Here is a 144,179-nt window from a genome sequence, read left to right as displayed (position 1 = left end):
ACACTACATAGTTGTCATCCTCCAGCTTGCACACTGTTGGGTCACGGTTTGGGACATTGTTTATGCCAAAAATTATGGGGGAGGCCACAGCTAAGGCAAGGAGCCAAGTGCCCGAAAGTAAGACGATTTGCCGATGGTCCACATGCCTTCGGTTATAGTTCAGTGGGACAGACACTGCGATGAACCTGTCAATAATGCACAGACGTTAAACCAGACCTTACAATATACACATATAGAGAGAGCTGTTTGGGGTTATTATGACAAATTCAAATTTTTCCCATACAGTTCAACTTCTAAACAGTGGTGTTTATGTTTATAGACATTTTGCAGAACTTTTCCATGGCCACTTAAGCTATTCATAAACACTAAGAAAATATGTTCCTGTATATGTTAGATATAAATAAAATGAAAATGCAAACCTGTCAACGCTGATTGCACATAGGTTGAATATAGAGGCTGTGCAAAGCATCACATCCATAGCCATCAACCCATCACAGATGACCATGTTCAAGGACCAGACACCACCCTGAAACTAGACAGAATATAGTCTAATCTAAAACTAGTTCCTTTCCTAAAACCATTTGCCATAAGCACACCTCAATGCATTCATCTACAACAGAGGTACGTCTTTATCATTTTAAAGCTTAAGAAATAGTGACTAGACCATGGCTATAGTTATTTACTTGTATCGTTCCATTTCGACTAGCAGAGAATGAACCCATACTCCATTCTCTGTTCAATCATTTGAACATTCTGTTTTCATTGTCACCTTATATTCACTAAGCCATGTTATCAATTTTCTAATCAGACCAAATTAGCTGAAAAAATAAAACTCTATGTGCCATCCTCTGAGGTCTGAAGAGCTGCGTTGAGCTGGGTGCCTATGAATAGATAAAATATAGGATCTGCTGCAGAAACAGCCGGAACCCTGGAACATTTTGTCATATTTTAGTCAACTAGGCTACAGTATATTTTTCAAGGTACACAGTTTGAGCTGATTAAATACTTTTTACTGGGATATGGTCCAACAGTTACATATAATATACGGAGTATACAATCTACTGTATAATATATAATATACTATACATCAACAGTTTCCAAGTTTAAACTGGGCTTCTGCTATAGGCTTCAGCTAAGTTATATACTACTGGTTCATTTATACCGAACACCTCAACATGGTTTAGGAAAAGTGTTTGATCACTTCTGCCTGCAGCTTCTTTCGTTATCCTACATATTGCTGTGTCTAATGTTGGTGTCTTAACTCCATTTGGATGCTCTTTATCTTGACTTTTTAAATATCTCTGAGGAAAGGTCAAATCTGTATATTTTTTCTTTCCCCCTGAACAACACGTTTAAGACTTACAATGTGTTATTAAGTCCTGCTGTGTTTAATTTTCTCACTCTAAGAACCTAGCTATATAAAACTTGCAGGTATCGGCGCCACTCAAGGGATTTGTCTGTGTACAAACACCAAGTGGGTGAAGGTTAATCTTTTCATTCATGCCCCATTTAAGGGATTTTCTCGGTTTTTGTCTGAATCTTTGTAATACATAAAGGTGTGTGGAATGACTGTAAGGAGCCTCAAAGTAGGGTTGACTTTCATCTTGTCTGTTAAGGCATTACTAAACTCCTGTCTTATGCAACAAGGCAGACAGATTAAATCTGTGCTAGTGACCCAAGGTTAATGAGATCAGATAAGTGGATTAAATTATAAACACGTAACAAGACAGAGGTATTTCCAGGCATCTCTCTTTGTCTGTCTGTCTCTAGTCATTTGTATAGTTGAATGCAAAATTTTGTACACATGGATTCTGGTCTCTATTATACAATTTGCAAATAAAAAATACAATATGGGTGCATGGTGAAACATGAAACAATCCAAAATATGAGGAAATAACAAAAGTAAAGTTTATTTCCCGTTTTACTTTGAAGCTGGTAAAAGGAGATACATTTTTAAACATGTTATTGTGACTGTTAAAATGATAAATAATTTAAGAATTAAAAAATAAATGTTTTACTTGTGAGATCGAAAGAAACAACATCTCTGAAACTGTACTGAAATTTAACATTGTATCAAATTTCTTGTCTTTTGTCCCAAGGGTATGCAAAATTTTGCATCGTATATTAGATGTTAATTAGGTTCAATATAGGCATTTTGAGCGATCACTGTTTCACCACTGTCACAATTTTACCATGTATATTATTTTTAAATTACTAAGACGCTCGCTCTTGGTCCTTTGTCAAAAAATGTTACCTATGCAGTCCAATTTATTATAAAAAATAAAAAATTATAACATTATTGCATTATCCAAATACATGCATGTAGCTGTTCTAAATTGCCCCTACATCAATCTGTGTACAAATGTTTGCACATGGTGATGTACGATAGCCTGGCCTCCTGGAATAATGTCTCATGATCCTGACAAGGTTTAAAGCATTTACTGAACGAATGAGTCAATCTTTGAGAATCCTGGGACATCTACAGATCTACCAGCTCCAGTTGGACTCTATGATACCATGAGGAGATCTGAACTCCATGTGATCTTTATACCAATTCAACATTTGTTTGACTGTATATTTATAATCACACCCTCTAATGTCACCCATATGAGGTTGGGTTCCCCTTGGAGTCTGGTTTCTCTCAAGGTTTCTTCCTTAACAATTTAATGGAGTTTTTCCTTGCCACAGCTGCCTGAAGTCACCTCAGACTCAGACTGCTCACTGGGGATAAATACATATACATACATACATACATACATACATACATACATACATACATACATACATACACACTGTGAACTATATATATCTTGAATTTTTTACCTTATGTTTACCTTCTGTTCAAAGCCCATTGTAAAAAGCGCTATACAAATAAACTTGAATTGAATTGAATCTTGTAATATTTGTCCAAGATTGAAGGGTTATAGGACAAACATGTATGGATCTTTATGTGTAAACTTTAACACATTACTGTAAGAGTTCAGTCTAGAAAGAACAATACAAAATGGTAAACGGGAAAAAATGAGGTAAAATAAAATTACACATAAAGCTCCATGGTAATTAGTTTGATCGTGAGTGTGGGGAAGTGTCTATTTGGAATTTTGGATGTTTTCCGAGTTCTTGTGTGGGTTTCGCTCTGGTTCTCCGGTTTCCTTCCAAAACCATGCAGGTATGTGTGAAAGAGTACATGAATGTGTGTGTGTGTTGGTGTGTGTGTGTATGTGTGTGTATGTGTGTGTGTGTGTGTGTGTGTGTGTGTGTGTGTGTGTGTGTGTGTGTGTGTGTGTGTGTGTGTGTGTGTGTGTGTGTGTGTGTGTGTGTGTGAGTGTGTTCAGCAATGAACTACTGTAATATTTAGAATGTGTGTCACTACCACGTACCCGTGTTCTTTGGGTAGGCTACAGATTCATCTTGACCATGATTCATAAATGAAGTAAATGCTCTATAAATATTACTTTGCTTGACAATCCACTCTTTATGAGTCATGATACAAAAATTGTAGTAATGTCTGAAACACTTTGGTGTTAAAGCACCAGACACGCAATATCCACTTTGTGTGCCTATACACGTTTATGTTATACACACTTATGTACGTCGCTCTGGATAAGGGCGTCTGCCAAATTCTGTAAATGTAAATGTAAATGTAAATGTTTATTCACCTGGCATTTTTGCAATACAGGTGACATAGGACACAACCCAGGAAAGGGCCCAACAGTGGCTCTTTTGCAGTTACTAGGAACATGAAACCAGCAGAGCACGAATCCCCTTCATGCACATGTTCAAGGTCTCATAACAGTCAGGCCGGATATGACGGTAACCAATGGACTCAGCATACTAAAAAATGTTCTTTCCATTCTCAGATTTTTTTAGTATTCCAAATGTATTCTTATCCCAAAGAAAGTATGGACATAATAAAAAAGACCATAGAGTTTATAAGCAAATAATATTTCTCATTAAAGTATAGCCTTTTTAATCACATTAATATTTTAAGAAGATAAGGTTGGCTTTAATGCTTCCCTCATGAAGGTATTGTGAAGAATTTCTAAGAGATCTTCCAGTAATCTTCTGCATTTAGAGTGCTTATGGACTAATGGACAAGAGGAGCCATCTAAGAAAGAAATGGGCACTTATCAGATTTAAAATTCTCTATTAAAATAAAAAAAGAAAGAAACCACTTTGCTTTTAAAATACATAATTGAAAATGAATGGAGCCTTGCCATTTAGTTAGAATATTATGCAGTTTTTTTTGGCTGATATATAATGGACAATTTACCCAAACTTTTATTATCTTCACCCTGTGCATTACAGGTCCACACATATATACATAAATTTGCTCATTTGCCTCTTACCTCGGCGTACACGAACAGCGGCAACACTAAGACAGCCAGCAGAAGATCAGCCGCAGCCAGGCTCACGATAAAGTAATTGGTCGTGGTCTTTAAAGCTTTTTCCCTGTAAACACTAAGACAGACCAGGACATTGCCGCAAATGATGACTACGATGAGTAAAATGCCGAATATAAGCGCCGGGAAGTTGCGCACGGTGATGTGCGGCGCGGTGATATTCAGCTCGCTCAGGTTCTTCATCCTGAAACCTCGTCGACATGGACAACTTTTCTTATCCACACCAGTGCATCTTCTTCACCCAAACATCAGGTTCTTTAAATTGGTACATCCGCAACCATCTTTCTGACGCGCTTTTTGGGGGGAGGGGAGGAAAGAACTACCCCATGTCTAACGGAGCAGCTCAGGAGCAGATCTCCATGTCTCCATGTCTCCTGACGCACTGCTGCGTAAAGTCACATATAATCGTTGCTCGCGCTTTTATATTTTGAATATGCTGGTCCAGTGAAAGGCAAGCGATTTTTTTGCTGTATGAACCGCGTAGAAGCTTCTCACTGAGGGCTGTGAAGACTCTGCGCCCTCACACTAAGTTGTGAGTGCTTTCAGACATCCTGCTCAGGTGCGCCGCGTGGGAGGAACAGCTTTACATCATTTAACGGTTCCATGTGATCCAGTGATGACGTTGTGAAGAAGAAGAAGAAGAAGAAGAAGAAGAAGAAGAAGAAGAAGAAGAAGAAGAAGCAGGTGATGATGCTGATGCTGATGCTGATGATGGTGATTTCATGTGAAGTGGATAGAGAGTCCTTTGAGGGGAGAAGATTGTCTACATGCATTAATTAAGCATTAGATAATTTTTTTCTTAATCTTCCTTTAACTGTTCAGTTTCTGCACCCACGATAGCCTCAGATATCTGTACTTGGCTGACAAGAGTGAAGCATGGTGTTATGTTTTGCTGTTGTAATCCATCCATCTCAAGATTTGAGGTGTTCTGCATAGCGAGATGTATTTCTACTCTTCAGGATTGTAAAAAATGATAATGAGTCTTTTCTGGCAGTTTAAACCAATCTGGCCATTTTTTCAGATCTCTCTTTCGCTGGTTTGCAGGATATATTTTTTTTTTCCACTATTCTGTTTAAACTCTAGAGAATGTTATGTGTGAAAATCCCAGAAGCTCAGCAGTTTATAAAATACTTAAACGAGCCTATCTGGTACCTACGATCATGCCATGATTAAAGTCATAGAGACCAGACTTTTCTTTTTATCTCAAGTTTGATTAAAAAATTAACTGAAGCATTTGCCCTGTATCTCTATGATTGCATGCATTGCACTGCTGATACATTAGTAACTGATAAAATACGTGCTTGAATATTCAGGTTTCTCACAGTGATTCCTCAAGTGGATGCTGCATGTACTGTATATTGAATTTTTACATAATCTTCACTCTTCTCTTTCTTCCATTATTTTCTTATGTATATATTTTGTATTATGCTCTCAAGTGCCTGAGTCTCACAAAAAGCATCCCAGTATATACAACTGTCCTTGACATTTCGTACACATACTTAAAACATATTTATGTGCTGAATTAACACCCATAGTAGGAAACTTGATTACTTCTTCGAGTGGTAAATTATGACCTGAATTAATAGTTGAATTACTAGTGTTAAAATGAATGGAATCTTCCTGCATTCAGATTTAATGAATACCTACAGTACACATCTCTGCTATTTCTTTCAGTGTCAAATCTACAATGCTACATCTTCTAACCTTTAATTAACACATTACTGTTCCAACTCTTCCAGCATTTGCATTCTACCTACATCTTCACATGGTAATTAATGGTTCAAAATCTACAGAGCCTGGAATTAACATCAGTAATGAAATAACACACATTTTATTATATACATTATCATGGATTGAAATATATCTACAACAAAGAATACAGAATAGTACAGGTATCAAATAAAATCCGGACAACGATCTCACATTAAAATGAAACCTTGCAATTTGAACAGGGATGTGTAGACTTTTTATATCCGCTGTATATATGAAATATTAAGCTTGCTGCTATGGTTGCCATGTGTTCATAATTTTAAGTTGGAAAGGGTCACATACCGTGAGCCTATGGTGAGCCTATTGTGATCTAATTGCATAAAATTATGATGAATAGTATGGTATGATTATGTCCAGCGCTGTCAGAAATAAAGAACATTTTAGTTGCTCAGGTTATGTACATTGTAAATGTATCCTTCAAAAATGATTTCTAATTATATTCCAAAAATGACCTTTAAAGGCCGCTTTCTCGAGGTGAACGATAGATTTTATTATTCAGACCAAAGTTTAAAAAAAAAACTGTGTTGGACTGTAATGATTGTACTGCATCAGTGATACACATTTATACTGTGAAGTAGTACGATTTGGTCTGGGTTTTTTTCTCCAACCCTTTTTTCTCCAAGTAAGGTAACTTCTAGCCTCAAATTGTCCCAATGATCTGTGACTCAAGAGTGCTACAGGTTTTTCAAGTAGTCTTACGGAATAAAACCTCTTTGTATTGCAGCATCTTCACTCATCTGACTCAAATAATTGATCGCTGTTAGTTAGAAATGCTTCGAGCTAAACGCATACAGTAAGTCACATTTGAATAGTTATGCTTGTCTGCTCTTGTTTCAGTCAAATGCTAATTATAGCTCTTTCATCACTACAGCAACTCGGTAACCGCCGAGGGAGAGGCTTTTAATCGCTCAACATATCAATCACAGACGCCCTCAATCGGCTAGTATCACTGGCTGACCCGGGAAGTAAGCCATCGCTCAGTAATACAGTGCTGAGGCTGCTGGACTGCACCTTGGAAGGCTGTATGTTCAAATCTCACTATGTCCAGCTGACTGTGGGCCCTTGAGCAAGGCTTGTAAGAGTCATATACAAATTTCTGATATTTATTTTTTAAATGCTGTATTTAATTTTCCATCTTTTTTATTTTTATTTTTATTTTACATTTTTTTCTTTTATATTTCTTTTTTCTTTATTTAACATGTATTTTGTTGATCGAGCATTATGATTATAATTTCAAACTGCCGGTTTTGAATGAGTTCATTTTGGAAATAAACTTCATATTGAAGTATTAACATCCAGCAATTCGTGTGGCGATCGAGCAAAAGTAAGACAAAGCTCCTGTCTTCATTATATTCATCACGGATCAAAGTTTTGCCAGAACTTATGTCGGTGACTGCGCTATGGATTATTGAACACACCGTATACAAAGGTATGCCTGTGTTTATCGAATAATTAAAAATACTATGGATTGCATCTGAAATGTTTTAAAAGTTCAATTAAGCTCAGTTGTATAGAAATAAGGGCATTTGCCAAAAGATGCCTTGGGCATCATTAGGATCCATTTGTTTTTCATAGGAATCTTACATTCACATGTGGTTTCACAGATAAATAACTGTAGTCCACAACTGTAGTGCTTACAGTATAAAACTTGTTGAAATACACTGTTAAAGCCTGGAAAATTCATTCTTTACTTTGACAGACATGTTGGACTAATAACTGTATTACTGCATTACTAATAACTGCTTTAAAAAAAAAATTAAAAAAAAATTTGTCATGTTTATGTACGACTGTCATGAGTGATGAGGCAGATCGGGTTTTACAAATCCCGAGCAAAGTTCTCATTTACCCCCTTACGCCTTTGAGAGCTTTGCCAGCTGAACATCTGCGCTATTGTTCATTTGCATTTGTCGTTCTCCTCTGCTTGCTTCAGGACCCGGCAGATGCTTCTGTCTATCCGCCTCGCCTGGGGCCTGTGGGAGACTGATTGCTACTAATGTCATTGTAATCATATACACGCCAAGAGTACACAAGCGAAGCACGCTGACATTTGTTTTAAGATTTAAAAAGATGGTGTGAAGAGTGTTTATAGGCATAAGTGCTGTTCACTGTCTATGCTCTGATAAATTTGAATTAAAAAGGTCTAATTAATTGGAGTCGTTGTTGTTATTGGGTTAAGAACACAAATAGACTTTTTTCAATGTTTTCAGTTATTTGTGATGATAAGATAAGATTCCAAATTGCTGCTGAATTCTCAGAAGGCGATGATTCATTTTCTCTAACAGCTGCTTTCAATCAGTATCTTAGTAACTTACAGGCGAACATCCTATATGAACAAATTCAGGAAAAAAAAGAAGAGTAGTGGTAGAGATAGTGAAGTGCTAGTGTTGGCAGATTGCTGTGGACTAAATATAAAAGTCTGTATTTTATTCTAAAAGGTAATAAAATTTATTTCCTTCCTGTGCGGGAATGTCAGTTTACATAACGATTGGCTGCGGTGACTCTTTGGCCGTGTAAGCAACCTTGTGCCATCGATGGAAAAGAGAGACAGTATGTTTTCCCGCAAAGCTTTAGTGCATTTGCATATTATCAAATGTCTGGTCCATTTTGCTTGAAAACCATTTGTTTTTACTGGGTCAATAAGATATATTAGCATATTGTTGACATGCTGTGGAATAGGCCAGGCAAATCTCCACTTCCTATGAAAACATGTGTTTCTTGGCTTTGTTTCAAAATGTATCAGACTTTCTAGTCTGTAGTCATTAATGGATATTAAAAGCTGCCTATTTTCATAGTAAGGCAATTAGTCTTTTGCATAGTATGTAAACTTGGATATCTCATTTGTCCACAAACGAATGGGTTTGAAATAAAACTTTTGAATAACTTTTAGAGAAGGTGTCAATATGAGCCTTTTTTTTTTTTTTACCAATCCAGTGACTATAATCATCTACCAAAAAGTATCCCACATTTTTTATCTATAATACTGAAGCCAGTCAGATTACAACCATCAAGATCCTGAAGCGTTTTGCCAGAAAAGTCTATAGAATGTATATTATACTAATAAGGTGTAAATATAAGGTGTTGGCCTGCTGATTGTAAAGTTGTGAGTTTGAACCCGAGAGATACAAAGCTGCCTCTCCTGGGACCCTGAGCAAGACCCTTAACCGTCAATTGCTCAGCTGTATAATTCAGACAAATGTAAGTTGCTCTGGATAATGGTGTCTGACAAATGCCATAAATGTAACAGCTTTACTGATGAAGATCATTATCTCTTTGTCATCCAGTCACTGTTCTCACTCCTAGCACACAGTTCTTAACATAACAAAATGATATAACACTAAAAATCATGTATGGGCTAGTAGAAGATGTCTTCGAATTCTGTGTTTGGGTTCTGAGCGTGCTAGTAATATAAGTATATAATTTGTTATATTTTTCCACTGTTTTCTCATTTTATTGGCCATTCCCACACACTAGGCGATTTCTCGCACTCAAAGCTACCAAGCAAAAAGACTGAAAGCTAAATATTAACTTCCTTCCTTTTCCGAAAGCGCTGCTCATCACCACACTTGGAGACACTAACTGCCCACTAGTTCAAACTTGACCTTACACAGCCCTACAATTGGCTAATGTTGCTCTAAATAACAGACTTCTTTTACTCTCACATGCGTCATCAAGACCTAGTAACCTGTGAACGTCCTTCTGTTGCACAGATAACTATTTTTGAGACCTAATTCCTGCATGATATTATCCAATGTCACCTACTTACAACAAAGTCACATCTAATCCAATCGAGGCAGAACAAAACAGCAAAAAAAAAAAAAAAAATTTAAACGTTAAATATTCCCTTATGGGGGGGGGCATGGTGGCTTAGTGGGTAGCACGTTCACCTCACACCTCCAGGGTCAGGGGTTCGATTCCTTCCTCCACCTTGTGTGTGTGGAGTTTGCATGTTCTCCCCGTGCCTCGGGGGTTTCCTCCGGGTACTCCGGTTTCCTCCCCCGGTCCAAAGACATGCATGGTAGGTTGATTGGCATCTCTGGGAAATTGTCCGTAGTGTGTGTGTGTGAGTGAATGAGAGTGTGTGTGTGTGTGTGTGAGTGAATGAGAGTATGTGTGTGCCCTGCGATGGGTTGGCACTCCATCCAGGGTGTATCCTGCCTCGATGCCCGATGACGCCTGAGATAGGCACAGGCTCCCCGTGACCCGAGAAGTTCGGATAAGCGGTAGAAAATGAATGAATGAATGAATGAATATTCCCTTACTTTGTACAAATTCTGAACGGACCTGATGACAAAATAATGATGACTTGTCATTCTTTCGTAGTTTCACCACAGGAGCAGGATAATTGTCAGAAGCTAATCATGGAAAGAAGTTGAGAGGGGGGTCTAAATGCATATTCATATAGGATGTATTTTACATAAATCATGATTACGTTGACATTTTACACATCAAATGGCTCTACAAAGTGATTCCAGCACTGCAGAAAAATCAGTATAATTGTCCGATTTATTTACTTCTCTCAGGACGGACATCACACACTGTACAGCTGGTACTGCAAGACAGCTGGTCAGCACATCTTGTGTAATTACTGTGTGTGTTGTCTTAAGATAAAACCTCTGTGATAACAGCTTAGACACAATTAGGATGATATGCGGTGGCTTTTAGGAGGTCATATGAGCAATAGACAGGATTGTAATGATCTGGAAAGTCATGTAAAAATCACCTGATGTTGTTGGATTATGACAGAAGTCATAATCTGTATGTGGGTAATTGAAATAGTGAAAAGATAATCTGTCAAATTCCCCCTATGTGAACATTAAATAATAAAAAAAAATTAAAATACAGTGAGAAAGCCATTATTTGTCACATATAGAGTATACATTGCAATAGAGTAAAATTATTTTTGTTGCATATCCCAGCTTCGGAGCACAGCACATGTAATGGCCGTGCTCAAGAGCGTAACAGTGGCTGCTTGAACTTCTGACCTTCAGATCAGCAAAACAGAGCCTTAACCACTAAGCTGCAGTAAAGAGCAATAAGTGATGTTTTAAGCTTAACAAATAGGAAACACATTGAAATAGTGTATAGTTATAGGTTTTAAAAAAATATATATTTATAACCCCAAAATTAGTGCAATCATTCATTCATTCATTTTCTACCGCGTATCCGAACTTCTCAGGGGTCATCAGGCATCGAGGCAGGATACAACCTGGATGGAGTGCCAACCCAACGCAGGGCACACACACACTCTCATTCACTCACACACTCACGACAATTTTCCAGAGATGCCAATCAACATACCATGCATGTCTTTGGGCCTGAAGAGGAAACCAGAGTACCCGGAGGAAACCCCCAAGGCACGGGGAGAACATGCAAACTCCCCACACACAAGGCGGAGGCGGGAAACGAACCCCCAACCCTGGAGGTGTGAGGCAAACGTGCTACCACTAACCACTTAGTGCAATCATTTATTTGTAAATTTCACTATGACTGACACTCTCTCACTCACTCACTCATTTTCTACCGCTTATCCGAACTTCTCGGGTCACGGGGAGCCTGTGCCTATCTCAGGCGTCATCGGGCATCGAGGCAGGATACACCCTGGACGCAGTGCCAACAAATCGCAGGGCACACACATACTCTCATTCACTCACACACTCACGACAATTTTCCAGAGATGCCAATCAACCTACCATGCATGTCTTTGGGCCGGAAGAGGAAACCAGAGTACCCGGAGGAAACCCCCGAGGCATGGAGAGAACATGCAAACTCCACACACACAAGGCGGAGGCGGGAATCGAGCCCCCAACCCTGGAGGTGTGAGGCAAACGTGCTAACCACTAACCACTTAGTGCAATCGTTTATTTGTAAATTTCACTATGACTGACACCTTTACATTAAATATTTGAGCCTTGAAAGAATTATAGGTCTTACAATGCAAGAGATACTTGACATGTCAGAACGGATAGTGGAAACTGATATACCAAAGATAACTGCATAATATTTTTGTTTGTTTATTTGTTTGTTCGGTCACTCATTTATAGGCCTCTGGCTGGCTCATTGGGGATAAATCTATATCTATACAGTATCTTGCATATCTGTAAAGCTTCTTTGTTAAAAGAGCTAAACCAAGAGGGTTGAATGCATGGAGGGCATATTGCCTGAAATTTAAATTTTGTGTCCTATAAATATTTTAGTTCATTGGGAGATGTGTCTGGGTTCATGATCTAGCTTAAAGAACTATCTATATTAAAGTCCTGGCCCTATTCTTCTTTCATGTGAAAGTTTTCATGTACAGTATATGTGTAAAAAAATGACTTTTTCATGTGATTTTTCTATAGACAAACTATGTTTCCTTTCCAACACAGAAAGAAAACTGTTCTACTGTAACTACCGTAAAATGTAAAACATCATTAATGTATGTTTTTTCTTTTCTTATATATTTGAGTGGAACCCTGTTAAACCAGCTGGTCCTCTGTAATGAACACAGCTGCTGTAGTCAGATGTTTCTCTTGTGATGTATGTTCATTTAGATATCTGACTGTGCTTTCAGCTCAGGTAAACACTGACCCCTGTAATCAGCATCATTTTGTGCTTGGAACAATCTGGACTTTAACGAAGAGTACCATTAGAATATCTCTGTAAAAAGATTTTTTATAAATATTGCTCTTACACATGCTTTCAGAGAAACGTAAGGAAAACAATAATGCAATAACGAGACACAGAAGAATCCCACTGAGTAGACACTCGGCCTACGTTTATCCTCTCATATTTGACTTTTCCTTCGAGGCTTTTTAAATCTCTAAGGTACTCTACAGGATATTAAAGGGCCGACGTTTAATACGATCAAGACGGTTGTAGAAGTTTTATTTAAAGCCATGTTCCTACAGGTAGTCCATCCGCTCACAATCATAAAGAAATCCAGATAAAAAAATCTTTGATGTGTTAATGTTCTTCTTCTGTGTGAGGATCAAAAGATGTTAATTATGTTGTAGTTCCTGAATAATTCATTGTAGTTACCGAATAAAATACTTAAGATAAAAAAAACGATAACAGAATAATAAGCAAGGAGTTTAAGGAGTTAAATGTATTATTGCTTCCTTTTCACAGCTGCATTTTCCTACACTTGTGTCTCTGCTTGATGTTAATTGCTGAATAACAAAAATAGTTTATGGCACAATTAGTAAAAACTGTTCACAGCATATGACAGCGTCTCCTACCCATGCTATTCTGGGCTTATAACTCAAGTGGATTTATTATAGTAACAACAGCAAGTCCAGAACTTTATTTCAAATCAGCTGCAAATGAATGGAGCTCTAAGACAGTGATATGGAATATGTGGGGATTGTGCAAGCTGTTAGACTCTCAGGAACATTCAGCAGAACCGAATTTATATTACAACTCTAGTTGCTCAATATTTCATAGTAGTTACCAAATAATATGCTGAATAACTGCACAATAACCTGGGAGTTTAATCCACCGTGACAGTATGTGATGTTATAATTGAGTTTTATTATGTTTTAGTGTAAGTTCCTGAAATTTTACTAGGATAATTTAATCATGGTGTAACAGGTCTAGCCTGTTACTAGTTGTTCTATTCCTTACCTATAGGGGGCAACCTTGATGTTGAATGTTTATAAGGGGATAGACTAGTAAAGGAAAAGAAAATGGCTTCCACCCGAGTCTAGGTTTATCAGGGTTTGTGTTGGCTTCAGTGAAAGGCCTCTTAATGGGAAACAGTTGTTTCTATTGCCATTGTGAGTATATTTACTGCAATATTTTGACTTTATATGAATGACTGTTATATCTCTGGCACTGTTTGTAGTGTACTCTTAATGAATGCAAACTTGTAATTGAGTTAATTTTGTATTTATAGAAGGGCCTCTTGTGTCACCCCCATTGCATACTTAAAAGTATAACATGGACAATGGATTAAAACGGTGACTGGAGAATGCAGCTACCTTATTTGAGGAGGTGGTGATGGATATGCCGTAAAGCACTCAGAAGACAACACAATACGGATAAGCTTAACAATTCCTTGCAAGAACCCTTTTGCTTTCGTCTTCAGTGTTGTGAGCCTCTTTAAAACTGGACATCTACGTTAGATAAGACTGGTTTTGTTTTACAGTTGGAATTTCTAAGATATGTTGTTCAATGACTTGTGTCACATTGTAATGTGTACTGTGGTATCATATGCAATGAGAGTAAAGTAAATGAGTTCATATAAATAACTTTAAGCAAAGAGATCGTTTTCTGGCTGCCTTATTTTAATGAGTGGTCTGGATCATCACTTATGTGAAACCCTCCCCCCAATTCAGATATATAGCTAGCTTTGAGTTAAGTTTGATCAGAGAGGTTATATAATGGCGCCCGAACAGGGACACATTTGTGTATGAGAGATTGTTTGGACCACTGACTAAAGATGGCAAGCCAAGAGAATAGTGGCGAGGAAGAGCAAGGTCCCAAACTTGATTTTACCTCTGAAGCTTTTCTGAGTAGACGAGAACCTATAAAAGAACTAATTAATACCTTTAGTGAGCTCTATGTTGAATCTGAAGAAGAAAATGAGAGGATTGAGGTTGAGCAAGGACCTGAGCAACAGGATAGTACAACTTTGCCTCCTGTACTTGTTAAAGAACAAGAAGTCCAAATACCTTTTTTTTTTTTTTTTTTTTACAATATTAGAACAGCTAAATGACAGAGTTGACAAACTGGAGAGTCGTTTTGAGGAATGGATTCAGAAAGGCAATGAATGTGTTACCATGGCTGAATTGAAACCCAGTGTATGACTATTGAAGAAAGGATGAATTATCGGTCTGAAAGAGAAAGTGAAAGAATTCAAAAGAAAACAGAGCTTGAACTGCAGGATTTGGGCAAAACAATTGCGGATTGCTTAAAAAGGCGAGACGTCCAAATTGAGCATAAATTGAAATCTCTTGCTTCTGTAATGCCTACCCCCATACAGCATCAGCCAAAATATTCAACGCCTGCTCCAAGATATGTAGCTGATAGGCAAACATACAGTGTTTCTAACGATCCTACGCAATGCTTAGAAGGTATGTCCAGCTTGCCTCTGCCTCCACCAGTGAAACTGGAGTTCCCAAGCTTTAGTAATGGTGAAGAAGAAGATCCTGTTATTTTCTTAGAGAGGTGTGAAGAATATTTCGCTCTACGCCCTCTCTGTGATTATGAGATTCTTGCTTCCCTTACCTCTGTGCTGAAAGGTACCGCTAAAGATTGGTGGCTGGCTGAAAAGAAGAATGTAAAATCTTGGCAGCAGTTCAAAGAAGTCTTCTTGCAGTCTTTCCTAACACTCGGGTAATGCAGCCTGTAAAGAGAGTTGATCAACCAGAAATGGTTACTCTCCCTATTATTCTCCGGGGCAGATTCTTTCAAGCAATGGTTGACACAGGTAGCACATTATCTCTTATTAAAGAAGCCTTCTGGAAACAGTTACGAGGGCAAGAACCTTGTAAAACCAGCAATGGTCAGTCATTTTTGTTAGCCAATGGTCATAGACAGGAGGTCATTGGCAAGGTGGTATGGGAGTGTGAATTACAAGAAAAGAAAATGGATGTCACATATAATGCGTGATACTAACTTGACTGTACCTCTTATCCTTGGAATGGATTTTCTATGGTCTTCTGGGATTGTTCTTGACTTTAGAAGATCCCAATATTGCTTAACAAGGTTAGAAGAGGGTGGTGATGAAGAGGTAACTTTTCCTTTGATGATACCTGAATCCTGTGCAAGCCTACACTTCTATCTTGCTATACCCTTGCCTGGGGTTTCAGAAGACACTCAACAATCTATACGTGATTTGGTAATAAAAACCAACACCAACCAACAGAATAAGAGTTTGTTAGAGGAGTTGATGCTTAACTGGCCTACAGTTTGCACAAATGAAATTGGTCGAACGAGTATAGTTAAACATCGCATTATTACCACAGACGAGGTCCCTATGAGAAAAAGACCATATAGACTGTCAAGATAAAAGCAACAATTTGTTGACAAAGAAATCCAAGAGTTATTGGATAAGAAAATTATATGCCCTTCTATTTCCCCATGGGCTTCCCCTGTAGTGATGGTACCAAAAAAGGATGGAGGATCAAGATTATGTATTGACTATCGAGGGCTAAACACAAAAACTCACCTAGATGCCTACCCAATGCCACAGATACAAGACATCTTGGAATCTTTACATGGTGCCTCAGTGTTTAGTACTCTTGACCTTAAGACTGGCTACTGGCTACTGGCAAATGGAGATGGAAGAAGACAGTATACAGAAGACAGCTTTTGTTACCTCTGCAGGATTATTTGAATTCTTACGTTTACCGTTTGGCCTTAAAAATGCTGCCGCATTGTTCCAGAGATTGATGGAGCATGTGCTCAGGGAACTAAGAGGAAAATGCTGCCTGATTTATATAGACGATGTGGTGATCTACTCTGAGAATGAGGAAAAACACCAACACCACCTCCTCCAAGTTTTTAGCTGCCTTTCTATTGCAGGGTTGACATTGAATTTGAAGAAGTGCAATTTTTTCCAGAGGTCACTAACATTTTTAGGTCATGTGATCTCAGGTGAAGGAGTAAAGACTGATCCGGCCAAAGTTTCAGCAGTCCGTGAATTTCCTGTTCCTCATCACTCCCAGATTTGCAACGTTTTCTAGGTTTGGCAGGGTGGTACCATAGATTTATCGCTAAGTTTTCTGAAAAGGCTGCTCCTCTCCATGCATTAAAACAACAGAATGCAACGTGGGCTTGGACAAATGAATGTCAGAAAGCATTTGAAACCATCACGCACGACCTCACAAATGCCCCTGTACTTGTTCCCCCTGACTTGTCGAAATCTTTTAAGGTTCAGACGGATGCAAGTGAAATCGGTTTGGGAGCAGTGCTAACGCAAGATGCTGAAGGAGAAGAACATGTTGTAGCATATGCCTCTCGGTTGTTGCGAGGACCAGAAAAAACCTATTCTGTCTCTGAAAAAGAATGTCTGGCAGTGATTTGGGCAGTGGAGAAATGGAGAACATATTTGGAGGGAGGACCATTTGAAGTTGTTACGGATCACTCCGCATTGACCTGAGTGTTCCAACACCCCAAGCTATCCTCAAGACTTACGCGATGGACCATTCGGTTACAGGGCTTTCAATTTACGGTCAAGTACCGAAAAGGTCAAACCAGCGTGGTACCAGATGTTCTGTCTAGAAGTATAGAACCATCAGGAATGTTGACAGTGCTTAAAGCTGTGAAGTCATCAATAAAACCAGCTAACTTACCAGTCGACCTTTCCCAACTTACTGACGCACAGAAGAATGACCCTGAAGTACAAGAGATGGAAAAGAAAGTCGATGCACAGGTTAAGGGAGACAATACACGGGTAAGATACGTGTATGAGAATGGATTGCTGTTCCACAGTGTCCCCAGCAGTCTTCAAGGGGAGAAACTACAATTAATTATTCCAACTTCTCTCCGCCATGAATTCTTACAATACGCCCATGACAATCCTTTAAGTGGACATCTTGGGAGAATGAAGACACTTCTCAGGCTGTTACAAGTTGCATATTGGCCTAGTGTAAGAGCAGATGTATGGAAGTACTGTAAGAATTGTCAAGTCTGTCAAAAGTACAAACCTAACCTGTCTAAACTTTCAGGACATTTACAATCTACACCAGTGGTGGAGCCAGGTTATATGCTGGGAGTAGACCTGATGGGACCTTTTCCAAAGAGTGGAAAGCAGAATGAACATCTGTTGGTGGTGGTAGACTACTGTTCAAAGTGGGTTGAGTTATTTCCCTTACGTACAGCTAAAGCACCATCAATAGTTCGTATCTTAGTTGAAGAAATTTTTACTAGATGGGGAACTCCGGCTTACCTTGTATCCGACCGTGGAGCACAGTTTACATCGCAACTAATAAACCTAGTGTGCAAACAATGGGGAGTGGTCCAAAAATTAACAACTGCATACCATCCACAAACCAACCTCACTGAAAGGATTAATTGTACCATTAAAACTATGATCACTTCTTATGTGGAAGAGCACCACAGACAATGGGACAGATGGTTGGCGGAGTTCAGATTTGCAATTAACACGGCATGGCATGAAAGTACTGGGTTTACACCTGCCGAGGTGGCCCTAGGAAGGAAACTAAAGGGGCCTCTGGAAAGGGCCATCCGTTATCCAACTGACCCAAGCAGCTCTACCTATGAAGTATTAGAAAGACAGCAAAACTTGATCCAATTGGTAAGGGAGAATGTAGGAAAAGCTCAGACTAAACAAAAACATTATTACAATCAGAAAAGAAAATCGACACACTTCCAAGTAGTTGATGTAGTTTGGGTATAGATGGATGTAGTCATCCATCGTCCAAGTCAGAGGAAGGTTTTATGGCAAAACTTTCTGCTAAATGGAAAGGTCCAGCCAAAATTGAGAAGTGTTTGGGCCCTGTAAATTACGCAGTATCATTTCTTGATGATCCTGAAAATAGGGACACTTATCACGTACAGAATTTGAAAAGCTACCATGGGTATGTCCCAACTTTTTCTGACGGGAGGGGTATGTAACAGGTCTAGCCTGTTACTAGTTGTTCTATTCCTTACCTATATGGGGCAACCTTGATGTTGAATGTTTATAAGGGGATAGACTAGTAAAGGAAAAGAAAATGGCTTCCACCCGAGTCTAGGTTTATCAGGGTTTGTGTTGGCTTCAGTGAAAGGCCTCTTAATGGGAAACAGTTGTTTCTATTGCCATTGTGAGTATATTTACTGCAATGTTTTGACTTTATATGAATGACTGTTATATCTCTGGCACTGTTTGTAGTGTACTCTTAATGAATGCAAACTTGTAATTGAGTTAATTTTGTATTTATAGAAGGGCCTCTTGTGTCACCCCCATTGCATACTTAAAAGTATAACATGGACAATGGATTAAAACGGTGACTGGAGAATGCAGCTACCTTATTTGAGGAGGTGGTGATGGATATGCCATAAAGCACTCAGAAGACAACACAATACGGATAAGCTTAACAATTCCTTGCAAGAACCCTTTTGCTTTCGTCTTCAGTGTTGTGAGCCTCTTTAAAACTGGACATCTACCCTAGATAAGACTGGTTTTGTTTTACAGTTGGAATTTCTAAGATATGTTGTTCAATGACTTGTGTCACATTGTAATGTGTACTGTGGTATCATATGCAATGAGGGTAAAGTAAATGAGAGTTCATATAAATAACTCTAAGCAAAGAGATCATTTTCTGGCTGCCTTATTTTAATGAGTGGTGTGGATCATCACTTATGTGAAACCCCCCCAATTCAGATATATAGCTAGCTTTGAGTTAAGTTTGATCTTCAACTTTTTAAACTTCAACTTTTGAGTTTAAGTTTAAGGTTATAATGGGACTGTTTAAAATGTGTAAAAGTAACAAATCACTTGCTCATCTCCTCATATTTTACATCAGAATGTTTGATCTTGAGATTTTGCATGAAACAAAACACAAAGGAGTTGATTATTTTCCAATAACAGTTCGTCCTGAAGCATTTCACTGCTTAACACCATAGCAATTTGCAACCATTAATCATTTTTAATTTATTAATGAACGACTCATTTCTTTTTAATCATTCAAAGTTATATTTAATATTGTGTAATATTCTCTTGGTAAGTTCGGTTCTGTTATCGCGTTGGTTTTTTCTCTGTCTTAAAAATTTAACTAAAAAAAAAAGACAGACAGAAAACTGGAGATTCCTAAATTCCACTTACAGAAAGTTTACCATACATCTCTTTGTTAAGCAGCACGTTTTTATGAAGTTTATTATTAGCCTTATATTCAATACAATTTAATTTTATTTGAATAGCCCTTTTAACGGTGGACATTGTCAAAGCAGCTTTACAGATCATAAGAAATAGAGTACAAATGGTTTATTATACAAAGGTTCAAGAATAATATCAGACTTATATTTAAGCCTGTTTGTATTTATACCTAATGATCAAGTCTGAGGTGACTGAGGTGACTTTGGGGAGGAAAAACTCCCTTAGATGGAAGAGGAAGAAACCTTGAGAGGAACCAGACTCAAAAGGGAACCTCATCCACATTTGGGTGTCACTGAAGGGTGTGATAGTAAACTGTTATGAACACCGGAGAGTGTTATTATGAATAATGTCCTTTCTACAATCAGATACAGTCTGACAATTGCGTATTGATTAGGAGGATGAATCCAGATGATCCAGTCCACCATAAAAGCCCCTATGACTTATCTGTTTGTAAGGAACAGGACTTATTGTGAATCCATGCACAGAGGGTTTAATAAGAGCCCGAGAACAATATTGAAGCAGGTCAAACACAGGCACAGCAAAAATGCTAGACAAAGAGCAGATCAGAAGATTATTCAAACAATGAAAGACAAGGCTAGAGATTGAGATCACATTAATAGCCATTACAAGAGAGTACTGGCAAGACTTCACAATGAATACGAGTGCAAGCATTAAAAGTACTGATTCATATTACTATACTGGTTATTGCAGTATATACAAAACAGAATACGGGTAGTTGACGTGACATGGCTTTTTCACTGTCCCAGAAGATAAAACATAATTTATTTCACATTTCCATAATTTAGAATACTGTAAATGGTTAAACATTTTCTTGTTTTATATGAATTTGTTGTTTTAATACCCAAGTTATTGTTAGTTTTTTTAGAACTTTGAGCCAAATCTCAAAATTGTCCTATGGTGTGATGGTAGACAACATTATTTCATAAATATTACATTTTATAAATAAAGAAAATAATGTTTAAAGATCTTAATGAACACCCCTGGCATAATTGTGCAAGTGTCTATTTCACTAAGTGGCCATCACTTTTCATATACATACATTTCTAAAAGTGTAGGAATTTCATAAAGTTTGTCACAGAAAAAAATGTCCTTTGGTGTTATGCAAAAACCTAATTTTAATTTGGGCAATATCATGGACAACTACATTTAATTGAAAGACCCCACTCAATGTCATGTGACTGAAGACCCCTATGAAGGCCATGAGAAGTGCACATGGTAAGTATTTCTCTCAGAATTGTTTAAATATTGAACTATGTTTTAAGACCACTGAAGTTGTTAAGTTTTTTTGTCCTTTATGTGACACCATTCATCTATTCATGGTGAAAATGATTCTAATAAGTACTTTCATGTAAAATAAATATCACTTTAAGAAAATAATGTTTTAATAATGTGAACAATTCTGTCTCAAGTATTTATTTTATGTTATTTAATATAATTTCTTAGTACTTTTTAAATGTCACACCATAGGAAACATTTACAGTATTGTTGAGTGAAAAAGTGAAAAAAAATATGTGAAGTCATTGAAGTCAAATGAGTGACCAGTACTATTTTCTGAAACTGCAGTTTTCATACTCCACAAATATATGTAACTTACAAATATATGTAACTTATATGTATCTTAAAAAGTTATGCTTTCCAAAAAAAGTACTTTTTCTTGGTCATTTGTCAACTACCCATACGCAGTATAGACATGTACGGATTTCAGTACATGCTGTCATTACATCAGCATCTTTTACACACTGTAGAGGACACAGAAACCTTAGTGGATTGAAAATAAGGCTTTGATAAGACTTTAATGTGCATAATATGTGTGATATGTGTGTAATAGTTCAATAATAGTGCTAAACTGATCTGTATGTGCTGTTGCTGAGAAGGGTTTCAGGCTTAGGAAAGAAATTGTATGTGTTGAAGTCGCGGTTTTATTTAATCCACTGAGCTCAGAATGGAAAATGGAGTATTTAGGTTGTTAAGGGTTAGGTTTTGTTGATCTGTTTATCTGTCTGTGTCCAATTGTCTATAGCTCTATCGCTTTCTAAAGCAGTTAAATCTCTGGGTTGTTGATCAGAGTATCTGGGTTCAAGCCACAGCACTGCCAAGTGGTGCTCTATCATGGCTGACCCTTGTGATGTTTGAGCTTTATTTACACCAACAATCTTTGACAACCCGTTTGATGTCAGTCTATTACTGTGTTACTATAGACCAAAATCAGATTATATGAACTGCTTTAACTACTGGAATGGATTTTTAGAGCATGGATGCATGCAAAAAAAATAATGGTTGTATAATGCAAAAAAAAAGAGTGAACAGCTGCTCTTAATTTTCTGTTATCTCAATCATTCATTGGAACTTTAAAGAATGGATATTTCTGCTGCTTTTGCCAAAATCGGGAATGCATGTGTTTGCTATAATAACAGCGAATTAAGGAAGTCATTGCTCATTACAGCACAATCAATATGGGTATGTGTTTGCAATCAAGCCAATCATAGGATCTAATTTAGGGTTTAAATGATGTCACCATGACATAAAGACCCTGTAACTGAAATCATTAGTCACCTTTAGTTCGGCGGAACCAAAACAATCAGACATGTCCATCACAATCAGCGCATAGGAAATCTTTCTAAAACTTGCATTCTAGCAGATAATTTCCCAAATACAGCATGTGGTTTATAGGCTTTGTATGTAGCTTCATTTTTTTGTCCAATTCCGACCTTTGCTTAATGGTTTTATCAAAGAAATGGCCAGATAATTTACCTCATCCCACATTCACACACAAAGTACAACTATATTGTTCATAAACTCTCGTCTAAAGCTATCTGTATTCAAAGCCCGCTTATACCAAGATCTTCCTATTAAACGTAGGCCTTCAGACAAATCACAGAAAATTCACCAGCAATGTCAATGTCACTTTAATATTTGAAACTGGGCCAGAATTTTACCCTTATTCTTAACTTAAAATGACCAAAGTGTGTCAAGACAGCAGAACGGGCAAATTGTTCCTTAAAGTAAATTGAAGGGTAAAACTGCAATCTAAAAATAGTGAATGACTTGAAATACATGGGGATTTTTTTCACCTTCTGTTTGAGGTGAATAGGAGAAAAAAAATAAAAGCAATTAAATTCTGAATGCTCTACCAGTCTTTATTAGAAATTTCCAGTTGATTATTTTGTTCCCTGAACCTCAAAATAGAGTCCATCTATCCATCCACCCATTCATCTATCTATCCATCTATCCGTCCATCAATTTCCTGTACTGTTTATCCTATACGGGGTCACAGGAGACATGTGACACAAAGGTGGAAACCATTTACATTTACTTCATTTGGCAGATGCATTATCCAGAGCGATGTACACAAATGCTTTTAAGTCTCTCGCAATGAATACCTTAACACTGGTTTACTAGGTTACAGACTTACGATACCAAGGTGGAAACACCCTGGGCAATCACACACACTCACACAATACAGACAATTTGAGATGCCAATCTCTAAAGCCTACAACACAAGTATAATAACCTGAGGGAGGAAGACTGAGATACCGTGAAGAAACCCCAGAAGCACAGAGAGACCATGCAAACTCCACACACCCGGAGCAGAGGTGTGAACTGAGCCACCAAGTCCAGAGAAACAAAGCAAATTTGCTAACCACTAAGCCAACAGGCACTTCCCATCTCAAAATGCAACCTTTCATTTTCTGTAAAAAAAATAAAAAAAAAGTAGATGAATTATCATATAAAATATATAAATTCTATCCCAGTAATATTGGAGAATAAGTCCATTTTACTCCCACTATATTTAAAAATTTTCTGATATATGATTTCTGTCAGGGGGCACGGTGGCTTAGTGGTTAGCACGTTTGCCTCACACCTCCAGGGTTGGGGGTTCGATTCCTGCCTCCGCCTTGTGTGTGTGGAGTTTGCATGTTCTCCCCGTGCCTCGGGGGTTTCCTCCGGGTACTCCGGTTTCCTCCCCCGGTCCAAAGACATGCATGGTAGGTTGATTGGCATCTCTGGAAAATTGTCCGTAGTGTGTGAGTGAATGAGAGTGTGTGTGTGTGTGTGTGTGTGTGTGTGTGCCCTGCGATGGATTGAGACTCCGTCCAGGGTGTATCCTGCCTTGATGCCCGATGACGCCTGAGATAGGCACAGGCTCCCCGTGACCCGAGAAGTTCGGATAAGTGGTAGAAAATGAATGAATGATTTCTGTCAGAAATTCACACTTTTCATTGGTTAGGAGCAGTTTTATGTTTGTTAAATGTAATTCATAGTAGTAATATTTTGTGTTTTTGTTTGGACAGTAAAACATGTAGACCGGAACGTACAGTATGTGTTGAACTTTTGTACTTATACAATATTTTTAAATGGTTTCCATTCGAACGGTTTCTCTCAGTGATAAACAAAAAATGTGTCATTATATAACAATGAAAAATGTTTGAGAGATGTCTCCAAGAATGAATTTATACACTTTATTGCTGCCACGTGATTGGCTGCTTGGATAACTGCACGAATAAACAGGTGTATAGGTGTATTTAATAATCTCCTAGATTAAATGTAGATTAAGGACATATCTCTTTAGCCGGACATACACATAATACTGTACATCCTGTAACCGTGTGCTCCAGTACATCTGATCAAATTTACAATATCATGTAGTGCTGGTTAATATTATGAACAACAGCTACACTAATCCCTCTCCACCAGCTCCATTTGTGTTCTTCAAAGAGAAGATGCCATCTACATGTAGTCTTGGACAACAACCTGCTAATCAGTACACAATTGTTGGACTGTATATGACTCTAGAAAAGACATTATTCATAATAACACTGTCTGGTGTTTATAATAATTTATATTTTGAGGATGAGCTTCCCTTTTGAATCTGGTTCCTCTCAAGGTTTCCTCCTCTTCCTTCTAAGGGACAATGCTGCCGTCTGCTGGTGTAAATACTGCAAAAGCTGCAGATTTGCCTCATTAGAAAAGCCTTTACTAGATCTCCTGACCATCTCAGATGAATCTATACAATAATCACTGTATTAAAGCACATATTTCCAAATCTGCTACAGTATCTCAGAACAACCTGACTCATCTCAGAACAACAACCACCTGCCATTCACTCCCTTATGTATTGATGAGTCCCTGAACAGGTTTTCCTTAACAATGTTAACTCCTCTTTGTGCTGATTCATACTGTATGATATCCAGATTAGATTCTGTTATAAAACCATTTGTAAACCTTCCTACAATACAGATGCTACATTTTTTTCTTGTGAAATAACACATATTGTTGAAAGACATCATTACTGAGGGGCAGTGGTAGATCAAGTGGTTAATGTTTAAGCCCCGGGACTATGAAACTGCCACTGTGGGGCCTGTGAGCAAGGCCATCAACCCTCTTTCTCCAGGCGCATCTTGCTGCATCATATCTGACACTGTGCTCCAACCCCAACCTCTGAAGATAGGTTGTGCAAAGAAAGGTGGTCCAGTGGCAGGATCCCATGCTCTCATTGCCACGACCTGGGTTTGGTTACCAGGCATGGTACTATACCAGTTGCTACAAGAACTCTTAGTGATCTGATGTGGTGACCCCAAATAGGAAGGAGCTGGAAAATTTTTTTTATATATATCACTTTCATGTCAAACCTTTTTCTGACTTGTTGAATTATTTGGCATATATTCTGTATTACCTGGGACTGAGTCAAGCAAGGATTAAAGTATGACATGATGCTATTTTAAAATAATCAACAGGGTGGTGTGATGCACTACGACCAATGATTATTTTTCTCTAACAACTTGTCGAAAAGTGTTTTATGTGCTTCAAAACTTTAGAAAGAAATTTAATTATTAAACAATGGCACGGTATATTTTTTATGTGTTGTGTTATGGTTACATTTAATACTGTGGAATGTCAAAGAGACAAAGTGATTTGATTTGATTCAACTAAATTTTGTTTTTAAAGCATTTTTAGAAATGTATAAATTCTAATGTATATATAATGAGCAAGCCAGAGCTGGACGAAACCTTGAGAATCATCCTCGTTTGGGTGACATTGGATAGTTTTATAAATCATTTCCCTTCTATAACTGTGTACTATATGGTCAAAAAGTGCAACTGTGTATCAACTGCATTGCAATGCTGTCTTCATGGTCTCTAAGTGGTAACATCCAAAGCAATCCCCTGTACATCCAGACTGTCCATGTGGGCCATCAGCAGCGAGCGGCCTCCAAATGACTGAGACTAAAACCAGAAGTAGGGCATCAGGATCATTATTGAGTTTAATTTTTCATTTATAACAGCTACAGACACTCGCTCTCTCATCACCCTTAACTCTCATCATGCTTAATTCCACTCGACTACAAACTGTTGTAAAAAGGACATTATTTACATTTACATTATTTCCTTTCCAGTGACACCCAAGTGAGGATGAGGTTCCCTTCTGAGTCTGGTTTCTCTCACGGTTTCTTCCTCATATCATCTCAGGGAGTTTTTTTTCTTGCCACTGTCACCTCAGGCTTGATCATTAGGGAAAATTGTTAGAGATATACGTATAGTAACTTAGTTTTAAACCTTTTTTCCCTGTGTCCATACTTATGTAAAGCTGGTATACAAATACAATGAATTCAAATGACCTCAGGATGGGTACAAAGTGCTGACAATGGAGCTGACACTACAGACTCACCTTATAAATTAACACAGAGCTTCACCTTATCAATAAATCAATTACAAATAACAAGACACTTTAATTCTATTTATTGTTAGATTAGATTATATGACACATCTACCAAAGCCATTTGTAAGCTGTTATTCTAGGCTCACCGGCAGCACTACTGTCCGAGTTGCTGTTATAGAAAAATAATTAACACCTTTTGACCAATTACAATCGAGACTCCTACATCGCTATAAATAACGAAGGCTAGTGTCAGGATTATTCTTCAACAGAAGCAATCTCATGAAACAATGCAGCATGCGGGTCTTGAACACATGACATTAGCAGGCATCTACATGGATGCACAATGTGTGTTTCTTGTGTATGTGTGTATCCGTTGTTCCCACACACAGCAGCAGGGTGAGGAGTGAGGGGGAGGGGGGGTGCGAGCGAGGCGGCATCACATAGTGAGACTCTCCTTATCTCTAAGCGTGTCTAACATAACTGAGTCTCATCCAATCAAAGGTTGCTGTATGGGATCTTTTCTAGCACCTTTATAACATAACTGTGAAAGCGCTGTTACAGGACATGATTGAAAAAGCAGGTGCTGCCACACAGGCCAACACAAAGCAGAGTCACTGTACTGTTTCCATACTGAAGTTTCTGAAGTTTCCATACTGAAGTTTCTGAAGTTTCCATACTGAAGTTTCTGAAGTTTCCATACTGAAGATTTTGCCAACAATTACATGATTTTATTTGTTTATGACTCATTTATCATCACACTGTATTTTTGTATTATTTTTTGGTTTACAGTTACATTTTATCTTGGGTATTTCTATCCAAAAACTTGCTGAGCACTGACACTGGAAACTCCTTATAACAGTACAGACCAAAAGTTTGGACACACCACCTTTTCAACAGGACAATGACCCCAAACACACCTCCAGGCTGTGTAAGGGCTATTTGACCATGAAGGAGAGTGATGGGGTGCTGCACCAGATGACCTGGCCTCCACAGTCACCGGACCTGAACCAAGTCGAGATGGTTTGGCATCTCTGGGAACTCCATCAAGACTGTTGGAAGACCATTTCAGGTGACTCTTGAAGCTCATCAAGAGAATGCCAAGAGTGTGCAAAGCAGTAATCAAAGCAAAAGGTGGCTACTTTGAAGAACCTAGAATATGACATATTTTCAGTCGTTTCACACTTTTTTGTTATGTACGTATATAATTCCACATGTGTTAATTCATAGTTTTGATGCCTTCAGTGTGAATCTACAATTTTCATAGTCATGAAAATAAAGAAAACTCTTTGAATGAGAAGGTGTGTCCAAACTTTTGGTCTGTACTGTATATTATATTATAATTTATACTTAAATTATGTAGATCAAGCTCCATATACGCAAATCCCTGTGAAAGTTCCTCACCTGTGTCTCGTTACCATTATTCAAGTTCTAGTATTTCTCTGTCCCAGTTTCAATCTTGTTTTTGTTAGCTGTTTATATATTTGCAATATTCTTATTCCTGAATCTGTATATTTCTTGCCTCCGTTTGTATCCATAGTTCCATTTGTTCATTTGTTATTATTATTTGTTTACACAATAAATGATCTGAACTTACGGATAATGTATTGAAACATACGCTACATTCAGGGTTGCTGTTAAGGAAAATGATCCAACAGCAATCAGATTTAAAATCTCTGTGCTCTAATATCTTTGAAATACAGTATATCACTTGAATTCCTGATCAGGTCTAATCCACATTCTGAAAAGCAGTTTGCAAAGTGGGACAAATCTAATGTGTTCCTCACAAAAACAACACAGCCCAAATCCTTCTTTCTGCAGGCACATTCTTGTGTTCTTGCTATGCTGAGCACTAATACAAAATTCCCCCCTCAAAAGCAAATGCAAGTATTTTTTGTAGGAGGGAGCAGTCCGTTGTTGGCAAGCTCTTTAGGCAATATATGACCGTAAGATGAAGTCACAAACATTGCGACAAGAGTTGACTCCCACTCATCCCCTAACACAGTCAGTGCTTTATGTGAAGAAGTACCAGCTGGTGCCACGGTCCCTTCTAGTCCTCCATACTTATTTGTCTTCATCACATATTGGGACATGGAAAGGAAATATAAACTAAAATCCCTGAACACGGCCGTCAGCTGCATTCTAGCGTTTCTTCTTCATAAATTCTGCCTTGCTGAAAAAAGTAAGTACGGCTTGTTTTTGAGTTTGTTCGAGTCAGCTGTTGACGTGTTTGACTTGGACTTTATAATGCTTATTGGTTTACATATTGGTTTGGTGTATTTGAATAAATAATAAATGGCTTTATCTGGGTTGTCTAACTGATGTCTTATTGAACTGGATGTTAAAAACAAGTCAGGCTGTAGAAAATGTACTAAACTGACTGTTCGGTAATTCAGAAATGCAACACGATCTTGTGTACTGATGCTCAGAAATGTTCAAATCTAATTCTGGACTAATTCTGTTGTGTTGTTTATTTTCGTTGTTTACTCATAGGCCGGGTTGTGGTTCATTAAACACGATGATATTTGCCTTCTCTCTTCAGTTTGTTCAGTTCCCTCAGAGCCTGTGATTATTAAAGAGAACAACACAATCGATGCCGTTGTTGTCCGTATTAACACAACAACAAAGAACGTCACTCTGACTCTCACCGAGAATCCAGACAATGCTTTTGACCTGAGGGGCTTGGATCTGATCCTGAAAAAACGCCTGGATTTTGAAGTATGGTTCCTTTGGTTTCTCTTTCCAAAATGTGACTCTAACTATCCTTTCCTCTTATTGACCAGTGACACAGCAACACATTGAGTTTGAATTCTGCATGTCTGAACTTACACCCACAATTACGATAAAGGTCAAAGCTCCCAGAACATTTCTCGAAATCTTTCCACCCTTTTCGAACCTTCCACCACCTCAGATATGAGAGCTTGAAAAATAAAATATCTTCAACTACTCTAAATAGATTGACATCAATATGTTAATTTCCTTTTTCAGACTCTGTTAAATCCTGAGGAGCTCACGGTTCAAATCCGCTGTAATAAAACAGGATCCAAAAGTGTAAGTGTCTCACATGGTGCTTCATTTGTCACACTTACAACAAAATTAATTCTTTGTTAATGAATTTAGCACAAGGAACAGCTTGAATCTCTATTTCGGGGCTTGTTCTATTTGCAGCATTTTTTTTTGCTGCCAAAAGCTGTCTTAAATCTATATATAAGTATATCTGACCTTATTTATTTGTTTAAATCCACAGATTACTTTGACGGTGCTTGTTCAAGTCAAAAACATTAATGACAACCCTCCTTTGTTTGCCCAGAGTAAATACACTCTAGATGTTAATGAGGTGAGAACTTTTTGCGCCTCTATAAAGCCACTGAGAACTTTTCCATTTATAATAAAGTTAGTGTGATGTCATTACTTATAGGAACATAGAGCATTAATGTCCTGCAATATATCTATGCATGAGCTCAGAGAGGAGGAATTTTCATTTTATCCTCATTCACAGCTTACACCTGTTAACACCAGCGTGGCCCAGATCGAAGCAAAAGATGATGATTCAGGAGTTTTATATTACGCCTTGGAACCAGCTCTGGTAGGCAGTTAACTAGGTTATCTTGTATTACTGTCTTTCTCTGATCTTAATGCAGGAATGATTTATGAGTCCTGTCTCTTTCTGCAGAACCCATATTTCAGACTGGAAAATATGTACAAACCAAATATTCTCGTCAACAAGACCTTGGATTACGAAGTCGTCCAGCAGGTGACACTGACCTTATATGTGCAGGTATGCAAGGACAGAAGAGTTTGAAGACCCGATTAAGCATGGCTTATTAATAATAGCAAGGAAATAATTTTCTTTATTAAAATATACATTATAGTTCTGGCTTAAAGTAGAAATTCTGAAAAATGAGTAGCTAGGTATTTTTGTAGTATTTTTGTATTATTTATATAAAAAATATATAAAGTTATTAATATCTATATACTGTACTTCTATGTATATGAAATATTTACATACTTATCTATAACACAATACATAACTTACAATAATTGACTTATTTATAACTATAGCCTTGACTGCAATTGTGTTTTATTTGTTATTTACTTTTCTTTTTAATGTTTACATTATTTTAATTCAAATATCAAATTGCATGTGTATTGCACTGTAAGGACTGTGTTCAATTCACTGTACTCAGTATAGTGACAATAAAAGAATCTTGAATCTTGGTGGTTAAAGTGGTAGAGGGCTCTGGGTTGTGGCTTGGCAGATTAAGGTTCAAGCTGCCACTGTTGGGGCCCTTGAGTATCATGGCTGTCCCTGCGCTCTGACTCTAACCTCCAAGATGGGATATGTGAAGAAAGAATTTCACACTGCTATATATGTATATATGACAAAAACAAAGCCTTCTATTTTCTGTACTCCATTGCTGACATGCTAATACACTTACAATTAGAAAACCTAACTGGTATTTTTTTTTTTCAGGATACTCCACCATTGTCACCGCCAGGCCAAATCACCTACACAGCCACCACGACGATTGTAATCAACATAAAAGACATTGACAACCGTCCACCCTGGTTCCAGCCATGCACGAGAATAACTATTGGTACTGCCAAAATATGCCTGAGTGTTGGGTATAAGGGTAGAGTCACCTTAACAGAAAAACAGGTAAAGGATTTATCCTTCAAATCCACCTCTCCTTTGAAGAAAAAAAAAGTCAACAGACTTTGTAGTAGAAAAAAGTAGCTGGAACAAAATCAAAGTAGTAATAATAATAATAAAAAGGAAAAGAATGCGGGGTGAATATTCCAACCATGAGGATCCAAATGCCAGACATACTGTAGGACTTAACTTACACTATATAACCATTAAAGGACTTCTTGATATAATTCATTATATATATATATATATATATATATATATATATATATATATATATATATATATATATATATATGCTTTTGATATACTTGCATGCTTTTGATATACCTTATACAATGATGTTATAAAAATAATGTCTCATAACATATTGTAAGAATTTTATACTATGGCGTTCGATTCTGATTGGCCAGAATTAAGTGCTATTAAAATGTGAATCACAATTATATGAATGAACAAGTTCTAAAGCTTTGTCATTTCTATAATAACAACTCATTTCTTTGGATTTGAATAACAGATGCACCGAGTACACTAAGACTAGAGGTTTAAAAGCATGTAGGTATTTAACAAAGAAAGATGTTTAATTGTGGATTTGAGTCAATTTTCTGTCATTTATTTGAGTCTCCAGTGGTCACGAGCAGTAAGTTTTCTGACATAGGAATGTCTACGGTTTAGTTCTTTTTTTTATGATCATCCATATTCCTCATTCACCTTTTCACAAAATTATTTTTCTAACATTTTGTGTTTCCAAACTGCATCGAAAATAATTGAATATAATAAACCTTTAGGAAGGACCGCTGCAGTTACAACCTGGGCCGATTTATGCAAGAGATGGAGACAAAAGCAGGAATGAAGAGATTAGCTATAAAATTGTTAGAGGTAAAAAAATGTTTGGTAATTTCCTATCTATCTATCTATCTATCTATCTATCTATCTATCTATCTATCTATCTATCTATCTATCTATCTATCTATCTATCTATCTATCTATCTAGCCATCTATAGGCTATCTATCTAGCCATCTATAGGCTATTTACTGTACAAGAAAGTTTATCTGGCTCTATCTATAGAAGGATAGATAGATCCAGATTAACTTTCTTGTAGGTTGCCAGTGTACCAAATAATTTTTTCCTACTCTCTTGTTGTTGTTTTTTTGTAGGAAATGAAGACAACATATTTCAAATAGATGAGAGCACAGGAAACATAACCATGCTAAAGCCAGCAGATATTGCAGGCCCAGTATTTCTCACAGTTTTGGTAAATTGCCATTATTATTACTATTATATTTGCAAAATAATAATAATTTGCATTCAGTAATTGAAATTGCGATTTGGTTAAAAAAAAAACAACCTTCTCATCACTAAATTAGAATTTTTCCATTTTCCAACTCTTGAAGTGTGAGTTCACTGTGTGAAGATATTTCTCAATCTAAATTGATATTTAATATTTAATAATATTTCTCAATCTAAATTTGGGTTGTAAAGTGAAACTTGGACAATAAAATCCTATGTTTTTTCTGATAGGTGTAAAAGAAAGCTAGTTTATTATCAGTTAACTAACCAGCTGTTGGTACCTACAGTATGATTCTCTACTGCTATGAGATGAAGTTAGCAATATTATTAAGTGAAGCTGTAGCTTACCGCACTGATACATCAACAGTCATTGAATTTGGTGGAAACTGGTCTCTTCTTTGTACTCGGAATGAATCTAATTTCTCCAATGTGACTCAATTGTAGTAACATTGAAATAGGTGGATGAACACTCAGTACGCTCTGAGTTCATGCTATGAGAACATTATTGCTTGCACATATAAACTAGCCGATGATTGAGGCTAGTTTAACAATTAGCTATTTAGCATGAAGCAGTTAATCCTCTGTCAAAGACTAAAAACGTAGCAGATAGTGACTTTTGGAATTAGCCCTTTATCCATCTATTCATCCATCCATCTTCCATGGATCCAGAGCATATTCCTGAGAGCAAGATGGCAATGCACATCTAGGGTTACTTTGAGCAACATACTGTATACTGCACTTCATTGTAATACAGGTGGTGTTTTTATCCAGGCTTCCCAGGTGTCAAACCGTGACCAGTACGCTGCCACTTCAGTCAACATCGAAGTGATGAAAAAGAGCAGGAACCCACCAAAATTCGAGCGAGAGCGATATGAGGCGTATGTATACAGCAACTCAGGCCCTGAGAACATGGTGCTCAAGGACAGGACTTCTAATAAACCCTTCAGAGTCAGAGCCAGGGATGATGACTTTGCCAGTGTATGTTCTAATGTTAATGTTATGTAATGTACTCAACTCAACAAACTGAATGTAATGTTATTATCAATGTAGAGCATTGTAAATTGTATATGTGGACTTACAGTATTTTATGTGAGTTGAATGTGTTTGCATGGACAGGGAATAAATCCCGACATAAGATATGAAGTACAGTACAGCAGTTATGTCAACGTAACCACAGACGGATTTGTGCTTCTGAAGAAACCTGTGCGGACCGAATCTTTTGCTTTACAAGTAAGTACACAATCTTCTGCAAACTTCTTCTTTCTCATATACAGGAGTCGTCAGACTATTATTCAGTAAATAATATGTATTTTGTTGCTTGCAGGTTCGGGCTGTTGATGTGTCAACTGGTGAGTCGGGGACGGCGGCTCTCTCTGTGATCGTCCTACCACGTGAGTGATTTCTCTATGGCTGTAATGATTTCAATAACTGTCTTTCATAGCTCTCATTGCTGTTTTCAATGCTCCTCCGTTCTTCTTCACAGCCGTAGGTGTCCAGTCGCCCTCAGAGGGATACCGTGCTGGAGATATGGCCTTGCTGGGCTTCGTAATGGCCGCCTTGCTGGTTCTCTGCCTCATCGTGATTGGCTATCTCATCTCACGTCTGAAGAAAAGGAACCCAGACACTCTCAAGTTATCAGAGGTCAGCATCTTCTCATCATCGCTCTGTGAGTTCAGCTCTGAATGATCATATTCTAGAGGCATCAAAGTGGCAAATAAAATAAATGCTGCATTGTATTATGTGTTTAGATGTAGTTGTAATAGGAAAAAAGTGGCATTGATCTGACACCCAATTCAGTGTTTAGGTCCATGCTTGCAGCAAACTCAGCCCACTGACGGGTTAAGACCAAGAGACAGCATGCAGTTCACCAATGATGGCTTCATGAACGAAGCAGACATGGGAAGGTTGGCGATGAGGAGACCAGAAAAGAGAGACAGGAAGCAGGAATTGGTGTCGAAATGGAGAGTGAGAGTGACACCGCGTGAGAGGCAAGGACGCTGCGATTCCTGTGGCATGCGTATCCACTCGAACCATGTGCACCGTAGCAGCCCAGCTCTCCACCCCAAAGCCCAAGGATCTAAAGATGAAGTCAGATCCATTCTAGCTAAAGAGAGAAGGAAGGACGGACAGAAGACGGTGTGGTTTAAAGAGAGCGAGGATTCCTCAGATATCGAAGTGGAGATCATTCCTGATGACATAGGGCTTAAACAAAAAGAGGAAGAGGATGTCAAATCATCTTCTCTTGCTCTAAATGCCAGCGATATGGAACTGAGTGAGCTGACTATGATGAACATCCAGGACTTTGACAAGCAGAAGGAAAACGGTTCTGACCACCGAGAGTCAGCAGAACCAAACAAAACAGGCCAGTGAGTGCTACCGGGGCTTGAAATCAGTGAACCACATCCTTATAAGACTTAAATCAGTCTTTCCTGAGCTGATATCAGAATGTTTCCATGATTTGGGTGCCATTGATTTCCCAGTGATATTACATTTACAAATTTGATAAATAACCTTTATAAAAGCTTTAAAAAATGTTTTAATATGTCCTAGCCAACACTTTTTTTTATTTATTTGTGAATCCATTTAATGTCTTATGTCTGACAAATCAGCAAATTTTAGTTTCTTTACACTTCAGTTACATTCTGAACATCTTCCCTCCATTTAAATATATTTGGAATTTTTCAGGTCACATCTTTCAGTTGGGTAAATACAAATTTCCTGGGGACGATGGAAAGAAGTGAAGTACATTCTCTCGCTCTTTTTGCTTTATTTCCAATTATATTGTGATACTGCCACGATATTGAAAGTCACTTTGAGAGCACAACATAAATTATTAAACATTATGTTATAATATTATACTAATTATATTTTGAGAACCTGCTAATTCTATGCTACAAGAAAATTCAACCCTGTCAATTGTTTAAGAGCAAAATGAGCCATTGACAGTCAAGAAATCTTGAAGTTGATGTGAGATCAGTTTTTAGTTTAAATTTTTTTGATATTCATTGTTGAAAAATGACAAAAAAAATAAAACCCACATGGCACCACAATCATGGAATCACCAAAAACTCAAGCAATGCTTAATTATGATGAGGTGCATTGCCTTACAAACCCAATTCACTGGTGTCCTTACATGGTAGGGTACTGAAAATCTTTTATCTGTGATAAATATGCTGAAAAAAAAATGACCATAATTTACATCTTGACTATGTATATTTTTTAAATCAGAGACTAATGTGAACAACAAAAATCAACATTTCTATTTTGGATCATATTATAACTGCACTAAACATAACATTTGCACTAAGGACTAATTATGAATAATTATCCAGTAACTTAATGCTTGGTGTTTTTTTTCTGTCCAGTCAGAATAATTTGTTCATTGCTGTGAATAACATTTTGTATACACGAATACAGATAAAGACTCTAAGAATATTTTATATAAATGTGAATCTGTTATCTTGGAAGTGCAAAAATGAAAAATTAAAAAGAAGAGAATGTGTTGTATCTTGACTGTTGTCACAGTTCATTATGGTAAAAAAATAGGTTTTTTTTCTAAACACTCAGCAGATTAATATTTGTGTTAGAATCCTTACATCACTGTGTAGCGTTCTGCATGGTTCTCCAGGTTTCTTCACATCTCCCAATACCAAGCTTTTGTGCTCCAATGGCACAATTGGTTAGTGTGTGGTACTTATATAGCAGTACAGGTGAAGCAATGCCGAGGTTGTGAGTTCAAGCCTCACCTGGAGCATGGGTTTTAGGGCCATTCTTGACTCAAGTAGTTAAGAAAAAAATTTCGATATCAAGATTCAGTTTCTGGAGGTTAAATAGTGCAGAAATCTTTTTAAAAATAATTTTCATTCATTTTCTACTGCTTATCCGGACTACCTCGGGTCATGGGGAGCCTGTGCCTATCTCAGGCATCAAGGCAGGATACACTCTGGACGGAGTGCCAACACAACGCAGGGCGCACACGCACACGCACACACAAGGCGGAGTCGGGAATCGAACCCCAAACCCTGGAGGTGTGAGGCGAACGTGCTAACCACTAAACCACCGTGCCCCCAAAATGATTTTCGAATCAATTCAATTTTATTTGTATAGCCATGTTAATAATGGACATCAAGTTAAGTCAAGAAACGTTTATTGTCATTTCAACCATATATAGCTGACACAGTACATAGTGACTATTTCTCAAGGCTTTAAAGATCATAATAAATTTAGTACAAAAAGTTAATTAAACAAAGATTAATATTATACAAAAGTACAAGACTAATATTAGACTTATATTTAAATGTGTTTGTAATTATCTCTAATAAACAAGGCTGAGGTGACTGTGGAGAGGAAAAACTCCCTTACATGGAAGAGGAAGAAACCTTGAGGGGAACCAGACTCAAAAGTGAACCTCATCCTCATTTGGGTGACATGGGAGGGTGTGATTATAAAGTTTTATAAACACCAGAGAGTGTTATTATGAATAATGTCCTTTCTACAGCATACACAAAAACACTCCACCACCTTTAGTAGACTTTGATATCTTGGGAACTACCAGAACTGCCAGTTTTTTGTGGATGGGGTCAGAGCACAGGGACAGACATGATACAGTTCCTCTGTCTGGAGATGGTTAAGGGCCTAACAGTGACAACTTGGCAGTGATAGGGCTTGAACCCCAGTCAATATCCCAGAACCTTAACCACCACTGTCCTAAAAGCTCTGCTCCAGGGGAGGCGCAAACTCACAACCTCAGCATGGCTTCACCTGTCATGCTGTATAAGTACCGTGTGCTAACCGATTGCACTACTGGAGCACTTACAGAAAGGTAGCTACCTGTATATGAATTGCAGCTTTCAGAGATAAACCTCTATTTAAAGTCAAATGACATGAAATTGAAGATCTAAATTCAATACAGTTTATGGTTATTCTCGTTTTATTGTGTTTCTTGACTATATGTTTTTTGAAGGACACTGCAATTTATTATTATTTTTTTTTGGATAAGTATTTGACATAGTATAAGTATTTGATTCTTCACATCTCCAAAAAACATGCTCCCTTGTGCTCCAGTGGCACAATCGGTTAGCGCGCGGTACTTATACGGCAGTAAAGGTGACGCAATGCCGAGGTTGTGAGTTCGAGCCTCACCTGGAGCACAGATTTTATGGCAGTGGTGACTCAAACAGTTACATTAAGTCTCTTGGTGGTTGATTGAAAGATTGGGGTTAAAGGCCTATTACTGCCAAGTTGTCACTGTTGGCCCCTTGAGTGGGCCCTTACCCATCTCTGCTCCAGAGGAACTCTATCATGAGTGACCCTGTGCTCTGGCCCCAACCTCCAAAGTTGTTATATATTGAGAATTGAGAATTTCACTGTACTGTAATCTATATGTGGCTCCAGAAAGGTTTCTGTTCTGTAGGTGGAATGGCTATGTTAAAGAGTAGGTACAAATAACTGTGTGTGGTGTCTAGTTTGCATTCCCACCTCAAGCAAAATGTTCCTGGGATAAGATCTGGGTCCACCATGACCCTGAGCAGGGTAAAGAGCATAATGATTATAAATGAATGAAATTTGGTAAGAACTTTTTTTTGTTCTTCATTTAAACACTTGGTGTCACTATTGTATAAAACCAAATTTGACAATCGCTCTGTTTCTGAAACGATCCCAACAATAATCAGGTTAATTATAACATACAAGCTAACAAAAGAACATTCAGCAAGAAGAAACAAAATTTCAATATCACGATTTGGATTCTGGAGGTTAATTAGTGCAGAATTTAATGATTTTCAATTTTGAATTCAATTCAATTTTATTTGTATAGCCATGTTAATAATGGACATCAAGTTAAGTCATGAAACGTTTATTGTCATTTCAACATATATAGTTGACACAGTACATAGTGACTATTTCTCAAGGCAGCTTTACAGAGCATAATAAGTATAGCATAAAAAGTTAATTATACAAAGATTAATATTATACAAAAGTTTAAGATTATTATTAGACTTATATTTAAATGTGTTTGTAATTATCTCTAATAAACAAGCCTGAGGTGACAGAAGAAAAGGAACCAGACTCATAAGGGAACCCTCTACCGCCTTTAGTAGACTGGGAACTACCAGAACTACCAGTTTCTGAGGTTGGGGACAGAGCACAGGGACATGCTACAGTTCCCCTGGAGCAGAGATGGTTAAGGGCCTAACAGTGACAGCTTGGAAGTGATAGGGCTTGATCCCCAATCAATATCACAGGGCCTTGACAACCACTGTCCTAAAAGCAGGTGAAACTCCAGGTGAGGCTCAAACTCACAACCTCAGCATGGCTTCACCTGTCCTGCTATATAAGTACCATGCGCTAAGCGATTGCACCACTGGAGCACTTACAGAAAGGTAGTTATATGAATTGCAGCTTTCAGAGATAACTCTCTATTAAATGCGAATGACATGAAATTGAAGATCTAAACCGATTTCAGACATATGGAGGTGGAGTGAAGGAGCATCTTTATAAACACAACCAAGCATTCCAGACTGTCATACTGTGTAAACCAAATAGGTTTTCTCAGCTTTATGTGACTTAAACAATCATCTTATCATCTTATCATATATATATATATATATATATATATATATATATATATATATATATAAATATATATATATATAAAGATCTAAGAGATATTAGGATAATTACACTAACACTTTTTTTTTTTTTAACTTTCCTCTGTGTAGAGTTCATCTGTTTTTTTCGGTTTCTTCACATCTTTCCAAAAGGTACCTACATGTGTTCCAGTGGCACAATCGGTTAGCGCGCGGTACTTATACAGCAGTAAAGGTGAAGCAATGCCGAGGTTGTGAGTTCGAGCCTCACCTGGAACATAGGTTTTAGGGCAGTAGTGACATAAACAGAGATATATATAAGAAATATTAGATAGTTATGCCAACACTTGTGTTTTTATCATTCATAACTATCAGAATTTACCTTTGTTCCTTTATTCATTCAGGATGTAAATTAAGGGCAGAACCACTACAAACGTGGATAAAGTGTAGAGTTCCTCTGAGTACTTCAGTTTCTTCACATCTCCTAAAAACATGCTTCCTTGTGCTCCAGTGGCACAATCGGTTAGCGCGCGGTACTTATACGGCAGTAAAGGTGGAGCAATGCCGAGGTTGTGAGTTCGAGCCTCACCTGGAGCATAGATTTTATGGCAGTGGTGACTCAAACAGTTAAGTCTCTTGGTTGTTGATTGAAAGATTGAGGTTTTCCGGAAAAACCTCAGGAGGTTTTCCGGAAAAACCTCCGGATGCCTCAGAATGGGTAGAAAAAGAGAAGCATGTGGAGAGAAATTAGTGTAGCTGCTGTTCATAATATTAACCAGCACTACATGATAATGTACATTTGGTCAGATGTACTGGAGCACACGGTTACAGGATATATAACGTGTACGTCTGTCTCAAGATACGTCCTTAATCTACATTTAAACTGGTAGAATGTGTCTGAGCACCAACACTGTCAGGAAGGATATTTAAAAGTTTAGGAGCATACACAAGAACCCTCTACCACCTTTAGTAGACTTTGATATTCTGGGAACTACCAAAACTACCATTTTTTGAGGTTGGGGACAGAGCACAGGGACATGCTACAGTTCCTCTGGAGCAGAGATGGTTAAGGGCCTAACAGTGACAGCTTGGAAGTGATAGGGCTCGAACCCCAATCAATATCCCAGCGCCTTAACCACCACTGTCCTAAAAGCTCTGCTCCAAGGTGTGGCTCAAACTCACAACCCCGGCATAGCTTCACCTGTCCTGCTGTATAAGTACCGTGTGCTAAGCGATTGCACCACTGGAGCATTTACAGAAAGGTAGCTATATGAATTGCAGCTTTCAGACAAAATTCTCTATTAAAGTCAAATGACATGAAATTGAAGATCTAAATTCATAACGTTTTATGGTTATTCTGGTTTTATTGTGTTTCTTGACCATATGTTTTTGAAGAGGTTTTTTTTTTGGATAAGTATTTGACATAGCTGGGCGCTAACCGATTTCAGACATATGGAGGTGGAGTGAAGGAGCATCTTTATAAACACAACCAAGCATTCCAGACTGTCATACTGTGTAAACCAAATAGGTTTTCTCAGCCTTATGTGACTTAAACAATCATCTTATCATCTTATCATATATATTTATATATAAAGATCTAAGAAATATTAGGATAGTTATGCTAACACTTGTGTTTTGATCTTTCCTCTGTGTAGAGTTCCTCTGGGTTCTTCGGTTTCTTCACATCTTTCCAAAAGATGCTGACATGTGTTCCAGTGGCACAATCGGTTAGCGCGCGGTACTTATACAGCAGTGAAGGTGAAGCAATGCCGAGGTTGTGAGTTCGAGCCTCACCTGGAACATAGGTTTTAGGGCAGTGGTGACATAAACAGAGATATATATATATAAGAAATATTAGATAGTTATGCCAACACTTGTGTTTTTATCATTCATAACTATCAGAATTTACCTTTGTTCTTTTATTCATTCAGGATGTAAATTAAGGGCAGAACCACTACAAATGTGGATAAAGTGAGTTCGACCCTCACCTGGAGCATAGATTTTAGGGCAGTGGTGACTCAAACAGTTACAGTAAGTCTCTTGGTTGTTGATTGAAAGATTGGGGTTAAAGGCCTATTACTGCCAAGTTGTCACTGTTGGCCCCTTGAGTGGGCCCTTACCCATCTCTGCTCCAGAGGAACTCTATCATGAGTGACCCTGTGCTCTGGCCCCAACCTCCAAAGTTGTTATATATTGAGAATTGAGAATTTCACTGTACTGTAATCTATATGTGGCTCCAGAAAGGTTTCTGTTCTGTAGGTGGAATGGCTATGTTAATGAGTAGGTACAAATAACTGTGTGTGGTGTCTAGTTTGCATTCCCACCTCAAGCAAAATGTTCCTGGGATAAGATCTGGGTCCACCATGACCCTGACCAGGGTAAAGAGCATAATGATTATAAATGAATGAAATTTGGTAAGAACTTTTTTTTGTTTTTCATTTAAACACTTGGTGTCACTATTGTATAAAACCAAATTTGACAATCGCTCTGTTTCTGAAACGATCCCAACAATAATCAGGTTAATTATAACATACAAGCTAACAAAAGAACATTCAGCAAGAAGAAACAAAATTTCAATATCACGATTTGGATTCTGGAGGTTAATTAGTGCAGAATTTAATGATTTTCAATTTTGAATTCAATTAAATTTTATTTGTATAGCCATGTTAATAATGGACATCAAGTTAAGTCACGAAACGTTTATTGTCATTTCAACATATATAGTTGACACAGTACATAGTGACTATTTCTCAAGGCAGCTTTACAGAGCATAATAAGTATAGCATAAAAAGTTAATTATACAAAGATTAATATTATACAAAAGTTTAAGATTATTATTAGACTTATATTTAAATGTGTTTGTAATTATCTCTAATAAACAAGGCTGAGGTGACAGAAGAAAAGGAACCAGACTCAAAAGGGAACCCTCTACCGCCTTTAGTAGACTGGGAACTACCAGAACTACCAGTTTCTGAGGTTGGGGACAGAGCACAGGGACATGCTACAGTTCCCCTGGAGCAGAGATGGTTAAGGGCCTAACAGTGACAGCTTGGAAGTGATAGGGCTTGATCCCCAATCAATATCACAGGGCCTTGACAACCACTGTCCTAAAAGCAGGTGAGGCTCCAGGTGAGGCTCAAACTCACAACCTCAGCATGGCTTCACCTGTCCTGCTGTATAAGTACCATGTGGTAAGCGATTGCACCACTGGAGCACTTACAGAAAGGTAGCTATATGAATTGTAGCTTTCAGAGATAATTCTCTATTAAAGTCAAATGACATGAAATTGAAGATCTAAATTCATAACGTTTTATGGTTATTCTGGTTTTATTGTGTTTCTTGACCATATGTTTTTGAAGAGTTGTTTTTTGTTTTTTTTGACATAGCTGGACGCTAACCGATTTCAGACATATGGAGGTGGAGTGAAGGAGCATCTTTATAAACACAACCAAGCATTCCAGACTGTCATACTGAGTAAACCAAATAGGTTTTCTCAGCCTTATGTGACTTAAACAATCATCTTATCGTCTTATCATATATATTTATACATATAAAGATCTAAGAAATATAAGGATAGTTACACTAACACTTGTGTTTTGATCTTTCCTCTGTGTAGAGTTCCTCTGGGTTCTTCGGTTTCTTCACATCTTTCCAAAAGATGCCTACATGTGTTCCAGTGGCACAATCGGTTAGCGCGCGGTACTTATACAGCAGTGAAGGTGAAGCAATGCCGAGGTTGTGAGTTCGAGCCTCACCTGGAGCATAGATTTTAGGGCAGTGGTGACTCAAACAGTTAAGTCTCTTGGTTGTTGATTGAAAGATTGGGGTTAAAGGCCTATTACTACCAAGTTATCACTGTTGGGCCCTTGAGCAAGGCCCTTACCCATCTCTGCTCCAGAGGAACTCTATCATGAGTGACCCTGTGCTCTGGCCCCAACCTCCAAAGTTGTTATATATTGAGAATTGAGAATTTCACTGTACTGTAATCTATATGTGGCTCCAGAAAGGCTTCTGTTCTGTAGGTGGAATGGCTATGTTAATGAGTAGGTACAAATAACTGTGTGTGGTGTCTTGTTATGGACTGGCATCCCATCTAGTTTGCATTCCCACCTCAAGCAAAATGTTCCTGGGATAAGATCTGGGTCCACCATGACCCTGACCAGGGTAAAGAGCATAATGATTATAAATGAATGAAATTTGGTAAGAACTTTTTTTTGTTCTTCATTTAAACACTTGGTGTCACTATTGTATAAAACCAAATTGAACAATCGCTCTGTTTCTGAAACGATCCCAACAATAATCAGGTTAATTATAACATATAAGCTAACAAAAGAACATTCAGCAAGAAGAAACAAAATTTCAATATCACGATTGGTAATTTGGAGGATTAATAGTACATAATTGAATGATTTTCCATTTTTACAGAGCATAATAAGTATAGTTCAAAAAGTTAATTATACAAAGATTAATATTATACAAAAGTTTAAGATTATTATTAGACATATTTAAATGTGTTTGTAATTATCTCTAATAAGCAAGGCTAAGGTGATGGAAGAAAAGGAACCAGATTCAAAAGGGAACCTCATTCCCATTTGAGTGACACTGGAGGGTTTATATATAAACTGTTATAAACTGTTATTTTGAATAATGTCCGTTCTATAGTCTGATACAGTCAGACAGTTGTTTATTGATTAGGATGTTGTTGTCCTCAAAGACCACATGTAATCACAATCACAAAACTTCTCTTTGAATGTCTAAAATCTTCATATAGCAGAATCCAAATGGAGCTGGTACATCTCTAGACGCCTCATCGCGCTGGCTTCTTCTCACTGAAGTTCTGAAAGTGTTCATGGAGCGGAACGCAACTGGAGCTGGAAAAACCTCCGGATGCCTCAGAATGGGTAGAAAAAGAGAAGCATGTGGAGAGAAATTAGTGTAGCTGCTGTTCAGAATATTAACCAGCACCAGAGGTGGCAAAAGTACACACATCCTTTACTCAAGTAGAAGTACAGATACTCATATGCTGGTAACTGGACGTCATGTTATATATATATATATATATATCTCCCTCATATATGGCCATGTGTGTTCAGGAATGTCCTCGTTGTTAGTTATTTTAACATCGGTGACTACCTCTGAATTAACATTAGCCATTCCTTTTGCTGCTCATTGTTAGCTCCGCTATCCTTAGTCTATGTCTGATAGCCAGTAAATAATACAGTACACCAGTCACATGGGGAAAAAGCCGCACAATGATAGGATGATAGGCTGGAAACAGCGCTCAATGAGAAGAAATAATACTAAAAGTAACGAGTCTGTCCGTTTTGAAAATGTAAGAAGTAAAAAGTACAGATATTTGTGTAAAAATGTAATGAGTAAAAGTAAAAAGTTGTCCGAAAAATAAATAGTGGAGTAAAGTACTGATACCAGAAAAATGTACTTAAGTACAGTAACGAAGTATTTTTACTCCGTTACTTCCCACCTCTGACCCGCACTACATGATAATGTACATTTGGTCAGATGTACTGGAGCACACGTTTACAGGATGTATAACGTGTACGTCTGTCTCAAGATATACGTCCTTAATCTACATTTAAACTGGTAGAATGTGTCTGAGCACCAACACTGTCAGGAAGGATATTTAAAAGTTTAGGAGCATACACGAGAACCCTCTACCGCCTTTAGTAGACTTTGATATTCTGGGAACTACCAAAACTACCAGTTTTTGAGGTTGGGGACAGAGCACAGGGACATGCTACAGTTCCCCTGGAGCAGAGATGGTTAAGGGCCTAACAGTGACAGCTTGGAAGTGATAGTGCTCGAACCCCAATCAATATCACAGAGCCTTAACCACCACTGTCCTAAAAGCTCTGCTCCAGGTGAGGCTCAAGCTCACAACCCCGGCATAGCTTCACCTGTCCTGCTGTATAAGTACCGTGTGCTAAGCGATTGCACCACTGGAGCACTTACAGAAAGGTAGCTATATGAATTGTAGCTTTCAGAGATAATTCTCTATTAAAGTCAAATGACATGAAATTGAAGATCTAAATTCATAACGTTTTATGGTTATTCTGGTTTTATTGTGTTTCTTGACCATATGTTTACCTAGATACCTACAAAGATACCTACATGTGTTCCAGTGGCACAATCGGTTAGCGCGCGGTACTTATACAGCAGTAAAGGTGAAGCAATGCCGAGGTTGTGAGTTCGAGCCTCACCTGGAACATAGGCTTTAGGGCAGTAGTGACATAAACAGAGATAAATATTAGGTAGTTATGCCAACACTTGTGTTTTTATCATTCATATCATCATCAGAATTCACCTTTGTTCTTTTATTCATTCAGGATGTAAATTAAGGGCAGAACCACTACAAACGTGGATAAAGTGTAGAGTTTCTCTGAGTACTTCAGTTTCCTCACATCTCCAAAAAACATGCTTCCTTGTGCTCCAGTGGCACAATCGGTTAGCGCGCGGTACTTATACGGCAGTAAAGGTGGAGCAATGCCGAGGTTGTGAGTTCGAGCCTCACCTGGAGCATAGATTTTAGGGCAGTGGTGACTCAAACAGTTAAGTCTCTTGGTTGTTGATTGAAAGATTGGGGTTAAAGGCCTATTACTGCCCTTGAGCAGGCCCTTACCCATCTCTGCTCCAGAGGAATGGTATCATGGCTGACCCTGTGCTCTGACCCCAACCTCCAAAGTTGGGATATGTGAAGAGAGAATTTCACTGTACTGTAATCTATATGTGGCTCCAGAAAGGCTTCTGTTCTGTAGGTGGAATGGCTATGTTAATGAGTAGGTACAAATAACTGTGTGTGGTGTCTTGTTATGGACTGGCATCCCATCTAGTTTGCATTCCCACCTCAAGCAAAATGTTCCTGGGATAAGATCTGGGTCCACCATGACCCTGACCAGGGTAAAGAGCATAATGATTATAAATGAATGAAATTTGGTAAGAACTTTTTTTGTTCTTCATTTAAACACTTGGTGTCACTATTGTATAAAACCAAATTGAACAATCCCTCAGTTTCTGAAACGATCCCAACAATAATCAGGTTAATTATAACATATAAGCTAACAAAAGAACATTCAGCAAAAAGAAACAAAATTTCAGTATCAAGATTTGGATTCTGGAAGTTTAATAGTGCATAACTGAATGATTTGCAATTTTTAATTCAATTCAATTTTGTTTGTATAGCCATGTTAATAATGGACATCAAGTTAAGTCACGAAACGTTTATTGTCATTTCAACATATATAGCTCACACAGTACATAGTGATTATTTCTCAAGGCAGCTTTACAGAGCATAATAAATATAGTACAAAAGGTTAATTATACAAAGATTAATATTATACAAAAGTTAAAGATTAATATTAGACTTATATTTAAATGTGTTTGTATTTATCCCTAATGAACAAGCCTGAGGTGAATGGAGCAACTGTGGTAAGGAAAAACTCCCATAGATGGAGGAGGAAGAAACCTTGAAAAGAACCCGACTCAAAAGGGAACCTCATTCCCATTTGGGTGACACTGGAGGGTGTAAATATAAACTGTTATAAACCCTGGGAGTGTTATTAATAATGGGTTTTTTTTTACAGTCCGATACAGTCAGACCGTTGTGTATTGATTAGGAGGTTGTTGTTCTCAAAGACCACATGTAATCACAACCACAATCCTGAGCACCAACACAGTCAGGAAAGGTATTCCGGAGTTTTGGAGCGAGAACCCTTTACCGCCTTTAGTAGAGTTTGATATTCTGGGAACTACCAGAACTACCAGTTTTTGGTGTCAGAGAAAAGGGACATTCTACAGTTCCTCTGGAGCAAAGATGGTTAAGGGCCTAACAGTGACAGCTTGGCAGTGATAGGGCTAGAACCACAGTGAATAACCCAGAGCCTTAACCACCACTGTCCTAAAAGCTCTGCTCCAGGTGAGGCTCAAACTCATAACCTCAGCATGGCTTCACCTGTACAGCTGTATAAGTACCATATGCTAACACTCGTGTTTTTATCTTTTCTCTGTGTAGAGGGTTTCTCTGTGTGGGTTCTTCAGTTTCTTTGCATCTTTCCAAAATTTTCTTTTCATCTGTTCCAGTGGCACAATCGGTTAGCGCGCGGTACTTATACGGCAGTAAAGGTGAAGCAATGCCGAGGTTGTGAGTTCAAGCCTCACCTGGAACATAGGTTTTAGGGCAGTGGTGACGCAAACAGTTTATATGTTAATTATGGCATATAAGCTAACAAAAGAACATTAAGCAAGAAGTAACTTCAATATCAAGATTTGGTTTCTGGAGTTTAATTAATGCAGAATTTAATGATTTTCAATTTTTAATTCAATTCAATTTTATTTGTATAGCCATGTTTATAATGGATATCAAGTTAAGTCAAGAAACATTTATTGTCATTTCAACCATATATAGCTGACACAGTACATCTCATTACAAAGAAAAACAGGACAGTGAAGGCACCCTTGACCATTTTCATAAATTATTATGAAGGGGATTTGGTGTTTTATAAAGGTATAACTTGGCTCTCAAGTATATGCATGACTGAGTGCACTTGAAACTGATCCTGAAAATTCTAGCTGTGTTTTCATGGGCAGGAAATGAGAGCTGAACTTAGTAATTTAAAAAAATAGACTATTAAATTCATAAAACTGGCTTAGGGGTTAGCACGTTTGCCTCACACCTCCAGGGTTGGGGGTTCGATTCCCGCCTCCGCCTTGTGTGTGTGGAGTTTGCATGTTCTCCCCGTGCCTCGGGGGTTTCCTCCGGGTACTCCGGTTTCCTCCCCCGGTCCAAAGACATGCATTTTAGGCTGATTGGCATCTCTGGAAAATTGTCCGTAGTGTGAGTGAATGAGAGAGTGTGTGTGCCCTGCGATGGGTTGGCACTCCGTCCAGGGTGTATCCTGCCTCGATGCCCGATGACGCCTGAGATAGACACAGGCTCCCCGTGACACAAGGTAGTTCGGATAAGTGGTAGAAAATGAATGAATGAATTCCTAAAACTTTAAATTCCGCACTTTTTAACCGTTAGAAATCTTGATCTTAAAATTTGTTACTTCCTGCTGAATGTTCTAGTATGCGGTTAACAATGAGGCCTGTATTTGTGCTACACAGCTCTAGCAGCAGGTGCCATAATACTGATTACTGGGCATTTAACTGGTTTGTAACTTTTCTTATTTAGTATCTAATGTGTTATTGTTTTTGACGTTGCTTTTTTCTTGATTTCTGGAAAGTGTATGTTTCATTCACAGTATTTAGTTCGTATTCTCTCTTTTTTAATATATACAAATTCTTTGCAAAATAGACTGTTCTAAAATATTTAGATTTAATACATTTCCTGTGTGGTGCTACAATATCTAGCCATTTTTTTGTAAACATTGTGGTAAAATTAACTACAGGATTATATAATTAACCTGATTATTATTGTCTGGAGACATACTTGGCCAGTCCATCACCTTGACCCTCATCTTCTTTAGCAAGGCAGTGGTCATCTTGGAGGTGTGTTTGGGGCCCTTACCTTGATGGATTACTGCCCTGCAGCCCAGTCTCTGAAGGGAGGGGATTATGCTCTGCTTCAGAAAGATGCAGAAAGTACCTCTGGAGCAGAGATGGTTATGGGTGAGGACAGTGACAGCTTGAACCCTAATCACTTGAGCCTCCAGGTGATGTGCTAAAACCAATGCACCAGGTGAGGTTTGAAATCACAACCTCAGCATTACTTCACCAGTACGGTCATATAAGTACCGCACACTAACCGATTGCGCCACTGGAGCACATACAGCAAAATAGATAGGAAGGTAAATAATTCTCTATTAAAGTCAAATGACATCAAATTAAAGATCTAAATTCAAAACGGTTTATAGATATTCTGGTTTTATTGTGTTTCTTGACAAAATGTTTTTTGAAGCACACTCTTTTTTGGCCGCTAACCGATCTCACACCCAGTATTCATGTGATAGACTCTGGATCTCCTGTGATCTCTGACCCGGATAAAGAGACTACTAAAGCTATGCTATGTTCAAGTTTCCAAATGAAAGATGCAAAAGTGCAAGACTTTCCAGGAACAAATGAAAATACTGTTTGACACCTTTATTTCTTATTATATATCGTGCTCCAGCTCTCGATGAGAAACTGTTAAAATGAACAGTGCAAGTAAAAGTGATCAATGTGTCACAGTCATGAATAGTGCAGAAATTACATATCCTGCTTCTTTGAAATCCAAATAACTGATGGCAAAATAAGTTTAATTATCCAGGTGAGATCCCTCAGCGGATCTTTGCTCATGTAGTGCTTATTTTTATAGAAAAGTTAATGTTATTAATGTTATTCCAATATAGTCACAGCAGTGTTACAGTACATTTGATAAAGGGACAATATGAATTGCATTATATATACATTATATATGAACATGACATGCATAAGTTCTGATGATTACAATAGCTTCAGTTACAATGTCTCAGGGTATTTAGATGGCTTGATTGTTAAGGCTTGTGGTTAATGTGCAGAGTGTTGGGCGTTCATGAGTATTTGCTTTCCATGATAGGAGTAAAGTCAAATAACTGCTTGTGTTTACATGTTAGTTTCCTTTATTGAACTAATAGACCTAAGTGGATCTAGATCCATTAACCCTGCAGTGGTGCAATTGACAAATCTAGACAAATTTTGGTCATACACTCAGTTCTAGATCCAAAGTGCAGCTCATACTGTATAACCTCCTCACATGGCTCCAGTAGCGCCATTGGTTAGCGCGCGGTACTTATAAAGCAGTACAGGTGGAGCAATGCCGAGGTTGTGAGTTTGAACCTCACCTGGAGTGTAAAATTTAGGAGCAGCCTGAAAAAAATCTAATCCACACTTTCAACCAGTCCAGAATCATACTTTGATGAGAACCTTGGGTTACTGACTTAGCAAATAAATTCTATTTTTAGGTGGCATACCTGTTCCTGCTAATGGTGAATACCATACCTATCACTAGCAATTAAAGGTCTGGCTCCAGTGGTCCAATTGGTCAAAGCATGGTGCTTATATGGCAGTACAGGTGAAGTAATGCTGTTTGTGGGTCTGAGCCTCAAATAGAGCACAGCTTTTAAGAACAGTCTACAACGTTAACCATACCAAATGAAAACCTTTAATGTGGCCGGAATAATACTTCAGTATAAATATAAAAAGCCCAACCAGCTCCTGGATCTCTGGTTATTGCCTATTTAGAGTTTTCTATGGGTAAGTGGTGTCTGATCTGAAAGGTCATTGTGGTTGCAAGTTTTCATTTCAACCACACCTGAGTCTAATAAAAAACAATATTAACTGATTAAATAGGAAGAATCAGCTGTTGCCCTAGTCTGACTGGAACAGAAACCTGTTCTCACACTAAATCTGCCATGGCCCTTTGCGGATAAGCTCGGACACCCTTGCTCTGGATTTTCTGGTTTCATCTCACCTCCCAAAAACATGCCATCATTTGGATTGGTTAAAATATCTTACTCCTCTTTACAGGATGTATCACCACCCTACACACATTGGTGTTCGTTCCACCCCAACCCCAAATCCCAAGCACCATCAGTGTTACATGTCACATGTGCTCCAGTGGCGCAATCGGTTAGTGCGCGGTACTTATACAGCAGTACAGGTGAAGCAATGCCGAGGTTGTGAGTTCGAGCCTCACCTGGAGCATGACTTTTACGAGTACAGTTAAACCCTTAAAACTATTGAGTTTTGAAAGTACCCTATACTTTCTCTGTACTGGGTTAAAAAAAACTTTATGGGCATTTTATCACTTTATCCTGCTTATGGTTCTGATGTATCTAAGCTTATCCAGGGAACTCTGAGTGTGAATCAGGGACATCAGAGAGATAGATCTTCAAGAGGCACTTACTGCACCGTTCACAATCATGAGATTGGTAAAGAGCTTTAAAATCTCCCATGAGAAGATTAAATTCAAAGGAATGAGCACATTTGGGTTTGGGTTTTTGAAAATTTAAAAAAATTGGAAAGTGTGTTTCTCATTAACACAAAGAGAAACTGTTAAAATGAGCAGTGAAAGTAAAAGTGATCAATGTGTCACAGTCATGAATAGTGCAGAAATTACATATCCTGCTTCTTACACTTCTTTGAAATAAAAATTTTATTATCCAGGTGAGATCCTTCGGTGAGATGCCTCACTTATGTAGTATGTAGTATGTACATTTGATAAAGGGACAATATGAATTGCATTATATATACATTATTTATGAACATGACAGGCATAAGTTCTGATGATTACAATAGCTTCAGTTACAATGTCTCAGGGTATTTGGATGCCTCAGTGGTTAAGGCTTGTGGTTAATGTGCAGAATGTTGGGCGTTCATGCCCCTAAGAGAATTTGCTCTCCATGATAGGAGTAAAGTCAAATAACTGCTTGTGTTTACATGTTAGCTTCCTTTATTGAACTGATAAACCTAAGTGGATCTAGACCCATTTGCCCTGTGGTGGTGCAATTGACCAATCTAGACAAATTTTGGTCATACACTCAGTTCTAGATCCAAAGCCCAGCTCATATAACCTTCTCACGTGGCTCCAGTGGCGCAATCGGTTAACGCGCGGTACTTATAAAGCAGTACAGGTGGAGCAATGCCGAGGTTGTGAGTTCGAGCCTCACCTGGAGCACAAAATTTAAGAGCAGCCTGAAAAAAATCTAATCCACACTTTCAACCAGTCTAGAATCATACTTCAATAAGAACCTTGGCTTACTGACTGTGTGGAGTTGTGCATGTACTTTATGATAGATTCCACCTACCTTGTCTTACCTAAGATAAATTACCTGGATGTGAATGAGTGCTCAGAGATGAGCTGGCATCCCAACCAGTCTGTATCTCTTTATAATATTAAAATATAATGCTTGCTAAAAATAAAGGATTTTTGGAAAAAATAATACATTTTTAGAATCTGTAAAACTTAACTGTAAGTACAAAGTAAATGAATCAATTCACAAGACACAGTCTTTAATAATGCAGGAAAGGGATATCAGTGGAAAATATTAAGTGACCTAGTGACACACTGTCTTCTTCACATATCACGACTTATATGACTGGGGTCAGAGCACAGGGTCAGTCATGATACAGCACCTCTGGAGCAGAGATGGTTATGGGTCAGGACAGTGACAGCAAATAGGGCTTGAACCTTAATCACTTGAGCCTCCAGGTGATGTGCTAAATCCAATGAGCCTCCAGGTGATGTGCTAAATCCAATCAAGTTGATAGGAAGGTAGATAATTCTCTATTAAAGTCAAATGACATAAAATTGAAGATCTAAATTCAGAACGGTTTATGGTTATTCTGATTTTATTGTGTTTCTCTACAAAATGTTTTTTGAAGCGCACTGTGACTTCTTTTTTGGGCGCTAACCGATTTCAGACATATGGAGGTGGAGTGAAGGAGCATCTTTCTGAAGCAGAGCATATTCCCCTCCTTTTTGAGACTGGGCTGCAGGGCAGTAATTCATCAATTCATCAACACACCTCCAAGATGATCACTGCCTTGCTAAAGAAGATGAGGGTCAAGGTGATGGACTGGCCAATGTCTCTAGACCTAAACCCTATTGAGCATCTGTGGGGCATCCTCAAATAGGTCTCTAACATCTACCAGCTCCGTGATGTCATTATGGAGAAGTGAAAGGGCAACCTGTGATGCTCTGGTGGACTCTATTCCCAAGAGGGTTAAGGCAATGCTGGAAAATAATGGTGGCCACACAAAATATTGACACTTTGAAAACTATTGACACGGTTTTGTGGCCAGGAGTTTAAACATTAATGGCTGTGTGTTGAATTATTTTGAGGGGACAGCAAATATATATAAGATCTAAGAAATATTAGGATAGTTATGCCAACAGTTGTGTTTTTATCATTTCTAATCAGAATTCACCTTTGTTCTTTAATTCATTCGGGAATTAATGGATTTAAGTTAAGGGCAGTAATACTACAAATGTAGATACAGTGTAGAGTTCCTCTGGGCACTTCAGTTTCTTCACATCTTCCAAAAAGATCTCTGCATGTGCTCCAGTGGCGCAATCGGTTAGCGCGCGGTACTTATACAGCAGTACAGGTGAAGCAATGCCGAGGTTGTGAGTTCGAGCCTCACCTGGAGCATAGATTTTAGGGTAGTGGTGACACAAACAGTTAAGTCTCTTGGTTGTTGATTGAAAGATTGGGGTTAAAGGCCTATCACTGCCAAGTTGTCACTGTTGGGCCCTTGAGCAAGGCCCTTACCCATCTCTGCTGCAGAGGAATGGTATCATGACTGACCCTGTGCTCTGACCCCCACCTCCAAAGTTGGGAAATGTGAAGAGAGAATTTCACTGTACTGTAATCTATATGTGGCTCCAGAAAGGCTTCTGTTCTGTAGGTGGAATGGCTATGTTAATGAGCAGGTACAAATAACTGTGTGTGGTGTCTTGTTATGGACTGGCATCCCATCTAGTTTGCATTTCCACCTCAAGCAAAATGTTCTCTCACGTCCATTCTACTCTCCGATGTTTGCTCCCTGGACAATAAATTGGACTACATCCGATTCGAACGCACTACACGGCGAGAGTTGAGAAACTGTCGCGTCTTTGTTTTCACAGAGACGTGGCTCAGCGACAGAGTTCTGGACACCGCCATTCAGCTACATGACCTCCAGATGAGCTCAAGATGGGCTCACCTCGTTTTGTGGTGACAGAAATGCAGCTCTGTGCGGTAAAGAAAATGTTGGAGGCTCAGGACCAGACTGTGTAACAGTTTCTTTCCACAAGCCATCAGACTCCTTAATAACTGAACTGAACTTTAATGAGCACAACACACACGCACATCAACAGTATGGACTGCACAGACCTACACTAAATACACACAATTCCAATATATATCCATCAATATGTTTACATGCTGTTTTTGCACACTGTTTTTGCTGTTTTGCACAATCCCTTACAATATCTCAGGTAACTGCTGCTATAACACTGTGTTCATTCCAGTGTTTCTGCACATGCAATATTGTTGAACATACAGTATTTACACTGGCGCTGTTTCTGTTTATTGCCTTTTGTGTATTGCCTTTTGTGTAATGTCTTGTATTTTTTGTCCTGCACTGTCTTGTTTGTCTTGTTTGCAGGACTCTCTAGTTTTGAGGACAGGCAAGAGTGACATTTCCAACCCACCAGCAAACCTCCCCCCCACCACCACCCACCAAAAAAAACTAAAAAAAAAACAACTGTGTTTCACCAGGATCACTGACCACATTTTAACCAAATACAAAGTCAGGGCTCTCAAGTTTTGAAGACAGGCAAAAGTAACATTTCCATAAATCTTACCCATATACAATAGTGCTATTTTCTGATTAGTTATTGTGTAGCCTCTTTTTTTGATTGGCAGGGGAGACGCACTTGATTCCTGCCCGGTTCCATAGAGACAGTGGTGCGGACAGATACATTTTGGACGCTGCGGCATATTAAATATGTGATAAATAGTAAGTTTTTCTGCCTGAGAAATACAATGTGTGGTGGGAGAGCGTGACAAAAGACCAAAATGCGTGACTGTCACTCTCAATGCGTGAAACTTGACAGCCCTGTGTTTGTCTTGTCCTGCACTGTTTGCACCAGGTTGCACAGATCCAATTTATGTATCTAGGACTAACTTACAGAATCCTTACTAAGTCTGTATTTGTTTTACATAGCACCCTGGTTATGGAGAAACCTTGTTTCATTTCACTGTGAACTGCAACAGCTATATACAGTATGGTTGAAATGACAATAAAAGGATTTAAGTTAAGGACAGTAATACTACAAATGTAGATACAGTGTAGAGTTCCTCTGGGTTCTTCAGTTTCTTCTGACTTGACTTGAACTACTACTATGGTAAATTTAACAAAAAGTAAATAATGGAGGTTTATAACACTATAAATAGTAAAAGCTACATAAGACCATGATCACTTTTTAGTGTATGATTTGTGCATTTCTGCCCCTAAACGCAGAATTCAATACAAAATGTTCAATTCAATTAAATATAACTTTATCTGCCTCCATTTGGACCTGACCTTTCAAAACATAACCAGGAAGAGGTTCATCTTTTATAACCAAGCAGGAGAAACTGATTCACATCAGCATGTCCCTTTTTCTAATGGATAAAGGGAGAAAAAAAACATACACAGGCGAGCAAATTATATTGTCCTAAAAGTCTGAGATTGTTCTGGTGACAGGCACCAAAAAAAAGAGGGGCATTAAAGGTCAAACTGTCTGATTAAAATGCAAATTAATAATGCATAACAATGAATAAATACAAAATATGGAGGAGGAAACAGAGGACTGAGCAAACAGTTTAGATGCTGCAGAGTCTTTCCATTAGTAATGTTTTTATCAGTGCATCATAGAATTTCAATGAAAAAACTCCAACAAGGACAATTTTATTTGTTGAAACACAAACTAAACACGAGATATTAATCTAAAGATTTAAATAAAACTTTTTGGTAAACTCCATATAAAAAGTCATTTTCTTTTTCTTTTTTTTCCAGAACATACAATATGTGTGTTTATTTTCTCTCAGATTCGTTCAGACATTAGAGGAAACCTGAGTTAGATATCTACACATTAAGCTGTTTGATTAAAAGGTTAAGTACTGGTAGCCTCCATTCAATTAGATCCATTAGTATTACTTCATCCCCCCCAAGCAATTAACAGTTTAACAGTGTCATGGCGCCCTCTGTTGGAAATAGTTGACATAAATATTTAACTACACTATTAGCTACAAAACAGACAGCACTTATTTAAAAAAAAAAATCCTAAAATTAATTTCTGGTGGGATTCAAGCGGCCTTCACACCGCACACGACAAACGACGGCCGATAAACCAGAAGTCATTCATTTCCTATGGAGAGTCGCAAAGGCGCTGCGTACGGTGCCGATCCGTTTTGAGGGTTGGATCGACTACACCGCATCCGATATGCCGACGGATGTGATGTATTCCAATGTTGTCCAATCAGGTTCGTGTGCGCGAGAATTATTGTAAAAGTAATAATATTAACTTTAGTCATTTTTAAACTTTATCAAAAACAATCATTTTGTTTTAAATACATTGCTATTGTTAATATTGTTAAGTAATCAATTTTTAATATTTAATAATTAGTATTATTTTTAATGTTGTGTCCATGTTTCCTCAAAAAGTATTCGCGGTCTTTCTGTATTTATTGTTGTATTGATTGTTTGTATTTACTCCTTCAATAATTCAGTCCTTCATTCACCATGAGAAATGGAGGGAGAATACAGGCTCTTGCTTTCGCTCTCTTTTACTGGAGAGGCAAAAGAAAACATTGCAAATCAGTGTAAATAAAACACTACCTGACTAGGAGAAAAAGTCTCGGGGAGTATCACCGTTTAGTGCAAGAGTTGCGCCTTAATGGAGAAGATTTTCGTGGTTATTTTCGGGTGTCACGATCATATACTAATGGGTTTTCCGAGACCGCGAGAATTAGCTTTACTCCCATTTTGACGTCTACACGATCATATTGCACATCCCGTGCGACTGACACTAGGGGGCGAAATCCGACAGTCGTGTCCGTTTGTCGTGTGAAGGTCGCTTCAGATTCTTTATTTATCTATTTATTTATCTATTTATTTATTTATTTATTTATTTATTTATTTTTTAAAGCCCTTTAGTTTACCTCGCAGTGACGTCACTGGGGTGTGGTCCTCTATCGCATGAGAATATAATGTACTGGTTTAACCCTCTGGGTTCTGACCATTTTGGGACACTGCCAGAGGTTCTGACATGCTCTTACATTTGGTCTTTTCAGTTACTTTAAAACATATTAAGGGCTAATAGCTGTATTCAGCACAAACTGGGCTACAATATTATGTAAGTAAAATGTATGTACATGTTTGTATTTTAAGTAAATGATGTTTATGCATGGTTAGTAAAAAGTTGCTGAAATAAGGCCAAGAAACACATACTGAACATTTGTTCACAAACAATAAAGTTCTCTGCTCTTGTAGAGTTGATAATTTGCTACAAAAAGATGTAAAACCCATTTACCCACTCATTCACATGAAACAATACATTGATTTAACTTGTGTAAAACAGTTTTTGTTGTGTAAAGGCGATATGCAAGGGAGTGTCAATGGTCATGAATATTGATGATTCACACCTGAGGATGCCCAACCCCCTAATGGCTTAGTCTGGATTGTGTTGACAAAAGAATGAATGTGGGGAGACTTAAAGAGAAAATCTTTTGCTAGTAGTTTAATAAAATAGTGTGCAATAAAGTACAAAAGACTTTATTTATATCTGTACTTGACAAAATAAGACTTTTATTTTACCAATGTTAAAAAACATGAACAATACAATAGAGTCAAGAGTCAAGAAGCTTTATTGTATGGAATGATTCTAAATGTCAGCTGTAAATGTACAGTTTGGTGTGCATCTAAAAATACTTTACAATATAAAAAATAAGATAAATTTGTAAGCTATCACACACTGTGCATCTTTGAAATTGGAGTTAAATGTCGTCATGCCATTGATCAAAACAGTTCCAATTTAACTGAACACACAAGGGAACATTACATGTTTTGCATTTCCAAGGTGTGTCCTGTCTTTTACCTTACACTGTCTTGCAGCACACACATTTCTGGCGACCAACAGTGGCAGTATTGCTTACATCTGAGGTCAGCCGAGCTACTGGAACTGGCACATGGGTACTCCTGGTCTGTTTTGGTTCTGCTTCATGTGTTATGCCACAGAGCTCTACAACGAGCTGTTCCATGAACAGTTTGTGGGTCATGTTACCATATAGCTCCTTGTGCATAATGAAGGCATTGGTGGCAGCAATGTCCAAGAAGTGTAAAAAGATCTTTCTGTACCACTTCATTGTCTTGTGCTGTGCAGTGTAGTACTGTACCAGTTGATCAGAAAGGTCAACGGCCCCCATGTGTTAATTGTAGGCAGTCACAGGTGCAGGACATGGAAATGTCTTTGTGCTCCATGTGTCTTGTGATTTTACCCTCCTCTGCACTGTCTCTCCTGTATAAGCAGGGTGTACTGTTGAACAGACAGATACCTCTCGTGTGTCCATCCACTTCACAAACAATAGAGGTCCATTCCTAATCCATCTGATTGAGCCCCTGGAAGATTGCTTGGAGAGTGAATTTGCTCCATCCCGTGGGCATTCCTTCCTAAAGTCTCTGTAAGTCCCACAAGCACCAAACTTCATAGCAAACAAGTCTGTCAGGAGCTTTGGGCTTGTGTAAAAATTGCCGTGTACACATGGTACCCAGAGCCTAAAGTTTTACAGTCCAAAAGAGATGTAACAGCATCATATGAAAGTCCATAGCCTGTGGGAAAGTTATTTTTCCTGGTGTACACTGAAAAGTTCACAGTATATCCATTGGAAGAATCTGCAAGCACAAACAACTTGAAGCCCCACTTGGTTGGTTTAGCTTTCATGTACTGTGTCACAGCCAAGTTTTTTTTTAGGATGATAGAGGTTTATACAAGCTTGACGGATAGTGTCCATAAGAGGTTTGACCCTGAAAAGACAGTCATGATTGGCTGTGCCCCTTTTCCTGTCATTTACCTTGTCTTCTTCTAGGTGACTCATGTGCACATACCATGAAATAGTGCGGTATCTATCTCTTGACATTACTTTGACAGGAAAAGCCACAGAGAAAACACTGTTCTGTCTCCAGTAGTCCTTGATGGAGATCAACTTTACCATGGCCATATAAAATGTTAGTCCGATGTAGCGGTACATCTCAGTGGCGCTGACATCTTTCCATTTGTCCATTTGCAACCCTTTGCTGTTGCCCTGGCAGCCTGAGCATTGGTGTTATGGCTAAGAGTTGAAACTGCATTCTCATTAAAAAACATTTTGAAGAGACTCAGGGGTGTGTGTGCATCTGCAGGACTCAGCTGTGGTCCAGGTTCCCGTGCAGGAAAGAAACTCAAAGTGTGTGCAACCACATCAATATCAGTCTCTGTTTTCCATGACAGAACGGACTGCCTGTTGCTTGCCTGGATGTTGGTCTTGAGTCTCTTTGCAACAGGTGCATTGTCACTGTCAGTGTTAAATCTGTAAATAAATAAATAAATAAATAAATAAATAAATAAATAAATAAATAAATGGTTAGGGTTAGAAAATGTTTTAGGTAAAAATAAACTATAAAATAAAATTATTACTCAGTATTTTGCTGTAGCAGTGACACTTTAATAAACTGTACTTACACATTAGTTTCAGTTGCTTTGAGAACTGAAAGAGACCTACGACGTGTGAGTAGCAGGTAAAGGTGATGCAGACACATAATAATTAATAATTAATGTAATGTATTCTCCACAGTAACAAACTTATAAAGCAACAACTAAGGCAGTTAAGCATAGCTGAGATAAGATAATTGGGTACAGAGATGCGCTGTATATGTTTGTTAACGGGCCATTAACGGACATATTTACACATGACATCTCTCCGAGCACATTTACAGCTCATCGACACCACATCGATACATTTGCACCCGAACAGATAGTCACGTAAACAAGACTAGTCGAGGCATAAACACTAGTCAAAATATATTCTAAATAGTGATATTGCTATATAACATATTGTATATTCACATTACATTAATCAGCATACAGCTTAATAAGAACTAACATTTTAAGGTAAATAAAAGTTGCCAATTACGAGACGTTTCTATAAAGTCGCTCTTAATATCTGCTTGCAAATAGTCTGAATACTGTACAGTACCTATATATAATTTTACCTCACACAAGATTTCAACAAATGTAAGTAAAACGTACTCTTCAGAAATTATATCCTCAGTCGATAAGTGAATGAATCTGTTCAAACTTTTTGCTTCTTATAGCATTGTTTGGGGGGCGTCGATCTTGTTTGCATAGCCCGCCCAGGTAATTATCATCATATGAATGGCGCGCACGCGGTAGTTGGGATCACATTAGTGCTAATGAGGTCGAGCCAGAAAAACTGTACCTCTCTTTACTTACATACAGATTACACAAAAAGACAATATTTGCTTTCGATTTTAATTATTTCATTTAAAGGTAGACATTTCAGGCGTATTGGCGGAGTTATCAGTTCATGTTTGTAACGTGTTCAGGAAGATAGTCAAGGAGACAGAGATGTCTGAATGCACACCCTTGTTATTTTCTTTATTTACCAAAAGCACAGCGTTTCGTTGTTATTATGAAGGCACTCAAATAAAAGTAGAGTCTTCACAGTTTCGAATGATGTATTACATGTATGTGTATGACTATCAATGGAAAGGAAAAAATGTGCCAAAGGCGCGCCGGCGCGCCTTAGGACCCCAGATAGATAAGCTATAGATATCATCATTTAGCTACCAGCGCTCCAGTGGCGCAATCGGTTAGCGCGCGGTACTTATACAGCAGTACAGGTGAAGCAATGCCGAGGTTGTGAGTTCGAGCCTCACCTGGAGCATGACTTTTAAGCAGGAAGTTACAAACCTCCCGTTACATCAGAGAATTATACTCAAATTGAAGATACTGTTACTGGTGTGTTTCATTCACAAGTGTGCGTTCAGTACAGCAGACTGAGCACGGACATGGACGTAAAGTTTTTAAAAGCATCTCACCCACCACAGACTGTACCTATAGCTTTTGTCGGATAAAAGTCTCTGCAACCACATAGCTAAGACTTTAGAGACCACCAAGGAGCTTCTTTCCCCAATCCACCAAAGCCCTGAACTCATGACCACCAATGTCCTTGAGCTTCTCTGCACATGACATTAATGCCATTATGACATTAAATATCAATTCAATTCAATTCAAGTTTATTTGTATAGCGCTTTTTACAATAGACATTGTCTCAAAGCAGCTTTACAGAACATGAACACAGAGCAGAAGGTAAACATAATTAATGATAAAAGAATTAACGAATAATAAAAGAAATAAGAATTAACAGAATAAAAATTCTAGATTATTATTAGTTGTATATAGTTCACAATCTGTATGTATTTATTCCCCTATGAGCAAGTCTGAGGTGACTCAGGCAGCAGTGGCAAGGAAAAACTCCCTTAAATTGGTAAAGGAAGAAACTTTGAGAGGAACCGGACACAAGGGGGAACCCATCCTCATCTGGGTGACACTGGGGGTGTGATTGTAATATACAGTCAGTTAAATGTTGTATTGGTGTAAGGATCAAGGACTTCTGATCTCCTCAGTACCACAGAGTCTAACTGGAGATGTCTCAGGATTCTTAGAGTCAGCCTCGGCTCAGTGGATGTCCAAAGGCAGATACAGATACATATTATGTATACATACATAGATAAATATATACTATTTATATATTTATCTTATGTATTTACTTCAATTCCTTTCACTTGCCGAAAACATGCTGGTAGCTAGAATGAGTATGCCAAAACTGCCCCAGGTGTGAACAACTGTGTTCAGGGTGTGTCCCTGATTCACACTCAGAGTTCCCTGGATAAGCTTAGATACATCACAACCATAAACAGGATAAAGTGATAAAAATGACCGTGAAGTGTTTTTAACCCAGTACAGAGAAAGTATAGGGTACTCTCAAAACTCAATAGTTTTAAGGGTTTAACTGTACTCGTAAAAGTCATGCTCCAGGTGAGGATCGAACTCACAACCTCGGCATTGCTTCACCTGTACTGCTGTATAAGTACCGCGCGCTAACCGATTGCGCCACTGGAGCACATGCAGAGATCTTTTTGGGAGATGTGAAGAAACTGAAGTACCCAGAGGAACTCTACACTGCATCTACATTTGTAGTATTACTGCCCTTAACTTAAATCCATTAATTCCCGAATGAATTAAAGAACAAAGGTGAATTCTGATTAGAAATGATAAAAACACAACTGTTGGCATAACTATCCTAATATTTCAATGGTTCTTATATATATTTGCTGTCCCCTCAAAATAATTCAACACACAGCCATTAATGTTTAAACTCCTGGCCACAAAACCGTGTCAATAGTTTTCAAAGTGTCAATATTTTGTGTGGCCACCATTATTTTCCAGCATTGCCTTAACCCTCCTGGGCATAGAGTCCACCAGAGCATCACAGGTTGCCCTTTCACTTCTCCATAATGACATCACGGAGCTGGTAGATGTTAGAGACCTATTTGAGGATGCCCCACAGATGCTCAATAGGGTTTAGGTCTAGAGACATGCTTGGCCAGTCCATCACCTTGACCCTCATCTTCTTTAGCAAGGCAGTGATCATCTTGGAGGTGTGTTGATGAATTGATGAATTACTGCCCTGCAGCCCAGTCTCAAAAAGGAGGGGATTATGCTCTGCTTCAGAAAGATGCTCCTTCACTCCACCTCCATATGTCTGAAATCGGTTAGCGCCCAAAAAAGAAGTCACAGTGCGCTTCAAAAAACATTTTGTAGAGAAACACAATAAAACCAGAATAACCATAAACCGTTCTGAATTTAGATCTTCAATTTTATGTCATTTGACATAAAACAAATTTGACAAATTTTGTGCTCCAGGTGAGGCTCAAACTCACAACCTCAGCATTGCTCCACCTGTACTGCTTTATAAGTACCGCGCGCTAACCGATTGTGCCACAGGAGCCACGTGCAAAAGTTATATGAGCTGGGCTTTGGATCTAGAACTGAGTGTATGACCAAAATTTGTCTAGATTGGTCAATTGCACCACTGCAGGGTTAATGGATCTAGATCCACTTAGGTCTATTAGTTCAATAAAGGAAACTAACATGTAAACACAAGCAGTTATTTGACTTTACTCCTATCATGGAAAGCAAATACTCATGAACGCCCAACACTCTGCACATTAACCACAAGCCTTAACAATCAAGCCATCTAAATACCCTGAGACATTGTAACTGAAGCTATTGTAATCACCAGAACTTATGCCTGTCATGTTCATATATAATGTATATATAATGCAGTTCATATTGTCCCTTTATCAAATGTACTGTAACACTGCTGTGACTATATTGGAATAACATTAATAACATTAATCTTTCTATAAAAATAAGCACTACATGAGCAAAGATCTGCTGAGGGATCTCACCTGGATAATTAAACTTATTTTGCCATCAGTTATTTGGATTTCAAAGAAGCAGGATATGTAATTTCTGCACTATTCATGACTGTGACACATTGATCACTTTTACTTCCACTGTTCACTTTAACAGTTTTTCATCGAGAGCTGGAGCACGATATATGATAAGAAATAAAGGTGTCAAACAGTATTTTCATTTGTTCCTGGAAAGTCTTGCACTTTTGCATCTTTCATTTGGAAACTTGAACATAGCATAGCTTTAGTATTCTCTTTATCCGGGTCAGAGATCACAGGAGATCCAGAGTCTATCACATAAATACTGGATGTGAGACACACCCTGGATTGGAGGCCACTTCATCACATTGACCTAACCACCATTGTCTTGTTAGAAAACTGGGTTCAGAGTACAGGGTTCAATCAGCTGTTATGTAAATATATGTAAAAGTAACTTTTTTGAATAAAATGTTATTCAAGCAAAGATCTCTTGAATGTTCTGCATTTGTCATGCACATTTCAGTAATGGTGAAGATAATATAATAACACTACAATAAATCCAACATAATTTAACTACTTCTTATTAACTACTATCAGATTATACAAATGCGTGCTTTCACCAAGGAAACATTTGTGTTGAAACCTGAGAGTTGAAAACTGAGCTGATTTATAAGCAGACAGGAAACACTAGAAACCAAGTTCTAACTTTCTTTTGAATTAATTTAATGTTAAAATGTACAAGTTTGGGAATGTCATTTCTAAGCAGCACACTCTGGGTGTGTCCCTGATTCACACTCAGAGTTCCCTGGATAAGCTTAGATACATCAGAACCATAAGCAGGATAAAGTGATAAAATGCCCATAAAGTTTTTTTTAACCCAGTACAGAGAAAGTATAGGGTACTTTCAAAACTCAACAGTTTTAAGGGTTTAACTGTACTCGTAAAAGTCATGCTCCAGGTGAGGCTCGAACTCACAACCTCGGCATTGCTTCACCTGTACTGCTGTATAAGTACCGCGCGCTAACCGATTGCGCCACTGGAGCACATGTGGCATGTAACACTGATGGTGCTTGGGATTTGGGTGTTGGGGTGGAACGAACACCAATGTGTGTAGGGTGGTGATACATCCTGTAAAGAGGAGTAAGATATTTTAACCAATCCAAATGATGGCATGTTTTTGGGAGGTGAGATGAAACCAGAAAATCCAGAGCAAGCGTGTCCGAGCTTATCCGCAAAGGGCCATGGCAGATTTAGTGTGGGAACAGGTTTCTGTTCCAGTCAGACTAGGGCAACAACTGATTCATTCATTCATTTTCTACCGCTTATCCGAACTTCTCGGGTCACGTGGAGCCTGTGCCTATCTCAGACGTCATCGGGCCTCAAGGCAGGATACACCATGGATGGAGTGCCAACCCATCGCAGGGCACAGACACACTCTCATTCACTCAGGCAATCTCATACAATTTTCCAGATATGCCAATAAACCTACCATGCATGTCTTTGGACCGTGGGAGGAAACCGGAGTACCCGGAGGAATCCCCAAGGCACGGGAAGAACATGCAAACTCCTCTTTATAATATTAAAACTTATATTTTAATATTATAAAGAGATACAGCCTGGCTGGGATGCCAGCTCATCTCTTAGCACACTGAACACTCATTCACATCCAGGTAATTTATCTTAGGTAAGACAAGGTAGGTGGAATCTATCATTAAGTACAGTACATGCACAACTCCACACAGTCAGTAAGCCAAGGTTCTCATTGAAGCATGATTCTGGACTGGTTGAAAGTGTGGATTAGATTTTTTTCAGGCTGCTCTTAAAGTTCTTGCTCCAGGTGAGGCTTGAACTCACCACCTCGTCATTACTCCACCTGAACTGCTTTATAAGTACTGTGTCCTAACCGATTGTGCCACTGAAGCCATGTTTATAGGCATTTGGATCTAGAACTGAGTGTATGATCAAAATTTGTCTAGCTTAGGTCAATTGCACCTGAGTTTTCAAAAAGTCAAACCCAATGTGCTCATTCCTTTGAATTTATTCTTCCCATGGAAGATTTTAAAGCTCTTTACCAATCTCACAATTGTGAATGGTGAAGTATATCAGTGACGACCAATCTGTCACTTGAAGATCTATCTATCTGATGAGTTTTAAAATAAACAAAATCTTGTTAGAAAGTACAGAGAACTCTTAAAACTCAACAGTTTTAAGGGTTTAACAGTACTCTTAAAACACATGCTCCAGGTGAGGCTCGAACTCACAACCTCGGCATTGCTTCACCTGTACTGCTGTAAAAGTACCGCGCGCTAACCGATTGCACCACTGGAGCACATGCAGCATGTCACACTGATGGTGATTTGGGGTTTGGGGTGGAATGAGCACCAATGTGTGTAGGGTGGTGATACATACTGTAAATAGGTGTAAGATATTTTAGCCAATCCAAATGATGGCATGTTTTTGGAAGGTGAGATGAAAACAAAGAATCCAGAGCAAGGGCGACGGCTTATCCGCCAAGGGCCATGGCAGATTTGATGTATAGGAACAGGTTTCCATTCCAATCAATCTAGGGCAACACATGATTCTTCCTATTTAATCAGTTAACATTGTTTTTTTATTAGACTCAGGTGTGGTTGAAATGAAAACTTGCAAAAACACTGACCTTTCAGATCAGACACCACTTACCCATAGAAAACTCTAAATAGGCAATAACCAGAGATCCAGGAGCTGGTACAGTATGGTTAACATTGTAGGCTGTTCTTAAAAGCTGTGCTCTATTTGAGGCTCAGACCCACAAACAGCATTACTTCACCTGTACTGCCATATAAGCACCATGCTTTGACCAATTGGACCACTGGAGCCAGACTTGCTAGTGATAGGTATGGTATTCACCATTAGCAGGAACAGGTATATATATATATATGACACCTAAAAATAGAATTTATTTAATTTGGCTAATTTGTTTGTTGCCGTCCACTACATAAAGCATTTCTTAAGAATTACTTCTCAAGTGTAGATGTTACCTAACAGTTCAGCTAGGTCACTTAATATTTTCCACTGATAACCCCTGCATTATTAAGGACTGTGTCTTGTGTCTTGACTCATTTATTTTTGTACTTATAGCTCATTTTTAGAGTTTCTTAAAATGTGTTATTTTTTGGTTGGGATGCCAGCTTATCTCTGAGCACACTGAACATTCATTCACATCCAGGTAATTTATCTTACGTAAGACAAGGTAGATGGAATCTATCATAAAGTACATGCACAACAACTCCACACAGAAAGCCAAGGTTCTCATCAAAGTATGATTCTAGACTGGTTGAAAGTGTGGATTAGATTTTTTTCAGGCTGCTCTTAAATTTTGTGCTCCAGGTGAGGCTCGAACTCACAACCTCGGCATTGCTCCACCTGTACTGCTGTATAAGTACCGCGCGCTAACCGATTGCGCCACTGGAGCCATGTGAGAAGGTTATATGAGCTGGGCTTTGGATCTAGAACTGAGTGTATGACAAAATTTTGGCTATATTGGTCAATTGCACCACTGCAGGGTTAATGGATCTAGATCCACTTAGGTTTATCAGTTCAATAAAGGAAACTAACAAATAAACACAAGGAGTTATTTGACTTTACTCCTATCATGGAGAGCAATTTCTTTTATGGGCATGAACGCCTAACATTCTGCACATTAACCACAAGCCTTAACCACTGAGGCATCCAAATACCCTGAGACGTTGTAACTGAAGCTATTGTAATCACCAGAACTTATGCCTGTCATGTTCATATATAATGTGTATATAATCCAATTCATATTGTCCCTTTATCAAATGTACTGTAACACTGCTGTGACTATATTGGAATAACATTAATAACATTAACCTTTCTATAAAACTAGGCACTACATACTACATGAGCAAAGATACGCCGAGGGATCTCATCTGGAAAATTAAAATTGTTTTGCCATCATTTATTTTGATTTCAAAGAAGTGCAAGAAGCAGGATATGTAATTTCTGCACTATTCATGACTGTGACACATTAATCACTTTTACTTTCACTGCTCATTTTAACAGTTTCTCATTGTGTTAATGAGATTTTAGCAGCTTTGCACTCCAATTTCCCAATTTTTACAATTTTCAAAAAGCCAAACCCAATGTGCTCATTCATTTCTCATGGAAGATTTTAAAGCTCTTTACCAATCTCACAATTGTGAACGGTGCAGTATATCAGTGATGACCAATCTGTCGCTTGAAGATCTATCTCTCTGATGAGTTTTAAAATAAACAAACATAACATATTAGCTGGATTTGTTGTTAGATTTGGTCTGGAGCTGGAGCACTACAGTACTTATGATAAGAAATAAAGGTGTCAAACAGTATTTTCATTTGTTCCTGGAAAGTCTTGCACTTTTGCATCTTTCATTTGGAAACTTGAACATAGCATAGCTTTAGTAGTCTCTTTATCCGGGTCAGAGATCACAGGAGATCCAGAGTTTATCACATGAATACTGGGTATGAAATACACCTTGGATTGGAGGCCACTTCATCACATTGACATATGTCTTGTTAGAAAGTACAGAGAAAGTATAGGGTACTTTCAAAACTCAACAGTTTTAAGGGTTTAAAAGTACTCTTAAAATTCATGCTCCAGGTGAGGCTCGAACTCACAACCTCGGCATTGCTTCACCTGTACTGCTGTATAAGTACCGCGCGCTAACCGATTGCGCCACTGGAGCACATGTGGCATTTAACACTGATGGTGGTTTGAGGTTGGGGTAGATCCACTTAGTTCAATAAAGGAAGCTAATATGTAAACACAAGCAGTTATACCCTGAGACATTGTAACTGAAGCTATTGTAATCACCAGAACTTATGCCTGCCATGTTCATATATAATGTATATATAATACAATTCATATTATCCCTTTATCAAATGTACTGTAACACTGCTGTGACTATATTGGAATAACATTAATAACCTTAACTTTTCTATAAAACTAGGCACTACATACTACATGAGCAAAGATCCGCCGAGGGATCTCACCTGGATAATAAAAATTTTGATTTCAAAGAAGTGTAAGAAGCAGGATATGTAATTTCTGCACTATTCATGACTGTGACACATTGATCACTTTTATTTTCACTGCTCATTTTAACAGTTTCTCTTTGTGTTAATGAGAAACACACTTCCCAATTTTTTAAATTTTCAAAAACCCAAACCCAATGTGCTCATTCCTTTGAATTTAATCTTCTCATGGGAGATTTTAAAGCTCTTTACCAATCTCATGATTGTGAACGGTGCAGTAGGTGTCTCTTGAAGATCTATCTCTCTGATGAGTTTAAAAATAAAAAAACATAACATATTAGCTGGATTTGGTGTTACATTTACATTTACATTTACAGCATGGGGGGGGGCTGTGAATGAGTGTTCAGTGTGCTAAGAGATGAGCTGGCATCCCAGCCAGGCTGTATCTATAATATTAAAATATAAGTTTTAATATTATAAAGAGGAGTTTGCATGTTCTTCCCGTGCCTCGGGGGTTTCCTCCGGGTACTCCAGTTTCCTCCCCCAGTCCAAAGACATGCATGGTAGGTTGATTGGCATCTCTGGAAAATTGTGTGTGATTGTGTGTGTGATTGTGTGAGTGAATGAGAGTGTTGGGTTGCCACTCCGTCCAGGGTGTATCCTGCCTTGATGCCCGATGATGCCTGAGATAGGCACAGGCTCCCCGTGACCCTAGGTAGTTCAGATAAAGCAGTAGAAAATGAGTGAGTGAGTGAGCATTTGACAGACGCCCTTATCCAGAGCGACGTGCGTAAATCTCTAAATTTGGGTACATTAATGCTGGCTCACTAGGTTACATACAGTACTTAAGATACTATGAGTTTAAAATATTGTTCAAGTTACAATGAAAAGTGTCAAAGGTTTATTTTATTTTATTTTATTTTTAATAAATGCAAAAGATAGGGAAAGAAGTGCTAGTTGAAGTGTTTCCTGAATAAGTGGGTCTTCAACCTACGTTTGAAAATAGCCAGTGACTCAGCTGTCCGGACCTCTAGGGAAGTTCATTCCACCAACTTGGTGCCAGTACAGAGAAGAGTCTTATACTAAAATTGTATACTAAAATTGTATAGTATACTATATATACTGTACATTAGTCATTGCTAAGCATTCAAATGTAAATTGTGATCACTGACTTTGCACTTGGAGTCCTGAAAAGTTCATTTCTAACAATGTGAACACTTTTTATGCAGATTATAAAGATATTTAATTAGTTGGATGAGGTGTGAGATTTTGGGTTGGATCAGAAATCTACAGGAAGGTGGCTGGCGCAGGCATCTGCTATACCTTTAGTATATATTTAAAAATGATTAATGATACATGAAATAAAAGATCAAATCTCAGTTTATTCTTTCACTTTTATTAATCACTTTCCCCTGGATTGAGTTCTGTAGTATCCTGGGTGTGTGGCAAGAATAAACCTTTGGTGGCACGATCCACCAACGGGCACCATGTACATGTTCACCAACCCGTTCACTGCAATTCAGCCAATCTATGTATCCTGGTAAGTGCCAATGGGGAGGAAACCAGAGAACATGTAGGAAAACCACATATACACATACAAAACTCTACACAAACTCAGTTTTGAACCAGGCAGCATAAAGCTGTAAGACACTATAAAGTGTTGGTTTGTTTTTTACTATAAAAACGTAAAATAGTCTTGGTTAAATAAAATAAAAATGAAACATGACAAATAAAAGATTCCATATTTGAAGTTTAAACTGCCAGAGGTGGATCAAGAACAGATATGTGAACAAATATTTATCACTGTGTCTGATGCGTTTCTCTCTCTCTCTCTCTCTCTCTCTCTCTCTCTCTCTCTCTCTCTCTCTCTCTCTCTCTCTCTCTCTCTCTCTCTCTCTCTCTCGCGCACACACACACACACACACACACACACACACACACACACACACACACACACACACACACACACACACATTCAAAGTTTAGTTTTCATTTTAGCCCCGTTTAGACAGAAACATGAAACAAGTGATACAAAACATATGAAACGTTTATTGTTTTCTTGTATTTACATGATTTACATGCCATTTATTTAGTTAAAAAATACAACACTGCTCTTTCCCAAGAATAAGAATCACTTTACCGCTTCACCAACTGCTCAGTTGTTACCTGTTTTGGAGCTATTTCACCAGTTACTGTACATGAAGTCAAATCCACACTCAAACGGATTCTCGGTCCACGGCACCTTCAGAGCCACGCGCTTTTGTGCCAGCAGGCGAGTAAACTCTCCAGAACAGGTTCCTCAGCATCTTCCTGAATTCCCTTCGCATTAAGCAATACAACACCGGGTTTAAACAGCTGTTTGCATGTGCGAGGCAAACCGTCAGCGGGAATACGTACGTGTGGATCATGTAATACGTTTTGTCCCAGCGCACCGCGTTAAGTTTCACGAGCACTCCCCAAAGAGTAATAGCGTGATTCGGCATCCAGCAGACGAAGAAAGAAAGGACGACGACAATCACAGATTTGGTGACTCTGGACCGTCTCCTCATGCGGCTGCTGTTCGCGACGATCCTGCGGCGCACGAAGCGCAAAAGTAGCGCATTGCAGATGGACAGCGTGATCATGGGCAAGATGAAGGCGAGAACGACTTTCTGGAGGTGATAGAGCGCGAGCCAGTGGTGGCCGACAGGGAAGCGGAGGAGACAAAGTCTTTCCCCGGCCACCACTGTCACCGTGGAGAAGGCGGACGTGGGCGCCGTGGCGACGCTCGCGAGAACCCAAAGCGATGCGCACACGAGCTTGACTGAGGTGAACCTGCGCCGGGCGCCGTTACCTCTCACGCAGCACGCCACCGACCAGTACCGACTCACGCTCATGGCCGTGAGGAAAAACACGCTGGCGTACATGTTCATCACTGTAACCGACAACACGATCTTACACATGGCATTACCGAAGGGCCAGCTGAAATCCAGCGCAGCGTCCGCAGCCCAGAACGGCAGCGTGAGCACGAACTGGAAGTCGGTCACGGCCAAATTGACGACGAAAAAGTTGATCGCGGATCTCTTCCTCCTCCTCTTCCCTAGCTTCGTTTTCATCAGGAAGAAGACAAGTAAGTTGCCGACCAGCCCTGTAGCGCACACCGCCGCGTAAACCGACGAAATGATGACCCTCAGGATAAGACTTCCATCTGCGCTCAGGTCGATGTCTTCCAGACTGCTGAACTCGTGCAGGTGTATTACACTCTTGTTCGGTGTTGCCCACGCACTGTGGTTCAAAATCTCTCCCATGCTCTCAGTGAAGAGCTCAGGTGCTTTGTGCAAACCTGCACCTTCCACTGCCTGCATAATTCTTTCAGACCATTTCTTTCTTTTTGCTTTTAATTTGTTTGGATCAGTTCCCTACAGTATCTCTGTAACTCTCAGCACCGACAGCTGAACTCCAGCTTTTATACAATTGCGCGCTCGTTCACTTCTTCCTTTAAAGCGCACGGATTGGGCAAACCTGTGTGATTGACAGTTTGGTCTGATAACAAGAATCACAGTGACCAAGAATCATAGGCTGACCAAAACTAAATTTTAAAATGTTATTGTATTCATTTATTCATTCATGGGTAGAACTTTACATGAACAGTACATGAAAAATCATGCGTTAATACCTGAACTTATATTTACTTAAATATGAACTGATGATGAATTAAGTCATGTACTAATTACAAACTGATGAAGAACTTTAATATAACGTATCTAATGATTTAATGAGTGAATAATAACCAGCTTAAGTAAATATTATAGTACATAAAAGGAATATATTTTGCCAAGTCTCAGGTCCACTTAACTGCCACTGCTGGTCCCCTGAGCAAGACCCTTCAATGTTAAGGTTAGTTCTTCATTAGTTTGTGATTAGTAAATGCCTTGAACAAATAATTAATGCACGTTTAAGTAAGTTTTAATTCAGGTATAAGTGTAGGGGTATTTATTTTCTGTTCTGATGTGTCACCCATTCATGCATTATTCTACTGTCAGGGTTGGGAAGGTCCAGTGCCTACTCCAGGAACACTTTGATATATTAAGATGCAGGTTTCTTCTCCTCACCACCACTACTACAGATACACACACGCGCACACACACACACACACACACACACACACACACACACACACACACACACACACACACACACACACACACACACACACACACACACACACACCTATCACAACCAGTGCACCTATCTACATGTTTTTGGAATGAGAGAAGAAACCAGAGAACCGGACCTACACAGACACAGTGACAACATGCAAATCTATAAATGCAAGTAGCATTGTTGTTGGAAATGAGGTGCAAATTAACCCCAAGAGATTTTTGAGTCAGTATGTTCTAATGCTATATTTAAATCATTTTAAATCATTTCAAGAAATTATTTAAATGTGTTCAAGCAAGGGGTTCAGCAAATTGTGTCAAAATCCAGAGCAGACATGATTGTAAAGACATCTGACTGATATTTGTTGAAGACCTTAAAGGTGAGGTGTACAATGTTTGAAAGCCAATGTGGACATTTGAAATCACCAAAACAAACACGCCACTAACCCAAATGGGTTCCACCCCTGTAAACAAGCAAAAATGACACACAAGCATAATCATGCAAAGGATGGCATAAATTAGTTCTGTGAAACAAAGCAAAACCAACGTTACTCACCTATCGAGAAGGAAAAAAGCAACCTCGGTGTCCTATGGCAGGTCTTCCCGCTCCTTCAGTTCTCTCTAGCGCTGGAAAGCTGATCCTATATTAACACGGGTCCTGCTTCTTGCCTTATCATAAGCCTTTTTTGGCGTTTTTTTTATCCTCCAGGTCAATGTTTCAATCGCTTTCGGCTAATGTTACACATGCGCACTGAACACTCTTTCCGCCACATATTGACAAGACACGCCCCTTGCTGCTCATTGGCTACACGTTTGTTTTGTTTGTCGGCCCGACTCAGTTTTCTGAAGCATTTCTCAAACAATGTACACCCAACATTTAATTCAACCAGCACAAGGCAGAAGATCAACACATGGATTATACAAACTGATTTAAAGGACACAATTGCAGGCTAAATGTTATCTCCCAGATGTTGTCTAAAATGTGATATAGAAACCAAATCATTTAGTGTTTTAGGTTGTGCAGAACAAAATGCTATTAATGAATTTAGTCTGCAAGTTTGCATATTTGTTTATGTACCAGATACGGCAAAACAGCAGTGGAAACTCATAGGTTAAGGCTTGGGATTACTGATGTGAACAAATCCTTGCAACACTAATTTGTCACTGTTGAGCCCTTGAGCAAAACCATAACCATAATTTTATCCCCAAAACGGTTTATAAAAGGTATGAAATACAAATCTTTAAAGTGTTGTGTCCTCACAGCTCCAGGGTCTGTGGTTCGATGAATTGGCAAAACCATCGTAAATTGTGTGTGTGCTGCTATCCTGTCTGGGGTGTTTTCCCACCTTACATCCAGTATGTATTTGTGTGTGTGTGTGTGTGTGTGTGTGTGTGTGTGTGTGTGTGTGTGTGTGTGTGTGTGTGTGTGTGTGTGTGTGTGTGTGTGTGTGTGTGTGGGTGTGCTGCTATCCTGGCTGAAGTGTTTTTCCCACCTTATGTCCAGTACGTCTATGGGTTAGGCTTAAAGATTATTAATCTGAAATGGTTAGTGAAGATAAATAAATATTCTCATGCCCATTTTTAGCTCCCTTTCCTGTTCTGCCATATAACCTCTTTTTACGTCCTTTAAAAACCAATTTCCTCTTTGATAGCTATAGGTTTGATATCGACATGTTTTATTTTTTATTTTTAATGATCAATTGTACAATTGAAGTACATAAATGTATCTACTGTACACTCTTTCTATTCTTCAATCCTTTTGCACTCAAATTGACATCATTGTACACTTGTCAGCTCTACTTCAAATCTTTCCTCTGAGAATGATTCAACCAGGCAGCACAGTCAGTTCCTTTGTGAAGTGTATGGAGGGCATCATTTCCAAGACAATTTGCTTTGTTCCTGTGTAAAAAGCAATGTTCTGTAATGATAATAAACACAGTGAAGGCATTCATATGTCAATTTATTTTCATCAAACGTACAGTATATTTCATATGCATGGATTCTTTTATCTAGCTTTAATCTGGCAATTACCTGCGTCTAGGTGTATGAATAATGATCATATGCTGTCATAAGCACTCTAATCCCTAAGGGTTGGTTCAAGGGAGTACAAAAAGTAAAAAAAATATATATATATATATATATATATATATATATGAAGAGTAAAAAAACAGACTTATAACTAGAATCATACACATTCTTTTTTTTTTTTCATTTTTTGTCAGTATAAATGTAGCTATCACTGTCATACACTGTTTATAACCTACTCTAGTAAGAGCATGCTAATCTGTACACAGGTCTTGATAATGAGCACAGTTCACTGGACCATTCAGTAAACCTTGTAAGACAACAAGCGATCTTCTAGAAAGCAGATGTGGCTGAATTCAACATATATAGATCATTCCCACAAATGGAAAGATGTTGCAGAAATATTGAATCTCAAAGATCTAAGGATGATGAAAAGCAGGCATAGGATTAAAGGTTAAGAGACAGTTTCAGTTTAAGGAGTTCAAGGAATGAATAACAGATATAGGCATGATGGTCATTGAATTAGGACACTTTGGATGAAATTTTATCTTTTGTTGAATTGATTCCAGCCACAAAATATTGGATTCTGCAAAGAAACAGTTATAGAAGGTGTGACACAAAGTTAAGACACACCTGAGTCATGGATGGGGCAAATTGTGTATATCATGGGTGTCCAGTTTTATCTACAGAAGGTGAAAGGTGTGCAAGTATACAAGTTCTACCTGTTAAATCTCTGCATTCTGTAGACTTGTGTGTGGCTTCTGCTTGGTTGGAATAAAAACCTGCACCGGCTCTGTTCAGATTAGATTGGACAACCCTGGTGTAGAGTAATTTCTGGAGAATGGATGAAAAGGAGCCAGAGGTCTGTACAATATCGTAGAGGTGCTTGTTCAATAAAACATTGTGAAGAACCAGTCTGTCATATATGTCTATATGCTTTTCAAGCATTTCACAAGTTGTTCATCTTGTCAATCCTTACGCAATCTGACGACGATCCCATACAGTCCTGATCAGATATGGGACTTTCTGTTATCATAGATAGTTTGGGATGCCAATATCAGCCTCAGACATCACGCCCACAAACCGTTGGCTGAACTGCTAATGAATACAGCACAGAAAACTGGAACCACTTCAGGAGTTTTGAAGTCGTGAGTCATCTGATTGGTTGATTCTACAGGATAAGACGTGTGTGTTAACGGTTTAACCCGACACTAGTTCTGTCATGGAAGAAGAGTTTACATCTGTGACAATGAACGCTTATGAAGATCAACAAAATGCAGGATTTTCCAAATTATGTGAAGTTCTTTTTAAATGAACAAATTACGGTTGCATTCCAGTCTGTTTTTGTGGAAAAATTGACATTACATTTTCACACCCCTAATCATGACACTGAACAAAAAACTGTGATTGGTTACTGTTGATTTTTTGGTATTGCCTATATTATATATATTTTTTAACATCTGAAAGAATTTTTGCCAGTTCTATGTTAGTTCTATGAACAGTATTTCTTTAAAAATCCATTTTTTTAATTGTGTATAATCTGAATATCAATTCTGATTAGAAATACAAACAAAGAATTTGCTTTCATTCTTCATCCAAACTGATAAATCTTAGTTGCAGCAAAATCATAAAATCGCATCACAAGTTGAAGCATTATCTAAATTAAACACTAAACAATAGGAATTACTTGATAAAATCATAGTAAGGCTAAAGATTGCTTGGGATTAATGAGCATTTATAGCAGATACATCAGTCAGTATACACAATGACACATTTATTATTTTGGAAAAGACAAATTTAGGCATTTGATCCCCAGGATTCTTGAGGATGAATGGCACTACAGTCAGATAAAAAGGGAGGTTTATCATGTGTGTCTAGATTTCTTTGTCTCTTTCGGCCACGGTCCTCCCACACACACCAGCCAAGAGGCGGTACTTGAGCAAAGTATCATGAGGAAGAAAAGTTTGATCATGAACTGAGAGCAGAAGCAGTAGTCAGAGTGTGTTGCCAGATTGGATTCTATCCCATAATAGTCTTGTTTTCATATTTAATCAGAGAACAATGCTATAGGTTGGAATTTCTAACATGGAGGAAAATCTGTGTGTTTGTTAAGTATATAAGTTACTCTTTGTAATATATTTAAGGCTTTTAAGGCTAGTCTTGGATGCCTGATCTGGTTGGTAATTTCTTTAAGTTAACAAATTTTAACACATTACATAGGAATGGAACAATATATATTAAAAAAGAATGATAAAAAATATTAAAATATATTGCACTTAGTTCACAAAGGGGAAAATCTACTTTTTACCGAACATCTGATCTCATGTTATCTTTTTAGTGCCGTCATTTTTAAGTCAGTAATAAAACAGATATTTTGAATTATTTAATGCTAGGCTAAATATATCCTTAATTATAAGATTTATAACTATGTGTTATAAAGCGTATAATTAAAGGAAGGGAAATATGTTTTAATATCTATAGCTTATATAATGCACAGAACCAGTTATTAAAACATACTGATTTCTAAGGAATATCAACACATTAGCAAAATAAAGTGTGTATTTGTATTTTTAAATAAACAATATAACTAGTGCAGACTTTTTAAATTCAGGAATAATGGAGCTTCTAGATATATTGTAATTCCCACATGTGTTTTTTTTTCACAATGAGAACACATTTGTGTAAATTAGAGTATTCTGTTAGAACCATTTCAGTTCTTGCAGAATGAATTGGATTTAGTCCATTTTTCTGCTTGCTCTCTTCTGCTTGCTAATGAAATGGAAAAATATAAGGGGAAAATATTAGTGATTAACTAGCTAGATAGCTCTTGCTAGCCTGTTAGTATTAGCTACTGTATTAGCCTCTTGATTACTTTCTTATAAAAAAGGTACTTTTCTCCCATTCAGATCCATTCATCTTCATTTAAAGATGTAAAACAAAGTAACACAAAAAGTACTACAATGTTTATTTTGCTATATTAATGTTATTTATTCTCTACTCATTTTTCTTACATTTTTAAACTGTTTTAAATGTAATAATATATTTATTAATTTAATTTATTTATTTTGAATATTTCATTTCTTCCTTATTATTGATTTTACTTTAAATGGTTTTTCATGCATCATATTTGCAGTGCTGTGTTTGGAACAATACACACACACACACACACACACACACACACACACACACACACACACACACACACACACACACACACACACACACACAAACACACACACAATTTTAATTTTAATAAACAATGGTACTGTACAAATGTTAAACATACTGTAAACATGTTAAACTATAAAGTGATTTAAATTAATGATCATACAGCACAGTCCCAGCAGGAATGAGGTTGAAATTATGTATTTTAAATATGTCAATCTGGCAACCCTGACAGGGCTGGGACAAAGATCTACTTGGAACTGGAGTGAATTTTGGCAAAGTTGCAGATAAGGATGGTTCATAGTGGATCTGGGAGGGTTTAAACTTGCTACTGGTTTGGAAATTTTGCGGATCAAGTCTGGCAACCTCTGCCCCAGTCCTTGAGCCAGGTCCTCCGTTGCTCTGGCCCCAGTGCTGGCTCGGGTTCCTCGGGATGGCTCGCGCTGATGAGTGCTGCAAAGTTTCGGTGTAAAAGCTCTGCGCCCTGCGCCATGGCTTCATCCAGCTCCCGGTGCGTCCCCGGCCAGTGTAAACGGCTTTAATGTGCAACAAAAGGCGTGTAAAATGACCGTCCGTGTTTGAGGAATACGGCTTAGGTGCAGGAGTTTGCTCAGATTTGAGGATGCGCTCGAAGCGCGGATTTTGCGCGTTTGGTTTGGCCTTTTTACCCGCAGCTGTTCTTCTGAACCTTGTTGAGTTTGCAGAAACTAATGTACTGAATGAAAGTACAGGTGAGTTGGAGTATCCTTGAATGAACGTGGTTCAGCATGGAGCCAGTCTTTCTTTCTTTCTTTCTTTCTTTCTTTCTTTCTTTCTTTCTTTCTTTCTTTCTTTCTTTTTGTAACGTTACTTTTCCTTTACAGACTATGTAATGCACACAAAAAAAAAATCACACTGCAGAAAATGTATTTTGGATGAATCACTAAGTTGTGAGATCTGTAAGATGATGCTCCATGCTTTAATTGAGTGCGCAAATTAGCAGCACCCCTCCTTCCCCCATTATTAATGTATAATCTATAAATAAAGACGTGTGAAGAATGAGTACAGGTAGGTTGGATGAGAGAGGAAATGGGGCCTAAACTTTTTTTAGTGATATTTATATCATATTCAGGAAGGAAGGAAATTATTTTTAAAGGTTTTCTACAGTATGGATCAGACAATGTGGCTATCTTTGACTTTTCTTTTTGGTATGAATTAATAGTCTTGAAATAAATAGTTTTTTTGTTTTGTTTTGTTTTGTTTACAACAGCCAACATATCAAATTTAAATATAAGTTAAGTGATTTTTTTTCAATGAAACTTGCATTTGTCTGTCCTGTTTCCTCTCCAATGGCTTAGATTGCCACACTCTGGCCAGTTTTGGAGAGAAAACTTCCTTGTCCTCTGTTGCTCTCTGCTGGTTCCTGACATCTGGGTCAAAATTGGAACAATGCTCTTAGTTGAAAGAGTTTTTTAGACAATGGAATTTTCTGACTAAGTCTCTGGAGAAGCGCATGAATAAACATAATGTCTTAAATATAACGCTCTGTATGTTTATTGTTTTTAGTTAGCATTGTTTTAGGCCTAGCTCTAAGCAGTATTGTGGTCATTTGTTTGTCGCATTAAAGTGAAGCATGCATGCAGTACTCATTATTCATACAGTTTAAATAATAGCAAATCATAACCATCTGGTTGTCTTCTGCAGGTAGCTCTCACGAGGGGCATGTCCGGTACGAGATTGTTCATCCACAGAGAGTGGATTCAGATGGAGGTTTTATCTCAAACCTCGTGTCTTACCGTATGAGTCGACTTCGCCGGAGGCAGACGGTGGACAACGTTGAAAGCCTGCCCAATGTTTTCTACCATTTACAATACAATGGCGAGGACTTGCTTTTCAACCTCACCCTGAACCCATATCTTCTAGCTCCTGGTTTTCTCACAGAACGGCGCACAGGTGGCCTTCGGGGCTCCACGTTACATTCTCCCGGCAATTCTCTGTGCTACTTCCTTGGCGAGGTTTGGAGTGAGTCAGCTGCCAAAGGTCAAGCAGCTGTGAGCACCTGCGATGGCTTGGTATGCTAGCTGGATTAAATCTGATCTGATTCTCTTAAATTCTCTATTCTGATTGGTCAAAAGGTGTAAAGTGGGAATCTCAGCTCACAAATTTTCTGTGAGTCTCCAGTGTCAGTGTCAGAGGTGAAGTCATAACTAAAGAGAACGTTTTGCTTGTTTCTCATTGTTCCTCATTTTAAAGGGGGCATGGTTTGTTTAAAAAAAAAAATGGTGACCTGAAACATGTGGAATTGGAAGTGCACCACAAGAATCTTGGCACAGTCCTACTTCTACAGGTAGCCTTAGATTCTGTGCAACTCGTTTCACATCTACACTTGTTTGTAGGGTCGTTGTGGGATAAAGAACTGAAGTGCCTTATCACGCTTAATAGCACCAAAAATAAACAAATAAATTGATCAAATAATCAATCAAGCTTTGTTGTGGTCTCCATGTGTGTTTGTAATGACGTTAGATGAACACACCCGAGTTTGATTGAATCAAGTGAGACTGAACCCAGACTAATGCTGTGAGGGCACTAGATTCTGACTAGAGTAAACCTGCAAGGTATGAAAACCACCTAAGAGAGAGAATAAGAGAGACTAGTGAGGTTTATTGATGCTATAAACTAAAGTGAGAACAGGAACTTCTGAAATTTCTGAGATATTCCATGACATGATATGTAATTAAAAAAGGATAAAAATTAACCACCGATTCCAGTTATCCTCTATATGTTACCTACAGTACAGTACGTACACTACTGTGATATGCACTACAGGGAGCAAAGCTTTTTAAATAGCTTGGATTAACATTTATGGACACTTAAGAAGTGGGCCAAAGCGAAAGTATGAAGAATGTTTATGACTTATTATTATGATTGGAATTGATTTATATAGTAGTTAATTACTAAACTAAATCATCTCATTTGAAATATTCATTTCTTTATTTAACCCCAGAATAGCTATAAGTCTATTGAGAATTATGTTAATTGAATCGTGAAATTTGTCCAATTAACAAAATGACTGTTTTATTTCAGTGGAACAACCAACTCGTGATCAGTCTAATTCTACACCTTAGGCACCACATAATTATGTTTTAGAGTTAATCCTAGTGCCACTGAAGTCCTTTCTTTATAAGCTTAAGGGTTTTATCCTCTAAGTACACCAGCCTTTAATAAAGCACTCATTTAGAGTCATTTTGCCAGACATTTTGCCAGACAATAATTATTATAAAAATAACTATAACTCTATTTAAAACACAGACAGTGTAACAGGTTCTGGGTTGCCAATTTGAGTACAATGTGCAATTCTTTAACTTCTTGTCTGGGTTTTATGAAGGAAGCTCAAAACAGAAACAATGCTACAAACAAACTTTTTCCTCCTCGAGTCCTTTATATAGCCTGAGGGAAAGTCCATGTAGGAAAGCTATGCTTTGGATTTGTTGAGGCTTGTAATTAGTGTCAGTTTGGGCTGACTCCTGCGTTTTCTGTAGACAGGGCTGTTTAAACTCTCCGAGGAGGAATTCTTCATCAGGCCGCTGGAGCAGACCCACAGATCAGAAGAGCCACAGGCTCATGTCGTCTACAAGCGACATACTAATGAGCACAACAGCCAGAGGGTTCAGCCATTATTTGAAGGAAAAACATCCAACGGGACCTGTGGAGTCAAAGGTGAAAGACCAGGACTGCTTTATAGTAGCTTTCTATATTTATCAGTTACAGCCAAATGGTTGGGATTTGTAAAGAGACACCAATCTGCGTGTATAATTTCATCCTTAATAAAAATGTAACGATTGATAGCTGAGAGATTCAGACTGAAACTTTTTACTTTAGCAGATGTTCATGGAAGAGAGAGACAAGTCGTGAGACAGCGAGAGCGCTGGGAGAAACGCCATCATCGGAGGAGACAGCGCTCCATCAGCAGGGAGAAATGGGTGGAAACTCTTGTGGTTGCCGACCCAAAAATGGTGGAGTACTACGGCAAGGATGGAGTGGAGAGCTACGTTCTAGCTGTCATGAACATTGTGAGTATATCTTTGTGTTCATTACAAGTGATTCAGACTTGGACTCCAGATCTCCGTTTTTAATCTAACAGTTTTTTCCCTAGTTTTATAACTGTACATATTTGATAGACTTTTAGACAGCAGTGATCAACTTGCAAAAAAAGTCAAGTGCAAAAATTAAATGACAAAATTAAGCTGACGCTTATCCGAACTTCTCGGGTCAAGTGGAGCCTGTGCCTATCTCCGGCGTCATCGGGCATCGAGACAGGATACGCCCTGGACGGAGTGCCAACCCATCACAGGGCACACACACACTCTCATTCACTCACACATACACACACTACGGACAATTTTCCAGAGATGCCAATCAACCTACCATACATGTCTTTGGACCGGGGGAGGAAACAGGAGTACCCGGAGGAAACCCCCGATGCATGGGGTGAACATGCAAACTCCACACACACAAGGCAGAGGCGGGAATCGAACCCCCAACCCTGGAGGTGTGCGGTGAACGTGCTAAGCACTAAGCCACCGTGCCCCCCAGTCTGATTTTGATTCTGAAAAATTTCACATTTTTCAATTGAGAGTTGAGAGCATGTAATGAGACCAGCTAACCTGCAGACCATTAAGTGCCATTGTGACCAGACAACTGAAAAGAAAAAAGAAAAGCCCCACCAGATAGACACCATAGGATTAGGCAAATTCCAATATAGTAGCAGCTATAATGTAATATATTTTAACTTACAACACAAGAATAGCATGTTGCCAAACGCCTCTCTTGCACCCTTATTTGATTGAACTCTCTCTCTAAAATATATTATAAATATATGACACATATCAATTACAATGTACTTTTTCTTCACATGGAGCTCAGTTTCTACTGTACACCATGTTCTTTTAACTATCCAAAGTGCAGTTTGCTGGCGTTCATGTACTGTACCAAATCATGTAGTTTCCTCTTGTTACTAACAGCAGAAATCTGTGAACTTTGCAAAGGTCTGTGAACTGCTCTGAGACATCTTTCCTTCTAGTAAACTGAATCCAAGTCAGCTGACCTCATTTTAATACAGCTGCAGGCCCTTAGACACTTTTTCCAAAATACACATCGACCGGCTGAGCTGGTACTGCTGCTGACAGCCGTGATAAAGGAAAAGACCTAATGAAACAAAGCCCTTTCCATTGCAGACACTTGGTTGGCTTGGACGGACCTGTTGAAAGGAGGAAACGTTTTGTTTTTGCAGTTTCTCATAAAGCAGCTTTTTAAAATGACCCACCTTCCTTCGTACCTCAGAACCTTGCATGGGTCTGACTAACATGCATTCATTTCACAGACTGCACTTGAAAAATTACTCCATTTTAACCAAAAATAAAATTTGAATATTTTCAAGGTAGCTGAGGCTAAAGAGTAAACAAAAACCAAAGCCAAGTTGTCTGTTTTTTCCTTTTTTTTTCTCTAATGCTTTTGCCCTGCTATGGGATACTATTTTTTTCCGTTTTTTTTTTTTTTTTTTTTTTTGTGGAAAAGCCTCCTCTATTTGCAGCTTGGAATGTAGAGACAAGCAAGAATGAATGAGAGCTTTATATCTTGGAGTAAGAGAATGAAGTGACAGACACAACAGCAAAAAACAATACTGCTGTTAGGTAATAGGAATTCAGTGGACGGTACAGTGCAATTACTTTGTTTGTCTAATACTGTAAGTATGCATCTGTTTCTTATTTCCAGAGAATTTAATATTCATTCATTTTCTGGTGAAAAGCTTGAGACTAATGTCCAAGCTGCAGAATCAATAGGAAACGATTACAATTAAAATGCTGCTGTTTCCTGACAGCATAACCTCAACCGTGTCTTCCCAATTGTACTCATTTTTTAGTGACTTGACCTGAATTTAGACTCAGCCTCCTGCGGACGTCAGTCTGTTATCGACCAGCAGCAGCCACATGCCTCTTTAACCTTTATTGATTTCTATGTCTTTCAGCCAATTTACACATTTAATGAGCTTGTGGTGTTTGGTCCATTAACAGATACTCTCATGAGTATGCTTTTAAGTTCCTTAACCGTAAATTAGTTTAAATAGCAATGCTTTCAGACAGTGTTTACTAACACAATGCAAATGAAGCGTTCATTGTGAAAGCGGCTCTTCAGGGATCCGGTGATCAACAGCCATCCTCCATCTTAGACAGTCATTTACATTACTTTTTTGTTACAAATATAGGATTTGGCAGATGCCCTTATCCAGAGTGACTAACTTTTTTGTACAACTGAGCAACTGAGGGTTAATGGTTCTGAGCTTAACTATATAATCAGTAGTCACCGTAACCACTGTGCTACCATTTTCTTCACATTTTGAGAAGAAGTGCTTTTATTTTTAATTTTTTTCAGTTCATTAGTAGGAACAAATTTTATTATTTTGTACCTGCTATTATGGGGTTTAAGTATGTTAGTCTCATGGAGCATACTTTATTCCAGAAGTGTCAAAAGTTTCAAAAGTGTATGAAAGTGTATACTTTTTTTTTCAGGTTGCAGGGCTGTTTCGGGATCCGAGCATTGGAAATGCTATCAATATTGTGATTGTGCGTCTCATTCTGCTAGAACAAGATGAGGTAAGCCAGCCAGAAATGTGAGTATATAATAATACGAAAATCGGTTATGTTTCTAAATTCTACTATTTCTTTCTACTATAGTAACGTAAGTCGAGCCAGCCAGTAAATAGAGAGCCAGCCAGAAAAATAAGTATAATAACCAGTAGTGGATTTACAGTAGTGGGTATAGTTGATAGAACAAACTAGACATTTCTACAATTTCTAAAATTTACTGCCATTAAAATAGTAGATGTGTGTCTTTTTCTACCACAACAATGTGAGGCGAGCCAGCCAGTAAATAAAGACCCAGACAGCAAATATAGGTGTCATGACGTGGGGCAGAAAGCGGACCCAAACGCAGGATAGCAAAACAAAAACAGGGTTTAATAACAGAGGAAACACTAAACACGACACGGACTAGAGACAGGACAAAGACAACAGTAGATTCCACGCTGCACAAGGCAACGCGGCATAGTTAAATACACAAGACAATCATGACGCAATGAGGAGCAGGTGTGGTGACAGGAAGGAGCAGACGAAGGCGGGGCAGACACGTGACGAGAAACGTAAACAAAACTGCATGTGGCCAAAGTCTGAGCTGAATCATGACAAAAGGAGCTACCAGAACTGATCATTAGTGCATTTTCTGTAATTTTTACATTTAAAACAACAACAAAAAATTTTACATGCCAGTGTTGGCACTGTCATGGCTTTATGTCTCATTCTGCTAGAACAAGATGAGGTGAGCCAGCCAGCAAATACAGACCCAGACATGAATTGAAAAAAAAAATATATATATATATATATATATATATATATATATATATATATATATATATATATTTATATATATATTTTATATATCATTTATTTATTTGCTGCATTATGTAAGTATTGTGGTTGTTTATGTCTAGGTTATATGTATCTTTTTCTATTTTAAAAGAGTTTCTATTTTAAAAGAACACTATAATTACTTTAATCAATGGATTGATATTGTTTTTTGCATTTCTTGTTATGTTGCAATCAGGGAGACTTGAAAATAACTCACCATGCAGACAACAGCCTCAGCAGCTTCTGCAAATGGCAAAAGCACTTGAATATAAAGGGAGATGAACATCCAGTCCATCATGATGTGGCTGTTCTACTTACAAGGTGATTATACAAATATATAGATATTGTTTTATTATAATGGTTATAATGTTATTATTGATGATGAATGTTCATAATTTGTTCATGCCAATGGCACCTAATGCAAAAAATAATGTAAGTCCATGTAAAGTATATGTATTTAAATTGAATTAAGACATATTTATACTTTAACATTGGATAAATCTAGAATGAGTTATAAATCAACACTTCTCCAAGGGAACACTCAGGTCTTTCATCTTTTGTGTGACAGTGAAAGGGGTGGACATATCATATGTGCTGCCCAGTCCCATGTTATGCTTGCCTAAAAACTAAATAATGTATGGCAAACTAGGTGGCTGGTAGCTAGTTAGCTATGTCAGACTAAAGGCAACTAAATTGTGGAAGAAAATTATCCTTTTAACAAAGTTTCTTGTGTTTCTTCGTATGTTTATGTCCTTGACAAAAAGTTTGAAAGAAGCTGACCAATGCTGTGTTCTGTCCTTGCATCTCACCTAACAGAGGGGTAGCATCTATTAAACTATTGCAAATTGCATATTTAACATTATTTTCATCCAACAAAGTCCTTGAGCTGTTTTCTGAATGTAAGTTGTTGCACTTGGTCTGCACAGCAATAAGGAATAAAGAGAGCACCACACTCTTTAGTGTTTTGGGGAATGAAACATAGCCATAAGGCTAGATGAGCTCTGAGAGAGGTTTCTGTGCTTAATAAAGGCATTAGTAACATTTCTCTTTGGCATAGGAAAGACATTTGCGCTTCCACCAACAAACCATGTGAGACGCTGGGGCTCTCCCATGTGGCGGGAATGTGTCAGCCTCATCGCAGCTGCAGTATCAATGAGGATACTGGTCTGCCGCTGGCCTTCACCATAGCGCATGAGCTGGGACATAAGTAAGTCCTCCATCAACACTGCTAATGCTTAGGTTTAATCACTAATCCCTGGTCTGTTTAAGTTAAGACGCTCACAAATTATGAATTTGGTTTATTTTGAATACAAATGGATGTTAAATTCAATCTCTGAACTTCAGCAAGACTGATAATAGTAATATATTAACACTCTCTGAGCACTTTATTAGGAATACTTAATATTTGAGTATTTCTATAGCTGCTGATTTCCTGGGATTTTTGTACAAAAAAGGCTCTTGAATGGTGCTCCATTGACCTCCATTGAAGGTTAGTTTTACAGACCTTGCTGACGAGAGAGGTCAACAAAGAATGGCTAAATTGGTTCAAGCTGACAGAAAGGTTAAAGTAACTTAATTATGGTTAGCCTAAATGCATCTCAGGATGTGCAACATACTGTATTGAGCCTTGATGCGGATGGGCTACAACAGCAGAAGACTACATATATTTGTAATATATATATTTGTCATATTTTCTTCTTCTGTCAGCAAAGAACTGAAAGGTGAAGCTGGAGTGGATACAGGCTCACCAAAAGTGTTTAAATGAAGACTGGGAAAACAGAGCCTGGTGTGCTGAATCTTGATTTCAGCTGAGGCACACAGATGGTAGAGCCAGAATTTGGTGCCAACAGCTTGATTCTATGGCTCCATGCTGCCTTGTGCCATCAGTTCATGCTGGTGGAGGTGGTTTATTTGTGTGGGGAATGTTTTCCTGGCATACACTTGACCGTGCACACTATTCAATCATCACTTGCCAGTTTCAGTATTGTTGCTGACCATGTGCATGACAAATCTGCATTAATTGCATCATGCAATGCAGAATCTCAAGGAAATATTTTCAACATGTTGTAGAATCCATGCCATACAGAATTAATTTTGTTTCGAGAACAAAGGGAGGCAATATACAGTATTATTATAGTGTTTCTATAATTCCTGCATGTAAGAACAGCACAAAATAAAAAAAATCAACATCTTTTAGCCAATCAGTTTGAAGAATTCATCACTGTTGCGTAAGCAAATTTAACTCTGAGGTGGCTAACTGTTAACAAAAAAAATGTATCTATCTAGCGGTTATTTTATTCTTTCAATCAATACATTTTGTTCATATAATTATTGGCTATGTTCTAATATATTAACTCACGCAGGTTCTTTAACGTTCTATTTAGGTGTAACAGGTTTAACAAAATTACAGTGAAGTGTAACATAACAAGCCTAGAGAGGTTTCTATGAAGTAGTGATATGTGATTATCCTTCCTTGATTATTCTCATTTCTGTACACCGAAATTACAGTAGTTGGTGTATTTGGAATAGCACTCTGATTAAGCTTCGTAAATGATCCGGGGTTGAAGGTAATAGCAAGGGACCTTAATGAATCTCAGATTTTCCATCTGTATGATAATGAGGAGCGGTGCCAGTGTTTTACTGTCAAAAGCAGTGGCACCTCACCCAGTAAACAAACGAGGTTTTAAAATTAGAATCGCAGCACATCTGTGAAACCTCCATGCGAAGCTTTTTAAAGTGACACTGGTGTAAAGTTAAACGTGTTATTTATTAGTGGAATCCTGTCATGTTCGATTATCTGTTTCAAGGTAGTTTAGAGGCTCGTGTGTTATTTGTTTCATTGTAATACCTTTGATAAGTGTTTTTGGTAACACCACATACACATATAATTAACATGGGGTTCTGTATCTTGTTCAAAAACATTGTGTAAATTACAATTCGTATTTTCATCAACATAACAGTTAATCTTGAGGCTTACCCCAGCCAATAAACATGCATTGTAGGCTGATTGGTATATCTAAATTGTACTTTGTGTTTGAGTATGGGGTAACTGTGCCCTGTGATAGACTTGCATCCTGTCCATGGTGTATTCTATTCCCCTCGTCTCCTGAATGATAAGCTGTATTGAGAATTTGTTGATGTGTTTTCTAATATAGTGACATTTTCTCTAAGGAGAAGATTTTAAAGCTTATGAATTACTGTAATAACTTTTAATTTACTGTTGTATAAAACCACTTTTATTGGAAAGACATGGTTTTATTTGAAAGTAATCAACTTTTGGGTGGTAAGAGTAACTTAACATTGTGGTGAGCCACATCATCTGACTCCATGTTGGAGAGTATTTTTCAATATATCTTTAATAGTGTATAGTAAGCTTTCTTTCAAAGCTTCAGTGGTGTGATTGATTAGCGTGCAGAAATTATACAACAGTACAGGTAAAGCAATGCTGAGGTTGTGAGTTCAAGTCTCACCTTGAGAATGTGTTTTAAGAACACCTTGGAAGTTCTTACTCAGCAGTTAAACCATTGGTTTTTGGTTAGATGGTTGTGGGTTTATACACACCTGGAAGGTGTGTTCAAGCCTCACCTTGGGGTAAAAGTAGCTTACAACTGCACTCACATCCAGACAACAATAGCTGAGCTTAGGGCTGGGCAATAAAACAATAATGATATGTATAGTGATAGACACGTGATCGATATCAATAAAAAATGGGTTTGATAAAGCGTTCAATATTTTTTATTCTTTGAAGAATAAAAACAGAGGTTGCGAAGCAAGTTTGGTTGCATTTACACTCACTCTCTGGTAACCTAGCAACGTAGGGAGTGACACGCTAACAGCCAATCATGTAACAGTATCACGTTTGGTTGCGCCATATCGTTGTCTCGTTCTGGTCTGCTGGATTCCTCTTCAGTAACCGGCGATTGATAAGCAGAAAATGAGCCGCAGCGAGCGAGGAAATTGTAAATAAAAGAGGAAAAGTCAGCTCACCAGTGTGGCAGTTTTTTGGATATTATAAGTCTGACCGTAGTCACACCAATGTCGTCTGCAAATTAGGCAAGACCGTTTCTCTATGTTTATATTTAACACTTTTGCACTATTTTATTACACTTTATTAAGCATTTCTTACATTTTCTTTCATTTTGCACCTTAAATCTTAAGAGATAATTGTTAAGTGTTCATTGTGACTTTAGACTTATGTTTACATTATAATTATTTGAGATTTCCTGGTTGTTGACATTTCTGTCTTAATAACTGAGGGGATTATGATCAGAGGAAGGTTAAGTTTAAAATAAAAATGTTTAAATATAATATATTTTTCTCCTGGTTCTTATTTTAAATGGGTCATAAAAAAAATATTAATAATTATCTATATCGACCGATATGAAACTCTGATATCGTGATACAGTTTTCAGCCATATCGCCCAGCCCTAGCTGAGCTACAAGCAAAGATTTACTTCCCTGTTCAGTACTTTACAGCATATATGACTAGTAAAGGCATTAACAACAGAGTTGTCACAAAGCAGCTTTACAGGAGTATTAAAATTTAGATTAATACCTAACAAGCAAGCCAAAAAACAATGGTGGCAAGGGAAAAAACCCTGAGACCACATGAGGAAGAAACCTTGATAGGAACCAGGCTCAAAAGGGAACACATCTTTCATCTGGGTGACACCAGAAAGAGGGATTATACATTTTTTACCTTCTATAACTGTATATTATTGAGTGGAATTCCGTAACCAGGAGCCTTTTATAAGTATGAGCATCAGTGTAATTTATGAATTCACTATAGATTTAACATAAATTTCATCAAATGGTTGATGCATTGATAACAATCTTCTTTTTCTAACATACTGTTTATTTACTTGCTTTGGATTAAATTTAAACAAAATGTGTACTAATAATTTAAATTATTACATCTATGTTGAAAAATACAATAGTAATAATCTTGGCTGCATTCTGAAAGCAAACTACATTCAAATCTGTCAGAAGTTTAGTTAGTTCTCTTCCTGTTGCAAAACAGTCTGGGAGTGTACGACTGCTATGTTGTAGCACGACATAAATCTGCCACATACAACTTTTTAAACAGAGGCGGAAACGCTGATCTCCTGACCCCAGTGTCAAACACTTTACGGGTGCACCAATCAGGAACCTCTTTATTTTTTTTCAGAACTCTTTTCATGTTGTGTTTTCTCTTCTTTGGTTAGTCTCAAAAGTAAAACGAATTATTCAGAACAAACGCTATTTATTGTTTCTCTAGCTTTTTTCACTTTTATCTTTTTTATAGAGAGATCATTCCTCCTTCCACACTTTACATATACATATATTTTATCAAATATCCCCACCATGGTCAATACATACATCCCCTTCATCGTTTTTCTTTTCTTTTTTTCCCTTTCTTTTCCTCCATCTGTTATAGTTACTGGCATTGATGTTTATGTCTTGATTTAGTTAGAGGGCTCTTAGGGGGTTAAGTGCACAGCCTCTCAGGATCTTACTCCAATATCACAAGTTTTCTTGCATTGTTGATATGGAAAAGGAGATTTGGCACCTTTTATGGATATTGGTTTAAGAAAATAATAAAATAAATTTGAATACAAAACATTTGCATTTCCTTGAACAGAAAGCTTTGTGCTATTCTCAAGATACAGTTTAAGTTGCAAATATTGAGCAAAGTTTGCTGGCTTACAACTGGCAATGTGTGGCTCAGCGGTTAAGCCTCTGGATTGTTGATCAGAAGGTTTAAGCTGCCACTAATAGGCCTTCGAATAAGTCCCTTAACCCTCACTGCTCCATTGATGCTGTATCATGGCTCACCCTGTGCTCTGATCAAACCTCCCATGTTGGGATATGTGGATTAAAAATATATTTTTACTGGGCTGTAATGTATTCTCGACAAGTTTCTTTTTTCTGAAAGCTCATGTCTTCAGGTACTGTACATCTGTTATGAGTGATGTATACTCTAAGTGTATATATTTTACAAATGTTAGTCAATTAAATTCAATTCAAATTTATTTCTATAGTACTTTTAACAAATGACATTGTCTCACAGCAGCTTTACAGAACATAAGCATAAACAAAAGGCTAATATAAAGAATAATATCAAGATAAATATCAAACAAAAATTCAAGATTAATATTAGATAGATTTAAATGTATTTGTATTTTTCCCCAATGAGCCAGTCTGAGGTGACTTACTGTATGTGACTATTTCAAGGAAAAACTCCCATGAATGGTAAAGTAAGAAACCTTGAGAGGAACCAGACTCATAGGGGAACCCATCCTCATTTGGGTGACATTGGAGGGTGTGATTATAAATATACAATCTGACAAATGTTGTATTGATGAGGAGGTTGTTCTTGGCATCTCCTCTTTGTATGTCTGAATATTTCATAATGCAGAGTCCAACTGGAGCTGGCAAACCTCTAGATGCTTCAAGATCCTCACAGGGTCGGCCTCATCTCAGATTATGGGAAGTAATGTGTGTACGCCTGACTAAAGCGATAAGATTTTAATCTACATTTAAACGGGGAAAGTGTGTCTGATCCCTGAACACAATCAGGGAGACTATTTCAAAGTTCGGGAGCTAAATACAAAAATGATTGATTGTAACGTGACTAGTTAGATACATGGGAGCTAAACCATTAAGAGCCTTGTACTGGTAAGAACTTTGCCAGCTGCATTTTGGACTAACTGTAGCCTATTTATTAAAGATGCAGGGCATCCACCTAGTAATGCATTAGAATAGTCCAGTCTAGATGTCATGAATGCATGAACTAGCTTCTCAGCATCAGAGATAAAGATAGGATGGCAATATTTCTAAGGTGGGAGAAGGCTGTTTTTGTAACATGGGCTATATGATTTTGCTGTCTAACATCCAGATCTTTCACTGTTGAGCTTCAAGCCACAGTACATCCCTCTAAATGGAAGTTGAAGTGTGAGAGCTTCTGTGTACGGGTTTTTGGAACGATAAGTAAAATTTCTGTCTTTTCAGAGTTTAACAACAGAAAATTACAGCTCCTCCAATCTTTTATCTCTTTAACACACTCAGTTATATTAGACAATTTAGCTATTTTATCTGGTTTTGATGAGATATATAACTGGGTATCGTCAGCATAACAATGAAAACTAATCCCATGCCTTATAATGATGGTCCCTAAAGGAAGCATGTATATTGAGAAAAGCAGAGGTCCTAGAACTGATCCTTGAGGGACCCCATAATTAACTACCAATAAACTGGAGGATTCACCATTTAATTCTACAGAATGGTGTTGATCAGACAGGTAGGATCTAAACCAACTTAAAGCCTGTTCCCGAATACCTGTGTAATTTTGTAAGCGGTCTAGGAGAATGTTGTGATCTATAGTGTCGAATGCAGCACTAAGGTCAAGTAGAACTAATAGTGACATGCTATTATATATTTAGTGCCTTCCTGAAGCCTTAATAATATATAGTAAGTTTGCTTGTGCTGTTTCAGGCTCCATTAGCGCAATCGGTTAGCGTGCGGTACTTATACGGCAGTACGGGTGAAGCAATGCCGAGGTTGTGAGTTCGATCCTCACCTGGAGCATGAGTTTTAAGAGTACTGTTGAACTTCTCTCAAAACATTGGTTGACTTTAGTGTCGCTTGAATTATAAATACTTTGAAATCATGTTTAGTTGCTACATTTATCAGCATTGCTTCCTGCTGGTTTATGATTAAATGGGTGTGCTTTTTCAGGCTCCAGTGGCGCAATCGGTTAGCGCGCGGTACTTATACAGCAGTACAGGTGAAGCAATGCCGAGGTTGTGAGTTCGATCCTCACCTGGAGCATGAGTTTTAAGAGTACTGTTGAACTTCTCTCAAAACATTGGTTGACTTTAGTGTCGCTTGAATTATAAATACTTTGAAATCATGTTGATTTGCTACATTTATCAGCATTGCTTCCTGCTGGTTTATGATTAAATGGGTGTGCTTTTTCAGGCTCTAGTGGCGCAATCGGTTAGCGCGCGGTACTTATACAGCAGTACAGGTGAAGCAATGCCGAGGTTGTGAGTTCGATCCTCACCTGGAGCAAGAGTTTTAAGAGTAGCCTAAAACTTCACTCATAGCACTGGATAACATTCAGTGTAGATGGAATTCTAAACATTGTGAGTTTGAGCCACTTGTACAAGTCAGTAGTTGGTTCCTGGTCAGGGAGTTGTGGGTCCAAGCACATCTTCCAGGCTCCAATGGTGCAATCGATTAGCATGTGGTACTTATACAGCAGTAGCTTGTTAAATCTGCACTGTCTATTTGTTGTTTGCTCGAAAATAAATACTTGTATATGAAGTATAACTAATTTAAAGCTTACTCTCACCATTGTGAGAAGCCATACTGATTCCTGGAAAGGTGACCATTGTATAACATAGTATGAACCTTATCTTTACCGCAGTACGTTCACCCTGCCTTGTATATACACTTCAGCTGTGTGTATAAAAGACATGGACAGAGCTTGTAAATCTTCTAAATAGGAGAGAACTTTGATCTTACATTTCCAGTTGTGAATTAATGACACGATGAGCCAAATATTAAATCACATTATCATGAGAATATAAACCATGATAAGAATAGACATGATCTTATTCATCAATTCAGGCATGTTCGCACATGTAGTAAACTCTAAACTCTAGAACTATTCCTCTTGGATATTTCCACATTTTGTATTTACTTTTAAGTTCCTTTATTGACAGAATTATGTTTTTTTTTTTTAAATAGAGATATCAGACTAAACAACATACCATGGTTTGTCAGTATGGACCATATTTTCATAATGTATTTTGCATATGGAATAATACATTTTTGTATATTACAGCAGTTATTGAAGAAACCGTGTATTATCTTGTGACATAAAATTTGCACCAAATGCGTGTTATTTTTTACGCTGTGTAAATACAAAATCCCAGAACAATTGAGCCAACACACACTTTCAATCTAATTAGGTTACTGATTAGAAGGAGACTCAAGTGTCAGGGTTTCATATTCATCTAACCTAAAGTTGTTGTTTTTTTTTTTATATAAAGTCTCTGGAATCATATAAGGACTTTTTTTATTCACTGTTATTTTGTCATCACACACTCTGTACTGCAGCTTTGGGATTGAACACGATGGCAACAGCAATGACTGTGAGCCGATTGGGAAAAGGCCATTTGTCATGTCTCCCCAGCTCCTGTATGGAACATCTTCACCCAACTGGTCACGGTGCAGCCGCCAGTACATCACGCGCTTTCTGGAGTGAGTAACTGATTTCTCATCTCTCTCTCTCTCTCTCTCTCTCTCTCTCTCTCTCTCTCTCTCTCTCTCTCTCTCTCTCTCTCTCTCTCTCTCTCTCTCTAAATATAATTCTTTTCCTTAGCAATCAATCATGTTTTCCGCTTTCTTCTATGAAGTAAAGTGCACTTCATTCAGCTCAGCCGTGGCTAATAAATATAATAAACTTGACATGACGGTCTGATTACAAAGATTCATATTAAATGCTACACAGGATGTAAATCATCTGACTTCATCTGAGTTAGATGTAGATTCAAAGCGAAATGACGTTGCTTGGACTTCATGGCTTCACTCTGTTTTTTATCTTTATGTTCTTTAAGCTCAAAACAGCATCACCCTGAGATGCTCAGATTAGGGAATGTCTCCCACTGGTTTGGTTTTTAGGGTTGTTTCCAGTGTGATGGATAAGGTTTGACATGGACTGAGTGAGAACAGTCCACTAGTTTATCTATAATTGATTCTTTATAATTGGCTCACCAAGCAACAGCATGACTGTGTTGTTTCTCCTGTGAGTGTTGCTCCAACAGCTGGAGTACATTAAGCGTAGGTCAGTATAGGTCAGAGTGGAGGGAGGTGAGACACCCGAGGGAGTATTTTACACAGCAGTCAGTGGCCTGAGACTGAACCAAGCTGGATCATTAGACCAAAGCCACTGTTTGTTTTTTCTTGCTACAGCAGGGTCAGATCTCTGACCAGTTCTCCCACAGTCCTCAGGTTATTCACTATGAATCGGATTTATTTATTTATTTATTTTTTTAGTAGAAGCTGAAATGATTTATATTGTTAAGCCTTTTATTTCTAAATTAGCATGTGAATGCGTGTGTAATATCGTACAATCAAAACTGACAGTAACTGAGCATCTATTCATGAGCATGAATCATTACATCACAGCACCATTGAATTGTCAAATCTGATTGTCAAGAAGGTGTCGATTGATGTATCATCTGTAATAGCACCTCTAACAGTTCTGACTGCAAGGTTAATATTAGTGCGCACATATTAATACGTCATCGTTTCCATAGTAACAGCACATTCACAAGGTCGTGTATGGCAGATGTTCGGCATAATCTAAGGCTAATAATAAAGGGATTCAAAACAAATGCTATGCAAATCACTGGTTTCTGTTCATGTGCTCATTTATTAAACATTAAATATAACTATAAATGGATAAAAATGACAATGTTTGGTTCTTGAAGGAAGTGAAATGTAACAGAAGCTTGATCTTGGGTTTTATTCAGAGTTCCGCACATATATTTAGGATTTAATACTGAAATTTCACACATCAATATTCAATATTCATACTTCAGAATTAACTACAGACGTAAGCGCTATTCAGATAGAGGCACAAAACGAAGACGTATCTAAGTCGTGTTTTTGTTCTCTGGTTGTCTAGTGGCTAGGATCTCGTTGGGAAGCTAGGAGCAACCAGGGTTTAATTTCTGGCCAACTCAACCCAGCAACTGGGGTTCGGTGCAGTCTCAGTGCCGGTCCCAAGCCATGGACAAATGGTGGTGTCAGGAACGTGTAAAGAAGAGTAGTCAGTGTAAAACCTGTGCCAAATCAGATATGCAGACAAATGATCTGCTCTGGTAACCGCTAACAAGCAGATATAAGGAGAAGACAAGTTTCTCAGGCTTCTACTCATGTAACATCTGGCAGTTTCATAGGCATGAACTTGCCATAACATCATCTGCTGTGAACTGCTTCAAGTCCAGCAAGTCAGCTTAAGCATGTGCGTAACCTGATTCTGATTATGGACTTAATTTACTAAATTGGATTACTTCCCCTTGCGCTTAAATATGTTTCTATACACACTATGTTTGGCAAATTAGTAGAACAACTACTCCCCTCCCCACCTCCACCAAAAAAGATTACTGAGCCACCAGAACAGATTCTACTTAGCATAGATTTTGCTCATCTCTGCAAATATCACCATTCCTCCAAAAGATATTCCCTCATTCAGCAGACACCCTTATCCAGAGGGACTTACGATTTATAGGATTTATATTATTTTGATCCTAATCAATCCTTTTGAGAGAAGGCAGCTCCCACTTCCCTCTAAGGCGACATTTTAACTGTTTTTTTTTCTTCTGTGAGTTTCAATATTCTTTGGAATTCATTCACTCCAAATCCTTCAAATTTCCAAGGAACCTATAAACGAGACAATAAAGGGACCTGTGTCTTTAATAAGCATTTGTACTTCTGTGAATACTTGTGTGCGCCAAACACAGATTATCTATGGATGATCGAAGACAGCTTGTATGTATGATACAGTATCCAAATCCTGTTACTCTTGATAGGCCTGAAGGCTTTCCCAGGCCTTTTGGCTTTATGCCGCATCCTCCCGTGTGATATTGCATGTATGATGAAACCTCCCTCCCTTCCACCTTCCACTAATGAAAGAACTGCAATGTGCTGTTGTAGCTTGCAGATAATGCAGAGAAGAGGATATATTTGAGATCAGAGTTACGGTAGACACTGGGATTTTTTAGATAAAGAATGTGCTGGAGGGATGATGGAGCCTTGGGGATTAAATAAAATACAGTTAGCTCTTTGCCAGGGGTCTGGACATGACTTGATCCAACAAACAGTGACTTACAAAGTCAATTTAAAACCATTTCCATAATCTCTTGTTTACAATTTGGCTAATCATTCACACAGTGATTTAATATGCACTTGTTTACTGGTCTCATAAGCATGACAGATTTTTTGCTCTTCTTCTGAAATGTGCATTTGGCCCTTGCTGCAGCACTGTATGGTCTTTCCAGATGATCTGATCAGCATTCAGCTCAGGAAAGTCCTTCTGTCTTATTGATTTCCCAGCTGTTTTAGTCTTCATGGTATTAATATGAATTTCTCACTATTTTCCTATTTTATCTTTTTTCTTATTTGTGAGTTTATTTATTTATTTATTTATTTATTTATTTATTTATTTATTGCAATTCATACTACTTACTTTAATCCTGGCATTGCAAACATTCCAGTTGTAAATAAACCCCAAGATTTCATTAATTCTCCAAGCACTCTGAATTTTAAAAAAAAAAAAATAGAGTAAGAATCTTTTCTCACAAACCAACAGGGAGCAATTTATTCTTCAGTCATGAGTGCTTATGGGTTTTGAGAGCTAGACTTGCAAACCATTTAAAAAAAAAACCTTACATGCAAATTAATGCAAAACTAAGTCATATTAATTAGTCCAAAATTATATCGCTGCAGGAGAATGAATCATGAAGACATTAATGTCACCACTGATTACGTTTGGTTGGGGTTTTTAATGAGTTACAGCTTCCAAGTTAAGATAGAGCTCAGTTAAAACAAAGGTGCTGGTTATCACAAAATATAACATGTTTTCAAAACTATTTTACATCGAAATATCATCATGTCATCTGCCCATAGATATTTAGTAAGGCAATCCTATCTGTTAGCTCATAAGAGGAAAATCAGATTAACTAACAGGAAGTGAGAAAAGATAAGGCTATTTGCAGGAATGCTGTCACCCTATAGGGATGAATAAGATGTGTGTGTTTTTTTTATTAACAGTCGAGGTTGGGGCTGGTGTCTGGATGACCCTCCTGGGAGAAACGAGCTGGACGCGCAGTCTGTGCTACCTGGCGTTCTGTACAGCGCCGCCCACCAATGCCGCCTCCAGTATGGCTCCGGCTCGCTGCTTTGTGATGACATGGACGTAAGACATCAATTTTTTCTTTACTTTCACACCCACACGGCCTTGGTGAACCCTGTGCACAGCTGTACGATTCATAGCAGACGTCCGGAAAGCAGGCGTCCAAGCAGGGTCTGCTAGTGGAAAACAAAATCTGATATTCAGAGCAACAGAGACATGGAACCACAATAAACATAATACTGTATAAATGATGCTGGATATTTTTCAGTAGACTTAAAACACTAATAAACTACAGCATTAATTTCATGCCTGGATGCAAGGGCGTCGATTTGGGTAGGGACGGTAGGGACATGTCCCTACCGATATGCAGGGAACACTCAATTGTCCCTAGCAATAATTCGACCAAGCCTATATATATATTTATACATAACCACTGATATCCGTCTGTGTCTTGTGCTTTTTTACTTATTTCATTTAACATTTATCCAGGAATCATTAAATAAGATGAAAATATTTTACAACGGCGTTCTGTAAAAAATAGCGCAACTAGTAGAACACAAACGGTTAACAGATTTACCCCCTGCAATGAATCCCGCCTCTGTAACTCACCTCTCTAAAATGATTGGCCTTCGGCTTTTTTGAGTCCTGCCTCTCTAACCCACGTCGCTGTTTGATTGGCTTTGCCTTTCTCGCTAACGTGTTGAGGTCGGCTGCAGCTAGATTCCGTTGTATAAAGCAATATGCAATGTGATTATGCAGGCTATGAGTAAGAAAGCATTCTTATAACAACAGTTTTATGCACAAAATACGGGGAATGTTGTCCCCACCAATGTCAAATAAATTATGTCCCCACCAATGTCAAAATCAAACTTTCGCCATTGCCTGGATGGTCCTGAACTTCCAAATCTGCTAATACATGTCAATAATCACACAGGAAATGGTACAGGTATTCAGATTCGGTTTATGGAACTACATTTGTTTGAATTTCCTTTCAGATAATAGGCATTTCCTGTGTGTGGTTCACACTTCTGAGGCTCTGACATTTTTCTGGACATTTTTCTTCTATATAATATGTATATTCACTCTGAATACTGTTCATTGTTTACCCCCTGAACTTACAAAACCCACATGACACCTTAGGAAATCTGTCAATGGCTTGATGGTAGCAAGCAAAACAACTCTTTATTTGGTCGCTATAAGCAAATACAGGTAAATGGTGTAAGAATTTACGTATAAATGACACTCTTACAAACTGACACAGGTGGCAAGCAGTAAAATATAGAAAGCTTAGACATGAAAATAAAGGTGCAATTTCAGGTTATAAATACACATACAGTAAAATGACGAGGGACAAGCAGCAGTAATAACACTGTAGTTTGGAGTGAGTCGACAGAGAGACTGGAGCACTGTAGAGATTGATTATTCTGTTGTGTTTATTCGAACTCCTCTAGGGATAACAGCTGTTTTTATGTCTGTTGCACACATGGGTCGATGTGCATCGGGAATGAAGGCTGCCACAAGAAGAAGACATATTCTCTGTGAATGTGGGGGAACATTTGAACTGGCAACAAGGAATAGGAGATTCACACAGGATGGTGTGCAGCATCGTTGCAGTAGTGTAATTAGTGGTTTTATGTACTGTAGGCAGGTTTTACCAACTCTTTATGAATATGGAGGTCAGTGCTCCAGGTAGATAGTTGTTCAGTCAGGAATTTATTTTCTGTATTGGATGGGAATCACAGACAGGCAGAGATAAATTAAATGTCTTTATTATCCTGCTCGCAGCATTTGGAATTAGTGGGTCTGCTGCTTAACCTTAGGACCCTACGGCAGTGTGCGTATATATGTTTGTCTAATTTGCTGTTACTTTTAGTCAAAGTAACAGAACACAATTGTGAAGTTGAAGGTTAGGGGACCTAATTGGCCATATTTATTCCATCACAGGTTTGTACCTCAGGTTGAAACATTTTTTTAGCTCTCATCTATCACAACAGCCAACAACCTCAATCAGAAAGGCAAAGCTGGGAGCATAAGGTCAAGGATGAAGTGCTTCCACTGAGACACAATGAATCCATCTGGTGCATTTTGTCATACTGCTGCTGATAATATATATAATAATAAACACAGGGCAGCTCAACCCAGTCAAAGGACAGAGCAAACTTCCTTCATATTACTGCCATCTCTCCCACCCAGAGAGTTGGACCAAATCCCAGACCTGCAAAGATGCCAGTGTTGGATGCTTAAGCAAGACCCTTTAACATTCAAGTCCTGTTATATCCTTCCTGGATAATAGCGTCAGCCAAACAAGCACTGTTGTCCAGTCACAAATGTATGTTGTATTCAAAATTCCCAATGATATGGTGAACGTAATTCTGTTGTACTATTTAGTGGACTGTTATTGTTAATGCTTTAAAAATGGCATGTTCATGGAAATTACTGATTTAGCCTTCAGACTGGTAATACTGTTGAAAGTTAAATCCGAGATGATATTTTTCAACCCTTTTACAGATGAGAGCTGTAATGTATGTTATGACAGCCCAGAAGTAGTGACAAATGCAATTGGCTAAAGATAATGGGACAATTTGTTAGAGCTAGGATCACGAGGAAGTACTTCTTAACTCACTAGAGAGCGACTGAGTCATACTCATTTATCACCCATGGTGTCCCTCCAATTCAGTGTTTACTCGTAAAAGACTGAATAATCTCGCAGCATGCCAAACCATTACTCCTTAATGGCTGCCATGACTGACAGGAGCCTGTGGGAGATTGAGATGATTTAAGACATCCCGCTGATAATTGAATACATTTCAGTCTCATTAGGAACTAGACGCACTACAGAGGTGTTTCGTGCCATCGAAATGAAAAGGGTAGAGCAGCCATACAAAAGCCTAGAGATTTGACAGGATAGGAAGTGAGCCTGGACCACACACATCTCTTCTGCCTGACAGGAAGTCTCTGTATCCATTTATACAGATACCATAAGTTTCTCAGCATGATATGGTTTTCCTTTTTGACCCGTAAACAAGCACAGCATTAACCGAGACCAGACTGTCTTGAAATTCCTGTACTAAAAAAAGCAACTATAAACATTAATGACATATAAACCTTTACTGAAATTCTTCTTTTTTTATATTGAAGCCAGCAGACTACATAAACAGAAAACTGTTTTGATTGTGGACCGATTGTGGTATTGCTAACAAAAGGACATCAGAACCCAGTCAGTATTTACAACTGATATGTCCTGATGTTGCACACATTTCCAGTGTGCGCTTCGCAACATGTAACAGATTTTTTGTACCAATTTTTTGTTAGATGACCCTGACTGATTATGCTTTTGGCTTATAACAAGCGTCTGCAAATCATTTGTCAAAATGTCAAAAAACAGCTTGCTTTTTCTCTCCTGACCTCATTCTCAAAACTTTCTTTTGCTCAGTGACCTTATCAGGGATGTTAGGTTGCTGTAGGGTTGCGGATTTGTAGGAAAATAGTTAAGCAGTGTCTTGGACGCAGACCCTGATCCCCAGTTAAAAAAATATAGATTGTAGTTCCATGTCCTAAGTTATCCCAGCACTCCCACACAGTGCACTGACAGAACAGTACCTATTTTGCATATTGTATTATATGTTAAAAATAATTGTTAAAACTACTACTACAAAAACTACTACTACTACTAAATAATAATAAGAAGAATAATAATAAGAATAATATGAAATATTTATTGCATTTTCTGGACTTTATTTAAATTAGGTGCTAAATACACAATTTGCACGTGAATGGCCATTATTTTAGTCCAAATTTAATTTCGCTAGTTTTTTGCATCTTTGTTTTTGTCCAAATTCAAATGTTAGAAAAGCAAACTATTAATGTATTTATTTTAGTTCAACATCCACCTTAAAATTAATCACATCTCTAATCAAACACTGGAATATTTTGGTGCCGAACAATGTTTACAGAGCCCCTTTTCCTGGTACGTGACTCTGTGTAAACTTGGCATGCCTTCGAAAATGTAAGCTTATGGTAGCCTAGTGGTTAAAGTGTTGGACTACTAGTCAGTAAGATGTAAGTTGAAATCCTGGGTCCACCAAGCTGCCAATGCTGGGCCCCTGAGAAAGGCCCTTAACCCATCAGTTGTATAAAAAGCTGTATAAGTTGCAAAAAGTCGCTATGCATAAGGACAGCTCATTTTAAATTGCACTGAAGTACAGATTTGAGGAACTAACAGAGGGCACAGATCAAATATGGGTAACGTCCTCAAAAATAGAACAGTGCAATGAAGTAGAAAGCTCGAGGGCAATGAGCCTTGAGGTTGCCTCACATACAGAGACAGACTCAGGGCTGAGTCCTGAGGCCCACTTCAACAGGGAGTCCTTGCAACATGACAGTGAAACAGAATGAGTGGAAAGTGGGAGTTCCACCAAATTCAGCTGCACAAGAGCACTATTCATGTCATAATACATATGTCCATGTCGAGACTGGGCTATTTACAATGTACCAATTGCAAAGATAAGCTCTTTATACTCTTCTACTACTGACTGAAAGTTTTCTTGCTTTGTGTAGAACGTCTGCAGCACTCTGTGGTGCACCGTGGCCTCCACATGTCACTCAAAACTGGATGGAGCAGTTGATGGCACCAAGTGTGGTGAAGACAAAGTAAGTGTGTTTTCTTTTCCCCACCGTGAGCCTCACATGTGCTTTGCTGCTTTACTTGCGTTTTCTCTCATGATGTAAACAGTTTGCTATGCTCAACAGCTGCATCACGGTTTTGTTGCGCTTTTTTCCTGCAGGGCCTGTGTTGCTATCTTGGCTAAGTGTGTGTGTGTGTGTGTGTTGGTGTAATCCTTTATTCTGTCTTTGTTAGTGGTGTTTAAATGGCCAGTGTGTGTCAGCTGGATATCAGCTGGAGAAAGTGAACGGTGGATGGGGGCCGTGGAGCGAGTGGTCGTCCTGCTCCAGGACGTGTGGTGGAGGAGTGCAGAACTCGCACAGAGACTGTGTTAGTCCCATGTACGTGAGTGAGCACGTATGAGCTTTACATGACTCATTGTATTAATCATTATAATAATTATAATAAATAATCATTCAATTAATAGTTTTGAAGTCATTGCATCACTCCATATACTGTACTGTTGCTCACATTGTCACTTGACCAAAAATTACAAATAGAAGAAAACTTTGTTTGATTATATTATATTCAACCTCTTCACAGTGTTTACCATTTTATGTGAGTTTTTAACTGTCCTCTAAATATATATATATATATATATATATATATATATATATATATATATATATATATATATATATATATTAAACATTGTCCTTAGAAGACATAATGTGCATGTTTACTTAAACATAACACATGTTTGAGCTCCAGCTTGTTCCCTTCTCCAGTAAACAATGAAGAGAGCTGTTATTTAAATCGTGCTCTGTGAGATCGACTCTGTAGCGTGCGAGACAGCAGGGATAATGTTGTGCATTTTTTACCAAACCAGTCATTTCTTTACCGATAAGATTGCATGTATGGATGTGTTCAAGTGTTTAAGGGTTTATGATAGTTTTCAGTCACATGGCTATCGGAGATAGAGAGAAAGAGAGAGAGAGAGAGAGAGAGAGAGAGAGAGAGAGAGAGAGAGAGAGAAAGAAATGAACATTGATATAGTGGATGACTTTGTTCATCATGCTATTCAATCTTATGTAATCTCTGAAAGCAGCTCATTGTGGGACATTGTTATGTCACATATTTCATTGCGAGTACAAACACAATCTTAACCCTTGTATGATGTTCGGGTCTGTGGGACTTATATTCATAAACATCAATAGTTTTAAAAAAACTTTGCTTCCTTGTAAACTTGTTGATTTTTTTCCCACTCATAACTTGATTAAATTTGATTTTTTTTAATTTTTTTATTACATTTTATTAGAAAACAACAAAAAACGAGTAGCACTTAAATTAAAAACTGTGACAAATATTAACCAGATATGCTGTTTATATTGCTTGTAATTGGGATGAAGTAAACAACTGTAGAGTATTATAACATAAAATTTTTGATTGTGTTGAATTAATATCACAAAAATGCAGCGGGTCAAACAGACCCACGAACACTGGCTGAGAAACAAAAATACAAACATCATACAAGGGTTAATACAGTAAGATTTCTTTGCTTCTGCATCCTTCAGCCCAAAGAATGGAGGGAGATACTGCCTCGGGGAGCGCCGCAGATACAAGATCTGTAACCATGCGGCATGCACTCGAGGCCAACCCAGCTTCAGATCTATCCAGTGCAGCAAGTTCAACAGCATCCCTTATAAGGGCAAATTCTACCAATGGATCCAGGTCAATAACCGAAGTGAGCATAATGTTGCAACATTCATGGCTTGTGCTTAATAGTAAATGAATAGCACAGACAACAAGATTTCATTATGCTCATTAGACGTAGTACGATGTGCCATTACGTTCTGAAACCACAAACATTATGCCAATGAGCTAATTTTAAAGCTGCGACAATATCTGAACTATGTGCCTGTTGAAGAAGGACGATGACTTGAGTTTGAGCCTCATTTCAGATAAGAATTTTGAATTACTTTGAAAACATTATGAAAATACATGATCGAATTATGTTGAATGTACAAAACCCAATTCGATCGTATCGAACTCATATGGACTCTAAATAAAATGTAGAGTTATGGAGTCTAGACACAATTTAGACTGTAGAATTAGGTGATCTGTATTCTGTTTGAAGAATAGTGTTATGGGCTCTGGACTCTACCTGAACTGTAGAGTTTAGGAGTCTGTATTCTGTCTGAACAGTGGAGACACTGGACTCTACTTGAGCTGTCGATTTATGGAGTCTAGTCTCTACCTGAACTGTAGAGTTTATTGAGTCTGGGCTCCAGTTGGAATGTAGAATTGGGGCATTTGGTCTCAATTGCGACTCCAGAGCTTAGAACTCTGGACTCATCTTTAACTCTAATGGTACTCTGGATTTCTTTACTTAGGGTCTATGGACTCTGTTTAAACTGTAGCTTTAGAGTCCATAGAGAGTCCATAGACCCTAACTAAAGAAATAAGAAAAGTAGTTTGAGACTAGAAGTCCATGGACCCTTCCTGAACTTTATGGAGTCTGGACACAATTTGGACTGTAGAATTTGGGAGTTTATATTATATTTGAAATGGACTGTACTGTACTGTGCTGTAGTATTATGAACTTTTCACTCAATTTGGAGTGTAGAATTAGGGCATTTGTACTCAATTAGGACTCCAGGGCTGAGAAAACATGACTTGACTTTAACTCTAAAGATACTCTGGACTCTGGAGTCTCAAACTGTTAGCTGAACCCAGTTTACATTAAGTTCGAGACTTAGTCCTGGTTCTCTGTTTCTCCACACTAGACTTGTCTCAAATTCGTTCACTACAGCTTGGGATTCAGGACCCATTTCTCAGATGACTGAAAAACATAATTACATTATTAATTATTAAAATAGCAACTAAAGCAATCGAATGTTTTTGGGTGTAGTGTTTGAGCTTGTAGCATGAAAAAGTGGTGCAACAGAAATTTTGCCTCTTCATTTTCAGTAAATCCATGTGAACTGCACTGCCGCCCAGTGAACGAGTATTTCTCAGATAAGATGGTGGACGCAGTAATTGACGGAACCCGGTGCTTGGAGGGTAGCCAGAGCCGAGACATGTGCATTAACGGAATCTGTAAGGTCAGTCAATCAATCGACCTCCGACTAGTAATTACTGAAAAATCTCCAGTTGAAGCGTCTTTACTTTTTGTATGTCACAAGTAAAGGACTGCAAGCAGAGCAAGAAAAAGGCATTGCGAAGGAGATTGTAGAGTGCCTAACAATTGTATGCTTAGATTCTGACTGTGCAGTCATTCAGCCCATATTGCAATTATTTTGTTTAATTCTCACATTTTTTCAGCCAACAACTTATCCTTGTGCAAACATCTCGACTCCTTGTGCAGGATTTGAGCTTCACACCCTTGTTAGAAATCTATGCACAGAATTCCATGCTTTGTTTTGAAGCAAGCACACCCCAGTACTATGCAAAGTGTGTTTGTCTTGGATGGGAGCTATAGTTTGAGCACAACACTGAGACCATTTATTATTTTTATTGATTGGGATTTGTTTTAATCATGTGCTCGGTAAGTGACATCTTGGCAAAGCACAACCATCTACATAAGGGAGCAATATCTTCTGCTGATGCAGAGTGTAGTATAAAGACTTTGTCTGACTTGAATTCCATTTCCTTATACAGGCACTCAAACTTTTACCATCAAGGGCTGCTTTTTTGAGAGCACCAACATGCCCAAACTGCTGAGAAATTCAACTGTGTGCTATTTGAAATTCTGCTTGCATTCAAACAGCTCTCCTGAAACTCGTTAGATATCTGCTTTGACATACTTTGACAAGAATATACGTTTGCCAGACGTCCTTATCCAGAGTGACGTACAAAGCTTTAAAGTCTCCATGAACTAATACATCAACTCTAATTCACTAGGTCACAGATACCATTAAGATACCATCAGTTTAGAATCTGTTGGAAGCACTTTTCTGTGCTAGTTGATGTGTTTCAGAAAGAGGTACAGTAGGTCTTTTTTTCACCTATAGGGGAAGTTTATTCCACCACATTGGTGCCAGAAGAGAAGAGTACCTCATACTCTGAGAGATGGTGGGACCAGTCGTGTAGTGCTGGTAGATCTGAGAGAGTGAAATGCAGTGCAAGGAGTGACAAGAGCATTGAAGTAAAAGGGAGCTGGCCCATTTTTGGCTTTGTGTTTTAAATCTGATGCATGCAGCTTCCAGAAGCCAGTGGAGGAGTGCAGCAATAGGGTGGTGTGAGAGTTTAAGTCATGCAGTTTGTAGTTAGCTTCAGAATTAATGCAAAGATTGGTAAAGATGTCTATGCTATTTTCTTTGTATTGCCTTTAGGATACCCTTAGGCCTATGAGCCAGGGATTTAACCAATGGCACTACCAAGATATCTGAATTTCAGTTGGAATTCAAATGATAATTTCCCTAATCCAAATTGTAGGGATGTGATATGTTTATATTATACTAAAATATGATGAGCCATCTGTAAAATGTCTGAAAGCATAAGCATATTATACATGCTAGATACTCAGGCTGCAACAGCAAGACCCTCAGTTGTATAAAATGTGATTAAATGTAAGTCGCTCTGGATAAGAGCGTCTGCCAAATGCTGTTAATTTAAACTAGAATGCATATATACAATAAATACAGTATAAAACAATATTAATATCTATGTAATAATTTCAAAAGGGTTTATCTGTTATTTTTTTGTTTATATGCGAAATATTGTATATTATATTATATAAAAAAAATAAGACACCAGGGACAATATATTGACTGAAAGTCTTTTTTGTGGTTAAAGGAAAAATCTAATTCAACACGTGGAAGCCTTCATAAAGTATTACTTATAGCATGTTACATAAGAATCACAATTAACTTATTACTTATCACAATTTATTAAGATAAACTCCTCAGACTCCTTATAAACTTGTTTAGAAATGATTGGCATGTGTGTTGTAGAGTATCGGCTGTGATTATGAAATCGACTCCAACGCAGTTGAGGATCATTGTGGAGTTTGTCAAGGCAACGGGTCCACTTGTGAAACCGTGAAGAAGACCTTTGAGGAGAGCGAAGGCCTGGGTATGAGATGAATTATTAATTCTTAAAATCTCACTAAGCACCTTTTGAAATGAACATATCATAAAATCTCTAGTTCTGAGAATATGCAGTGTGTGTTACTGTAATGCCTGCCATGTTGCATTTCATGGTTATTAGATTCCTTTAGCAGTCATTTAGCCTTGAGGTTAAGCTTTTATAATAAATGTTTGTGTGTGTGTGTGTGTGTGTGTGTGTGTGTGTGTGTGTGTGTGTGTGTGTGTGTGTGTGTGTGTGTGTGTGTGTGTGGTTTTGTCTCAGGCTACGTAGACATTGGCTTAATTCCAGAAGGAGCACGGGACATTCGCATCGAGGAGGTAGCCGAATCTGGGAACTTTCTGGCTTTACGCAGCAACAACCCAGAAAAGTATTTCCTAAATGGTGATTGGACAATCCAATGGACTGGAGAATACAAAGCAGCAGGGACGGTGTTCGTGTACGAGAGAACGGGACAGCTGGAGAACCTGACTTCCCCTGGACCAACTATGGAACCTGTGTGGATTCAGGTACTCACATATAATACTAATGCACTCATTTTCATCACGTAACAGATGATTTAATTCACTCCATAAAGGAATAAGTCAGAGTGCATTTGAAAATCATTGATGTGAATCCTTTATACTTTTATCTACAGGAAAATATTTATTTACAGGAAAATCCATGATGTTGCTGATGTGCTTTTTATAATAATTCTATGGAATATAGATAAATATTTTTTTTTTTTAAATGTTAAGGTACAATATATTTTCAGAAGAAATATCCAATATACCTTTTTACTCGGTGGATTAAGTAATAGGAAGAGAGAAAGAGCTGTTTTGTATATATCGTACTGAGCAGAGTCTGAAGAAGAAATTTACAATGCAATGCATACACGATTTATGATTCGTCTCTATGTGCCTCCTTTACCTTTCCAACATGCGGTGATGCTTACGACAGAATAAATGAATGACAGCATTTTTAGCTTTCAGCAAACACATGACTCCTGCGCATTCAGCTGTATCTATAGACTCTTTTTTTTTGGCACCATGCATGATATTCTAAAAGTCTGGTGATGAATAATCTTAGTAGTTTGTGGTGGCATCAGCTTGGAGTATGAGCGTCTCCCAGTCCTGCATCTCTTCTGCACCATGTGGAGAAACAGGAATGCCGGGTGTCCTAATTTTGTGCCTGTTTGTATGTGTTTGCGTGTGATTTAGCTTGACGTCGAACTTATTCTAGCGTCTCTGTCCTCCAGCTGCTCTTTCAGGAGACTAATCCGGGCGTGAGGTACCAGTACACCATCAGCAGAGACGTGCTGAACGAGTCCAACAACAGAAGCGCTGTCTCTGATTTCCAGTGGAAACATGGAGCATGGATGGAGTGCAGCGCCACATGTGGAACAGGTATGTTTTCCCCATATATCATATTCAGACTTGAACACTTACTGTAAGTATTGAACCAGACTAAAGCACTACTCAGGTAGTTACATGCTACATGACTATGAGTAAAGTTTAAAATGTACGATTTTTATAGGGAAAGTTCTGCATATTCAGATTCGGCTTAAATCACAGGCGCTTAAATTCAAGGTGGTTAAGGTGATGGACTACTTTTAAGAAGGTTTTTTTGCCACAACTGGGCCCCTAAACAAGGCCCTAAACCATCAGTTGTATAAAATGTTGTTTGCTCTGGATAAGATTGTCTGCCAAATGCTGTAAATTTACTTTCTGGATCTCCAAAGCTCCAAAGTTCTTTTTTCCACTAGCAGTCATACTGCTGTGTTTAAACATGAGCACTTGCCTTTAAGCCCCAGCATCATCAGGGATAGTAAATTCTGACCAAAGAATCAGATGGGCAACTTTTCCTTTTCTGTGAATGCAATGTAATGTAATTTTAACAGGAACTCAAAATAAAAAAAAATGCATTTGGCAGACACACTCACCCAGATTAACTTACATTTATCTACACAGCTGAGCTGCTGAGGGCCATCGTAGATTGGTGACCCTGGGATTTGAACAAACAAACCATATCAAGGGTCAACAGTGGCCAGCAGTTTAGGCATTAATGGCTGTGTGTTGAGTTATTTTGAGGGGACAGCAAATTGACACTGTTATACAAGCTGTACACTTTACATTGTCAGTCAGTTGTTCAGTGTTGTCACATGAAAAGATGTAAAAAGAGATTTACAAAAATATGAGGGGTGTACTCACTTCTGTGAGATACTGTAAATGTGTAGTATATCGTTACAATTCGTTCGATCTATACGAATCATATTACATAAGCACAGTTAAGAAGGAATTATGATGCTTTATATAGCAAGAAAATCCCACCATCTCTCAGGGAAAGAGGCATCGCTCTGGATACGGATGTCTGCCGAATGCCGTAACTGTAAACGTAAATGTAAGGGGGTTTTTACACCTGGTCACTTCATGCGTTTTCTGTGATCAGATAGCTATCCGATGGTAAATAGACCAGGTCTAAATGCCCTCTGAAACGTTTTCGAGACGGATATAAATCCGATGGTTCAGACCCCTTCAGGAGGAGGTCTGGGACACATTTCAGATGAAACTGGACAGGTGTAAATGCATGTGGTTGTTCAAGCCACATGCGTCAGCGCTATACTCCTCCCAACCGGAAGTACGTCACTCGCGAGTCGTGCATCGCGCCAGAAACAAATATGTTTTCCCACCAGCGCTGCTCCGATCTCTCACCCAGGTGTCTCGTTGGGTCTTAAAATGCAGCTAACAGTAAATGGTGTTTTTTCTATCAACCACATCCACCAAAGCATGTTCCATTTCAATTACCCCGGAAATGAGGTAAAATATATTAGCATATTGGGCGGGAGTAGAAAGATCGGATCGATATCCGATTCGCCGAGACGCATTTATGTGGCCTGATGTAAACTGAACAGTTTTAACAAATCAGATAGCTATCGGATCAGAGACAACACATGAAGTGACCAGGTGTAAAAAGGCCCTAAGAAAATGAATCCTTAGATTCTGGAGCTTCAGTAGAGAACTTACTGTATATGGGGAAGAATTATGTTTACATTATGCAACATCAGACGCATTAATTGGAAATCCATCCATCTATCCATACCACACATGTACTGTATTTGGACTAATGGAGGAAACCAGAGTTCCCAGAAGAAGCATGCAAACTCACAGAGGTGGGAATCAAACTCCGAAACCAGGAGGTGTAAGGCAAATACGCAAATCTTTAATCCACCACGCCTCTTGTTACATTTAGATATTGTCTTCAAGCACATATTTTATTTTATTGCGAGTCGTTTCGGTGGTGATTGAGTGTTCTTTGAAAAAAAAAAAAAACACACAAGGGAGTCCCACATGGTTCTTATGGTTATTAAGCCCTGATTGTAAAGCATAGTGAATAGGGAGGTCTTTGATTTCCCTTGTTACTGTAGTGGGAATAAAATGAATTGGGCACAGAACAGTGTGTTAATTTGCAGTTGTCTCGCTGTGGCAGACGTGACAGTAAGCACATCTGGGTGGGATTTAATTTAAGCCATTCGAGGCATGCCTTTTTATCATTTCCAGCATCAAACAGACAGGTACTTAATGAGGAGAGACTTTTCAGACAAGAGGATTGACAAGCTGAATGGTATGAGCGATGTTGAATGATGAACAGGAAATTGAGTTTGAGTGGTTGAACAAATTAGAGCAACGAAATGTGAGATTTAATAAGAGAGACAAAGCTGTGCTGGTGTTTTAGAAGCCAATTGACACTTGAACTTTTATAGCTGCTGTGATGAGAGCTTTTTGGGTTGGAAATGAAACAAAAAACAATATTGTGTCAGGAGAGTTGAACATATTTAAACATGCTGTTCTTGACAGTGCTGTGAGGTTAAGTATGGGTCAGAGCTGTCAGGGCTGATTTGGAGGAAGATTTCATTTTGCATGAAATGTATCATGGATACATCCCACATCTTTAGATAGACTTCTGTCTTGACGCAAAGCTACTGATTGCAAGACTTTAGATCAGATGTCACCCTGATACCTCCAAAAACATGTAAAGTTACAGCAGATGAAACAGACATTGTGGGAAAGTTTCACTAACATTGTTGTACTGTACAATGGCTGCTAGGAGAATCAGTTAATTCAGGATTTTGTGGGTTTTATTGTGATTATTGTGGCCAAAAATGCTTGATTTCTGTCAGGACCACTTTGTCAAAAGAGAATTTATTAGATGATATGCATACAGTTAGTGTTGGCGGTATGGTTCTGTTCTGGGCAAGAATCCACGCGCCCGTTCGTGTGCATGCATGGACAGAGCGGGGAGAGCAGTGACTAGGAAATAGAATAGACCCCCGTATAACAGAACCATTATCATGCATGTATTAGATAGCTCGCTTACGCGTTTGGAAAGTAATAAATGAATGGATGGATAATTAATTAATTAATTAATTAATTAATTAATTAATTAGAGAGAGAGGGGGAGAGAGAAAGAAAATATGTTGGATTTATGACGCAAACTGGTACAACGGACACCTGGTGGAGTCGGGGTTGGAGGAGGGGGTTTAGATCGCGGCAGCAGCGAGGCGCTAGAGCGGCTCTATGAATGGGAATTTAAATGGTCGGGTAATATGGATGTCGTAACCGGGTGCGCATCGTGGACAGCTGATTAACAGCTGGTGCACGCTTGACGACATGGCCTGCCAGAACTAAAGCGATGCTTCATTAACTCTTATCAGAGAAGAATTATATATATATATATATTATGCATATACAATTATATAAAATAGAGCTTGGGATGAATTTGGTTGATACATTTTGGCTAAAATCTGCAGAAAAGATTGGAGAGGATTTCACATATAAAAAAAGAAGAATGACTGTGTCACGCAAATCTTTCTGAAATTGTGGAAATTTTCATGAAATGTTAAGATCGCCACTTTCAGTACTAAAATATTTTTACATATCAGAATATTTGCAAGATCTTGATGATGGTTTTTGTTCATTCTTGGATATGCTGTTTGTACATTAAATATGCACATAGTTAAACACTTAACTATCTAGCAAGCTGATGTTAGTTGGATAGTTTGGTCAGTTGTCCATTCTGATCTCACAGAATAAACAGATACCTTAAGCCTGCAACGCTTGGTGTGCTAGCTAGCTAGTCTTAGCTAAAAGTAAAAGAAGAATTTCAGTGCAGTAATATTCTTCTATCAGAAAGCACTTATCACCAAAAGCCCGGTTGGTATGCACAATACATCCAGTTTCCAGGTTAAAAATAAAGTATTTTTGCAAACGGCTTGTAATTTTTTTCTTTCCTAGTTTACTTCTCACCACTAAGAGTACAAATTAAATCTCGGAGGAATATTACACCTTTATCTATTCACACTATAACTCCCGCTTTAATTTACAGCATTTAGCCGACACCCTTATCCATAGTAACTTACATTTTATCTAATTTTTTATACAACTGAGGGTTAAAGGCCTTGCTCAGGGGCCCAGCAGTGGCAGCAGGAATTGAACTCACAACCTTCTGATGGGTAGCCCAACACCTTAACCACTAGACTATCACATCCAACTAGTACCTGAAAAATTCAGCATGTTATTTCCTCTTGTATTTTCAAAGAGTTAGGCTAGTCATGTCCTGTAGCTCCTGGTTTAGCAAACAGTAGTGGCTTCTTGTCTCATGTGGCAGACACTTGAACTGCCACAAAAGAGGTTTAAAGTGGTCCGGCAAGCACTTATTGTAGATTATGTGGTGAGTTTGCCTCTTGGCGTGTATCCCAGCAATTATATAAGTGAAATAACAAGCAATCATGCTTTCCACTGACACTGACACTTCACTGAAGGGTGTATCATCCTCAAATAATCCCAAATTGAAACTTAGGTCTTATGGATTTGATCTTTTAAAACAAGTTTGCTTTTGAAATGTATGCCTCTGGAAATATCACTTCAAAATAACCTAGCAAGGTAATAACACGGTAAGATTGTCCAATTAGTATCTTGGGGAAAAAATTATAGTAAAATCATCAAAGCTCTTCTCGCTTCTCTCACTTTATATCCTTTCCTCATATATACAGCTTTTTGTTCTTTATATATTCACTTTCTGTTATCTATAATTCAATAATTCCCTACAGGGTAAATCTCCTCATTAGTAGTGTGCTGAGCTTCTTACGTCTGACCTTACTTACACAAGAAATAATGAAGAATCTGGCCACTTCTAGAGTTTCATTAAATGCACTATAGAGATGCGTTCTTGTAAACCAGATGAAAATAAATACATTCTAATTATTGCTTCCTAGAAATATGATTCTTTTGGAAACTTTACATGGGATTCTCAGAAGGGTATCAATGAGAATTCATTATTCACCATGGAAGCTAATGGGGCACACATGACAATCTAAAGTGCGTTTATGGGGTACATACAATACCATATATGACCTAAATGAAAAGCCTATTTAGCCTGTCGAGGATGATACAAAACGATGAAGGACACAACCTTACAAAGAAAGACCAAGAAAAATCTTATTTATTTATTGAATTATTTTTAGAATTTAAAAAAGGTCACTTGAGACCCACAGCGCATTTTTCTTATGATAGAAGACCCCCCCCCCCCAAATAAATAAATAAATAAATAGAAATATGACCCTTTTCCAGTTTGGCACAGATTTAACAGACCCAAATTCAAGGATAAACACGATCCATGGTTTATTAGATGAAATCATTACAAAAGATGACTTAACAAGAACAAACATAAATCAAAACGAGAACACTTAGAAACCACATGACATAACTAAGACAAAAACAAGGTTGCTTTATAATTATTTATTATTATTATTATTATTATTGTTGCTGTTATTGTTATTATAACAGTAACAACAACAACAATAATAATAATAATAATAATAATAATAATAATAATAATAATAATAATAATAATAATTACACATAAGCAACCCTTAAGGCAGCAAATCTATTTTATTGTAGTAAATCTTCGCTACTACCATAAAATCACCAGAAACACAAAATCAAAGATAAAACAGACTGATGAAGGTAACTGGTAACATTAGTAACTAGCACATTCAACAACCAGGATAGGACTACTGCACAATCTGAGCAGGACAAAGAAAGTTACTTATTCCTTGCTGCACTAGCATTTTCTTCTTGGCTTTAACAGCCTCACTCATAAGTGGTAAGCCGACACATCTGAGGACAATCGACTGCCTGTTAAATGGTAGGTAGGCAAGGCAGAAAGAAACAGAGATAAAAAAGAACACAACTCCAGCTAACAGTATGAATCATCACTGGTCGTAACAACTGTTACAACATACATGAAATGTACCTACAAACTCCAAAAAAGCATGGCATGTCGTGTTGTCGAAAAATTAAATTGTAGGCACTAGTAAATGTGTTCTGTGACAGAATGTTCTGGAATGGTTTACTCTTTACTCGTCTCTTCCAGCATGTCGCATCACTTGAATCACCTGTAATAAAAGAGCATGTTCTAGATTAGATCTAGATCACGCTTGCATGTGTCTACTGTAGATTTAGCATAGATGCTTGTAAAGCTATAAAATGTATTATTGCATTTCTAAATGGTATGGGAAAGTATGGAATAAAACACAACAGAGTATGCTGTTACAGGAAAATAGTCTACGATGTTAACATCTTAAAGTGGAACATCTCTTTAAGCGTGCCTCCCGAAATGAGTTGTTCAGTTTATATGCAATAATTTATCAACAAGTAAAATTTGTCTTTATTAATGAACAAAATGAGGTGGTTTTATTTAACTATTTATAGCTACATTTAATATTGTGGAACAATTATGTTTCCTACATGTATTATATAATCTCATTACGGCTCATGTTACTAGCTATAACGGACACTTTTGGTATGTTATTGTACTAAGAAACCAGAAAGCATTACAATTTCTGTTGTACTCTTCTGAAATTAGAAAAATTACCAATTATCACAAAAGAACTGTCACTAGAGAATCCTTCGTTACGTTAAAAACCGTTAAATAAACCGATCTATTCACCATTTCAACCTTTCGACAATTTTTTTTGTCTCTGTGAACATCTGAAATGTAGCCGTAGAAATAGATAGATAGATAATAGGTAATGCATACAATAACAATACTAATTTTTATTTACTTTGCAAAAACATATTTGGTAGTATTTTATATAAGTATTTTAAAATAGTTTGTTCTATATAAGTATTTTTAAAATAGTGTGTTGTGTGCCTTTGTATGTTAGATGCTACAAAAACCTTAAAATATACAGTACATAGTTTGGTGTTTGTTGTACTTCACTTCATTGAGGAATAAGATGTGTTAGTGTAGAGCGCTGAAGACTGTGGGCTTGTCAGAAACTGGCACTGAAAACCCATTACCTTATCATACATCTATTCTAGCCTTTGGGAAAAGGCCATTTTCCTGTTTCTGTCATAATAATTTTTCTGCAGTCTATGGACACTTTATGAGCTGCTGGAAAAGTAAAATGGCTTACTTCCTTTGTATTTGACCTCCTCATTTCATAATAGGTTTCCATGAACATTATGAATATATTGTGAATCAGACAAACTCACTGTGAACCTTCACTAATGAAATTCATACATTTCATACAGAATTTGCACACACAGACACACACACTTACTTGCCTGTAGACTAAGGGGAAAAGGTTGTTCTTGGTTTATTGGAAGTTTCAGTGAAAAAGACTCTGAAAGCCACTTCAAGACATGTTTATACCAGAGAATCCAGATGAAACCTGAGAATCCAGAGGACCCCAGGCTTGGGCTTCTGAGTTCCAGTGACAGGAAATGATACTACTTCATGAAAAGACATTCTAGATAATTGTGTTTGAAGAATAACAACATGGTCAAGTGTAGTATATAGTAACAGTAGTATATATTGTAAAAGACTAGAACAGGATTTTTTTTTCCTTTTCCAAATTAGATCCTTTTTTTATGGTTGGTTGGTTAGTTGGTTGATTGGTTAGTTAGTTTTTTTTTATTTGTCTTTGACATCACAGTATAAACAAGGACACCAATACAACAACTTCAAACAAGGAAACATTGGGGTTTTTACACCTGGTCACTTAATGCGTTTCTGTGATCCGATAGCTATCCAATCGTAAAAAGACCATGTGTAAACACCGATGGACGGAATGTGGTTGTTCAGTCCACATACGTCAGCGCTATACTCCTCCCAGACGGAAGTACATCACTCGCGAGTCGTGCAACGCACCAGAAACAAATATGTTTTCTCACCAGCGCTGGCTCCGATCTTTCACCCAGGTGTCTCGTTGGGTCTTAAAATGCACTGCTGCTGCCAGCGAAAATGCAGCAAACAGTAAATGCTGTTTTTTGTAGCAAATGCATACACCAAAGCGTGTTCCATTTCAATTACCCTGGAAATTAGGTAAAATATATTTGCATTTTGGGCGGGAGTAGAAAGATCGGATCTCTATCCGATTCGCCGAGACTCATTTATGTGGTCTAATGTAAATGGAACAGTTTTAACAAATCAGATAGCTATCGGATCAGAGACAACACATGAAGTGACCAGGTGTAAAAACGCCCATTGAGGAGAGATGGAACCATTTATAGGCAATGCATAAGATTATAATGTTAGTTAGTTAGTTACTTAGTTAGTTAGTTAGTTAGTTAGTTAGTTAGTTAGTTAGTTAGTTAGTTCCATATCCATACATACCCACAACTACTAAAGTACCCACATTCATGATTCGGCATTCTTCTTTGCATGTGTTTATCTAAAGGATCTCCTTGAAGATACCAGCTGAAGTTGACAGTGTAGAGGATGAAAGCAATCCTACATACCTCTCAGTGGTTTTGTGCTTTCTGTTGACTGTATTATGAATTTTCTAGACATGGATTTGATGTTAAATATTTTCAGACTCTCTGTTGTCAGATGATCTCCTTTCCGCCTAAGTCATTTGGTCTGTCAGATCAATTTGGGGATATGGCAGAGTTCATCTGTAGGAGGAGGTTGGATTCGGCTGTAGCTGGATTGAAATTTGGTGCTGTACTTTTTATCTCTCTATTTGATTCACTATGACTTTCACTGTTTATTATTTAAGACAAGGATAACTGTCCTCCATAGGGTCAGCTGTTGGTGAGTCTGCAAATATCTATAGTGGCTGATGTGTAGCTCACATATTGTAGAGCAACGTGTAGACATACACCGATCGATGTGGTTGCAATAGTTGTTTTTCAGCTCCTTACAGAGCAACCATTTTTTCTCAGTGGAGTTCTTGTTCGTGTAACATGGCTCCCTCTTGGATAGATTTTTTCCAGGCTAGAGGCAAATTATTCCCAGACTAATATTATTTCTTTATTTGGCTGTTTTAGAGCACCTTTTATGTCCTCGAGGATATTGCTCTTGAAAGAGCAATGAGACATGAAACCTACTATTGCAAAAGAATCTCTGATTCTTATTGTCCACACATTTTGGCTGGATTCTTCAGACCGCATTCAACTTTAGGGAATACATCTTACACCTCTGCATTATTACTCATTACCTCAAGCTCTATTGGGGACTCAGAATATGATAACCAGACGATGCAGACTAACCGCATTCATGAAACCACAGAACAGCTTTTAGCAGGCAAGCCATGATTTTGGAAGCTTTATTTACTGATATTTAAGAATGAAGGAATAATTGTTTTTTGTTTCAGGTGTCAAGAGACAGGTTATGCATTGTGTCGAGCGCATGTTTGGAATTGTGCCGGAATATTACTGTGACCCGTCCACTCGACCTGACGACAATCAAGTAAGCTGCAATGCTGGATTATGTCTGGCCACGTGAGTACTCTTATATTCACAGACTATATTTTTGCTCTTTGTCTGTTTTTTAACCGTGTCCAAAACATGTCCAAAAATATTGGCACCCCTCAAGGAGGGAAAAAAAATAACATTCAGTTAATTCAATTGTTATTTAACTTTTGCACTCAGTTGATGTCAGAAGCTACTTTCGCAATTAGTGCTGCTTTGAAAATTATTGGCACCATAAAAGTTTATAAGGTGCGCAGATGAGCATTATCTTGAGCTCAGAAACTTAACCTACTGCCCAACTCCTCATGATGCCCAGAGACATAAGATGGATTTGAGGGCTGTTCAGGTCTCAGCAGGGTTCAATTTGTTCTGATATTCTGCAGATGGTGGGTTGGAGAATGGCAGAAGTGTTCAACCAGCTGTGGGGGATCAGGCTTGACTAAGAGAACACTGGTGTGTATTAGGAGTTTGGGGATGGAAAAACACGAAGCCCTTCTTCCGTCCGAATGCCAGCACTTACCTAGGCCTGAGTCGATCTCCCACTGTAACACAAACATTTCCTGTCCTGCTCACTGGACTACAGGAAACTGGTCAGAGGTAAGATTTCATCTGATGTAGGGTGCAATGCAACAATTCTGTGTCATTTGGCGGTCAAGACAATGCTACAAGAGTCCAAGAGTGCAAAATTGGCCATGTTCTTTAATGGTAGAACTTTCTCATCAAAAATAGCTAAACATGGGCGTTTGTGAGTTCATGTATGTGGAAGACGGCAGATAGCATCCACGCATAGATAAATATCTACACATTGCGACTGGATTCTTTAGACTGCACTTGCCTTTAGACAATAGACAATCATTATTCCTCATTCCTTCATTATTACTCATTACCACAAGCTCTATTTAGACCACAAGTTACCAGACTATGTAGGCTACGGATTATCTCCATCGTCGATCACATTAGAATTAGCTAACCGTTTGTGAGTTTGTGTATGCAGAATACGGTAGTTAGCGCTTTACTTTGAGCCTGTTATACATTGATGTGGTTGGCTGGTTTTACTTGTCTTGAAGAAATAACATGTTCACCGTATTAGTTGAAAGAAATTGGCCAGGACTAAATTACGAAGCAAATTGGAGTGATCAGATAACTGTAACAAATCTGATAGTATTTGTATGCATGTAAATAAAGTAAAGTAATCTGATCATTCTAAGACTTTCTACATGAGGCAATCTGAAATTACGTGATTTTTTTGGTACTCATCAGAGCCTGTAGTCTCGATCTTTACAGCCATATTTTGGTAAATTTGCTTTAATGGCCATTTTGAACTTCAATACAAATGACAATGTGTTTCATTCAGAGCGGGATCTGTTTGAGAGTAACAATTTGACTGCAATTTTAAAAATCAGCCTAAGGCACAAAGCTGTCACTTACAAAACACCCACTGTTTTACTGCAGCTTCCACTGACACTCATTTACAGTAATGAGTGCTATTTTACTCTCTGCGACGCTTCCTGTGGACTTGCAAAAATAAATGTTCTCGGATAATAAAGCTTTTCTAGATAGAAAATAACTGTATATCGTTCTTGAGTGAAAGTCACTTGACAAAGTGGGACATACTGTACAAGATGTTATTTCACTGTTCTAATTGTGTCTGTGATTTGCAGTGCTCTGTGAGCTGCTCAAGTGGCATGCAGACCCGTGAGGTGTCGTGCAGCTGGGACCCCATGGCCGACTGTGATCCTCAAGCAAAGCCTGCTTCTGTCAAGCCATGCAACATTCAAGACTGCCCAACAAACCCGGACAGTATTGACTGGTCAGGAAGTGGCTCATCAAGCAGAGAAGTTTTCAATGAGATAAACACAATACTTGAAGATAACCATTTACCAAAATCAGCCAAGGGAACAATCAGAGTTCAGTCACGAGAAGACAATCTCAACAGCATAAACGCGGGCGACTTTTTGTATCACAATCAAATTGATATGGACAAGTCATTCAAAACCAACGTTCTGGTTGATGACTTTTACTATGATTATAACTTCATAAAGTTTCACGAAGATCTCTCATATGATTTTGACAATGAAGGAAATGGTGCATCTGATTACTCAGGAATTCATTTGAAGCAGGAACCAAAACCCAGTCTTAACACAGTTTACAACGAAGAAGCAAAAGCTTCTACAACTACCTCATTTGCAAGCCATATTATGGTCTCTCCAACTATCTCCACCACAGAGAGTCCTCGTTTTGACCAAACGGATGAGAGCGTCTCCGAAGATGATGTCCTCCTTTCAGAGGACTACTTCCTACCTGTTGTTACAACAGCCAAGCCACGATCTACTATCACCAGATTCCCTCAAAAACAGAAGGGTTTAAACTTCCCAACTCAGAACTTTGACACTATATGGAGCCTGTTACAAACGGATGAGGTACCATCTGAGGGAACACCAACATCAGAGATTCAGACAGACAATAATGTATCCGAAATGCCTGGAGTTCAAAAAGACAATAAGGGCATGGCTAAAAGTAATGAAAAGGGTGAGGAGATACTTCGTCAAAGGGGTGCAAACCAACAAGAAGTGTTAACACAGCAAGATCTTTATACTAATGAGGATACATATAAGTGGAATATGGATCAAACTGTTTTAACACATAGTGCAACTGCAGAACCATTGACCATCAAACCGAATGTTGGTGTTGGTACAAAGGTTGAAAGGACGATCACGACTTCAACCCCTTTGCCTGCTCGGACAGAGACCGGTTACAATGAGTTTATTGTTTCTTCATTGCCTTGGTTCAACGAATACACTTCTTCTGTGCCCTCAGCACATCCATCTCAGGGTCCTAACGGTCAGCCTCGAGCTACCACCGAGCCTGTTTTGGTCTCCTTGGTGCCATCTGCCTCGAATGCCTTCTGGATTACCAGCAACTGGAGCTCTGTGAGTAGTTCATCCGTTCTTAACTGTGGGCACTACCTCTTATGACTTAGCTGATGCAAAGAGTCATTTCCTGGCTTTCTCCTGATGTTAATAGGACAGTTTTTTACCACAGTGTCCACTATGATTGGATGCGCCTCTATTGCAATGTTATAATTTCTGAAACTGGAGACATAAGTGTATTTGCTACTGATCAATTTCTATTGAGAAATCAACAACGCTGTGGAACATCCTATAAATCATACAAATGCTTGAAGGAAGGCTATATATTTGTGCATTTTACCCACAATGCTCTTGTGTTTCAGTGTTCCACCAGCTGTGGGCTTGGCGCCATTTGGAGGTCGGTGCACTGCAGCACAGGGAATGACTCTGACTGTGATATGGCGAAGAGACCATTACCGGCAAGACGCTGCCACCTCAGGCCATGTGCCATATGGAAGGCAGGAGAGTGGAGCAAGGTGAAGTTACTTACAATTTTTTTTTCTAAATGATATGTGTGGCTCTGGTGGAAATGTTATCATTGAAATAAAGAGAATAATAAATACCTGGCAATTCCTAGAGGTACAGTAGGAAGACATCCAGTCATGTCTGTATCGAATGTTTTCAAAGAATAATGCCTTCTGAGACATTAGAACAAAACAGTCAGTGGATCAGGTGATCTGTGATTATCCTAATGTGGTCACCTGCTGTGTTTCACATTGATTACTTTGGCTATTTTCTTCTTTCTTTCTGTTTCAGGTTTTGAAGATTTAACATGATTTTGGTTACCCTCGAATCTTGTTTGTTTGCTGATTATTAATTTGCTTATCCTGTCTTAGACCTGTATTGTGTTTGTATTTTAATCAATGTTACAGGCAATCTAGAGCAGGGGTGTCAAACTCTGAATTTGGCCCGCAGTGTAATTATATTTGGCCCACGAGATCATATAAAATGTGCATTACAGCTGCCTAGCCGCATGCTCCGCTAATACTACATATCCCAGAATGCCTTGCCACGAACAGCAAGCGCACCTCATGCTCTGTTGACAGTCGTTAACAACCATGTTACAGTCACATCGGGCAAGTTAATTCCACCCTCTACAAAAATGGCCAAAGGAAAGATGGACAATAGGAGCTTTCAGGACAGGAGGGAGGCAGATTATCTGTTCACCAATATAAAGGACAGACCTGTTTGTCTTGTGTGCTAAAGGAGCTAACGTGTCTGTAACGAAAGTATATAACATAAGAAGACACAATGACACGAAACATTATGAGAAGTATAAGGACCTGGACGTAAAGCAGAAGCTCCAGAAGGCGGAGGAGATGAAAAAAAGTCTGGTTTCCCCACAGACTATGTTCATGAAAGCTAAATAAAAAAGTGAAGCTGCTGTAAAGGCTGTAAAGCTTTATTGTGGCAGCAGAGACGGCAAAATCTCTTATGTGTTTGTAATAACAAGCTCTGGTTGTTCCAAATCCTGTATTTAAGCAAAACTAAAGTTTGTTTCCATGTGAAAAAGGTTAAACATTACATATCAGTTGCAGTTAATTTTTTAATAAATATTCAGTTTGGCCCGTGACTTTATCTCAGTTTTATATTTTGGCCCACTGTGAATTTGAGTTTGACTCCCCTGACACCTAACTTGTTATATATTGACAGTGCTCGAAGAACTGTGGAGGAGGCCTGAAGGTGCGAGAGATCCAGTGTTATAACATGCGGGATCAGAGGCCACTGAGGCCTTTCCACTGCCAGGCCACTTCTCTCAGACCTGTCACCCACCTGTCATGCAACATCCAGCTGTGTTTGGACTGGTACACTTCCTTATGGGGACAGGTGAGACGTATGTCTTAACCCTGATTTTTCCCCCAGTCTCCCCTGTGCTGTCTACCAGAAGTAAAAGTCACAGTTAAAGTAACCCTCGGGCCAGGTGCAGATGGATGTCCACATTATTCTTTGTCTGAGTTTGTGTCAAGATGGTAAATAACACATCTGTGATGATGTTTATTGTGTAATTGCCAGTCAGTGCAGAAAGATAATAGAACATACAGTACAGTAGAATTTGCTTTACATGTCAGTGTTAGCAGAGGAAGTGAGTAATGCCGAGACCAATGTTTGTGTTCAACCCAACAAGTATCATATTTATCATATGGGTTGTGGTAGCCTAGTGGTTAAGGTGATGGGGTACCAATCGGAAGGTTGTGAGTTTGATTCCTACGTCCACCAAGCTGCCACTGCTGGGCCCCAGAGCAAGGCCCTTAACGCTCAGTTGTAAAAAAAAAAAAAAAAAAAAAGAGATAAAAAAAATGTAAGTCGCCCTGGATAAGGGTGTGTGCTAAATGCTGTAAATGTAAATATTTAATTGCTTCTGTTAATTAAAAAGCAATTAAATGATTTAACATTTTTTTTGTTAAAAAATTTAAAAAGCAATTAAATGATTTAACATTTTTTTTGTTTTGTTTTTTCAGTTTTGTTGTAATTAGTACATTTGAATTACACAATCGCTGATTAAGGACATGAGCTAACAAGGGAAAAAAGGACAAATTTGCTTTTTCACTAAAAAAGCTTGCTAAACAGGGGGGGCACAGTGGCTTAGTGGCTTAGTGGTTAGCACGTTCGCCTCACACCTCCAGGGTTGGGGGTTTGATTCCCACCTCCACCTTGTGTGTGTGTGGAGTTTGCATGTTTTCCCCGTGCCTCGGGGGTTTCCTCCGGGTACTCCGGTTTCCTCCCCCGGTCCAAAGACATGCATGGTAGGTTGATTGGCATCTCTGGAAAATTGTCCGTAGTGTGTGAGTGAATGAGAGTGTGTGTGCCCTGTGATGAGTTGGCACTCCGTCCAGGGTGTATCCTGCCTCGATGCCCAATGATGCCTGAGATAGGCACAGGCTCCCTGTGACCCGAGAAGTACGGATAAGCGGTAGAAAATGAATGAATGAATGAATGAATGAATGAATGAATGAAGCTTGCTCAAGATTGGACTTTGTAAGTGCTCAAATCCCAAATCTGCACCTGTTTCTTTACATCTGTGAGGAATAAAAAGCCACAGAGTCCCGTTGTTACATTTGTTCCCACAGTGTTCGGAGCAGTGCGGTGGAGGAGAGCAGCAAAGGATGGTCACGTGTCCTGAAGAAGGGATGTGTGATGAGGCACAGAAGCCCATCTCAATTCAGCAATGCAACTCTCAGCCCTGTGCCCAATGGGTCACCGGATCCTGGGGTCAGGTGAGCGTCATGTCATGACTCACATCACATTATATATTCTATTTTAGCTGAATAAGATAGCAAGTGTGATAAGTTGAGGTAAATTAACAGCTACTCAGAAATATTGCAATACCTTCAGAATTAGTACATAATGTTTTTCAACTCCTAGCTAGAAATTTAAGTGCTCCATTTTATTAAAACATAATAATGTTTATTTCAAAATCCTGTATCAAATACTCAGCCTAAATTTTTCCGTATTACTAGGAAAAAAAGTTCTGTTCAGTTTAATTTGTGTAATTCTACAGTATAATAATCCAATAATATTCACTATTGATCTTTTCTGAACAAATCTTGTACTTGGTATTCAGAAACAATGAAGTCCAATTTCTGCTGACTAGGCTTATGAGTCTATAAAATTTATAACCTACAGTACTGACATAAATCCCAGGTTTTCATCCACGCCATAGGGATTAAACTTGTAGATCTTAAAATTTGTCCTTAAATGTACGGGAGTTAAAAGAGATAAATGAAAGTCGCTCTAAATATCTGAGTCTGCCAAATGCCATCAATGAAATACAATTTTTTTTCACATTTTGAATTCCCAAATATTTTTATCTTGGTATAATGTTTGTTTTTTGTCCTGCATTTTCATCAAATTGCTATTTTTCCAAGTCTGACTTTGTCCATCGTCGACTCCGCTATAGCTACTTTGGCTAGTTTCTAAAGTACACACAGCATAGAATTCTGTCTTTACATTTCACCATATATTTTGGCCCCAAAAAAGTATTTTTATTATTATAAAATCATGACATTTTTCACCTTTGTTTTATTTTCAATCAGAATGGATTGAGAAAATGGCGGTGCATCTGACCGAATCTTTTTTTTCACCCTAAATTCAAACCTGCTCCTTGTACACACTTGAACAACTCAAGTCTGAGTCAGAGGCATGGAAAACATTGCTCCTTACTAAAATAGTAACTAATGCAAGAGAGGAGAGTTTGGTGTTCTGTATAAACAAAGTGCAAAAGCAGTCTAGAAGACTGTAAGAACTAATGCATTGTACCATCTGGAACTAAATACTGTAATGTCATGTTTGTTTTCCTTTTATGATTGTTTATTAGACTGGAAAATGATTCTCAAGACTGCTGACCTTCCTTTGAGGAAGCTGTTGAAACATTATCTGGTAATCCAAAACAATGGGGTTTACTGTAGATAGAAAATCTGCTGGTTGACAAATGACTATAAACAAATACAGGATATGAATGATATAATACACACGATGCAACATGATCTCTAAATCGCTGTGATATTTCAGAGACTTATCCACCTTCTCACTATACTTCCATTAACTTCTTCAGCCTTCTGTCATGTAAACACATTTGTAAAACCCTCAGTGCCGAATTAACGATTAGTATTATGAGGCAGGCATCTAGACTTTAAATCTATGCTGCAGGCATTAATCCAACCCCAGAGATTTCACTAGTACAGTTCAAAGATAAAGTTATAGAGTGGTTCCAGTCCTTGACGCATAGCTTGCATAACTTTTAACCCATTTCCCTTGAGGAATTATGAAAGACCCAGAGCATTTCTGTGTCATGGATCATTAGGGAAGCCATCTTTATGAGCGTGTGCAGTCTGGCTTGTCTCGTCTTTATAGAGTAGCGGTTTGAAGATGTCATTATCGGCTTCATTACTTTTTGCCTCGTGGTGCTTTCTTTTTTTTTTATCTGTGTGGATTTCGCACTCTGACAGTGTTGCCTTTTGGCTATGTTCTGTTTTTCACCTAAATGTTATCTGCTTTGTTTTGTGTTCATGCATATGGACTAATTATAAATGAATTAGCCACTAATTCATTTAGTGCAAATTATTGTCAAATCTAAATGTATTTGATGGAAGAAGTTATGTTTATATACAGTTTTCACCATAAACCTGATTCAGTACTCATTCACACGTGCATTGCGTGTATTCTGAAAAAAACGCCTGCAGGAACGTTAATTAAACATACACACCACCGCACTGCCTGTGAAGGTATTATTGTATCTGATTGATGAAACAATCAGAATCCAACTCGTTCAGATAGATCGAGGTGTTTACATGAGTGCTTTTCGATCTGAGTGTGCTGTACGTCTGATTAATAACGAGTTATTTGTTGCCATGTTCTGTAAAAGTACGAAGTGGGAAGAAAAATCCCCCTGAAACGAAGAAATTTTAGCTGAGGATATCTAGCTTCTTTTTCCGTTAGGAGTCGCCACGTCGAATCATCTGTTTCCACTTAACTCTGTTCTCAGCATCCTCTACTTTCACACCAATTACCTTTACGTTCTCATTTAACCCATCCATATATCTCCTCTTTGGCCTTCCTCTTGACCTGGCAGCTTCATCTCCAACACTGTTCTCCCAATATAACCATCTCCCTCCTCTGTATATGTTCAAGCCATCTCAATCTATCCTCTCTGACCTTGGTCCCAAAACAGCCAACCTAAGCTGTCCCTATTCCTGTCCACCCTCTTCACTCCTAAAGAGAACCTCATCATTCTCATCTCTGCTACCTCCATCTCTGCCTCATGTCTTTTCCTCACTGCTACAGTCTCTAACCCATACAGCAGAGCTGCTCTCACTAATGTTTTCTACACCTTTCCTTTGAAGCTGAGGATTTCTAGCTAGAGGTAATATATTTTTTAGATGGTTGGGATGAGTATTTTTACTGAGTACTGCTATAGGATTAACTGGTACAAATTCACAGTGTGGCATAGGAGCTATATTACAAGCTTTACGAAAAAAAGATAATGAGGCAGAGAGACGTTCTGAAGTCAAATCTGAGCAGTTTGGTGAGTCATGTTGGGTGTAGACTACACTTCATAACAAAAGCAGGCTTTGATTCAAAGAGCTGCCTTTAATCCCTCTCCATGTCAGCGTCCCCTCGGGAGCTTTTGTGTGCTCCGGCTCCCAACATGCGGTGAGGCGAGTACACACATCGCTCAGCATGAGCCAGGTTGCATAGTTATGTAGATACACGGTGTGTAAGTGTGCACGTGTGTGTGTGTGTGTGTGTGTGTACTTCAGCTTTTAATTACAGCTGCTCTTTGATCAGTGCAAAATCCTCCCACAGGGAAACTTGTCATGGACATTTTATGTAACACAATAGTTTTTGAGGCGGCTTAAAAAAACCTGTGTAAGTTGGTTAAGAGTGAAGTGTGTGCTCTGTTTTTTCTGCAGTGCTCGGTGTCCTGCGGTGGAGGTGTACAGCACCGTCTCGTCAAGTGCGTGAGCGCAAAGGCAGAGCAGGAAAAGGAAGCTGAGAAGGACAAGAAGGCCCAGTGTGATCACGAGCGCTGGCCAGAGAACACGCGACAGTGTAACCTTCACGATTGTGATAGCACCACTTCTGGTGAGTTATGTGCTTTATTATAAAATAGCTACTGTATACAATCGTTCCCTTTCATCGAACAAGGTTTTTTATTTGTTATATTTTATTTCTTAAATGGCTTCTATATACATATCAACATACCCTATATTGTTCATTACTATCTTCCTTACAGACTGGGCTACTTTAATAAAGTACTCTGCAAATAGATAGTTTGCATACCTCATTTCCCTTCTATTATTTTTAATACGTTCTGAGGTTAAAGTTTTTCTGAAGCTCTCGCTGAAGCACATTCTCACTGACGCGCATTCTCACCGAAGCGAAATATCTCCGTGCAGCATTCATTACCATTTCAAGCAGGTGATATAAATACAGTGACATACAATGGTCTACGTTTACCTAACACCTCTGTGGGAAATGATTGCTTTTTATTGGAATGCAAATCAGATAACAGGTGCAAAAAACAAAACAATTGAGGAAATCAGGGAAGAGCTGAACTGTTTCTAACGATATTGTGCTCTGGAATAGCAAAAAATGAAAGCATACATTACCCTGGAGATGCTGACAGAATATTTCTTAGATAGTTTACCGTTAATGTGATTACACGTCATTAAAATTCCAGAGAAAGGTTTGTGAATGATTATATTGTGGGCTGGTGGAATAAATGGCATCCACTGAACTACTCTTTTGCCTACGTGTGTGTGACCCAAAGTGTGTTTTTGTTAAAACTAGACCAAAGTAATCTCAAGTTCTCTTCACAGGCAGTGGAGAAATCTGTGCTTCAAAAAGACATATTGTGTATTCTGGAAAGCTTTATACGTTATACAGAGACACAAATTGCTACTAGCGTGTTTTCTATGACGATTCTGCCCACTAAAAACCATTTCAAACCTCTCTAACAAAGACCTCTGGGCCTGAAACCTCTTTTATAGAGCTCACGCCTACGTTTGACGATGTGCTGAGCGCTACCTCGCATGCGTGCTGTATTTTCTACGCTTTATTCACTGTATTTTATGTCCCAGCAGGCAGCCGTCATGCTGGCTGCAAGCATATAGTATCGTATTTTTTTTATCCGTCTACTACAGTGTGTTGGAGTTGAAATTAGAAGTTTTGAGGGTGTTTACATCTAATTCTGAACAGTGTAGGAATACAGAGCTTTTTATATATGGTCATTAAACCTCCCAACCCAATTTTAAGGAATCAGAAGTATTTAGAGAAACTAAATTAATCAAAAATGTTATGAAAATTTTGCAAGTCTGGAAGCCTGACAGACATCAGTGGGCTCTGACTTTCTTCAATTCACTGTAGTTTTATTTAGCGCTTTTAACAATAGACATTGTGACAAAGCAGCTTTATAGATATATATTTAAATTCAGGATATCAATTATATGTTTTTAAATTTATGAGTAATAAACAATAAGCATTCCAGAGGCAACAGTTTCGATAAAAAACTCCCTGAGATGAGATGGGATGTGGTAGCCTAGTGGCTAAAGTGTTGGACTGCTGATTAGAAGTTTATGAGTTTGAATCCCAGGACCACCAATGTGCCACTGTTGGGTCTCTGAGCAAGGCCTTTTAAACCTGCTAAATGCTGTGAATATGAGGAAGAAACCTGGAGAGGAACCAGACTTTAATGCTACTTGTATCTGTTCACTGATGGAGACTTGAGGGCATGGAGTCCAAAGTCATCTTCATGGTTTCTAAAGAGTACCATCCACAGCATCTCTAGGTTATCAATGTGGTCCATCCTAAGCAGCAGTGAACACCCTTCAAGTCTCTTTCTTGAGCTTCCTCTTTACTGAGGTGATTTTGCCTACAGTTTTGTTCTCAGTATGTGAAATGCATGCTCATTGGGAGTCCGGTCAGGTCAGCTTCAGCTTCGGGTCATCGTGTGAAGCACAGAGCAGTCTGTTTTACATTTCAAGCATTTGGTAGACGCCCTTATCCAGAGCGACGGTTTTGAAGCATGTGGATGGACCTGAGCAAATAATACAGGCTTCTAAGATGCCAGAATTCATCTGGCTGCTTTAGTCAGCAATCACATCATTAATAAATACAAGCGAATCGGTTAAACTGGTAGCTCCACACGCATGCCTTACACCAGGAAATAAGGTTGTGTGCTTTTGCAGTTCCTTCACATCTCCATACTTTGTTTCATCTTTCCATAGGATGTTATACTAGACCTGTAAAACTTTGGGGTTTTTTTTTATATGTTTTCTTGTTTCTGAGGCTTTCCATGCTTTACATCTTGTTGTAAACGCTTTATATTTACTCTTCTCCTAATTGTCGACTTTGACACAAATAAACTTTCCTCCAGAATAGGCTTCTTATTCTGTTCTTAAATGTCTGTGACTAGTGCATGCTTTCTTTTTAAGAACGTAACAAATAGTTGATTTGACCATACCTACAGTAACGTTTTTGTTATTTCTCGATTTTGTTTTTGTCTGATATAGTAGCCTAATGTTAGCTTGCTTCCCTGGCAATAAGTTTTTTTGGGTTTCCAAAAGCAGAGACCATCCCATTTTATCCAGGCTTTAGTGGCTGGATTTGTTCCCTGCCCTGAAATTAAACCCAGGCCACAGCAACAAGAGAATGGGATCCTGATGCCGGACGCTTTAGGAAGCATTATCTACTTACTTCATTCATAGTTAAATACTGAGGTAATAATACACACCTTTTCATAAAACAGTCAATCAGCCAATTGTCTTTTCTTGTGGTCCCTTTAAAAGAAAGGGGAACACATTTAAAACTGGCCCCAGTTTGGATATATTCTTCATTTCAGCTCCAGTAAACTCTGTTAGGTGGGTAAAATAGTAACTCCACCTAATGAGACCTAATGATGAGTTTTTCACCATAATAGATACCGTTGTCTGAGCCATAAACACCTCAAAGTCGTACGGAAATTTCAAAAGAAGCCAGTTTACGAAACAGAATCAAAGCTCAAGACCTAGACGAGGTGCCAACATTTATTTTTTAGTTGTAACATTTATGATTTTTGACTTCTTTGCTACAAAAAACAAACAAGAATTAAAAATTCACCCAGTGGAAAAGAGCAGCTCTGTGAATAGGAAAGGACAGGTACATGAAGGAACATTTGCTATTACTTTTACCTTCTGCTGTCTTTATGAGAACTCTGACCTGTGAGCTCTCCAACCTTTGACACTGGTGAGCATATAGAGGAAAAATGGGTGAATCTTTTTCATTTCTGTGACAACTTTTCAGACACATTGTTGTTCAAAGCTCAAATCTGCTGTGGGGATAAAAAATGACCCAAATGCTGGATAGCGTAAAAATAAACAGTATTTAATAACTTAAAAAACAAGAAGACAGACTAGACAACAGAGGACATAAGACAACATCATGACAACAACAGGACAACATCAGAGGATTCCGCACTGCTTAAGGCAACGTGGCTCGACTAAATACTAACAACAATTAACACATGAGGAACAGGTGTGCAGAGACAGGAGGGACGAGACAAGTGCGGGGCAGACACATGAACACAGAACATCAACAAAAGCATGTGGCTAAAGTCCGGGCTGGATCCTGACAGTACTTTTATATATATAGCAGACAGAAATGGAACTTGAACATTTTATTTAACTTGTATACAGAGTTGGTTGTACAGAGTGGTTATTTTCCGACGGATCTTTCTCACCGACAATTCGTTTCCACCCATTGAACATCCGCTCACGCCGCTGTTTGCTTCAGCTCTTGACCTTTATAATGCTTTCTTTACCTGCTGATCTCCTGATTAGCCACATGATCTATATAATAGATTGAATGAGTAGGTTTGAGTGCTGGAGATCCTTTCCTACACTGGGATTTGAGAACACCTTTGCTGTTCAGCAGTTTATTTAAGTTCAATACCACACTACTGGTTTCCCATCCACTGAAACCCTCGATAAACTTTTTTGTGTTAAAATTCTATTTTTTAATTAATTTATTTTTTTCTATGCTTGCTAGAGGTTTCTAGTTAACAATGTTGACACGTCTGTAAATAACTCTGAAATAATTCCTGAGGCATTTTTCTATCAGGGAGTCTGCCTCACAGCACGCTGTTGTTGTTTTTTTATTCTCTCTTCATGCTTGTTATTCCTGCAGCTCTGAAAAAAAAGCGGCTTATCGTTGTGTGATAAAGACAATCCTTTGAGCTGGGAAGCCTGGAAAATATACTTTATATTCTATGTGGGCTTTAGGTGAGGGAAAAATTGGAGGTTTCACGTGAGAATTCCCCCGGATTCATTGTAAACTGATGATTCGTTTTTGTTGTTTTTTTCTTTCTGTTTCATTTCATGGCCAACATAGTTTATTAGCATAAAGTCCTTGTTCATTTTATGTGGAGCTTTCTTTCTTTCTTTCTTTCTTTCTTTCTTTCTTTCTTTCTTTCTTTCTTTCATAACATTTTAAAGAATCCTTTCTTTCTTTCTTTCTCTCTTTTTCTTTTTCTTTCTTTCTTTCTTTCTGTCATAACAATTTAAAGAATTCTTTCTTTCTCTTTCTTTCTTTCTTTCTTTCTTTCATTCATAACATTTTAAAGAATCCATCCTTTCTTTCTTTCTTTCTTTCGTTCATAACATTTTAAAGAATCATTTCTTTCTTCTTTCTTTCTTTATTTCTTTTTCTTTCTTTCTGTCATAACATTTTAAAGAATCCTTTCTTTCTTTCTTTCTTTCTTTCTTTCGTTCATAACATTTTAAAGAATCCTTTCTTTCTTTCTTTCTTTCTTTCTTTCGTTCATAACATTTTAAAGAATCATTTCTTTCTTCTTTCTTTCTTTCTTTCTTTTTCTTTCTTTCTTTCTGTCATAACAATTTAAAGAATTCTTTCTTTCTCTTTCTTTCTTTCTTTCTTTCTTTCTTTCTTTCTTTCATTCATAACATTTTAAAGAATTCTTTCTTTCTCTTTCTTTCTTTCTTTCTTTCTTTCTTTCTTTCATTCATAACATTTTAAAGAATCCATACTTTCTTTCTTTCTTTCTTTCTTTCTTTCTTTCTTTCTTTTTCTTTCTTTCTCTCTGTCATAACCTTTTAAAGAATCCTTTCTTTCTTTCTTTCTTTCTTTCTTTCTTTCTTTCTTTCTTTGTTTCTTTCTGTCATAACAATTTAAAGAATTCTTTCTTTTTTTTTTCTCTCACTTTCTATACCGAAGACTTTTCGTGTGAGGATCTTTATAGCAAAAAACTAGTAATAAGTAAATATTGTTTCGTTTTTTTCTTCAATAATGTTTTTTTCCCCTGCTGTTTAAAATTTTCTGAGATTTTATCTGGGCCCAAAAAAATATATATATATATATGTTTTAAAATTGCTGGCATCATTTGACTCCACTTACAGAGAAGCATCCCTGAACATTTGATGGAAATCATTCAGTATGTTATAGCATTGACACTTGACACCAGATTCAGTTGGACACTTGGAGGAGATCTTGGAGTGGCGTTTTAAACTGCGCAAGAACGCTAAAGGAGAATCGGATATATCCTGTGGTCAAAGTCGCTAAGGAACCGCTGTTTGATCTGTTTAAGGTGCTTCCTCACAGATGTCTTAAGGCCGTTTTGAAGTCTCGCTCTTCGTTACGTCTTTTATATATATATAAAGAAAGAAAAACACTTCCATGGAAAATCTTCACAAGAGCTTTGCAGCATTGTCTAATATCCTGAGGTTGTTCACTACCATTGTTTCATGCTTCTGCAAAGGTTGACGGTTTCCTTTCTGTGAATACCCTCAACGATGGTATACACCTTTTTCCCCCCGCTTTTTTTTTTACACTTTTTCAGACAGTAGCTTTTCCACATTGGTTACTAATAGCACTGTTTTCCTTTTGGATATATTCTTAAGGAACCACATCTTGAGCACATGACAATCATGTCAAAAAGATTTTGTAGAGAAAAGGAACAAAACAGAAATATGTTGTGATGCAGATCAACACGATGTACATAATACTTCATTTATTTCAGGTTTTATTTTAGTCGTTGAATATAAATTTGACATTTGCTTCTTTTTTTCTGCTGGATCATCTCATTTTAGATTCTTTCTTCAGTCTATTTTGCTTTCAAAAGGTTAAAATAACGAAACCCTTGAGATATACCTGCCTTCACCTGTCACTCGTACTTCACTAAAACAGACCCTGAGGTGATAGACCTATCTTTGGAATAACAAATAGTCATGTCTCATTTCCTACAAATGTTTTTGTCATTACTGAACCTGAGGTTTTTCACACTTTTCCCCTGGTTCGTTGTACACACAGAATCCTGGGTTATTTGTTTCACGTGTCATGCTGCTCTGAGAAAACTTTACCCAGGTTTAACTGGTAATCCTGGCTCTTCATAATCTGACGTTAGAAACTCCTTAGCATTCCTAAACGTTGCTTTGTCCTATAACTACAGCATGTGACTTCTTTAACTAATGGTTTCTCTCACAGAGTCGGGTATTTCCTCCTCGATACGGCGTGAACTCGCGTGATGTTCTGTGTTTTACCGTCTGACGCTACCAAGCAGTTTTTTGTTAAAGCATTTTTTTCATGCTATATGATGCTCACGCTGTTGGATTTCTGATAGGGTTTCTGTTGCTAAGCATCTAGTCATTACATTTGAACCCAAGATTGTTTCACATTGTCTCAACATGGAGTCAATAGCACTGGTATCTCTTCTTCAAGGCAGGGTTTAATAACCGTGGGTAAAAAGCCATTCTAACCTCACTTCAAATTCATCAGGGTTACACTCTATACACACTTAATACACACTTGATATGAAGATGAGGATGAAGATGAGCGTGGGTTACACTCAATACTCACTTGATATGAGGATGAGTGGGGGTTACACTCAATACACACACAATACACACTTGATATGAGGATGAGGATGAGTGGGGGTTACACTCAATACACACTTAATATACACTTTATATAAAGATTAAGATGAAGATGAGCGGGGGTTACACTCAATACACACTCAATACACACTTGATATGAAGATGACGATGAGCGGGGGTTACACTCAATACACACTTGATATGAAGATGAAGATGTGGATGAGCAGGGGTTACACTCAATACACACTTAATATACTTAATATATTGATATGAAGATGAGGATGAAAATGAGAGGGGGTTATGCTCAATATACACTTAATATGAGGATGAGTGGGGGTTACACTCAATACACACACAATACACACTTGATATGAGGATGAGGATGAGTGGGGGTTACACTCAATACACACTTGATATGAAGATGACGATGAGCAGGGGTTACACTCAATACACACTTAATATACACTTTATATAAAGATTAAGATGAAGATGAGCGGGGGTTACACTCAATACACACTCAATACACACTTGATATGAAGATGACGATGAGCGGGGGTTACACTCAATACACACTTGATATGAAGATGTGGATGAGCAGGGGTTACACTCAATACACACATAATATACACTTGATATGAAGATGAGGATGAAAATGAGAGGGGGTTATGCTCAATATACACTTAATATGAGGATGAGTGGAGGTTACACTCAATACACACTTAATGAGCCAGGGTTACACTCAATACACACTTAATGAGCCAGGGTTACACTCAATACACACTTAATGAGCCAGGGTTACACTCAATACACACTTGATACAGTATAAGGAGGAAGATGAGCTGGGGTTACACTCAGTACACACTTGATATGAGGATGAGTGGGGGTTAATGTATGCATAGGATAAGATTGTTTTATCTTTTAATATAATTTCTTATAATATTCTGTCTCATACACACCAGTCAGCCCTTTTCAGTGGCTTTCAATTTTAATTTGAAGTTCTGCTGAAGTACAAAAAACAAGGCCAAGAATAAACACAAGGGGAAATTCATATATCCTACCATTCATCCTCTCTTACAGGATGTGTGTGTGTGTGTGTGGGGGGGGGGGGGATGGATGGGGCACACAAGAGATGGAGATAAATGACCTGCATCGATGGCTGAGGGTCAGAGAACTGTGTTTTTTTTTCTCAGAGGGGAATAAATGATGCAAATGCAGGAAGTGTGTGCGTGTGTGTGTGTGTGTGTGTGTGTGTGTGTGTGTGTGTGTGCGTGCGAGTGCGAGTGCGTGTGTGTGAGTGCGTGTGTGTGTGTGTGTGTGTGTGTACATGCATTTCCTGTAAAATCTCTTCTACATACTCTGCTACTCTCTAACACCCACTCTAATCGTTCAAGGAGAAGATTTTTTTGTAAATAAATAAATAAATAAATAAATATCATCCTCATTGTACAATAATCTTTCTGTTTCATTTCATGGCCAACTTAGTTAACATTAGCATAAAGTCCTTGTTCATTTTATGTGGAGCTTTCTTTCTTTCTTTCTTTCTTTCTTTCTTTGTGTCATAACAATTTAAAGAATTCTTTCTTTCTTTTTCTTTTTCTTTCTTTCTTTGTGTCATAAAAATTTAAAGAATTCTTTCTTTCTTTCTTTGTGTCATAACAATTTAAACAATTTTTTCTTTCTTTTTCTTTTTCTTTCTTTTTTCTGTCATAACAATTTAAAGAATTCTTTCTTTTTCTTTCTTTCTTTCTTTCTTTCTTTCTTTCTTTCTTTCTTTGTGTCATAACAATTTAAACAATTTTTTCTTTCTTTTTCTTTCTTTTTTCTGTCATAACAATTTAAAGAATTCTTTCTTTTTCTTTCTTTCTTTCTTTCTTTCTTTCTTTCTTTCTTTCTTTCTTTCTTTGTGTCATAACAATTTAAAGAATTCTTTCTTTCTTTTTCTTTCTTTTTTCTGTCATAACAATTTAAAGAATTCTTTCTTTCTCTCTTTCTGTCATAACAATTTAAAGAATTCTTTCTTTCTTTTTCTTTTTCTTTCTTTTTTCTGTCATAACAAGTCATAAGAATTCTTTCTTTCTATCTTTCTTTCTTCCTTTTTTACATCCCTTCATTGAACCTTCATTCTTGCTCTTTCTTTAAATTTGTCTTAGGTTTCCTTCTTTAGTTTTATTCCTGAATTTTCTTCTTCTTTCTCTCTTCATGCCTGCCCTTTAATTCAGTTCTTCCGTTCTTCATTACATCAACCTCTAACCTATCTCAGGGGTCTCGGGGCAGAAGTTGGGGGCCACCCAGGTTATGGTACCCAATGTAGGGCACATCCACACACTTATTCACACACTCATAGGTTTGAGGCAGTAATCCTCGAGTCCTGGAGGTGCGAGACAAACCAGTAAGCCATCAAACTTCCCCACTTAATCATCTTGTCTTTGATTCTTCTTCTGTACCATTATTTTATTTCTTATTTATTCTCCACTCATAGCTGATGCTTTTTATTCAGAATCAGAACATTTTCCTTTCTCACGTACATTTGTGTAGATTTTATCTTTACAGATTACGCCTCCTTCTTTACATCTCAGCTTTATCACTGGTTCCAATTCACTCCCTTGTCCTTATCAGCAAAATCCAGTCATTAAAATATCGGCACCCTTTCCTCTAAAGAGCAATTACAAGTCCAATCTTTTATTATCGCTGCTCTTGATCTGGGCTAGTTACAGTATAGGGTCACTAATGTGATGCCTGCACTCAAGAAGACCCTCTTTCACTATCAGAATTGTTTCTCTCCTTGTTTTGTTTTTGAAGGTTACTGTTGAATCGACGTTTCTCTGGGTACTTGGTAGTTCTCTTTAATTAGCGTTTAATGTACTGTGTGGGGGGCGCGGTGGCTTAGTGGTTAGAACGTTCGCCTCACACCTCCAGGGTTGGGTGTTCGATTCCCGCCTCCGCCTTGTGTGTGTGGAGTTTGCATGTTCTCCCTGTGCCTCGGGGGTTTCCTTCCCCGGTCCAAAGACATGCATGGTAGGTTGATTGGCATCTCTGGAAAATTGTCCGGAGTGTGTGAGTGAATGCGAGTGCGATGGGTTGGCACTCTGTCCAGGGTGTATCCTGCCTCGATGCCCGATGACGCCTGAGATAGACACAGGCTCCCCGTGACCCGACAAGTTCGGATAAGCGGTAGAAAATGAATGAATGAATGAATGGTAGTTCTCTTTATTTAGCACTCAATGTACAGTGTTAAAACAAACACTGCCGTCTTTTTTTACTTTGGAGTGCTTTGTCAATACTTGGCAGCGTAGTGAGCCGAGGAAGAACGACGTTCACTCCAGGTCTTGCAGCTAGAATTTGGCCCTCTTTGTACAGTAAGGTCACTGCTGAGAGTCCAGAAAACTTCTAGATGTAGGAATCACTACTTTTGTCAGAGAACCGGGGTTAAAAATAGACCCAAATGCAAGATAGCAAAAAAAAAAAACACGGTTTATTAATAAAACAACAAAACCAAACACAGACAAAAGACAGAACTTTTCTGAAGTGTTTTATTCCTTTTGCACCACAGTAACTTACCAGAGATCATTTTTATACATATTAAAGAGAGATTTGTTTACTTTATCTATTTCGCATCAGAATTTTGTCACTAATCTAAGAACATTATAGAATCATAGACCTCATGCTCTTGTGTTTGTCCTGCTCACCATTATTTTTCTCCAGCTGATGAATACTAGCAGTTTTCAAGATTGTTTAAATCCTCTGCAAGTTTTTTTACCCCATAGACACCCCCTCTCCTGCTCTTTTACATTTACAGTTACAGCATTACCAGATGCCCCACAAGTGCTTTGAAGTCTATTCTATCAAAGAATACATCAACATCGGTTCTCTAGGTTTTAGACTTTTTTAAATATACACATAAAACAAACAGGGAACATAAGCGCTGGTTGCAGCGTTTCAGGAAGGGGTAGGTCTTTACCCGTCATTTGAAGATACCCATTGACTCAGCTGTTCTGACATCTAGGGGAAGTTCATTCCACCACCTCGGTGCCAGAACATTAAAGAGTCTTGATGTATTCCTACCTTTTACCCTGAGAGATGGTACGTAGGACCAGTCGAGCAGTGCTGGTAGATCTGAGTGAGCGAGGTGGGAGGGATTTTACAGCACTTACCATACCACACCTTGCACCACGCTCCGTTCAAACCTCTTGTACAGTTCAACCAGACTCAGATGCAAGACATGCTTTAAGGCTCTTCTCTTCTCCGTTCTGACACACAGGTGCTACAATAAACTTCCCTTCTCTATCCAAACACCTGAGTCACTGTTGGCTTTCAAGATGAAGGTAGAATTTATGCGAGTTGGGAGTTATGTGACAGACGTTTTTCAGAAGTCAGTACCTCAGAAGTCCGTCTTTATACACTGTTAGGGCATCAATTGGAGCTTTAGTAAGATAGCATTTTATCAAGTAGAGTGAGATTCAGAATGATTTCTAAGAATGTAAACACGAATAGATATATTTAACTCATACATATATTTAGTTAATCCTAATTTTCTGTCAGATTCGGTGGTGGTAACACTGCTGGTTGTTGTGTAAATCAGTGTATCGTCATTCTTTCTTATCGTTTCGAAAGGAAACATTCTGACACAGGGACACACATCTCATCACTCACGTCATTTCCATGTGTGTGATCTTTGACACTCTCATTCCAAATGTTTCCTGTGTGTTTTCCAGGTCAGGAGTGTTTACGCGACCGTCTGACCTTCCACTTCTGCCAGAAGCTCCAGTGGCTCGGCCAATGTCAGCAACCTGCGGTTCGAACGCAGTGCTGCAAAACCTGTGGGCCGGGAGGACGTGGTAATGAGCGAGCCACCCGCCGCTGAGACAGGAGGAGGATCTGGGAGAACTTTTTGACTTATTTTTTTTAACGCTCACTCACATACACCAAATCTAGGACAAGCCTTAACTAAAGCTTTTTGTCTCCATCGACCTGCAGGATTCTGTCGAGGAACCCGAAGGCTTTATCCGTTATTACATCGTAGTTATCGTAACTTAGCCTGTGTTCTTAGCATCGATGAAGCACCTCAGATGAATATCACAGTGTTTTGAAGATTATAACAATAGTATTCAATAATATTGAGTGACTAATTCTAGATGTTAAAAAATTCCATTCTGAGGAGTGGAATGAAAACCTTCACAGACATCGAGGATTTCGCATATCGCTATGTAAGATGAGATAAGATGAGATAAGATGAGATAAGATGAGAAATTCAAGAAGAGAATAAGGATAAGAAGGATAAAAGCTTATAAGTCAAGCTCCAAAATCATCATCTATCCTATAACAATAATTAAAAAAAAAATTTCAATTTTTTTTAATTATTTCATCTTTATTATCAGGTGGTACGTCAACTGACGTAATCCAAACTATAGTCAGTAGATATGTTTCTTTCTTTTTTTTACCACCGTCTTCATTTTTCACTCATGAACTTAGATTGAATTTCTGTTTGGCGTTCTAGATAAGCATGTAGTTCTGTTTTTTTTTTAAACTTCCTACAAAATGAGCTACAAGTTCAAACAATGCTTTCTACTGATCGCAGCTATTAGCTAATTAATGTATAAACCTCAAACCCAAAATAAAAAAGAAACCTGGTGCTATGGGCCGCTTTATGGCCCAAACTCAAGTCATGGGTTTGTGGGCCGGTGTCTTCGTCTACTTGAAGAAACATAAAGTTTTACATTGGTACTAAAAATCAATTGGGAAAATGACGCCTGAACGATTTTTGTGCCATCGTATCGTTTTCGGAAATTTGTTCTGAATGGTAAAGGAGCTTTAGTGTAGTTTTGGTCTTGAAAGTAACACTTTATGACATTTTAACCTCAGGTGAGGTTTATCAGGTTATTAAAGAAAGACATTACCAGTAGAATAAATGAGTGTTACGGTCACACCGGTCATTTGTAGATTTCGGAATAAAATGTATAACGTTTTGTACTCGTAAACTGTAGTAATAAAAAGGTCAAAACAACAGAAAAATGTTCATTTAAATGGTTTATTCTACTCACAACCACACATTATCTGAAGAGATCTCCGCCCACTCCACAATTATGACGTGTCATATATCCTAGAAAACCTTCTTTCCTGATACGTCATTATATGATTTATTCGTGTTCATTTCATATAATAACCGTTTAGTACATCACACTAGTATGGAAGTACATGAAATCATATCAGTTTATTTTATTTTTTTCCAGCTCAAAAAAAAATATAATCAAAATTGGCTAGCTAGATTTCTACATAACCTGCATTTTATTAAATTTTGCTCGTTATTTCTATTCCTGATTAGAAACCTCATATAGAGGAATGTCCCAAAAACATTTTTTTTGTACTGGAATAGCATAAAATAATTATTTTAATAATCAAATAAATAAACTTTTTTTATTTTTAATTTATTTATATGAAGCCTCATTTGCATAAATAGCTGGTATAGTGTTGATATGTTTCACTACAAAATTTCAAAAGCAAAAAAGCTTTATCTATTGTAATAAATAAGTAAATAGATAGATAGATAGATGATAGATAGATAGATAGTAGCTAGATAGATAGATAGATAGATAGATAGATAGATAGATAGATCTAGCCAAACAAACAAACAAAAATAAATAACTAAATAAATGATAATTAAAAATTTAGCCAAACAAAAAAAACAAGACCTTAATTTTTGTCTGTTTTGGGGATACAGGTGTCACCGTGTATTTAAGGTCAGTCGGTATTGTATGGTATTGATATCATATATCTGTATGTTTCTACTCTACACTATGTGAAGCAACATTTGGCATGTCACATGCTAAGAAAGTTCAGGAGGCTGTAAAAGCTTTTTGTCTTTTATCGTCTCTCGCACTCATGTCTCCACCTCGTGGTTACACTTTTGTATTCACAGAGTTATATCGGTCTGGATGTTTTTGACATCTTAGCCTGTAATCATTGTGCTTCGTATGTAGTGAATTCACACATCTGCGTAGTGTTAACTTCTTTACACACCCACAATCACACACACACACACACACACACACACCCATGCGCCGCGCACGGCCCTATACACGTAGATGCTAAGAACACGTCTTCTACTATATGTATCATTTGGTCGCTAATTATACACTGCTTCATGTGGTGTATTTTTAGTATCATTTAAAGTGGAAGGTGTCATAATGTAGTTCACATGTTCAGCACGACATTCTTCATAAGATCCCCGCAGGTCCTTAGCAGCGTCAAAGTGTTTTCACACGCCGCTGTTCCAGCGCTCAGATCTAAAGAGGAGAGTCCGCCTGAAGAGAAAAACAAAATCCACTAATGATTGCGTCCTTGGCCGACAGTAAAACCGGACAGCGCGGTTTGACTTTCAGTGTCTGTTCTTGATGCTGTGGCTACATCTCCGCTCTGTCTATGCACGTGTGATATTTGAATTAACCCCTGATGAAGACACATTCTCATTGGGTTGAGAAGGTTTTATTTAATTTATAGGATAGAGATATATAACAGTGTTTCGAATATTAAATCTGGGTAGGGGTATTCAGAGATCAATGCTTCTCGAGCGTGACAGAGTACATTGATTGTACTTTGACCATTTTGCCGCTCTACATTTTCCCTGTGTATCGTACATACAAAAATCTCAGTGTTCCTTTGATCTATTTTGTGAACAGACATCATTCTCTGTATCGATTTATTAAACACTATATTACACTCAACAGCTTTGGAAGTCATCTTTAGAGACTGCTTTTTATCAAAAGTCACTGAGGAAATGAGAAGGAGAGGGGAAAGGGAAACTACATGCAGAGCTCGATGTATACCAAGCACACAATTCAAGCTGAGTATAAGATAGTGGATGTGCAGATTAAAGAAAATGAGACATATTTATTTTGTAGAGTGAAGGATTAGTTAAGAAGTAAGTGTTCCCTGAGAAGATCGGTCGCGTGATCAGTCGTTCGTAAGATAGCTGACACATTCTGCTGTCTGGATTGAGGTTGGAGGTTAGTTCACCTTTGAGGGACGGTCAGTGTAAGGTTCTAGAAAGGGATCGTAAGTTATCAACAAATGAGCTGCCATATATGTATACTGCTTTTAACATGGACATCGTCTCAAAGCAGCCTGACATAAGTAAGAACACAGAATCAAAAATAAAAAGTTTACCAATTAAGTCTATGTATGTTTATGGTCGAATCAGATATCACTCAATGAGCAAGGGGGAGGTGTGACGTGTGGCACGGAAAAAACATCTGCTGAGATGTACATATGTAGACGAGAAGAAACTCGACCGAGCACTAAGCATGATCAGAAGGGAACTCAAGCCCTGATGTCGGTCGTGTGACACTGGATAGAGAATAGCGACTGTAACACTAGCTACAAGATGCCGTTCGAGCGACAGAATGCAACCACACCCCGAGCACTGCCTGAGGTCAACGTAATTCTGGAGTGCAGTACAGACGGCAGACGTCTTCAGAGTTCACTTGAGCGTAAGAACGCAGTACAAGATGACCGACGCAACTACCGCAGTTCAAGGTCGGTGTTCAATTTTAGATCATCTGAAGATTCGGTCGAGAATATTTTTTATTTTGTGAGGATACTTCTCTGTTGAAATCTGTGAATTTGTAGTCTACCACGGACCCAACATCAATTCTTCCTGCCGGAGTCTCTTTCACACTGATGATCCGGGCCTGATGAAGACCCGACCATTAAGACCTGACTGACGCACACGTGGGGCAGTATGATACCATGTGATTCATTGACTGATTTGTCATTTGGTTTCATATAATTATTTACGTAGTTAGCCGGCTTAGCAGTTGTCTTATTGCTAACTCCAACGAACATGCAATCAAGATCAGTTAGGATGCTTGTTGGAGTGCTGTAGATGGTCAGGATCATACTGGATAAGGACACTTACTACTAAAGTTAAATAAGGGAATGTTCACAACATCCATCTTCAAGCCACCGTCCATACATACTTTACCATTTGTCTTGATAAACACTGATCTTTGAGAAACGTCGCAAAAAATGGGCTTGGCATGGTTAAGGACAACCCATTCCTGATTTATTCCCTAGTTGATGTTATTGCACACAAAAATCCTGATGGACTGCCTAGCAACCGTGTATAGACATTACCCCCGCGGACCCAACACTGATTAGTGTGTTACATAGAGAATGTGAGAGCTTCTCTTTCCAGGACCCTGATCGGTAATTTTGATATAACGCGTTAGATGGCAGGAAAGGCTATTCTAACAGATAAGTCCGATGAACGATAACAAACGATTAAGAGTCAGGAGAATCAAGGAAAGAAGTAAGAAGTTTATGACGTACACGTATAAAAGCGTATTTGGAGCTAAACAAAACACTCCAATACGCGAGCATTGACTAATAAAAAGGGAATAGAAGTGCACTGATATAGATATCCAAACCTCAAAAGCGATGAAACACGACAATTACCTCAATAAGAAAGACGTAACCGGGTGTCCAGCACGTATAGAGCTCGGTAGAACGTATATCCGACCCAAAGACCGATTACAAATAACCTGCTGATCTGTACGTGCGGAAAAAGAAAGGGGCTGGAGAAAACATGTGCTCATTG

At 38.2% G+C, this 144,179-nt stretch overlaps 4 protein-coding genes and 22 non-coding genes across 33 annotated transcripts in view; 18 read left to right on the top strand and 8 right to left on the bottom strand.

Moving 5' to 3' along the window:
- The window catches only part of drd4b (dopamine receptor D4b), a 10,253-nt gene extending 5,223 nt beyond the window's left edge, over window positions 1–5,030 (bottom strand). The window contains exons 1-3 of the mRNA XM_027153200.2: window positions 4,350–5,030; window positions 420–532; window positions 1–185 (exon numbers count right to left, since the gene is read on the bottom strand). The exon at window positions 1–185 is cut by the window's left edge and continues 408 nt beyond it. Of these exons, the coding sequence (XP_027009001.1) occupies window positions 1–185; window positions 420–532; window positions 4,350–4,586 (535 nt within the window). The 5' untranslated portion in view covers window positions 4,587–5,030. The remainder of the gene's footprint in view (window positions 186–419; window positions 533–4,349) is intronic.
- Window positions 5,031–28,632: 23,602 nt separating this feature from the next.
- Window positions 28,633–36,098, top strand: cdhr5a (cadherin-related family member 5a). 6 transcript variants are annotated; one of them, XM_027153047.2, is made up of 14 exons: window positions 28,633–28,831; window positions 29,192–29,367; window positions 29,638–29,700; window positions 29,897–29,986; window positions 30,149–30,235; window positions 30,323–30,427; window positions 31,124–31,309; window positions 32,089–32,179; window positions 32,459–32,556; window positions 33,363–33,569; window positions 33,708–33,821; window positions 33,916–33,982; window positions 34,075–34,232; window positions 34,396–34,580. In XM_027153047.2, exons 1-14 carry the CDS (start codon window positions 28,741–28,743, stop codon window positions 34,432–34,434), a joined length of 1,572 nt encoding a protein of 523 aa, XP_027008848.2. In that variant the 5' UTR covers window positions 28,633–28,740; the 3' UTR covers window positions 34,435–34,580. The 6 variants fall into 6 exon arrangements, with proteins under 6 accessions (XP_027008848.2, XP_027008847.1, XP_027008846.1 ...); XM_027153046.2 differs by having other exon boundaries at window positions 28,634–28,831; window positions 34,075–34,257; window positions 34,410–34,564; XM_027153045.2 differs by having other exon boundaries at window positions 28,635–28,831; window positions 34,075–34,257; window positions 34,389–34,564.
- Window positions 36,099–36,252: 154 nt separating this feature from the next.
- trnai-uau lies at window positions 36,253–36,345 on the top strand. Its single transcript is given in 2 exon segments — window positions 36,253–36,290; window positions 36,310–36,345. It is a non-coding gene; the product is annotated as a tRNA-Ile (tRNA).
- Window positions 36,346–37,648: 1,303 nt separating this feature from the next.
- trnai-uau lies at window positions 37,649–37,741 on the top strand. Its single transcript is given in 2 exon segments — window positions 37,649–37,686; window positions 37,706–37,741. It is a non-coding gene; the product is annotated as a tRNA-Ile (tRNA).
- Window positions 37,742–39,364: 1,623 nt separating this feature from the next.
- Window positions 39,365–39,457, top strand: trnai-uau. The gene is given in 2 exon segments: window positions 39,365–39,402; window positions 39,422–39,457. It is a non-coding gene; the product is annotated as a tRNA-Ile (tRNA).
- A 225-nt stretch (window positions 39,458–39,682) lies between these two features.
- Window positions 39,683–39,775, top strand: trnai-uau. The gene is given in 2 exon segments: window positions 39,683–39,720; window positions 39,740–39,775. It is a non-coding gene; the product is annotated as a tRNA-Ile (tRNA).
- Window positions 39,776–40,887: 1,112 nt separating this feature from the next.
- Window positions 40,888–40,980, top strand: trnai-uau. Its single transcript is given in 2 exon segments — window positions 40,888–40,925; window positions 40,945–40,980. It is a non-coding gene; the product is annotated as a tRNA-Ile (tRNA).
- Window positions 40,981–42,848: 1,868 nt separating this feature from the next.
- Window positions 42,849–42,941, top strand: trnai-uau. The gene is given in 2 exon segments: window positions 42,849–42,886; window positions 42,906–42,941. It is a non-coding gene; the product is annotated as a tRNA-Ile (tRNA).
- Window positions 42,942–45,311: 2,370 nt separating this feature from the next.
- trnai-uau lies at window positions 45,312–45,404 on the top strand. Its single transcript is given in 2 exon segments — window positions 45,312–45,349; window positions 45,369–45,404. It is a non-coding gene; the product is annotated as a tRNA-Ile (tRNA).
- Window positions 45,405–45,622: 218 nt separating this feature from the next.
- Window positions 45,623–45,715, top strand: trnai-uau. The gene is given in 2 exon segments: window positions 45,623–45,660; window positions 45,680–45,715. It is a non-coding gene; the product is annotated as a tRNA-Ile (tRNA).
- Window positions 45,716–47,265: 1,550 nt separating this feature from the next.
- Window positions 47,266–47,358, top strand: trnai-uau. Its single transcript is given in 2 exon segments — window positions 47,266–47,303; window positions 47,323–47,358. It is a non-coding gene; the product is annotated as a tRNA-Ile (tRNA).
- Window positions 47,359–50,761: 3,403 nt separating this feature from the next.
- trnai-uau lies at window positions 50,762–50,854 on the top strand. The gene is given in 2 exon segments: window positions 50,762–50,799; window positions 50,819–50,854. It is a non-coding gene; the product is annotated as a tRNA-Ile (tRNA).
- An 880-nt stretch (window positions 50,855–51,734) lies between these two features.
- On the top strand, window positions 51,735–51,827 carry trnai-uau. Its single transcript is given in 2 exon segments — window positions 51,735–51,772; window positions 51,792–51,827. It is a non-coding gene; the product is annotated as a tRNA-Ile (tRNA).
- Window positions 51,828–53,211: 1,384 nt separating this feature from the next.
- trnai-uau lies at window positions 53,212–53,304 on the top strand. The gene is given in 2 exon segments: window positions 53,212–53,249; window positions 53,269–53,304. It is a non-coding gene; the product is annotated as a tRNA-Ile (tRNA).
- A 7,224-nt stretch (window positions 53,305–60,528) lies between these two features.
- trnai-uau lies at window positions 60,529–60,621 on the top strand. The gene is given in 2 exon segments: window positions 60,529–60,566; window positions 60,586–60,621. It is a non-coding gene; the product is annotated as a tRNA-Ile (tRNA).
- A 1,146-nt stretch (window positions 60,622–61,767) lies between these two features.
- On the bottom strand, window positions 61,768–61,860 carry trnai-uau. The gene is given in 2 exon segments: window positions 61,768–61,803; window positions 61,823–61,860. It is a non-coding gene; the product is annotated as a tRNA-Ile (tRNA).
- A 795-nt stretch (window positions 61,861–62,655) lies between these two features.
- trnai-uau lies at window positions 62,656–62,748 on the bottom strand. Its single transcript is given in 2 exon segments — window positions 62,656–62,691; window positions 62,711–62,748. It is a non-coding gene; the product is annotated as a tRNA-Ile (tRNA).
- A 1,398-nt stretch (window positions 62,749–64,146) lies between these two features.
- On the bottom strand, window positions 64,147–64,239 carry trnai-uau. The gene is given in 2 exon segments: window positions 64,147–64,182; window positions 64,202–64,239. It is a non-coding gene; the product is annotated as a tRNA-Ile (tRNA).
- Window positions 64,240–65,432: 1,193 nt separating this feature from the next.
- On the bottom strand, window positions 65,433–65,525 carry trnak-uuu. Its single transcript is given in 2 exon segments — window positions 65,433–65,468; window positions 65,488–65,525. It is a non-coding gene; the product is annotated as a tRNA-Lys (tRNA).
- A 1,032-nt stretch (window positions 65,526–66,557) lies between these two features.
- trnai-uau lies at window positions 66,558–66,650 on the bottom strand. The gene is given in 2 exon segments: window positions 66,558–66,593; window positions 66,613–66,650. It is a non-coding gene; the product is annotated as a tRNA-Ile (tRNA).
- Window positions 66,651–67,830: 1,180 nt separating this feature from the next.
- On the bottom strand, window positions 67,831–67,923 carry trnai-uau. Its single transcript is given in 2 exon segments — window positions 67,831–67,866; window positions 67,886–67,923. It is a non-coding gene; the product is annotated as a tRNA-Ile (tRNA).
- A 2,350-nt stretch (window positions 67,924–70,273) lies between these two features.
- rxfp3.3a2 (relaxin family peptide receptor 3.3a2) lies at window positions 70,274–71,618 on the bottom strand. The gene has a single exon (XM_027153212.2). The coding sequence runs from the start codon at window positions 71,554–71,556 to the stop codon at window positions 70,429–70,431; it is 1,128 nt and encodes a 375-aa protein (XP_027009013.1). The 5' UTR covers window positions 71,557–71,618; the 3' UTR covers window positions 70,274–70,428.
- Window positions 71,619–77,817: 6,199 nt separating this feature from the next.
- LOC113646750 (A disintegrin and metalloproteinase with thrombospondin motifs 7) lies at window positions 77,818–139,968 on the top strand. Of its 3 annotated transcripts, none has more exons than XR_003441516.2 (24): window positions 77,818–78,272; window positions 79,225–79,592; window positions 81,060–81,237; window positions 81,400–81,590; window positions 84,087–84,170; window positions 85,177–85,301; window positions 86,038–86,187; window positions 94,086–94,229; window positions 97,806–97,950; window positions 102,445–102,537; window positions 102,746–102,891; window positions 104,065–104,234; window positions 105,461–105,594; window positions 107,446–107,566; window positions 107,843–108,087; window positions 108,816–108,963; window positions 118,218–118,344; window positions 118,698–118,911; window positions 119,976–121,244; window positions 121,547–121,699; window positions 122,877–123,050; window positions 124,292–124,438; window positions 125,539–125,600; window positions 127,634–127,772. XR_003441516.2 is itself a non-coding variant. In XM_027153215.2 (24 exons), the coding sequence occupies exons 1-24, from the start codon at window positions 78,164–78,166 to the stop codon at window positions 139,446–139,448; spliced, it is 4,953 nt and encodes a 1,650-aa protein (XP_027009016.2). In that variant the 5' UTR covers window positions 77,820–78,163; the 3' UTR covers window positions 139,449–139,968. The 3 variants fall into 3 exon arrangements, 2 of the variants coding, with proteins under 2 accessions (XP_027009016.2, XP_027009015.2); XM_027153215.2 differs by lacking the exon at window positions 125,539–125,600 and adding an exon at window positions 139,300–139,968 and having other exon boundaries at window positions 77,820–78,272; window positions 81,403–81,590; window positions 127,634–127,805; XM_027153214.2 differs by lacking the exon at window positions 125,539–125,600 and adding an exon at window positions 139,300–139,968 and having other exon boundaries at window positions 77,820–78,272; window positions 127,634–127,805.
- On the top strand, window positions 92,454–92,546 carry trnai-uau. Its single transcript is given in 2 exon segments — window positions 92,454–92,491; window positions 92,511–92,546. It is a non-coding gene; the product is annotated as a tRNA-Ile (tRNA).
- On the top strand, window positions 92,697–92,789 carry trnai-uau. The gene is given in 2 exon segments: window positions 92,697–92,734; window positions 92,754–92,789. It is a non-coding gene; the product is annotated as a tRNA-Ile (tRNA).
- On the top strand, window positions 92,940–93,032 carry trnai-uau. Its single transcript is given in 2 exon segments — window positions 92,940–92,977; window positions 92,997–93,032. It is a non-coding gene; the product is annotated as a tRNA-Ile (tRNA).
- Window positions 139,969–144,179: the final 4,211 nt, after the last annotated feature.

This window comes from Tachysurus fulvidraco, chromosome 2 (genome assembly GCF_022655615.1).
Source record: "Tachysurus fulvidraco isolate hzauxx_2018 chromosome 2, HZAU_PFXX_2.0, whole genome shotgun sequence".
NCBI classification, from domain to species: Eukaryota; Metazoa; Chordata; class Actinopteri; order Siluriformes; family Bagridae; genus Tachysurus; species Tachysurus fulvidraco.
The sequence above is the reverse complement of the archived record's forward strand: the minus strand, read 5'-3'. Positions and strand labels throughout refer to the sequence as shown.

Excerpts from the sequence above, each read along its gene's own strand:
- cdhr5a (XM_027153042.2), top strand. The coding sequence starts at position 28,741 with ATGGAAAGGAAATATAAACTAAAATCCCTGAACACGGCCGTCAGCTGC. Across the intron at positions 32,180-32,458 it reads TAGCTATAAAATTGTTAGAG|GAAATGAAGACAACATATTT; the intron begins GTAAAAAAATGT and ends GTTTTTTTGTAG. Across the intron at positions 33,822-33,915 it reads CCGAATCTTTTGCTTTACAA|GTTCGGGCTGTTGATGTGTC; the intron begins GTAAGTACACAA and ends TGTTGCTTGCAG.
- LOC113646750 (XM_027153214.2), top strand. The coding sequence starts at position 78,164 with ATGCGCTCGAAGCGCGGATTTTGCGCGTTTGGTTTGGCCTTTTTACCC. Across the intron at positions 107,567-107,842 it reads TGAGGAGAGCGAAGGCCTGG|GCTACGTAGACATTGGCTTA; the intron begins GTATGAGATGAA and ends GTTTTGTCTCAG. Across the intron at positions 108,964-118,217 it reads CAGCGCCACATGTGGAACAG|GTGTCAAGAGACAGGTTATG; the intron begins GTATGTTTTCCC and ends TTTTTGTTTCAG.
- rxfp3.3a2 (XM_027153212.2), bottom strand. The coding sequence starts at position 71,556 with ATGCAGGCAGTGGAAGGTGCAGGTTTGCACAAAGCACCTGAGCTCTTC.